A 144179-nucleotide genomic window follows, 5' to 3' on the forward strand; every position below is an offset into this window, starting at 1 on the left:
TGAGTCCATTCAAATGGCTCAAACAAATGCTCTAGAAAGGGTTCAGGTACATAGGCTTCATCCGTGCAATTCCTTTCTAAGATACATTCTTCTCTTTTTAAGCTCCCGTTTTTTGTGAGATTGACGACATAGGTCTAGCTTTCAAGTTTCTCGTGTCTCTTTTCCTTCTATACCATTTCTGTCTTCTCGACTTCTGGTTTGGAAAGTCAAAAAACTTTTCCTCCTCTCCTTTCATGACTAGTTTAGCTCTCACATGTTCTTTTTCTGACCCCGAATCATCTGAGGTAGCTGAATGTTCTTCTAACTCATCTGTTGCATCATAATAGAGGTCTGAAAAAACTTGTTGAGCTTTCATTAAGTCCTTGGATTCTTGAATTTCGTCTTCAATGTGAAGGGTTGAGATCATTTGTATGAGAATTATATCATAGACGTTCTCATTGCAATATTGAGTAGGCATAGACGTATTTACACATACATCCATTGTTACTAAAATTTGAGTCCACTCAGATGGCTCAAACAAATGCTCTGGAAAGGATTCATGTACATAGGCTTCGTTCGTGCAATTCCTTTCTAAGATACATTCTTCTCTTTTAAGCTCCCGTTTTTTGTGAGATTGATGACATAGGTCTAGCTTTCAAGTTTCTTGTGTCTATTCCATTTCTGCCTTCTCGGTTTCTGGTTTGGAAAGTCAAAAAACTTTTCCTCCGCTCCTTTCATAAGTAGTTTAGCTCTCATATGTTCTTTTCCTGACCCCGAATCATCTGAGGTAGCTGAATGTTCTTCTAACTCATCTGTTGCATCATAATAGAGGTCTGAAAAGACTTGTTGAGCTTTCATTAAGTCCTTGGATTCTTGAATTTTGTCTTCAATGTGAAGGGTTGAGATGTATGGGAATTATATCATAGTCGTTCTCATTGCAAAATTGAGTAGGCATAGACGTATTTACACATACATCCATTGTTGCTAAAATTTGAGTCCACTCAAATGGCTCAAACAAATGCTCTGGAAAGGGTTCAAGTACATAGGCTTCATCTATGCAATCCCTTTCTAAGATACATTCTTCTCGTTTTAAGCTCCCATTTTCTAAGGCTATGTACATCCAAATAGGTGTGTCTTCATTCAACCAAGATGGAAGCTTAGATTCAGCTAAAGAGACTGAGTCAAATTCTTGTATATGCATTTTCGTCACATCTCTATAAATGTGATCTTTTAGATTAACCCTTGTTATTGATCCCAATTGCTTCAAGTACAGATAATTGTCTCCCCAATCCTGGATGAGTTGTACTTGTTTCATGAAAGGTCTTTCCAAGATGATTTCATAATTTAGTTTCTTTTCAAAGTCCACTATTGCAAAAGTGTGTTGATAATCAATCCCATAGGAATTAACTATCACTTTTTCAAGCAGTCTAAAGGGTCTTTCGATGTGTCCATCAGCCAATAGCAATTTCATTTGAGTTTGTCTAATGGTTGGTTGTCCCCATGATTCCCATACTGCTTTCGTGGCTACGGCTATGCCTACCCCACTATCCAGTATTGCCATGGTTTCTATATCATTATATCTCAGTAGAAGGGTTGTGTTTCCTTCTTTCCCTTTGTAGTATTCTCCGACTTTGTTCATTGGAACGGATCGAATCTCTTTGTTATCCATTTCGTGTTTCAACTTTTCTAAAATTTTCACAATTAGCCCCGTTATCCCCACCTTCTCTAGAGTTTTTTGTAAATCATTCCATAAGTATGGTCTGATTTTTAACAGTTCTTCTAAAGCAAGAGTGCATTGAATGGGTGTAGACATGATTGAATGGATGTTGTCTACCTCTAGGGTCTGTTCCGCTTTTTTTATCTGAGTGGTTTTACACACTAAGGATTCATCTTCGTTATCTTCCAAGTAAGAGGGTAGTGTTTTCAGAGTCAATGGTTTAGACATTCTTGAAGCTTCAGAGCCACAATCCCCATACAAGGATTGTACATCCATGTCCATATCAAGAGATAGATTGTTTAAACAAACTTCCTCTATAGGAGCTGACTTCAGAGTTAGGCTCACATCATTAATCTCTCTAACTTTTTCCCATAAGTCTCCTGGCCAGTTTTCTTCTACAAATGGAATTCCATCTAAGGCATCTTCAATGTCCGGAACTATGAGTTCTGGTTCTTTAGTCTCAAGGTGGGGTTCTACCACCACTTTGGATTTCTCTTTACTGGTTCCTACCACAAGCTCCTCAGGTTTTGCCATACTCTCAAGCTTGGGTTTTTGTTTTTCCAACATCTCTTGAGTAATTCTTACCAAATTTTGATAAGCTTCAAGCTTAGCTACTTCCATATCTGGAGAAGGATAGTTTTTCCATTTGTTTCCATGTTTTGGCATGCTTTAAGTCCCACTTGGTAAGCTTCCAAGGTTGCATTAATTGGCTCAAAATCAATGGCACATGTCAGTGCTTTTCAGTGATACCTAGTAGCTCATCAACCATGTTAGTGCTTTTCCTTCTAATGTCATTCCAAATCCCTTGAACTGAGTATGGAAATCAAATATATGTTCTGCTCTTAGCACTTGCTTAAAGCTTGCTAAGTGGTCATATGGATCCCCAAATCCGATATATTTTCTGATCCATTTTTTAAAATCAGATGGTCTGACACGTCTATTTGGTTCAATTGGTCTCCTGGCAGGTGGTCCTGTTCTGAGTCCTTCAAACCAGTTTGTTGGAAATAGTGACTCATGTAGCGTTGGACTGGCTTTAGTGTCACCCAGTTTTCTTTGTGATGAGGTAGTTTTTGGTTTTTTAACATTACTCTCCAAAGATCTCTCGTGTAGTTCATCTCTTGGAATAGTTTCTAGTCCTTGGCCCAATATCCAATCTCTTATAGAGTACCCTTGGTATTTGGTTTGTTCCACCTCCTCAGGACTCATCATAACAAAGTTATTCTTATAAAAATCCCTAAATAAGTAGGTTGGTAGATCTGTTGATCCCTTCTCTCTGATTTTTAAGATATAGATGATCTTCATGGGTGTTAATTGTCTTGATTTGGCATGAGAAGTCCATAGAAAATCTTTGATGTCTCTATCCTCCCAACAATAGTCTCCGATCCTAGAATTATCCGTGCTAAGCCGTTTCAAAGGCTTCAAATAAACTTGATCGTATCCCTAAGATTCTAAAGTTGGTGGTTCTTCTTTTGTTGCCATATCTAGAATTATGGTATTTACTTCTAACCCCCATTTGTCTATCACATCAGGGTTTTCAACTTGTAAATACTGAGTTTCATTTTTATCCATGTACATTTTTCCTTGTTTGTTCGCCCTGATTTCCTCTTCAAACTCTATGTCATGGTCATCAATGCGAATAGAATACTCTTCATTAGGATCCAAGTAAACCTAAGCCCCATGGCGATTAGTCTTATAAAAGGAGACTATGTGCTTATACCACATTGTTGTTCCGGTTTTTAAATGAGTCGAATAGAAAGACATTTTAGATGTTGATTCTGCAAAAGTGTCTGAGACTTCTTCAAAGATAGTGTCCAAGTGATCTCCTTGATTCACACTCTCTTTGATGGATACTCTACTAGCGGTCTCTCAAAATATGCCTTGATTTGCTAGTATATGACCAGATCTAAGGTTCATATAGACTTGTGAGGCCCCGGATAGAGTACTTACCGTCGGATTGACTTGTTATCAACTTCTTCCACTTGAATTGATTGCAACTTCTGTCAAGCTTTCAGTTCCTTGTCTGCAATTTCTATATCAATTTTAATCAAGTTAGCTATTTCTTCACAAAAACTGTACAATTTTTGCTGACTATTGTGACTGGTCTATGTGTATCTCTTCAGTTTCAACTCGGTGAGTCAGCAATTGAGACTTTTAGATTCTACTTTTGCAAAAATCCAAAGGACTAATCTACAACCTAGAAACTGAGTGAACATGTACTAATTTGGATCCAATTGAAATTAAAATTTCTCGGTGGCCTTGTATTATGTTGGTCTAACACTGTACAAGCTCAAAAGTCCAAAAATGGAGTCTCTGTGTATCAGAAGTAAATAATCGTGATTATTTACTTTTCTCAATTTTTTGGACTTTTTGGCTTGTTTACCAAGTACTCAACTTGTTAAGGTCTCTGGAAAAGTTTCACCAAGTTTGAACAAAATTTGTTCAAGTTATCAACTGTTTCGTGTCCGCAGACTCAATTTTCAAGAATCTGGCTTAAGTCTCACTTTTGTGATCCAAATTTCACCAAATTTGATTTGTTTGGTCTACTTGATATGCTTGACCTTGTAGTATACTCAAATGTGCACAAATGTCCAATTTTGTAGCAAATGTAAATAATCGCGATTATTTACTTCTGGTATTTTTATGCAATTTTTTGCCACAATGTTCACACAGATTGGTTAAGCAGCTCAACTTAAGTTCCCTGGCCAAGGTTCATCAAGTTTGAATAATTTATGTTCAAATGGTCAATAGTTTTGTGTCTACAAACTGACTTTACAAATTTGGGCACAATTTTCACGCCCATTATCCAATTCTTACCAAATTTGGTTTGTGGGCTTAATATAACATGCTAAAACTAGTGGTATACTGGGTTGGTCAAAAAAATTGAGAAATGAGACAAAAGTAAATAATCGTGATTAGTTACTTCTGGTAAATTTTTGCATCTTTTTAATCAACTGAGCATGTACACTTGTTTATCACATCAATATAAGCCTATGAGTCAAGTTTCACTAAGTTTGAACAAAATTTTCCCAATCTACACTCAAGTTCTCGACAGTCAGTACAGAATTCAATTTTTACCAAGTTTATGGTCAGTTTGGTGATCCAAATTCTATGGGGCTTTACAAAAGATGTTTGTACACATGCATAGAGTCTCTTGTGTCAACCTTGGTCACTTTTGAGTTGAATGTAAATAATCGCAATTATTTACTTTTGGCCCAAAATGAACATTTTTTTCAACTTTTTCAGTGGACAGTCTTTTTATGATCTAATTTAAGCCTCTGAGTCAAGTCAAAACTTAATTTGGCCTAAAATATCAAGAAAAAGTAAATAATCTGAGTTTTTGCAAATGCTTAAAATTTTTACATCAATGCGTCCTTAAGCTTCCCCATTGGTTCATACAACTTTTAAAGCATAATCCAACCGGATTCAGTGGTTGGCAGTCTTTTGGTGCTATTTCTAGTCGTAGACTTGAAATTCTGCAACTTCACATAAACAACTCACAATTGATTCTTTTGGATAGAGCAATAATCTGAGATTCCACCTTGGATTCTACTTACCCTACTCCTAGGTTCTACTGCAATGGGGTTATGGAGAGTGTCCACAAACACTCGTTTTCTTGTTTTTTATGGTTTTTTGAGCTTTGATCTTAAGACTCGTCCATCAATCATTCTCAAAATCCTAATCTAATTCTAGAGTCCTGCAATCCTAAAGGTACTTAGCAAGTACAACCTACTTCCAAGCTACCTCTACACAGCAAAAGACGATAATTTTAAGCTATAAGTTTTTAAAAAGAAAGTTTTGAGTCTAGGAGATCCTAGAGGAAGTTAAAGGATAACTTCACAAGATGCTCATGTTTTTCCTAGTTTAGGTCTCTTCGATCCCGGCAGCGGTGTCAAATGTGGGACGGGTGTCTAACCTCACTCCTATCTTATTGCAGACATAGTGAGAACCACGAATATAATTGTCAATCCATGACGAAGATGACTCGACTAGTACATAGAGGCTACAAGAGGTTGTCAATCTCTTGGAAAACCACAAACAACTCGCATCTAACTCAAGCTACACTCAAATGACAGAAATCACCAAAAGCTAGTCACTAATCGACAAACAAATCACACCCGTTACAGCATCAAATGACATCCAAACTTCATGAAACTTCTAGAACATGTTTATAAGACCTAAGCATATATGCTTCTGGTCTCAAATCTCACTTTAGATCACGTGCAAAAATCACAATTATCAACAATAGTGAGTTTTTGACCTAGTAGTTTTCGACCCAGAATGCATCTAAATTCTTAGCAATGATGCCCCAATACCCCGCCAATACTTAGCTTATGATTTTAAAGCTTAAATTTCTACTTATGATGAAATTAGGTTGTGGGTCAGCGACACCAAAAGCTATGGAATACCATGAAATGCTTATTGTCAATGCGTAGAGCTCTTACCTGCGGTTGCAATGTAACAAATGGCACTGCAATGTGACAATTGGGAAGGGAGTAAGAAGTGCGAGAACGAGAGAAGTGAGCGTCGTTAGCTCACACTGTGTTTCTATTATCCAAAACTTATCAAAAACATACAAAAATTGGTTTTTATACCTTAGCCAAGGTTTTTGTGGTCAAAACTAATAATCTAGGAGCTCTAACTAAAGACAGGTTGATACAATCTGGAATCTTGTAGCCCCGGCTCATAAATTACAATGTTTATCCAAAAAGTAGGAGTTACAACATTCCCGATTTATCAAAATAATAAGTGTTTTTACAATGAAAGCTTCGAAAAATATTGTTTGAGTTATCCGAGTTAGCTTGCGTAGCTGTATGGTTAAGACAGGATTGGAAGGTTTTGTATCAATTGTAAAAGATGACAAGTACAAACAATATGTATGGCTTAAAATTATGACATCAAAAAGAGCACCCATTTTTGTAGCCGGTTGTTACATTCCTCATCATGATTCCCCCTTTTATGCTTGCATGGATAGAGATCAACCATTTTGTGATTTAGAAGAGGACATTGCCTATTTCAGAGGCGAAGGTGATGTTATTGTATCTGGGGATATGAATGCTCACACAAAAACATTGCAACATGATACTCAAAAATTTGATAAGCCATACATTTCAAGAGAGTTGTAGGAAGTTCACTTGTATGATTGTACTTCAATGGATGAGAAAGAGCCCGCCGACCACTATGGAAAGTTACTTTAACACATGTGTAATAAGACGAGCATGCTCATTGCCAATGGTGTATCTTTAAGGAGTGGAGCCAATGGATTTACATGTAGGAAACATAATGGGGATAGTGTGATTGACTATATGCTACTCTCCGAAGCCATCATGTATCGCATAAAGAGTTTTATGTTTGGCCAATGGACCCCGAAATCCGACCATCGGACCTTATGTATTGACCATTCATGTGGAGAAGCAACTAAGCATGATAATCTCAGCCAAAGGAAAGAGAAATTATCACTACATATCTATTTCAAACGAGCACCAATGTACATTGAAATGGTTGAGCAAAAGTTATGGATGGCAAAGCTTCAATATGATGCACCATTGGAAACTAAATGGGAATCTTTCAAGAAAGTTATTTGTTCTTATATCGAAGAATGTTTGCCATAAAGCATCTCCATGGTATCAACAAAGATACATCACGCAAAAGGTGGTTTGATAAAGAATGTCAAGATGCTTGAAATTCCTAGATAAAGCTTGATGAAACTATGGACAAAGACAACTATCAAAGTCATTTGCATACATACAAGGCATTGATTCAAAAGAAGAGAAGAACATGGAAAGTAAAGCAATAACCTTTTCAAGTCCAAGAAAAGGCACATGCATGTGGAAGATTTTGGAGAAACCTGAGGGGCAAGCAAGTTCAGAATTTTGATAACTTGAGTCTTGTGGATATGTACACACATTGTAGGCAATTATATGAGCAAGAAAATGCTAAAAATTTCCATTTTATGGTTCACTCCCATGTATGCCCTCTTTTTTAAACTATTAAGGATGTATGCGGTGGGCTTGAAAATTTGGCCACTCACAAAGCGAGGGATCTTCAAGGTATCAAGCCGGAGATGATCAAATGGACGGAAGATTTTACCCATGAATGGATGTGTGATATGTTCAACCTTGCACTTCAACATGGTATGCTTATGATTGGAGTACTAATTGGGTTAATCCTTTGCATAAAGGAGGGGATGTAAATAATGATTGGATCTCTTATGGCAAAGTTGTTTGGGTGCATAATGGAGATAAAATTGAGTGATTGGGCTTAAGAGAACGACAAGAATACAAAAGGACAAGCGGTTTTTCATCGATGCCATAGCACCATTGATCATCTTATCACTCTTCGTGTTCTCATGGAGGAAATGTGGTTGAAAGGCAAGCGATTGTATTGTTGTTTTGTGGACTTTAAGAAAGCCTTTGATATGATTCTAGGTAACAATTTGTGAAGAAGGATGCAAGAACTCCAAGTACCAAGTGAGTTTATGCTTGCGGTTTCTTAAATCTATGAGAAGGTGATTTGTCAATTGCGCATGGGAAGAGAAATCTCAAAAACATTGTAAGCACTATTGGGGTTAAACAAGGATGTCCATTGTCTCCAACTCTCTTTGGTCTATGCATTGGTCAATTGGAACAAATAGTACTTGAATTTATGAAAGAAGAAGGCATTGAAGAGGTCACTATTCGCAATGCGGTAATCATGTATGCAGATAATGTAGTGCTTCTAGCACACACTTTAGAAGATGCACAAAAGCTTATGGTTGTCATTGAGAACTTTTTCTTGCATAGTGGGATGATTGTGAATGAACCCAAAACAAAGGTTGTGCTTGTGAAAACCAACCATAAGGAGAAGCCATGCATTGTGTACAACAATGAGACACTTGAAGTTGCTGAGAGCTTTAAATACATTGGTCTTGAGGTTCCGTCCAATCACAAGTGGTATGAATGTGCTATGCATCCTTTAGAAGCGGGAAAGAGATCATCTTATGCATTTGAGAACATGTGCAACGTGGGAAACATCAAGTGTTGGGTTCTCAAGAAGCATCTTTTTGATGCATTGGTGACACCGGTTCTTGTTTTATGGAGTTGAAGTGTGGGGTGAGAGAAGCTCAAAGTCTACTTGAAAAGAGTTTTAGAGGGTCCAAAAGGGTTTTCTTACAAACTTTCTCCAAGTTAAGACACAAACACCATATGCGCTCCTACTTCTTGAGTCGGAATCTCTTCCAATTGAGGTTATGGGCATGAAAAGGGTTGTGGAGTATAGGATAAAGATGCGTCAAAACCCCTCACATCGACTTCCTACAATTGCATGGGAAGCAACCAGAAAAGTTTAAAAGACGCATAAAAGCAATATCTTGAGCACGGGATGGATGCAAGACATAAAGAAGTGGTTTGGGAGATGGAATGCATTACACTTTCTATATGATGCTTCAATTGACTCCCAAGTGAATGAAGATTTTCTACAACACCAATGTATTACGGTTTGGGAGAAATCCGGTGGGTCACGCTTCATAAATTACACTACCCATATTGCCCCCAACTACAAAAACATGTTCTTCGTTGAAAGAGGAAACCGTACTCACACTTACATGCTTGAGCCTATCCCCTTGTTGGCGATACGCACTATCGCAGCCATTCGGCTCAGCTTCCATTTCCTTCGATGCGAGGCAGGGCGTTGAGAAAATGGAGAAGAGTCACATTGAATGAGCACATTATGCTCACTGCAAGTTCAAGAGTCTGAGTACCACACACTACTAGAGTTCTGATAAGCTTTTGGTCACATATGTTACCATATACATGTGGTAGTGATGTGTGTGAACACACTAGGACCATCGGGGGATTTTTTCCCTCTGTAGGAGGTTTTTTCCCCCGAGCATTGTATATACGCCCATCACTCTAGGGCTATCTATCTTTCCATTGCACACTAAGTAAAACACTCTCTATTGTGTGCCTTGAGCTTTCTTCATCTTCTCCAAGCTGTGTGCGTTTCTCTGCAACCCTAATTCCAACAATTGGTATCAGAGCAGGTTACGTCGTCCCAGGCTTAGTCGCCAGCTACTCCAGCACACACCTGCTCACTTTCTCCGATTACTGTGAGGTTTGGCGAGTGTTCATAGGTCGATAAATATTTTGGGAACACTCATAGAGCTCATTCTGCTCAGATTTCTGATTCGGGCTCATTTCGGTCTCCGTTTTCACTACAGGCAGGTCTGCAGAGGCAATTTTGTCATTTTGTGCAAAATTTTTATCAAAGCCAATTTTTGCATAACAGGTGCCTTATAGTCTTCTACAATTTGTGCTATATAGCACGTGTTGTTCCCACTCCGTTTCTCCTATTTTTGGGCAGTTTTTACATCAGGTACAGCATTTACCATGGCTGACAACAACACAAATGTCTTCAAGATGTTTGCTGCTGAGGACAGGTTGGATGGGGACAGTTACCCTATGTGGGCTTATATGATGCAACACGTTCTTATGTCAAAGGGTGTCTGGAATATTGTGCAGGGCATTGATGTGCGTGCTTTAACTGAGGATGTAGGCAATGTTGAGGATGTTGCAGGTCTTGCTGCAAGGATTGCTTCTATTAGAGTTGTTTTGCCTATGGCAGAACAATCTCGTTGGGATGTAAAGGATGCACATGCTCATGCATTGATTGTGTTGTCTGTGAAGCGCACCATTGTTCCTCACATTCATTCAGCAAAATCTGCAAAACAGTCTTGGGATATTTTGGCTAGTCAAGATGATATGGACACTTTCCTTGCTAGTGTCAAAGTTATCAATGAGCAACTTATTTCTGCAGGTGAAGTCATTTCAGACAGTTCCCTTGTACTTGGAGACTTATGACCCAAGGAAATCCTGAAGTTGTCAAGTTTGATGCATTATGCACATTGCTGTTGCAAGAGTCACTTTCTAGAAAAAACAAGACTAGACAACGTGCAGTTGAACAGGCTTTTATTGCTTCTCAAAGAAAGGGTGGTAACAGCAATGCAGCCACTTCTTATGGTTCTGCTCCGAGTGGCAAAACTTCTGTTCCTAATGCTTCTGCTGGTGGCAATTTGTTTGGAAATTCTAGTGATAAGGTCAAAAAGAAGATGCGTTTCTATTATTGTAAAGCTAATGATCACTTGATCAAGCAGTGTCCTAAGTTGAAGGCCAAAGAGGCTAAGAAGAAAGAGGGTGGTTCCATTGCAAATGTTGGTTCCACTACAAATGTAGCCATTGTTGAGTCTTCTATGAAAGGTGACTATGTTGCTGATGTTGATGCAGAATGGGCTTTTAGTGCAGAGTGCACTTACAATTCTGATGTCCATGATACATGCTTGTCAGTTGCTGCAGATTCACATGTGTGGTATTTCGACAGTGGTGCTACAAAGCACATTACCTCACACCGTGAATTGTTCACCTCTCTCGAGTCTGTCCCTCATGGGAATTCATTCACTTGTGCCAACAATGCCTCTTATCCGGTTCAGGGAGTTGGAAAGATTGTGTTTACTGCTGCTAATGGCAGCTCTTTCACACTTGTGGATGCACTTTATGTACTTGAGATCAAGAAGAATCTTTTGTTTGTATCTGCACTTACTAGACTTGGACTTGTAGTCAAATTTGTGGATGACAGATGTACAGTTCATGATCTCAGATTTGGTGATGAAATTGTTGCATCTGGCCTTTTGTGTCGTGGGCTGTATAAGCTCACTTTTTATGACAAGTCGACAAAATTTTGCAAATACTGTTGCAGATTCAAGGGCTATTTCATATGCAAAACTTTGGCATGCACATTTTGGTCATCTGAATTTTTCCAGTTTGTTGCGTTTGCAAAAATCTGATATGGTTGCTTCTTTGCCGCCTCTTGAAGCACCTGTCAAACATGTTTGTGAAGACTGTATTTTGGGTAAGATGCAGCGTTCTAAGTTTCCAAAGGATGATTCAGTTCGGGCCACATGCAGGTTGCAGTTTGTGCATAGTGATGTTTGTGGGCCCATGCAAACTCCGTCCTTGGGCAATTACCTTTACTTCGTGACTTTCATTGATGATTACTACAGGCATGCATTGGTATTTCCGCTTAAAGCAAAGTCAGAATTTTTTATGTGCTTCAAACAATTTCTGGCTATGGCTGAAAATGTCTCAAAATGTACTATGGGCACCCTCCGTTCCGATCGAGGGGGGGAGTATATGTCTCATGAATTCAATGCATTTCTGGCTAATTGTGGGATAAAACACCGATGTACAGTGCCTTATACACCTCAGAAAAATGGTGTTCCAAGAGAAAAAACAAGTCACTTACGGAAATGGCACGATGTATGGTCAAAATTCAAGCTTTGCCTCATTATTTTTGGCTTGAGGCCATCATTTGTGCCACTTATGTACTAAACAAGTGTCGTACAAAAGCTTTGCAATCTATTACTCCATATGAAGCATGGCATGATAGAAAGCCGTCTGTTGAACACATGCGTGGTTTTGGCTGTTTGGCATATGCTTTGGTGCCACAAACACAGCACAAAAAATTGGATGATAAGGTTGTCAAATGTATCCTTTTTATAGTGTTGAAAGCAAAGGTTACAGGTTGTATCATCCACAAACAAAACGTATTCTGGTTACACGAGATGTAGTGTTTGTGAAAGATTCTATTCAGCCCGTGCTGTCATGTACTAGAGACAGTAATGTAAGCTCACAGGACATTTATAACACTTTGTTGCCTCTTTTTGATGGTGGAATACGAATGTAAGTTCCAATGAGGCAAATGTACAGCCTATGGGGGTTTCTGAACATGTTACAGATCAGCCTATTACTGATGCAGATGTAACTGCCAATTTGAAATCCCAGAGTGTTTTTAAAGCTTGGTATGTTTGGCAATTTTTATATTGGGCCACTGCTCCAGATGCTCATGGCCAGGTAAGAATGGCTTGGAGTGAGAAGCTAGTTCCGGAATCAAAGAATATTGATTTGTCTTCAAATGAAGAAGCCACGGACAGCCAGACCACTCCAATTGGTCTAAAAAGGAAGGCCACCCAAGATCAGTCTGGCAGTTCGAAGAAACCGAAGACGACACTGACAAAGAGCAGTGCTTTTCTAAAGCAGATAGAGAGTCAAGTCAAAACCGTGACCACTGAAAAGGCTATAGTTAGCCAAGCTGACAAACAACCTGCTCAGAGCACTGAAGTCAACCAGTCAGTAGGACAGGTTACTGTCGCTACTGGTAATGGCAAAGATCAGGAAAAAGCAGCGACTTCTGAGAAGGCAGCAGAATAGCCGGCTACGGACAAAGGACAACTGGACAAGGGCAAAGGTCCAGCATCTCCGACCTTACGGGGTGGTGTCTCCATCCCAAACAATGAAGAAGCTTTGCACCTGGTGAAGAAGGGCAGGTTGCAACAGATGCAGACCCATCCATTGAAAGGGCGTCTCTTCCTACAGAAAGCTGATTATGCAGCCTTACCCTATATGGCTCTGGTTACAGTGTATGAGCCCACTAATTCTGTCCCAGCCACAGTCAATGATGGATGTTCAGTCCTCATCCAGTCTTCATGGAACACTATTGTCAATTGTATGGGACAAATGTTGGATGTTGGATGTTGCAGGGTCAGAAGAAGAACTGAATAAGGCTAAAGCTGACTTGAAGGGAGATGAAGACCATATTCAGAAGCTGAAGAAAGCACGAGACGAGCAGAATCTGTGCCATACTCTACTTGAATCTCATGCAGACAGGGCTATTGAGCTATTGAAAAGCAAGTTAGCTAAGGTGGAGTCTGATATGCAGATTGTGAAGGAAGAAAGGAATGAAGCACAGAGAGCTGCAGATCGGGTTGAAACGATGTTGAAAATGAAGAGAGTTGACTATAACTCCTTACTACTTTGCCATATAGCTCTGAAGGCTTCCCTCACTGACAGATATATTTATAATAGCCTTGCTAAAATTTTAAATCCAATAGGCAACGCTGTCTTTGATCTGGAGAACTTGAAGTCTCTTATGGAGACTATGCAGAGTGACTTGCAAGACAAAGTGGCTGAATATAATAGTGCTCTGACAAATCAAGCAATCCTGGATTATATTGAGCAGCAGAATTCCCTGGATGAAGCAGAAGAAGATAAGGAAGAAGAAGAAGATAAGGAAGAAGAAGAGGATAAGGAAGAAGTAGCGGATAAGGAGGAGGATGACCAAGATAAAGGGCATACTAATGATGATGATGATGCCTCACCTCCATCTCCACCTCCAAGACCTGGTACTGGTGGCATAGGGCCAACTGAAGGAGGTCAGCCAACAGCCAGACCAGCCATCCAGAATGAAGGGCAGAAGTCGGGCAATCAGCAATCAGAAGAACAACGACCCAGTCACACTGGGAATCTGCCAGCAAACCAGTCCCAACTCAGTAGGGAGGATAAAGGGAAAAGCAAAGTTAGGGATGAGGGACCAGCAGCAGCTGATCATCAGAATTCCTTACAGCTTATCACACTTAGCAAGCGATTGAGACATCAGCACGCTCCCATAACCAGGCAATATCTGGAGAACGATGATCTCCTATCTGATCTGGAACGTTTTCAACGACTGTATGTCGGAGCCAGGGAAATGGTGGAGCACTGGAAATCGATTGCTTTTCATGATCAAGAGACTTGCCATTTACCTGCGCATCCTAGCACGTTCCAGTTGTTTGAAAGGTTCCCTGAATGGATAATCACTACCCCTAAAGAGAGAGTGACCAACCCACATTTGCAAAGACAGTCTACTGCATATTGTCGCTCTCTTGCTCTTGAATTAGAACTTCTGCTGGGAAACAAGCCAACCTACAAATGTATAAAGGATGTTAGGGATTAGTTGAAAGAGGTTCTGGTCTAGATGCAAATAGCCAGAGGAGTCTTGGATCAAAGATTGTGGGCCATTCTTGAAGATCGGACAGCCACTAGGAAAGGACCTCAGACTAGAATGTTAGTCGAAGAACAACCAACTGCTCTCCACAAACTGTTTCAGCTGGTCAGAATAACCAGAAAAATGATGCAGCAAGAGAACCAGGTTGTTCTCAATTTTTTAGAATTCGTGTTTGATTCTCCAGCTCTCTTGTATGCTTTTCTTGCAAGAGAGACAGAATTGCCAAGATTTTTTCCAGCACTTTACCCTCAACATCCAGAACCAGTCGATCTCCTTACATATTTCAAGATTATGGATGAGTTCCAGGATTGGTATGAGCGATCGACTGTGGAATGGAAAACTTGGCAAAAACACTATTCAATGATGCTCTCCAACTCAATGATATTCACGAGCTGAAAGAGGAGATGCACAGGATCTGGCTGTGTATGGGTCAGTGGAAGATTCAGATCAGAGGCCTGACCAAGATCACCAATCAGTTGCTGCAACTTACTGTTGAGTCCTCTAAAGTTCCTGAAAAGGATATTGCAGCTAAGGCAAGCCTAGCACCACAGTATAGAGAGATGGCTGAGATTCTTTTTGAAGCTTGGGTTAAAACCAATCAGCCTCTTCCAGAAGGATGGATCCATACTGCTTTGCATTGTCACAAGCTGGCCAGAACTAGGATCACCAAAGGCAGACGCACGCTCTATGATCCTGATACCAAAACCTATCATTCCCTTATGCCTTATGAAGTGGAGATGACCACAAAAAGGTGAGATCAGCTTGAGCAAGAGGCCATTTACAGACTCATTCAGAAGGAGAATTCCGGCACTGGGACTTCTCAGATGCCATCGAGGCCAAAGGGTAAATGGAAGCTGGTTCAATGGAAGGATACTGGGCAGTTCCATCTCAGAATTCAGTTGGAGGCTTTTCCTTCTCCGCTGGAAGGTTGATATCAGTCTGTGTCGATGATGAGAGCTCTACACTGACCCTTCCAGCTGGCTCTCTATCATTGGTCAAGTCCAATCCCCAACATAAGAAGCAGACAATGGATTTTTCAGCTTCAAACCAGACTTAGACAGGGGAATTTTTCAAAAAATTTAGAATCTTGCCAAAATTCAAGAAAGGAGGGAAGGATGTGGACGGTTAAGATGGTTTCACTAGGTGGGAACGCTCTCTTGTGAGACAGGGAGTGAATTAGTCAGTAATTACCATGGTAAACCCAAGGCATATAAATAGGGCCCATTAGAGCATAATCGGGTTAGCGTTTTGGTGGCATTTGTTGGCAATTGTACTTGAGTTGTCAATCATTGGTAGTTGTTGGCGGATGTACTATGTCTATCTTTTTGTTCATAAGCCATATCATACTCATTGTAATCTTTCATCTGTAATTCCAATCACAACAGTATATTCCAGTTACACTTACTCTGTACTCAATACTCTGAATCTGCATCTGAATTTGAATCTAAATCTAAATCTGAATATCATTCTCAGTACATAGTCTGGTTCTTATTCCAGTAAATGTATTCCAGTTCAGTTTCTGTTCCTTTGTCTAGTCTACTGTCTGAACTAATACATCATCAGTAGTTGAAATCTTCTAACACTGGAATTAGTTATCTCAAGAGATCAGCCCCAATTCCACACATGGAATTTATGTGATTTTCCTCCTGGCAAAAAGGCCATTCGTACGAAGTGGGTTTACAAGTTGAAACGCAAGCCGGATGGTGAAATCGATCGCCATAAGGCTCGACTTGTTGCAAAGGGTTATGCACAGCAAAAAGGCATAGATTATAAAGAGACTTTTGCTCCCACTTGTCGTATGACTACTGTGTGTTTTCTATGTGCATTGGCATCTCATTTTGGTTGGGATGTACATCAATCAGACATTGTTACTGCTTTCTTGAATGGTGACATATTTGAGGAAGTTTATGTAACACAACCTCGCGGTTTTGTCATAAAAGGACAAGAGGACAAAGTGTGCAGATGTAAGAAGGCTTTGTATGGGTTGAAGCAATCTCCTCGTGCTTGGTATGAGAAAGCTGACACTCATTTGGTCAAACGAGGCTTTTGTAATAGTCCAACAGAAAGCACATTGTATGTAAAGCGTGAGGGTGATGTACTTCTCACTGTGGTTCTTTATGTCAATGATTTGCTGATCACTAGACCAAATGAGAGACGTATTGCTGAATATAAGGCTGATTTGAATGCTACTTTCAAGATAAAAGATTTGGGACTGTTGCATCATTACTTGGGTACACAGTTTAACCAATGTGATGGTGGTATTGCCTTGTGTTAGAAAAGTTATATAGAGACATTGCTATGTAAGTTTGGACTTAAGGATTGCAAACCTATTGCCACTCCCATGGAAACAGGTTTGAAGCTCAATCTACATGATGCTGGAGATCCTACTGATGTCACTCTTTATCAAACTGTTGTTGGTTGCCTCATTTATGTATGCAACACGAGGCCGAATATTCAGTTTGTAGTCTCACCGGTCAGCAGATTTATGCATAGCCCGGGGTCTAAGCATTGGTAGGCTGTCAAGAGAAGTTTCCGCTACCTTATTGGCACTTTACATCTTGGCTTGTTTTACCCCAAGGGGGGATCATTACCGCTAGACTTACATGCTTTTTCAAACTCAGATTGGGCTGGTTGTTTTGACACGCGAGTGTCCACAAGTGGTTTTTGTTTCATGCTTGGCAGTTCATCTATATCATGGTTGAGCAAGAAGCAACCTACTATGGCCACTTCGAGTTGTGAGGCTGAGTACAGGGTAGTCTTCACAGCTACGGTTGAGTGTGTATGGCTCAAACGCCTTATGGCTGATTTGGGTGTTGGACAGGACACTACCAACACTATCTACACTGACAATCGGAGCGCATTGGCAGTTGCGAGGAACCCAGTTTTTCATGCTCGCACAAAGTACATTGAGATGCATTACCACTATGTCAAGGAGAGGCTCTCAGCAAAAGAGATCAGCTTGGCTTATGTGCCAACATAGGACAACCTTGCATATCTTTTCACAAAGGCATTGTCTCGTAAGAAGCTTGAAGCTTTTTGCAAAGCTTTGGGCTTACTCTCCTTTCTGGACTGATCATGTCCTCAGGGCATGGCACTTCCGTTTACTCATGTGCCAGCTCTCGTTCACCGCATCACTCCAGGGGGGATTTGTTACCATATACATGTGGTAGTGACGTGTGTGAACACACTAGGACCACTGGGGCATTTTTCCCCTCTTTAGGAGGTTTTTTCCCCCGAGAATTGTATATACGCCCATCACTCTAGGGCTATCTATCTTTCCATTGCACACTAAGTAACACACTCTCTATTGTGTGCCTTGAGCTTCCTTCGTCTTCTCCAAGATGTGTGCGTTTCTCTGCAAACCTAATTCCAACAACATCCAAACTTGCTTCTCTCACATTTTCAGCCATGACGTAGACCTACACACTTTCCTTTCCCAGCCACAGTGTGGTCTCTCCATTGTGGACGATAATAAAATCTCTCTCTCTCTCTCTCTCTCTCTCTCTCTCTCTCTCTCTCTCTCTCTCTCTCCAAAAAAAAACACAGCCGTTTTTTGACCTAATAGACAGCAGTTCCCTCTTTTGATCATTTCTTCTTCATCCGAACTCCCATTTGGGTGATCTATAGCCTCAATCAAAGAGCACAAAGCACTCTACACATTGATGGAAAGATAGGATTTTTCAAAGCTATGAAAGGTGTTTCTATAGCAACATTTCCAAAGAGAACAGGTTCAAGAAAATTGTCTCTCATCTCTTATTTTACATACAATGTCTTTCGGCAATCGCAAGGGTTATTCTTCTTCAACAAGGTCCACAACCATCGTGAAAAATGATCCAAAATCTCCTAAGACTTATGAGCACTTGCAATGGAGAATGGCACATCAAGGGTACTTGTGGTTGAGAATCAGAATCTCAAGAGGACACTTGAGATCAACACGTTTGATGCAACGTGAAGATGAAGTCTTGAATGCTTTGGAGCGGATGAGCAAAGCAGAGCATGACCATGTATTGAAAGAGGAGAAATTGACACCATGAGCCGGGATGTATGCGACATGAAAAATGTATGCACAAACAAGTCTTGGGCTAATGTATGTGGAAGCAATGTGGTTTCTAATTCCTCACTCATGCAAGCGATGGTTCAAGCAAAGCATGTTGAGAATATGGATGTGGAGGAGTTGAAGGAACGGGAGCGACGTTCCAAGAACATTCTTATTCATGGAATTCCCAAAGAGAAGTTAGAGACACCTCCTTCTCTTGCCATTGTTATCGAAGATTTCTTCAAAACCCCACTTTGGCAAGTTTAGAGTTATGGTCTATGGAGCACATAGAGTGGGGAAGCCACGAGCTCCTCACTCGAGAGAACGGCCAATTATATGCACCATGCTGGATGAGACCAAGTGAAAGATTATTCTTGATAATAGTTGGATCTATTTGAGGGATACAAAATGTTTTGTATGTTAAAACCGCACTATTAAGCAACAAAATATGCGTCGCAAGGCATATGAGAAAAAGAATAATAAAAACAAGGATATCTCTCATGAAGAAAATGTGCCCAAGGAGGAGGCGAGTCCTTCGAGTAAATAGGGATGCGTGATGTATGAGACCGAGTTAAAATTGAAAATATGATTTTGGAATTGTAATGGACACCCATGGAATGTGAGGGTTGGAATTGATGAACTAACAAGCAAAGTCGATGTTGTACTTCTTGTTGAAACTTGGGAGCATGATACACAAAGGATTAACGGCTTGGAGGATTACAATGTACATTCATTGATATGGTCAAAGAATCTCAAGCAACGAAGAGGACGAGGGGTAGCATGTATGGTTAAGAAAGGATTGGAAGATTTTGTATCAATTGTGAAAGATGACAACTACAAACGCTATGTATGGTTGAAAATTATGACACCAAAAAGGGCACCAATTTTTGTAGCCGGTTGCTACATTCCTCATCATGATTCCCCATTTTATGCTTGCATGGATAGACATTTCTTATTTTAAAGGTGAAGGTGATGTTATTGTATTTGGGAATATAAATGCTCGAACAAAAACATTGCAACATGATACTCAACAATTTGATAAGCCATACATTTCAAGAGAGTTGTAGGAAGTTCACTTGTATAATCGTACTTCAATGGATGAGAAAGAACCGGATCACTATGGGAAGTTATTTTAACACATGTGTAATAGGACGAGCATGCTCATTGCCAATGGTGTATCTTTATGGAGTAGAACCAATGGATTTACATGTAGAAAACATAATGGGGATAGTGTGATTGATTATATGCTACTCTCCGAAGCCATCATGTATCGCATAAAGAGTTTTATGTTTGGCCAATGGACCCCAAAATCCGACCATCGGACCTTATGTATTGACCTTTCAGGTGGAGAAGCAACTAAGCATGATAATCTCAGCCAAAGGAAAGAGAAATTATCAGTATATATGGATTTCAAACGGGCGCCAATGTACATTGAAATGGTTGAGCAAAAGTTATGGATGGCAAAGCTTCAATATGATGCACCATTGGAAACTAAATGGGAATCTTTCAAGAAAGTTATTTTTTCTTATGGCGAAGAATGCTTTGTCATAAAGCATCTCCATGGTATCAACAAAGATAGATCACGCAAAAGGTGGGTTGATAAAGAATGTCAAGATGCTTGAAATTCCTAATAAAGCTTGATGCAACTATGGACAAAGACACCTATCAAAGTCATTTGCATACATACAAGGCATTGATTCAAAAGAAGAGAAGAACATGGAAAGTAAAGCAATAACCTTTTCAAGTCCAAGAAAAGCCACATGCATGTGGAAGATTTTGGAGAAACCTCAGGGGCAAGCGAGTTCAGAATTTTGGTAACTTGAGTCTTGTGGATATGTACACACATTGTAGGCAATTATATGAGCAAGCAAATGCTAAAAAATGCCATTTTATGGTTTACTCCCATTTATGCCATCTTTTTTTTACTATTGAGGATGTATGCGGTGGGCTTGAAAAGTTGGCCACTCGCAAAACGTAAGATCTTCAACATATCAAGCCGGAGATGACCAAATGGACGGGAGATTTTATCCATGAGTGGATGTGTGATATATTCAACCTTGCACTTCAACACGGTATGCCTTATGATTGGAGTACTAATTGGGTTAAGCCTTTCCATAAAGGAGGGGATGTAAAGAATGTAAACAACTATCGGACTATAATGATTGGGTCTCTTATGGCAAAGTTGTTTGGGTGCATAATGGAGATGAAATTGAGTGATTGGGTTGAAGATAATGACAAGCGTGCAAAGCGACAAGCAGGTTTTTGTCGATACCATAGCACCATTGATCATCTTGTCACTCTTTGTGTTCTCATGGAGAAAAGTCGATTCAAAGGCAAGCGATTGTATTGTTTTTTGTGGAGAACACCTTTGATATGATTCCATGTAGCAATTTGTGGAGAAGGATGGAAGAACTCCAAGTGCCAAGTGAGTTTATGCTTGCGGTTTCTTGAATCTATGAGAAGGTGATTTGTCAAATGCGCATGGGAAGAGAAATTTCAGAAATTTTTGTAAGCACTATTGGGGTTAAACAAGGATGTCCGTTGTCACCAACTCTCTTTGGTCTATGCATCGAGCAATTGGAACAAATGGTACTTGACTTTATGCAAGAAGAAGGCATTGAAGAGGTCACTATTTGCAATGTGATATTCATGCTTTTGTTGTATGCGGATGATGTAGTGCTTCTAGCACACACTTTAGAATATGCACAAAAGCTTATGATTGTCCTTGAGAACTTTTGCTTGCATAGTGGGTTGATTGTGAATGAATCCAAAACAAAGGTTGTGCTTGTGAAAACCAACCATAAGGAGAATCCATGCATTGTGTACAACAATGAGACACTTGAAGTTGTTAAGAGCTTTAAGTACCTTGGCCTTTAGGTTCCATCCAATCACAAGTGGTATGAATGTGCTATGCGTCATTTGGAAGCGGGAAAGAGAGCATATTATGCATTTGAGAACATGTGTAATGCAGGAAACATCAAGTGTTGGGTTCTCAAGAAGTATCTTTTTGATGCATTGATGACACCGGTTCTTCTTTATGGAGTTGAAGTGTGGGGCAGTAGCATCTCACAGTCTACTTGGAAAGAGTTTGAGAATGTCCAAAAGCGTTTTCTTACAAACTTTCTCCAAGTGAAGACACAAACACCATATATGCTCCTACTTCTTGAGTCGGGATGTCTTCCAATTGAGGTTATGGGCATGGAAAGGGTTGTGGAGTACATGATAAAGTTGTGTCAAAACCCCTCACATCGACTTCCTACAATTGCATGGCAAGCAAGCAAAAAAGTTCAAAAGACGCATAGAAGCAAGATCATGAGCATGTGATGGATGCAAGACATAAAGAAGTGGTTTGGGAGATGGGATGCATTACACTTGCTACATGATGCTTCAATTGACTCCCAAGTGAATGAAGCTTTTATACAACTCCAATGTATTACGGTTGGGAGGAATCCGGTGGGTCACCCTTCATACATTACACCATCCATATTGCCCCCAACTACAAAACCATGTTCTTCACTGAAAAAGGAAACCATACTCACAGTTACATGCTTGAGCCTATCCCCTTGTCAGTGATATGAACTATCGCAGCCATTCGGCTTAGCTCCCATTTCCTTCGATGCGAGACAGGGCGTTGGGGCAATGGAGAAGAGTCAAATCGATTGTGCACATTATGCTCACTGCAAGTTCGAGAGTCTGAGTACCACACACTACTAGAGTGCTTAGCTTTTGGTCACATCCGGACGCTTCTCTCACATTTTCAGCCATAACTTAGACCTACACACTTTCCTCTCCCAGCCAAAGTGTGGGCTCTCCATTGCGACTCTCATCACCACAATTTTGGAGCATCGAGAGTCACTCATCAACCATACACATACTACATCACATGTAACTTTTGTCCCATAGGTCATATTTGACCTCCAAGGATGATAATAAAATCTCTCTCTCTCTCTCTCTCTCTCTCTCTCTCTCTCTCTCTCTCATATGGTCACTAACGGGGATAGCAACCCCGTCATATCCCACATCTTATCCATTTCAAGGCATTTTTTTTAATTTTCTATGCTTGAAAAATGTGAGCTACCCTTTAAATAATACAGTCTAATGCTAAATATTGTATTATTCTGGAAATTTGAAGGGCAACGGTACTTGTAGTCAGAGGAAATCTTTATAATCTTGATGGTAAAATCTCTCTCTCTCTCTCTCTCTCTCTCTCTCTCTCTCTCTCTACCTTCACAATGGAGACTTTCATAACTTATACCCTCTCCGTTTCTCTCTCTCTTTTATAACTTTTAGGATGTGATTGTATGGCGCGGTGGCGCATTTTTGAGTTTCTTTAAGACTTCCCCCCACGCCATTCGGACAATTGGAAATGATGCAACTATACTGATCTCTCTCTCTCTCTCTCTCTCTCTCTCTCTCTCTCTCTCTCTCTCTCTCTCTCTCTCTCTCTCTCTCTCCGTTCATGCATCTTGAGAATGAAGTTCAGGAATGTAAGTGCTCTCTTGTTGACATGAATGTATTAAAAGAGAGCTTGAACAAAGTTGAGAGTGATCATGTATTGAAAGAGAAAATGATAGATACAATACGGCATGATGTATGTGAGATGAGAAATGCATCCAAATCATGGGCTGATATGTGTAAGGATAATGTGGTTTCTACATCTCCTATCACGCAAGTCATTGTCCAAGCAAAGAATGTAGAGAATGTGGACACTCAAGAATTGCATGAACGGCAAATACGCTCAAAGAACATCGTCATTCGTGGAATCAAGGAGGAAAGCATGGAAACACCCCAATCTCTTGCGGTTGCTATTGAAGAGTTTTTTGCTACATACTTTAGCATGTCTGGAATCATGGCTTCTGCTGCACATCGAGTTGGAAAACTAGGAGTCCCTCGCTTGGTAGAAAGACCTATTGTATGTACCATGGATGATTAGGTAAAGAGAAAGATCATCCTTGACAATAGTTGGATCTACCTCAAAGGAACAAGTTGTAATGTATATGAGGATCGCACTCTTATGCAGCAAAATGCATGCCGCAAAGCATATGAGGAAATAAGCAAGAAGGTAAAGGTGTTATCTCAAGAAAGAAAGGCACTTGAGGAGGATGCGAGTCCACCCAACAAATAGGGACACATGATCTATGAGACCAACTCACGCTTGCAAATAAGCTTTTGGAATTGTAATGGGTATCCATGGAATGCGGGAATTGGCATTGATGAGCTTACCAATGACTTCAATGTGATACTTCTTATCGAAACATGAGAGCATGATGCACAAAGAAGTATTGGATTTGACAAATACGATGTGCATTCTTTGATGTGGGCCAAAAATGCAAAGCAACGTAGAGGCTAAGGAGGTGTAGCATGTATGATCAAAAAGAGTTTGAAAGATGTTTCCATTGTCAAAGAAGATAAGTATAAATGCTACTTATGGCTAAAAATCAGTCCACCAAATGGTCAACTCATGTTTGTGGCTGGTTGCTACATATATTCCTCAGTATGACTCCAACTTTTATGCTCGCATGGATATGAATAGAGATCAGACCTTCGTTGAACTAGAGGAAGACATTGCTCATTACAAAGACCAGGGTGAAGTCATTATCAAATACGTTACAACACGGCACACAACAAGTCAACATTCCGCATGTCTCAAGAAGAATGGATGACTCATACATGTATAATCAAAGTTTTAATGATGCAAAAGAACTGGATCACTATGGAAAGTCACTTCTACATATGTGTAATAGTACCGGAATGCTCATTGAAAATGGTGTATCTTTATGGCAAGGCACCAATCACTTTACATGTAGAAAGCACAATGGTGATAGCATGATTGACTATATGTTGTTTTCAGAAGCCACTCTACAATGCATACAAAGCTTTACACTTGGTGAATGGAATTCAAAATCGGATCATAGGATGTTATGTATTGACCTCAAGTGTGGTAAAAGACGCGAGCATGTAGCATCCAATCATGATGTAAATCATTCATACCTACGTCTAGACTTCAAACGAGCACTTATATATGTTGATATGGTGGACCAAATGCTAAGCATGATAGAGCATCAAGAGAGCCCAACATTACAATGCAAGTGGAAAGTTTTCAAAGAAGTAATTTTCTCTAGTGCGAAGGAATTCTTTTCGGTGAAACGTATGTCTTGCAAAAGGTCTAAGAAGGGTAGCACCAAGAAGAAATGGTTTGACATGGAATGTAGTCAAGCCCGAAAACACTTGCTAAGTTTGGATGCAAGCAAAGACAAAGAAGTTTACTTGGAACGTTCACACACATACAAAGCACTTGTTCAAAAAAGAGAAGAAGGTGGGAAGTCAAAAACAACTTCTTTTAGCACAAGAGAAAGCACATGCATGTGGCAAGTTTTGGCAAAATCTAAAAGGCAAGCGTGTTGAGAGCTTTGGTGACTTGACTCTTGAGGATATGTATACGGATTGCAAGAACCTCTATGAGCAACCCAATGTTGATAAGAGGGAGTGTTGTAGCTCCCTTTTGTTTATGCCTCCCTTCTTTACCATTGAAGATGTATACCGCGCGCTTGAGAAACTTGCTACTCGCAAGGCAGGGGACCTTCAAGGTGTCAAGGCTGAAATGATTAAATGGACAAGCAAGAAAACATGATATTGGATACACGATATGTTTAACCTTGCACTTTAGCATGGCATGCCTCATGATTGGAGTGTCAATTGGATCAAACCTTTGCACAAAGGAGGAGACGTAAACAATGTGAACAACTATCGCACTATAATGGTTGGTCCTTTGATGGCAAAGTTATTTGGATGTATCCTGGAGATGAAGATAAGTGAATGGGCTGAAAAGAACGACAAACATGCACTTGGCCAAGCACGTTTTTGAAAGCATCATAGCACTATTGATCACCCTGTCACTCTTCGAGTTCTTATGGAAGCGTCTCAATTGAAAGGAAAAAAGTTATATTGTTGTTTTGTGGATTTCAAGAAAGCTTTGACATGGTACCACGAGGAAATGTTTGGAGACATATACAAAGCCTTCAAGTACCGAGAGAATTTATGCATGCAATCTTTCTCATCTACCAAAAAGTGATATGTCGAATGGAATTTTAGAATTTTTTGCAAGCACCATTGGTGTCAAACAAGGATGCCCACTTTCCCCAACCCTCTTTGGGCTACTCATTGATGAATTGGAATGCATGGTTCTTGATTTTATGCAGCAAGAAGGCATAGAAGAGGTCAAGATTGGAAATGCAGTGATCATGCTTTTGCTTTATGTCGATGATGTAGTGCTCTTGGCACATACTTTAGAAGATGCACAAAAGCTTATGAGTGTCTTTGAACGCTTTTGCCTACATAGCGGGCTGATTGTGAATGGATCCAAAACCAAGGTTATGCTTGTAAAGACCCTCAATGACAAAAATCCATGCATTGTATACAAAAATGAGCAACTTGAAGTGGTAGATAGCTTCAAGTACCTTAGCCTTGAGGTTCCATCCAATCATAAATGGAAGGATTGTGCAATACATCGCTTGGAAGCCGGAAAGATTCCACCTTAGTAGCATGGTGTGTAGGCCTAATCTAGGGCACCTTTGATGTAGAACAAAGTAAGATACTTTAAGCAAGATGGAGGAGAAGCAGTCACAACCACGGATGTTGTTGAACCACCATCTCATCCTATGCCATCTAGTAGAACCACCCATGCTTATAAGTTTGATTCAAACTTTCTTTGACAAGTGGTCTTAATATGGTTTCTTTTCATTCTCTGATGTTGGGGACACTTGACTTTAATTTGAAGCAACAAGCTTGATGGATAAGGACAATCTCCTTTTTTTCTTGCGTCATGTAGACAAAACTTCATGGCTGATTATCTTCTTGTTATGTTTCATAGCATTTTGTTTTTTTGCAACCAAAATATTGTGTGTAAATGATCATTGCAGTTTCAAATTTGTTTCAGTAGTGACATTTTTGAAGAGACTCGCTCGTTTACTTTGTTGCTCGAAATTACTCGCTCTCCATCTCATATAGCCCTGCATGATTTAGGTGGGATGAATGTCATTATCAAGGAAACCTGGCAGGATTAACCTGTCTCAGAAGCATTAATCTATCTTAGACGGAATAACATACCATTTACAACATTCTGCTCTTTTAGGTAAGTTACGGTGACATGGATGACAACTAGAGTCACCCCAATTACGTGTAATGTTGTTTTGAAACTAAGCTATTGATTGTTTCTTTACTGTGGATGCAAATAAGGGTGCTCTCTCTAGCTTTACCAAAGGAAGGACGTGTTGTCCCTTTTCGCTTGCAGCCTCCCAAAGAAACTAAGATTTGGCATGCACATTAGACATATGTATCTTTTACTATGAATGACTAAATAGATATGTCTACTTGAAATGGATGTTTTGGTCTATGGTTCTTGAATTTTTATGAAGTCTCATGTGCTATTTTAGCCTATGTATATAAGAAACTCTCTCTCTCTCTCTCTCTCTCTCTCTCTCTCTCTCTCTCTCTCTCTCTCTCTCTCACACACACACACACACACACACACATATGGTCACTAACGTGGATAACAATGTAGACAAAGGGATGGTGAGGCCTAGTTCCTCTCCCTTTTGTTCTCCAATCCTTTTGGTGCAAAAGAAATATGTGTGTGTGTGGACTATCGAGCACTACTCATAGACATAATAATTCTGTTGAGCTCTATCTAGCTTTTTACTTTCAAAGGCTATAGGTCTTCCCTCCTAGAGAAGTACCGCACCAATTTCTTTATCACTAGCATCAATTTCTACCACAAACGGCTTAAGTGGGTCAATGATTGCTAGGATGGGAGCAGTGGCTACAGCTACCTTGAGCTTTTCAAACCTGCATTTTTGGGCTTCTTCCCAAGAAAAGGTCTTACCTTTTTCTTTAAGTTGATCCGTCATAGGAACAACGATTTTGGCATAATCACAAATATACTATCGATAAAATCCAACCATGCCTAAGAATATTTGAAGCTCCTCAACCGTGTTGGAATGTGGCCACCGACGAATGGCAACAACCTTTATCAGTGTCCATCTTGATGCCAAAATAAGAGATCACCGAGGTAATGTATCTCTGTTTTGAAGAAATTGCACTTGCTTTGCTTAGCATACTGAGCGTGAGTTTGTAGCTGTTCAAACACTAATCGTAAGTGTTCTATGTGTTCATCTTCAGTCTTATTGTAAATGAGAATGTCATCAAGGAAAACCACAACAAATTTTCCAATATAGGGATGTAAGACACTATCCATTAGTGTCATAAATGTACCTGGAGCATTGGTTAAACCAAGAGGCATAAATTCAAAATGCCTGAACCGTGTTCTAAAGATAGTTTTAGAGATATCTTGCAAAGATACACACCTGGTGGTATCCTGAATGAAGATCTATCTTTGTATAGTATCTTTCCCCATGGAGTTGATCAAACAACTCATCTACTCGAGGCAGAGGATACTTGTTCTTGATGGTTATGGCGTTTAATCCGCAATAATCGATGCACATACGCATAGTACCATCTTTCTTTTTTACCAATAGAACTGGTGATTCCCAAGGCGGATTGCTAGGTCTAATGAAACCACGGGCAAGGTAGTCAGCCAATTGACTCTCAACTTCCTTGGCTTCTTTAGCACTCATACGATACTCACCGGTTTAGTGCCTGGTAGGACATATATGTCATGCTACACATCACGTGTAGGGGGTAAACCCGGTAGTAAATCACTTGAAAAGACATCACTATACTCCGTGAGTAAGTGAGTCAGCTTTTGCCGTGCAAAAGGAGAAAGTAAACTAGAGTTATGCTGGGATGGAGAATCTTGTAATTCCTGTAATATTTATTTTACAACAGTTGCACATTGCTCAATAGAATTAAAATTGAGAGCACTTTGCTCTTTAGAATTGTTAACACTTTGCTTATCATTAGAATTCATTGCCCTTGGCATACCATTACTAGAATTCACAGCACTTTGCTCTTGAGAATTCACAAGACTTGGAGACAAGAAGTAACACAAAAAGACTTCATCTATTAAATCTGCTTTTTGTAAAATAGAAAGCTCGGTTGTACATATAAGAGGTGTAGATGGTATATTTTTCTCATCAAAGCACATGTTTACCATTGGCCATAAAGGATAAGGAGTTGTGTTCATAACTAGTGTGCACTGCGTTTCCTAAACCATGCAGCCACTCTCGTCCTAAAACTACATCAGCACGGTCCATGTTCATAACTTGAAAGTCAAGGGTCATCGTATGATCTTGAACAATAAGCTCAATCAACCCCTTGAACTACCGTGTCCCATACTTCTTTATCATTCCCAGACATCTGCTCTACCACATACTTGTGGGAGCAGGGAGTCTCTGTAAGCTTCAATTTCTTGACTAGCTTATAGTTCAGGAAGTTATGAGTTGCACCATCATCCACTAAAATACGTACACATTGTTCGTTAATAGTGCCATGCATGCAAATCAAATCATGGGGGCCAAAGGTGGGTTGCCACATTGAAGCAGGCACACAACACTTCTGCTTTTCTTCCATATGAAGAACCTCTATAGCATAATATTTGGGAGATGAATCTAATGTGAGGTGTTGCACCGTGTGCATGGCCTTTTCTTTGCCTTGCAAAAGAGGATAATCCTTCTTGTTATGTTGGTCCAAAGACATTTGAAACACAAATTGTGTTTCTTTGCATGCTCAAAATCAGCAGTGCTAAGAGACCCACGTGGAGTATCTCGTGATTGCTTAGGCTTCTTAGCCTCTTGTGGACGTGGAGAGGTAGATTGTCTCTTATTCCTCTTGGAAAGTGTGGGCGATCTACGTTGCCATTGGCTCTTAGCCACGTTGCTCTTAGCAAAATTATTCTTAGAGTAGGAAACATTCCCTTCCTCTCCTGGTCATCATCATATCTTTTGGCATGATTGATGGCTTCTTCCAAAGTTTTTGGATGTTGGGTCTTGACATGACGACGATAGTCTTTGTCAAGACCCCATTAAAACCCCGTATCTCTTCTAGTTTTAATATGATTTCCTCTACTTTGAAAGGTACTGTGTGAGAGAGAGGCCAGACATGTGGCATGCATCCCATGCTAACCAATGCTTATCTTCTTCATTGGAGTCCAAAAACTCTTTGGAGAAAGAAACTTGAAACGCAACCCAAGACGAAAGATGAGCATCTATTGGAAATGTCATCCACCACTTATAGGCCTTGCCTTTAAGAGATAGATTGGTTTCCATAGCCGTCTTTATATCCAGGGTGTGTCTCAACCAATGAATATCACTCCATTTGTGTAAGAACGTATTGATCGCATCCTTGTTGCGATCATGCTCTTCCCGATGAAACTCGGAAATGGTGATATTCTTAAGCAATGCATTGCTACCTTCTGCATATTCTGAAGCACTTGTCTCTTGGACTCCTTGAATCATGCAAGCTTGGTTTCCTTGAACCGTGCCACTTGTGTCTCCTTGAGCTGTCTGTGAATTCATAAATTTCACAAGTAGCTCAGTAAGATTTGTAACATTTTCATTGAGTGCAGTGAGGTTGCGTTCAAGTACGCTTTGGTGATTTTCCAAAGTTTTGAAAGCAGCCATATCTACAAGGCCATGATCTCCTAGATCATCATCGTCATGCATATTAGTGTCGAGAGCACCCGTGGTGCCTTGATTTTGATGTACATGCTCAAAATCAAACGTGTGCGTAGGTGGAATATCCTCACTGGCCATGGTAAACACACACTAATGTAAAGGGAGAAAAAAAACGTCAACTTGTACCAAAGCTTGAAGTCTTTGTGTTTTTTATGCTTGATAATTTGCCTTGCATGCGAAGCTCGCCTTGCAAAAATTGTAGTGCTTCACATCGCGTTCGTTGTAAGAATACCTTCGTTGATTCTTCACAAGAACTCGTCATTTTTGTGAAGGCTTTTCTTCATGTGTGAAGCTTCCTCCTTGAAGAAAATGCAATTTTGGAGGAAAACTTGCCTTCCCCCAAGAAGTGGAAAGAAAGGGTGAAACTACTTCTTTGAAGTTTGAAGCTTTCCGTTTCCTTCTAGCTTTCTTGTCAACACAAGTATGATATCTTTCCTTGTTAACACAACAAGGCTCAATAGCTTGGATGGTAGAGTGTTGGCCTCTTACTCTCATGGGGTGGGTTTAACCCTCCTTCATGCAAGAGTTTAGAGGGTCTTCCTATGCTCGCAGCCAACGATGCCAATGGAGCCTTGGGGTCGTAGAGTTGCCGGTTGAGTTTTCCTTGGTCGCCTGTTGTGGAGGGCATAGGTCGGGTTGGGGCGGTTGACTGTCATTGTCTGCCTTTGTGTGTTGCGCGTTGAACTCTACGCCTATCTTCTTTTTGTTGCACAGCGGAGACGCCATTGTCCCTATCTGCAAATCATGGGAGAGAAGCAACACGTCGCATGCACATGCAACCCGCTTTTCCTCTTCCCCAAAAATAGCATGAATACCAGTGAAAGGGCGGTGGTAATGCGTGTCCTAGTCTCCACCCAATCGTGCTATCTTATATCCTCTCCCTATCGTACCCTTACCCTTACCCTTTACCCTTTAGCTATGGTATCCTTCCCTTCTTGGAATGCAAGCGGTTTTCATCGTTGCTTGAAGAGTCTGAACATTTCCTCATTTGGGTGTACAATCCTCAACCTGGCAACCTTTGCCAATTTAGCTCACCCACCCGTTCAAAGCATGCAACGAGATGTTTCCCTCGGGTCATACTTGGCAACCTTTGCCAATCCTCAACCTGGCAACCTTTACCAATTTAGCTCACCCACCCGTTCAAAGCATGCAAAGAGATGTTTCCCTCGGGTCATACTTGGCCAACCAATAAATGGTTTCTTGATACATCACTTTTTAATTCATGTTCAGCTATTACTTCAAGATGACAACTTTTTGAATTTTATATCGATACTTATTCTCACATCAAGAAGGCATGCTCACTCTCTCTATTTCAAGAAGATGTCATTTGGACTGTACTTTTTGTAAGGTGATTCCAGTATGACCAAGTCAAAGAAGCTCCAAGTTGTTCTTTAAAGTAGTTCTTTGTTTTTTCTCTATCCAATACAAAGGAAGGTTCTCTCTCCAATACCTATGTTTCATCTTCAAGGTATGTGTAGATTACGCAAGAAATTGATGTGTGCCTGCCACTATGGTCTATCCACCAAAGCACCAAAAGTGCTTGACGAGTCCCATTGCAGGCCATTGTCTCTGGAAGCACAGTGATTGCTTGAGATATTGAGCTTCGAGTCAAGCATGTTGTGATTGAACTTCAATTTTTGCAAGGTGCAGGGCAAGGAATTAGCTCCCATTGCCAAAATGTGTCGCATTGCCCATAGCTCAAGGATGCGATACAAAAGACAGCAAGAGTTGTGTGACAATGTGAGTGAGAGAGAGAGAGAGAGAGAGAGAGAGAGAGAGAGAGAGAGAGAGAGATGATAGCAAGATAAAAAGATGACAAACCTATAAAGTGAGAATAAGTCACAAAGAATAAGTCATGACTGAGCAAGAGGGCACGAAATAAGGAAAGAGAGAGATACAAAGGGGAATGTGGATTGTTGATGTTGTCGTTATAATCTAAGACGATGCCCTTATACACATGACTAAGAAAATCTAAGTAGCACCGCCGGAGGCGGCGCCGTTGTACTACTAGAGCTTAAAATTTTCAAAGATCAAGGAAGGAGAGGGCTTCCACGTGTCACTCATTGGTTCACTCCAAGAAAACCTTACAAAACATATAATCTAAACTGCAAAAGTGAAGACTAAGTTTACTATGCAAAAATGGGTAAGTTTGTAAGAAATGAAAAACCTTTTAATATTGTAAAGTCAAAAGAATAAATATACCTAACTAAATGCACATAACAAAAAGAGATAGTTTTAATGGAGATTTTGTTATTTGATAAAAAAATTATTTTTGAAGAAATTATTTGGCTTTATTTTATCAAGGGGATTTTTCCAAGACCAATAGATTGTTATAGAGATTTGTGAAAATTTCTATTTCTTTAAAAAGATTGAGAAAAAGGAGAAAGCTTGCTTATCCATGCATCGACTTGGGAGATGTCTTGCTTTGAGGACATGCATGCAAATGATGGATTGCTATCCACATTAGTGACCATATGAGAGAGAGAAAGAGAGAGAGAGAGAGAGAGAGAGAGAGAGAGATAGATTTTATTATCATCCTTCGAGGTCAAATATGACCTATGGGACCAAAGTTACATGTGATGTAGTATGTGTATGGCTGATGAGTGACTCTTGAAACTCCAAAATTGTGGGGATGAGAGTCAGAATGGAGAGCCCACACTATGGCTAGGAGAGCATAGCGTGTAGGTCTAAGTCATGGCTGAAAATGTGAGAGAAGCAAGTTTGTATGTGACCAAAATATGAGCACTCTAGTAGTGTGTGGTACGCAGACTCTCGAACTTGTAATGAGCATAATGTGCACAATCGATTTGACTCCTATACATTGCCCCAATTCCGTGTCTCGCATTCAAGAAAATGGGAGCTAAGCTGAATGGCTGCGATAGTGCATATCGCCAACAAGGGGATAGGCTCAAGCATGTGAGTGTGAGTATCGTATCCTCTTTCAGTGTGAACAACATGGTTTTGTAGTTGGGGGCAATATGGGTGGTGTAATGTATGAAGGGTTGTCGAGAAATTTGCGGTCTTGCCAAGATAGCACTGGGCTTTTGGCTGTAAGAGTTTGTGAGAGAACTCCAAAAACTATATGAAGGGGTTAAACCATAGATGCCATGAAGTCTAGGGTTTGGAAGCAAGTGTAATCAAAAAAGCCTCACTCTTTTTCTCTTGCACTCACACACACAAAAAAAGAACACAAAAGACAATATCAAAACAACACAAAGATGAAAACATCAAGGCTATGGGCGTATTGTATCATGAGTAATATGAAAGGGTTAATAGATGAGTTAATGGCATTCAATCTTTACGTTAATTGCAATAGATCGCACAAAGTGGAAGCGATAGAAATTTACATCATGTGGATTATTTATCTAGGATAACTCTAGTATGTGCAAAATGTAGATATGAGAGAAGTGAAGACAATAGAAGCTTCCCTCCCATGCCCTATTCTTGCCCGTAGGCAATAAGGATACTTCATGGAGAGATGTACCTGTAGCAAGGAGAACCTAGAATTTGTAGAGAGAATGAATTTCTAAAAGTGAGAGAGATAGGTTTGGTCAAAGAGGGAGATGAAACTACAGATATATATTGGATTAGAGATGATAAAGAAAACAACAAATATCAACAAAATATTAAAGTAGAACACATCTTACTTGACAAACTTTTTCAGAGTTATGTTACCATATACATGTGGTAGTGATGTGTGTGAACACACTAGGACCGACGGGGCATTTTTTCCCTCTTTAGGAGGTTTTTTCCCCCGTGCATTGTATATACGTCCATCACTCTAGGGCTATCTATCTTTCCATTGCATACTAAGTAACACACTCTCTATTGTGTGCCTTGAGCTTCCTTCGTCTTCTCCAAGCTGTGTGTGTTTCTCTTCAACCCTAATTCCAACAATTGGTATCAGAGCAGGTTTCGTCCTCCCGGGCTTAGTCGCCAGCTGCTCCAGCACACGCCTGCTCACTGTCTCCGATTACAGTGAGGTTTGGCGAGCATTCGTCGTAGATCGACAAATATTACGGGTAAGCTCGTAGAGCTTAGTCTGCTCAGATTTTTTATTCGGGCTCATTTCGGCCTCCGTTTCCACTACAGGCAGGTCTGCACAGGCAATTTCGTCATTTTGTGCAAAATTTTTGTCAGTGTCAATTTTTGCATAACAGGTGTCTTACAGTCTTCTACAGTTTGTGCTCTATAGCACATGTTGTTCTCGCTCCGTTTCTCTTATTTTTGGGCAGTTTTCACATCAGGTGCAGCATTTACCATGGCTGACAACAACACAGATGTCTTCAAGATGTTTGTTGTTGAGGACAGGTTGGATGGGAACAATTACCCTATGTGGGCTTATATGATGCAATAGGTTCTTGTGTCAAAGGGCGTCTAGAATATTGTGCAGGGCATTGATGTACGTCCTGGTTCTGAAGATGTAGGCGATGTTGAGGATGTTGCAGGTCTTGCTGCTATTAGAGTTTTTTTGCCTACAACAGAACCTTCCTCATGCATTAATTGTGTTGTCTGTGAAGTGCGCCATTATTCCTCACATCCATTCAGTAAAATCTGCAAAACAAGCTTGGGATATATTGGCTGGTCTTTATGCAAGTCGCAATGAGGCTAAAATTGCTTTGCTACGTAAAGAGCTGGAGTCGAAGATTATGCATGAGGAAGATGATATGGACACTTTCCTTGCTAGTGTCAAGGATATCAATGAGCAACTTATTTCTGCAGGTGAAGTTATTTCAAACAGTTCCCTTGTGCAGACTGTTCTTGATGCCTTACCAGATTCTTACCAGACTTTTGCTAGTACTTGGAGACTTATGACCCAAGGAAATCTAGAAGTTGTCAAGTTTGATGCATTATGCACATTGCTGTTGCAAGAGTCACTTTCCAGAAAAAACAAGACTAGACAGCATGCAATTGAACAGACTTTTATTGCTTCTCAAAGAAAGGGTGGTAACAACAATGCATCCACTTCTTATGGTTCTGCTGCGAGTGGCAAAACTTCTGTTCCTAATGCTTCTGCTGGCAGCACTTCGTCTGGCAATTTTGGTGATAAGGGCAAAAAGAAGATGTGTTTCCAGTATTGTAAAGCTAATGATCACTTGATCAAGCAGTGTCCTAAGTTGAAGGCCATAGAGGCTAAGAAGAAAGAGGCTGGTCCAACTACAAATGCTGGTTCCACTACAAATGCAGCCATTGTTGAGTCTTCTATCAAAGGAGACTGTGATGCTGATGTCGATGCAGAATGGGCTTTTAGTTCAGAGTGCACTTACAATCCTGTTGTCCATGATGCATGCTTGTCAGTTGCTATAGATTCACATGTGTGGTATTTCGACAGTGGTGCTACAAAGCACATTACCTCACATCGTGAATTGTTCACCTCTCTTGAGTATGTCCCTCATGGGAATTCAGTCACTTATGCCAACAATGCCTCTTATCCGGTTCATGGAGTTGGAAAGATTGTGCTTACTGCTGCAAATGGCAGTTCCTTCACACTTGTTCATGCACTTTATGTACCTGGGATCAAGAAGAATCTCTTATCTGTATCCATACTTGCTAGACTTAGACTTGTAGTCAAATTTGTGGATGACTGATGTACAGTTCATGATCTCAGTTTTGGTGATGAAATTGTTGCATCTAGCCTTTTGTGTCGTGGGCTGTATAAGCTCACTTTCTATGACAACTGTGGACAAAATTTTGCAAATGTTGTTGGTAATTCAAGGGCTATTTCAGATGCAAAACTTTGGCATGCACGTTTTGGTCATCTAAATTTTGCCAGTTTGCTGCGTTTGCAAAAATCTGACATGGCTGCATTCTTTTTCGCTTGAGGCCATCATGTGTGCCACTTATGTACTAAACATGTGTCCTACGAAAGCTTTGCAGTCTATTACTCCATATGAAGCATGGCATGATAGAAAGCCTTCTATTGAGCACATGCGTGTTTTTGGCTGTTTGGCATATGATTTGGTGCCACAAACACAGCGCAAAAAATTGGATAATAAGGCTGTCAAATGTATTTTTGTTGGTTATAGTACGGAAATCAAAGGTTACATGTTGTATCATCCGCAAACAAAACGTATTTTGGTTTCACGGGATGTAATGTTTGTGGAAGATTTTGTTCAGCCCTTGCTGTCATGTACCAAAGATAGTAATGTAAGCTCACAAGACATTTATGACACTTTGTTGCCTCTTTTCAGTGGTGGAAATACAAATGTAAGTTCCAATGAGGCAAATGTACAGCCTATGGGGGTTTCTGAAAATGTTATATATCAGCCTATTATTGATGTAGATGTACATTATGTACTTGATGAGGAAAGGGCTGAAAATGAGCAGGCTAGAGGTATGCCAAAATGGTTGGTGCACACTTTGCATGATAGTAAATTGGATGCACCTTTGTCTAGTCATACTCGTTCAGGCTCTCGCCATGCATCTTATGCATCAGATTGTTATGCTTTGGCTATGTCTAGCTTACATGATGTTAAGGAGCCTCTGTCCTTTGATGAAGCACAGAATTCAAAAAATTGGATGGCTGCCATGCAATCAGAATACGATGCACTTATAGAAAATGACACATGGACTTTATGTGATTTGCCTCCTGGAAAAAAGGCCATTGGTATGAAGTGGGTTTACAAGTTGAAACGCAAGCCGGATGGTGAGATCGATCACCATAAGGCTCGACTTGTTGCAAAGGGTTATGCACAGCAAAAAGGCATAGATTATCAAGAGACTTTTTCTCCCACTTGTCGTATGACTACTCTGCGTTTTCTATGTGCATTGGCAGCTCATTTTGGTTGGGATGTACATCAATCAGACATTGTTACAGCTCTCTTGAATGGTGACATATTTGAGGAAGTTTATGTAACGCAACCTCGCGGTTTTGTCATAAAAGGACAAGAGCACAAAGTGTGCAGATTTAAGAAGGCTTTGTATGGGTTGAAGCAATCTCCTCGTGCTTGGTATGAGAAAGCTGACACTCATTTGGTCAAACGAGGCTTTCGTAACAGTCCAACAGAAAGCACATTGTATGTAAAGCGTGAGGGTGATATACTTCTCATTGTGGTTCTTTATGCCGATGATTTGCTGATCACTGGACCAAATGAGAGACATATTGCTGAATTTAAGGCTGATTGAATGCCACTTTCAAGATGAAAGATTTGGGGTTGTTGCATCATTACTTGGGTATACAGTTTAAGCAGTGTGATGGTGGTATTGCCTTGTGTCAGAAAAGTTACATAGAGACATTGCTATGTAAGTTTGGACTTGAGGATTGCAAACCTATTGCTACTCCCATGGAAACAGGTTTAAAGTTGAGTCTACATGATGCTGGCGATCCTGTTGATGTCACTCTTTATCAAACTGTTGTTGGTTGCCTCATTTATGTATGCAACACAAGGCGGGATATTCAGTTTGCAGTCTCACAGGTCAGCAGATTTATGCATAGCCCAGGGTCTAAGCATTGGCAAGCTGTCAAGAGGATTTTCCGCTACCTTAGTGGCACTTTACATCTTGGCTTGTTTTATCCCAAGGGGGAATCATTGTCGCCAGACTTACATGCTTTTTCGGACTCAGATTGGGCTGGTTGTTTTGACACGCGAGTGTCCACAAGTGGTTTTTGTTTCATGCTTGGCAGTTCATGTATATCATGGTTGAGCAAGAAGCAACCTACTGTGGCCACTTCAAGTTGTGAGGCTGAGTACAGGGTAGTCTTCACAGCTACGGTTGAGTGTGTATGGCTCAGACGCCTTATGGCTGATTTGGGTGTTGGATAGGACATTGCCAACACTATCTACACTGACAGTCAGAGCGCATTGGCAGTTGTGAGGGACCCAATTTTTCATGCTCTCACAAAGCACATTGAGGTTCATTACCACTATGTCAGGGAGAGGCTCTCAGCAGGAGAGATCAGCTTGGCTTATGTGCCAACACAGGACAACCTTGCAGATCTTTTCACAAAGGCATTGTCTCATGAGAAGCTTGAAGCTTTCCACAAAGATTTGGGCTTACTCCCCTTTGTGGACTGATCATGTCCTTAGGGCATGGAACTTCCCTTTACTCATGTGCCAGCTCTGGTTCACCGCATTACTCCAGGAGGGATTTGTTACCCTATACATGTGGTAGTGATGTGTGTGAACACGCTAGGACTGCCGGGCATTTTTTCCCTCTTTATGAGGTTTTTTCCCTCGTGCATTGTATATATGCCCATCACTCTAGGGATATCTATCTTTCCATTGCATACTAAGTAACACACTCTCTATTGTGTGCCTTGAGCTTCCTTCGTCTTCTCCAAGCTGTGTGCGTTTCTCTGCAGCCCTAATGCCAACAAGTTATTCACCATTTTTGATGGAGAGAGAAGAAGAGGGAAGACTTCAAGCCTTGATTGATGCACCAAGTTCAAGTCCTCTTTGATTAGATCTTATCTTCCACGAATAGCTTACAAGATTGGCTAGTCTTCCTCTAGGAGTAAGTGTAGGCTTAGGCTTATGTTTATGGCTAAATACAATTAGGCATTACTACTCTCACTCCCTCATGAATTCATCTCATGAATGGTTGACAAGGAATAAGAGGTCCCCTTTTATAGGTGAAGGGAACCCCAAGGGTTACACAAGAAAGAGAAGAGCGAGTGTGAACAGAAACTAACATAGTTTGAAATGAGTTGTCCCTGCATGATGTGGGCAGATTGGGGTCCAGTATTTTGATTATATCTCCTCAACCGTGGCTCCAAATAAAAAAGTAAAAATAGGAGCAAAAAATTCGGCTAATAAGCTACGACTTCTATTTTATATACTTTTTTCAATTCGGATTGGAATCTTGTGTTTAAAAATCATCAAAATAGGGTACAGTTGTGGCAGCAAAAGTCTTCTTGTGGTCCCCTTAGCGTAGACTTTCATTTAATTCCAATGGACACCTCATGCAATATGAAATCATGACATTGCTCCTTGAAAATTTTTTGTAATCATGCTTGCAATAATGCATTAAAATAGATGTATCTTTGAGAATCATGCAAGCTAGTGTCCCACTAGGATTTTTTATTCCTTCCTAAAAAGAAATATAAGAAAAATATATAAAATATATAGAATATATATATATATATATATATATTGAAAGTTACCTTAGATATAGGATCTAGCTAGGGTGTGAGTTAATAATGAGATAATAAAAAGAAAGAACCAATGCTTTTTGCCCCTAGTTAAAGAGGCAGAGCTATTGACGCTTTTCCCATAATACTTTTTGACGGTAAAGTAAGAATATATTACCCTTGACATAAATAAATAGGATGAGATAGAAAGCTTTATTATTATACTTAGATATGTATATGTACATTATAGAAAATATACTTATGTATCTAAAAAGTCACAAGATAGATCTTGTGGCATTCGTTCTCACTATGTATGTGTCACAACACGATATCCACCCCCTCTAAATATGCACGTCCTCTGGTATATGCCACATTTGATCTTTGCAAGGTCAATCCTCTTGTAGATCTTCCATGATTTCATCTTCATTGATAGCTTCCAACGCTACATCTTCACTTTGATCTTCACGTGTGTTTTGTTCTTCGTCCTCTTCAACATCTTCTTAATCACTGTCTCCTCTTCTCTTAAACATTTAGATCCTTTTTCCTGCAATGTAAATCTTTAATTATGTACCATCTAGTTCACACAAGCTATAAGTAGCATTTTCATGCACATGCTTTACAACATACGGTCCAGACCATCTTTTTGAGAACTTACGCATGACTGTGTGCAGGTTATCAAAGGTACTATCATACACTAAAACCCAGACACCTTTGTCAATTGCTTTGCTCCTGAGCCGATGTCGCTTATCAAAGTAGTCCTTGTTTTTCAACCTTGCATTTTTGAGTCGTTCTTTGCAGCCTCAATGTCTCCAAGTCTTCTCTCTAGTTGCCTGCAATGCAAGGAGACCTTCCCTGCTAAGAGCCTCTTGCCAAGGTAGTACATTCCATGTGGGAATTGTATCTTCAATCGACATTATTGGCTTTTGACCATACATTATCTCCGCATGCATATAGCTAGTTACTGAGCTGTGTGTTGTACGATCAGCCCATAAAGCATATGGTAACAGTTTTGGCCACTCACCAACTCTTCTTTCACAAGCCTTGGCCAAAGATTTGATGATAGGAGGATGCCCTCTTTCACTCTTTCCATTGCCTTCAGGGTTGTAAGGTGTAGTAAGAGAAAGCTTGATTTCTAATCTGGAAAAGAATTCCCTTGCTTCCTTGACATCCAGCTCACCTCTATCTGCACTGATCTACCCCACACAACCATAACGGCAAATCATCTCATCAAGAAGGAATTTTCACACAACTTCTGTGGTTTTAGCTCTTAATGCTCTTCCTTCAACCTGGTTAGTTAGGTCCTCTCATGCAAGAACCAAGTATCTCATCTGCTAGAGTCCTAAAGGCATTGTGACTAGATCCACAACCCATTTATAATGCATGGCTAATGGATATGTAGGGTGCAAGCCATCACGATGTCGGACATTTGAATACATTTGACAAGTTACACACGACTCTACAAATTGAGATACATCTTTATAAATACCCTTCCACCATTATTTTTCTTTCAACTTGGAGAAGGTTGCCCACACACCCCTGTGTCCATCCCATAGACTCTCATGAAACTCTTGCATAAGCTTTACTTGAGTCTCTTTTTTACATATAACCCTTTGTGGTGAACACCCTTTTGTTTAGGATGCTTCCATAAGTAACCATCCCTAAAAAAGTACCTGTATGCTTTCCTGCGTATCCTCTTGAATTCTTGTTTAGACCAATCATCCTGTTTTGTTAGAGTACTCAAGTAGTTTCCAATAAGAAGCCAATCACCTTCATAAATCTCTTTCAAGAACAATTAAAGTGGATTAGTCATGGAGACATTGTTACCTTTGACATGATAGATAGAATAGAACTTTGTGCCCACATCATCTTTCTCGTCAATCATCTGTAACTCATCTTCATACCTTGCCCTTGATAGCATATCTTCCACTGTATTGTCTTTACCTGCAATGTGCTTAAACTCGGGATTTAAAGACTTAATGTAGGCAATCCACCGTAACATAGCAATGTTTGGTATTGAGTAGCTTGTAATCATCCCAAGAAGTGGTAGACAGTCTGATTCTACAACCACACATGCACCAATTAGGTACTCTTTCGCATTTTTCAAGGCTGTAACCATACCCCGTAACTCTCTCTTTATCTATGGATAGTTTCTTTGGCGAGCATTTAGTACTTTTGCTCCAAATATCACCACATACATGTGTCCTTCTTCGTCATCTTGCCCTATTGCCCTTCCAATCCTTGTAGGACTAGTGTCTACTGTCACAATTGCTGGCCTTTGATACTCATAGTCTACCTTTCTCAAAGTTGGTGCTGACTAGAGCAACTCCTTTAGCTTTCTCATGGCTTTTACATGTGCTTCTGTCCATTTAAACTTTTGATTCTTTCTAAGCGATTGATAAAGAGGATCAGCTACATGTGCATAATGTGGAATCCAAATAACATAAAAGACACATGCTCCCAAAAATCTGCTAACCTCAGTGATGCTAGTACATGTTTCTTTCATTCTTTGGATGGCGTCTACCTTTGTTGGACAAGGTTTCCTACCATATGGCCCGCACATGTGCCCCACAATGAGCACTTCATTGACACCAAACATAGACTTTTTCCCTGACAAAGTAAGATTCACTTCTTCCAACTTAGATAAAATTTTATCACAATCATTTATGTGATTTACCACAAACGTGTGACATCCCTGAGATCCAAAGCTTCATCTTTCTCACTTTCTTCACATCCTTTGATAGGCAAATCATCAATGAAAGGCATTGTGATTTGAGGAATAAAGTCATGTAATACCTTATTCATCCCATTCATCATATGTGCAACCGAGTTGGTTGCTCCCTGTAGAGCGGCAAGGTACATATCCTTACCAAACCTACAGGTGTCTTCATGGTTGTCAAGTCTCTGCTTTCAATTGAAAGCTAAAATTGATCATTTCCTGAGTAGAGATCCCCCATCGAGTAGATTGCCCTCCCTGCAAACACCTCTGCAAACTCATCCACAATTGGACCTGTTCCTACATTTCTAATTGTCACCTTGTTCACTAGTTGCATATCTTGGACGAAGTGTAGAGCACCATTCTTCTTCAAAACTATGAACCACCTATTTGAATATGGAGCACAAGAAGGCTCCAAAATCCCCATTTTGATCTTTTCATTCAATAGCTCTACTAACTTGGGCAAATGAGCTTTTGGAACCGGAATAGGCTGCAGATTCCAAGGCACGTGAGGTATTGTAAAAATTACCATAGGAGCTACAATAGAAGAATCAACACATCCTATTTCATGTGGCTCAAATGCAAAAGCCTTACCATGCTTTGAAAGCATTTCTTTGAATCACTTTGTCTCCTCTTGTGTTACAAACTCCTCGCAACCAATCTGCAACTCTTGAAAAGACTCCTTTGTGAAGGTATGTCCAATCTTTTTAGGATTCCTCAAACTTGGTTGCAAAGAAGCATGCTCAATCTTTTCTCTGTTGTTGAGTGCTAAGGGTGAAGCTACTGGTTTCATCTTCTTTGCTACACTCTTGTATTTAGTTTCAACATGGACTTCTGGGCCAAATGTTTGCTTAAAACATTGGTTTTCTTTAAAGGCTTCTATGACTTGATACATTTCCATAGAGCATACTTCCACAACTTCATTTTCAAGATGCAAACTAGACTCCATTATAGCATCAAGCTCACCCATAGTATCTACAAAAGAAACTTTTCCTGCCCATTTGTACATTATGTACATATTACCTCTCACATCTCTTCAAATTTTCGAGTTTTGTAAAACATACTGATCCATTCCTTGTTACCAAGGAGCCCGTTGAGAGAGTTTCACCTCTTTTTGGATCAGGCAAGACCCTTTTTCTTTCTGTACCAGTGCAATCCCACTTTACAATGGTACTTGGCCAAAACCCATCATTTCCCTATGATCATGAAACTCTTTGCTCACCTTTGGTAGAGGATGATCTCTGAGGTTGTCACGATTTCTTTCATGGTTTACACAAATTGTGAAAATTTGAGCAACACTTTTACCATCTTTGCTTCTTTGTATCCTGGCATAAACTGAACCATCATCCATTACCTTTGTTTCCATTCAAACTCCCACAATGTAGGGCTGCCCAAGGATAAGATGATATGAAGATGTGTCCTGTATAAAGAATTTTTATTCGACCTTTACATCACCTATTGTCACCTTTACACTTGGACATGCTGCATACAATTCACCTGATGAATTGTTTGCCACATTGACCATCCACATTTGTTGTAAAGACTTTGTGACATTATATTTATTTCAGAATCATGGTCAATTAAGGTAGCAAATGGTTCTTCAAGATCACCTACCTTGATCAACGTCTCTTTAGTAGCCCGTGCCCAATGGCTTCTAGAATAGTGGCTCATAGGGATACTTTGAGATTCTTCCCCATCATCAGCAAAGTTCACTTGCCTTACATTCCAAGAAGACTGGTAGCATCCCACCATAGCTTCATCACCTTATTTAGCACGCACCCGTACTCCTTGCGTCTTCACAGTATCGCCTTCAACTTGTGGGCGAATAGACTCTCCAAGTGTTTGCTTCTTTCTCTTGATGATGTCGATAATTTCTTCATGGAATTTATGCTTGGCTATGCCAAGCACCTCCCCCAAAGTAAACTCGACCTTGCTATTCAAACTCCTCTCCTCTAGAACTTTCTTCAAGTCTGTAGCAAGCTCAATGTCAGATTGTAGTTTGTAAGCTGGTTCTTTTGGCTTACCTTTTGTTGGCTCCTTTTTCTTTCCTGTTGTAGATTCCTCCATGGTCACTTCTGGTGAAGGTGCCTCTTGTATTGGTGGTGCTCGCAAAGGTGTTGCATCATTCCTCCCTCCACTTCTTGTAGCTCCTTTTGAAGGCCCTTCGTCGCCATTTTCACACCTACGCTTATCTTCTACAATGGCTTCATGGCTTTGGCAAGACCTCAAACACCTTCGAAGGTGGAGAGAGCTAGCAGGGAATGAGGGTAGGGAAGAGGAAGAAGAAACATTTAATAGGAGAAAGAATTAGTTCCTCACTTATCATCACTCTTCTTGCTAGCATACATAATAGCATAGTAACAAAGATGGCAAGCATTGAAGCATGGCTCTTGGTTGGATTTGCACTCCATAGCCAAGAGTGTTGGTGTAGGCTCTCAACCTCTCTACTTGCTTGAAGAAGGAGAGGGAGCTCTTGCACTTTGCACTTCACACAATGAGAGTGTGTGTGAGAGTGTGTGAGTGTGTGTGAGTGAGTGTGTGAGTGTGTGTGAGAGTGTGTGTGAGTGTGTGTGGGAGAGTATACCCCCTAAGTAAGCCCCCTACTAGCTTTGGTTGACCCCCCCTTGTAGCTCATGCTTGAAGCTCATTGGACCCCTCCAGGCCTAGCCAATCATAAGTAGGAGTCATACCAAGCAACAAGGGTAGCCTTGGGACAAGTGTCCCCCTTTCCCCTCTGAGAGAGAGGACTTGATAAATGCAAAGAAAATTAATTAAATCTCCTAAATTATCATTGGACCCCTTGGGTGGCCAATCAATAGGCTTCAAGCACACCATAAGGGAAACATGAGGAGGAACTTGACAAGTGTCTCTTTTGCTTTCTTTGTACCAAGCATGCCTTGTGTGAGTGTGTGTGTGTGTGTGTTCTCTCTCATCCCCCCCTCTTGTAGGGCTCGCCTCCTCCTTGTAGGGATTGAATCTTGAATTTTGCACACCTCAAGCCACTCAACCTTGGGCCTAGTTCTCACCACAAGCTTGGCCCTTAAGCCCTTCAAGCTTGGGTTGGGTTCTTACCTCAAGTACAGCCCTAGCATCTCAAGCATGACAAGCACCTCAAGCATCTCAATCATCAAGCACCTCAAGCATCTCAATCATCAGGCACCTCAAGCACCTTAGTCATCAAGCACAACAAGCACCTTAAGCTTGGGCCGGGTTCCCACCTCAAGCTTAGTCCTAGCTTACCTAAGGTCAAAGGACCTTTACACTAATTATTGGAGGTCTTCAATGAAGCTAACCCTAAGGTATAATGCTCCATTGGTTAGCCTTGCTCTTCAATAGACCATATCTCATTTGTGCCCCTTTACCATTGGTCCCGTGTTGAGATAGACCAATAAGCATGTGTCTATATCTTAAACCTTGTTCTCGTTTATTCTCCCACATTAAATGATCATTTTAATATGAGAAAAACATTTGGGTTGGTTAGATATTAGATTTTATGACATATTATGTATCACACTTGCTAGATAATGAGAAAAATAAAAAAACTACCTTGACAGAATGGTTTGTTGCAAATCAAAACTATCCAAAAGCAAATAGCTTCACATATACTGACTTTCCAAGTGGTTGGGTATGGAATAAAATTCGAAAGGCATGGTCTCCAACAACAACATGGTGTTTCTATTAGAAGAATGTATAATATTGTCCCTAATGCTGGTGGTGAGGTTTATCACCTACGAATGCTACTCAATATTTGCAAGGGATGTATGATGCACATTTTTGATACATACAAGGAGGCATGTATAGCTAGAGGATTATTGCAAGACGATGAAGAATGGTCACTTTGCCTCCAAGAGGCATCTTTTTTTCAAAATGGAATGCAATTGAGACAACTGTTTACAATCATATTAGTCTTTTGTGAGCCACTTCATCCGACTGCTCTTTGGGACAGGTTTTGTATCAAATTTTGTGAGGACTATGTTTATGCCCTAAGGATGCATATTTCAGATGCAATTGTACGATTTGATGTGGCAAAAAATCCAGCTTTGCTTCATGTAGAATGTTTTTTGCAACAACATGGCAAGAGGCTTTGCCATTATATGTTGCCCGCAATAGACTCAACAATGGTATCCTTAAGTGAAGCTAGTGCTATGGCTGAAGAAACAATGTTTAATGTCAATGAGCAACGTAATATAGCAGGTCGTACGGAGACTTCCTTAAATGAGGATCAGCGAGATGCTTACCACCAAGTGTTGCAAGCTATTGACACACATTCAGGGAAGGTATTTTCCTTAGATGGTCATGATGACTCATGAATAACTTACGTATAGAATGCACTTCTTTCACAAGTGCGAGGAAGTTGTAGAGTGGCTCTTGCATGTGCCATCCTCAGGTATTGCAGCTTTGCTTTTGAGTAATGGAAGAACTGATCATTCTAGGTTTAAGATACCTTTGGAGCTTCACTCTGAAGCAACTTGCAATATAAAGGTAAATAGTCAACTTGCAGAACTTCTAAGGATTGCAGCTTTACTTATATGGGATGAAGCTCCCTTGACACATCGCTATGCATTTGAAGCAGTGGACAGAACTTTAAGAGATATTATGCAGCGATATACTTCGTTTGGTGAAAAATTCATTTTGTTTGGAGACGACTTTCGACAAATACTACATGTTGTACCAAAAGGTACTCGTATAGACATTATAAATGCTTCATTATGTTATTCTCACATATGGAAATATACAAAGATATTGAGGCTTACCAGAAATATGCGTATACTTGACTGCGGTTCAAATTCGCTGCAATAAAGTTTTTTTGTGTTGGGTGCTTAATATTGGCAATGGGGATATGGATAATGGAGGAGACTTAGATAGAGTCAAAGTACCTTCACACATGATGCTTCTAGGAAATAGTTTGGTAGATCTTCTAATCTTTATATATGGAGATTTGTGTCATGTGCAAGATCATGCAAGTTTTTCCAAAGATCGAGTAATACTTGCTCCGCGGAATAAAGAGGTGGATCTAATCAATGACTATGCATTGCAAAGAATGCATGGAGTTTGCAAAGAGTAACTGAGTGTAGATTCAATTTATATGTTAGAAGAAAACACACATTGTACACAATTGAATATCTTAATAGCCTTACTCTTGGTGGTGGTTTTCCACCTCATGCTTTAGTCTTGAAAGAAAATGCTCCTATCATGTTGCTGTGAAATTTGGATCCAAGACTTGGATTATGTAACAGAACCAGATTGATATGCAAGCAATTTCATCATAAGGTAATTGAGGCAAAGATAGTTACATGATCGAATATTGGAGAGAGAGTTTTTATTCCAAGGATTGACTTTATTGTTGGAAGCCATCAGGGGCTTCCATTTCAAATGAAGCATCGTCAGTTTCCAATCAAGCTTGCTTTTGAGGTTACTATCAACAAAGCACAAGGGCAAACATGGGGAATTATCAGTCTATATCTTGCATCATCGATCTTCTCTCACAGACAATTATATGTTGCAATGTTATGTGTGCGAAGTGCACCTGCTATGAGGATTGTTGTCAATACTGAAAACACTCAACTGGAGTGTTACTACACTCCAAACATTGTATTCAACGAAGTATTACAAATAGAAAACTCATAACAATAAGTTCAAATTGACATTGTGGCTCTCACTTAAAGTCAAATGCACTTGATCTTAGATTTTATCGATATCTCTTAGATCAAAGTATTGGCCACAAATGGATCCTCGATGCAGTGCATCCTATGCAGTGGGTCACATCATTGAATTCATTCGAGGTATTTATCTTCTTTTTTAAATTAATGTATTAACTTGACCTATTATTTTCAGGAGATTGGCTTATACATTGGCTTACTTTGTTGAAGATCCACCGCAATGGAGGGGAAGAGTTCCTGCTATGTTTTTGGTGATCTTATTTTATACAACTCATATTATATTGTAAGAATATGTATATGGTATATTGGTAGTTTTAAGCTTTTCCTGCTCTGTATAATTCATGGATGCCTTTGCAAAGATCATTGCCATCGAGAATTTATCATCGTAGGTGTTTATGAAATGCTATACCTAGGTAGATATATGTCTATGGAAGTTCTTGGATACTACCATGTTGCCTTTTCTTCAGACCACGAGCGTCGTCAAATTCAAGTTATTACTTGGTTTGGATTGGAGTGAAATTTGATAGGCAAAGATATGGCCCCAAATCTTGTGGGAAAGCCCGTAGGACTAGGTGTGCTCAGAATTTCATTCTGAGGTCATCTCGGTCACCGTTCGGCTTCGACAAAGTTCTACGCAGGCCATTTTCGACTACGTGGTCTCAGCGGGTGCAGATCCGACTCTACAAATTTGGGGTTTTAGGCCTACGACTACAGGTGCTGAGGATATCGACACTCCCAGAGTGTTGATTTGTGGTTGTCTACACATCGAAGGACGGCTCACAGTTCTTGGAGGCGTGTCACATACGACACGGGCGCATCTACACACAGACTGTAGGCGACATCCACTAGTTCATCAGGTAGCTTGTGTTTGCTGCTTGAAATTCCAGATTTCATCCTGACATTGCAGGTACTTCCACATGGGATGTATTGTCAGAGATGATGTATGTCTGTTGAGGGTTTGCTGGTTGTGAGTCACGCAGCAAACAACCGCCGCAGCGGTTACAGCATACAGTGGGAAATTTGTGGATGTATGACTTTGTGGGAAGTCTATGTACTGTCAGATTTACTGCAGCCTTTGTTGAGGGTCGAGTGAGGTTTTATTGAGTTGGGGGATTCTCGAATGTTGAGATCCTTTCGGTGATACAGGTCTTGGAGCGATCCCTTGAGCACCCTTAGATAGGCAGCTAGGATGTATTGACTGTGAGTTAGACAGTTGGGATTGCATCTTTGCTTTACTGTCGTTGAGGCATTGTCGCAATCTATGCTTGACAGTGACAGGACAGTGAGAGACAGTACAGGTGCAAGACAGGTTTACCCACAGCTTACAGTGTTAGAGAGACAATGGTTTTTTGAGCTGTTTTTGGTTTGTTTTTAGTACACCAGAGCCATTTTACAAAGGAGACTCTGCCAAACTTTCTGCAGAATCTGAAGCTTTCTTGGTTCATTTGACAGGTTGATATTGGTTCAGACGTCAGTTTACAGGGGAAACTCTGCCGAATTTTTCCCAGGAAAGTAAACTACTGTGAAGCGTAGCTATGGCTAGATCACAGGACACTGCTCTTTACAATATCAAGAAGCTGGATGGAACCAATTTCCCATTGTAGAAGAAGCAGATTTGGCACGTGTTGGTACAAAAGAAGCAGATAAAACCTATAAAGCTCAAGGGGATAAAACCAGAAGATATGGATGAAGATGAATGGAGCGAAATGGATGAATTGGCACTTTCTACCATTATGCTGACTTTGGCAGAAAGCGTTTACTTCAATGTAGCAGACGAGATGTCGGCTTATCAAGCATGGTTAAAGCTGAGTGATCTTTATGAGAAGCAGAGTACAGCTTCACAGGTATACTCGCTTAAGAAGCTTGTTGACTTGAAGATGAAAGAAGGGACACCTATGTCCAATCATCTGAATGAATTCAACACAATCTATAGTCAGTTGTCAGCTCAAGGTGTCAAGTTTGATGAACCTGTTAGAGCTATGTTCCTGTCGATCACATTGCCAGAACGTTGGGACACTTTTCGCACAGCTTTGAGTAATTCTGCACCTCCAGATGGTTTGAACATAGCAGGTGTAGAAGGAAGTCTGCTTACTGAAGAAACCAGTAGAAAGACAATGGACAAAGGCAAAGGAACAACCTTAGTTGTCAGGGGAAGGACCAAAGAAAAGTACAAAGGTGGAAAGAGGAATCAGTCTCGTAGCAAGTCCCGCAGTGCTAAAGGCAAGAGTGACATAGAATGCTACCATTGTGGCAAGAAGGGTCACATGAAAAGAGACTGCAGAGAATGGAAAGCAGAAAAAGGCAAAGAGAAAGCTAAAGACCATGGTGAGAAGAACAAGTCCTCAGTGAAGATTCAAGAAATAAATGTGACAAACACTATTGCAGAGGATGATAGTCTAGTGTCAGGAGACATCTACTTCTTGAAGAATACAATGGACTCAGCTCTTCTTACAGCATCTGATGGAAATGCACTGAGTGACTGGATTATAGACTCAGGGGCATCACTTCATGTGTCTCCAAACAAGGAGTGGTTTACCTCTTATGTGACCACTAAAGATCATGTTCGGCTAGGCAATGGGCAGACATGTGAGATCTTAGGTGTTGGAGATGTTCAATTGACGTTTCACAATGGCTCTTCTTTCACGTTGAAGAATGTGAGACATGTTCCCGCAATTACAAAGAGCTTGATCAGCACAGGTTTACTTGATGATGCTGGCTACGTCACCACTTTTGGATAGAACATGTGGAAGATATCCAAGGGTTCTATGACAGTAGCACATGGAGTAAAGTCTGGAGGACTTTACATGATTTATGTATCAAATGTCTCTAAAAATTTAATCAATGTAACCGAACAGCCGAACGTTTCTTTGTGGCATAGCCGGTTAGGACATATGTCCAAGAAGGGAATGGAAATCTTGTCTCGTTCTGGTTATTTGCCTGGCTTTTCATTTAATGATTTTGAATTCTGTGAACATTGTCTATATGGTAAGCAAACACAGCAGCCACATAAGCATAGAAGCAGTAGAAGAGATACACGGTTGGCACTTGTTCATAGTGATTTGTGTGGACCTATGCCTAACCTATCTCTAGGGGGAGCTTCTTACTTTATGACATTTATAGATGATTACTCGAGGAAAGTATGGGTTTACTTTCTCAAGCACAAGGATGAAGCGTTTAGTGTTTTCAAAACGTTTGTGACACTTGTGGAGAATCAGAGTGGCAAGAAGCTTAAATGCTTACGCACTGACAATGGTGGAGAGTATGTTTCAAAGGCCTTTCAGGACTTTTGTGAGTCAAAAGGTATAAAACGTGAACTTACTGCTCCTTACAATCCTCCTCAAAATGGTGTTGCTGAGAGGATGAATAGGACCATACAAGAGAAGGTCATAAGTATGTTGTCTAATGCACATCTGCCAAATGGGTTTTGGGCTGAAGCTGTATCAACAGCTGTTCATCTTGTAAATAGATCTCCTAGCAAGGTTTTGCAAAAGGATTCAGTGCCAGAGATGGTATGGTCAGGCAAAATGCCCTCATACAAGCATCTCAGAGTCTTTGGCTGTGAGGCATATACTCACGTTCCAAAGGAATTTAGGAACAAACTTGAGCCAAAGAGTAGAAAGTGCATCTTTCTAGGCTATGGTAATTCTGGTGAGATGGGGTACAGACTTTGGGATCCCGAATCCAGAAAGGTTGTCCGCAGCAATGATGTTCACTTTAATGAATCCAAATATCATTCTAAACCAGAGAGGGTTGAGGAGATTAGAAGAGTTGTCTTCCAAGAGGATGGACCTGCACGTGCAATACAAAATGTCAAGGCTCAAGAGGAGCAAGGACAGGATAGAGTGGAACCACAGGTTGTGGCTGAGCCTGAGCCACCTATTGTGCGTAGATCTGGACGTGTCACGCGACCTCCTGATAGGTTATTTCCATCTGTGAACTATGTCATGTTGACTGATTGCAATGAGCCTTCATGTTACAAGGAAGCAGTGCAAATGAAGGACTCCGGGAATTGGCAATTGGCCATGCAGTCAAAGATGACAGCTCTGCATAAAAACAAGAGATGGAAGCTAGTTAAATTACCACTGGGCAAAAAGGCTCTACCTTGTAAATGGGTTTACAAGTATAAGATCACCGCTCATGATAGTCAGCCAAAGTACAAAGCAAGGCTTGTTGCCAAGGGCTTTAAGCAAGAACAAGGCATTGACTTTGATGAAGTCTTCTCTCCGGTGGTCAAGATGACTACATTGAGATGCTTTTTAGCATTGGTTGCCATATTAGATTTGGTGTTGCACCAAATGGATGTCAAGACAGCGTTCTTGCATGGTGATTTAGATGTGGAAATTTACATGCAGCAGCCAGAAGGGTTTGTTGAGAAAGGCAAGGAAGATTGGGTATGCCAGTTGTTAAAGAGTCTTTATGGCTTAAAACAATCACCGAGGGCATGGTACCATAAATTCCACAAGTCTATGCTTTTTCAAGGCTACAAACGTAGTGAGTTCGATCACTGTCTATATACAAAGAAGGCTAAGGATGGTAGTTGGCTGATCCTTATTTTGTATGTGGATGACATGTTGATTGCTGGCAAGCACTTGGAAGAAATTTCAGCTTTGAAGTCAAAGATGGCAAAATCGTTTGACATGAAAGACATGGGTGAGTCAAGTCATATACTTGGTATGCGCATTGAGAGAGACAGATCAAAGAAGTTGATTTGGTTATCTCAAACAGAGTATATTGACAAGGTTTTGCAACGTTTCAATATGGAGAAGGGAAAGGCACTGAGTGTTCCATTGCCACCATATGTGAAACTTAGCAAACAAGATTGTCCTGTGTCTGAGGAAGAACAGGCTAAAATGGATAAGATTCCATATGCGTCTACAGTGGGTAGTTTGATGTATGCAATGATTGCTACTCGCCCAGGCATTGCATTTGCAGTGGGAGTAGTAAGTCGATACATGTCAAACCCAGGCAAGAAACATTGGGAGGCAGTGAAAGGAATATTGAGATACCTGAAAGCTACAAAGAGTATGCGTATATGTTATGGGAGTCAGGAGCTAAGTGTAAAGGGTTTTACAGACTCAGATTATGCAGGTGACTTAGACAACCGAAGGTCTACGTCAGGGTATGTCTTTACATTGGCTGGTGGAGCAGTATCATGGCGTTCTAGATTACAAGATTGTGTTACTCAGTCTACTACAGAGGTTGAATATGTTGCAGCATCAGAGGCATGCAAAGAATCAATTTGGCTTAATCAACTAGTAACAGATTTGGGAATCAAAGAAGAGATGCCTGTGTTATATTGTGATAGTCAAAGTGCTATACAATTGGCTTGCACTCCAGTTTATCACTCAAAGACAAAGCATGTGGATGTGAAGTATCATTTCATCAGGGAAATGCTCGAGGATAAGCAACTTCAGCTTGTCAAAGTTCACACCACAGAAAATCCCGCTGATCTACTTACAAAAGGACTTCCCTCAGAGAGCTTTGCGCATTTTCGCAAGCAGTTAGGTGTAGGGTAGTACATCACTTCTCTACATCTCTTGTGTATTAGCTTGTATAGTAGCTTCTCTCACACTTAAAGTACCACATTGGACTTTAAGTGCGAGGTTGTTCGGATATAAATCCCAATGTGGTCGCCCAGGTAAGTGGGCGGGCCGCCAGGTATGTACACATATTCTTTTGTAAAAACCTAATAAGAACTCACTATGCTCTACACATTACAGTAGAGCGAGTTCACCATATCGTCGTGCTCTTCTTATCGCACTCTCTCTCACGTGTCGCACTTCCGCTCGTACTCCTTCAGCATGTATGACGCACCATTGGGCAATGACAAACAAACATCTCCTGCACCCTCTATGTCAAATGCCAAACCATCGGCCAAGTGCATACAACCAAGTCTCCCACTAGCAAATGTGCTAAACCACTCACAACATGGTGTGACATGGAAAATTGCATCGCTATCTAGTAACCACTGTGGAGAAAGTGTGCTAACCATAGACAACTCTGCAAGAGGTACACTAGAGGCAAGCGTGAGATCACCATCACTGGCATAGACTGCCACTGGAACTACCTCTCTAATATTTGTCAAGCCGTATCTGCATCTCGCATACATCTTCGCTACGTCTCATACATCTGAAACAACGGTGTCTAATGTGCCCTGTGTGACCGCAATGCCAACAACGCATGTATCGGTAAGAACGAGACCATCGAACGCCAAAATGGCAGCAAAGTGGGAGATCACTTGACCACTAGGCTAATCAAGCTTAAACCAACCAATAGCTCAAAGTGAAAACCTGCAACCTGCATGCTGTAGTCTCACGCTTGGAATATGCGTAGATGTGAGAGCATGAAGCAAAATGAAAGGAAACATGTAACCACTATGAGCATAGCATAAATGTATAGCTAAGAAGCAAAGTATGGCGAGAAATCTGGGAAAATCTGACAAAATCTCCCCTGTAAACTGAGCAAAACCTCAAGTACAATCTCAACCATAATCCATGTCAAACTGGCAACAAAGTGGGAGGTAACTTGACCACTACACAATGCTCAAAAGCATGATCAATCGCATCAAATCTGACGCTAACATATGCCTAAAAGCAACTCCACAATCTGCAAACTCTGCAAACATAAACTGGGACAAACTGCTCAACTGAGCGTAAAGCGCATAACCATATACGCAAGTAGAGAGCAAACTAGCTCAAAACGCATACCACAAGAGAAACTGCCTGCAAATATCTGCAAAAAACCTATGAAACCTATGATTGCTTGACTGTAGCCACACAAGCATATGTCAATCCTCACTCTTGCGAGAGTGGGTACAAGAACACCCAAAAGCTGCCAACTGTCTCACTGAGATCAAGCTCTATCTCAGTTGGGAACATAATGCACACATCATAGCGTGTATGATGCACCACTGGGCAATGACAAACAAACATCTCCTGCACCCTCTATGTCAAACACCGAACCATCGGCCAAGAGCACACAGCCAAGTCTCCCACTAGAAAATGTCCTAAACCACTCACAACATGGTGTGACGTGGAAAACTGCATCGCTATCTAGTAAGCACTGTGGAGAAAGTGTGCTAACCATAGACAAATCTGCAAGAGGTGCACTGGAGGCAAGCGTGACATCACCATCTGGCATACACTGCCACTGGAACTGCCTCTCTAATATTTGTCAAAGCCGTATCTGCATCTCGCATACATCTCCGTTGCTGTCTCATACGTCGTAAACAACGGCCTCTAATGTGCCATGTGTGACCGCAATGCCAACAACGCATGTATCGGCAAGAACGAGACCATCGAACGCCAAAATGTCAACAAAGTGGGAGATCACTTGACCACTACACTAATCAAGCTTAAACCAACCAATAGCTCAATAGTGAAAACCTGTAACTTGCATGATGTAGTCTCACGCTCGGAATATGCATCGATGTGAGAATATGAAGCAAAATGAAGGGAAACCTGAAACCACTATGAGCATACCATAAATGTATAGCTAAGAACCAAAGTATTGCGAAAAATTTGGGAAAATCTGACAGAATCTCCCCTGTAAACTGAGCAAAACCTCAAGTACAATCTCAACCATATTTCATGCCAAACTGGCAAAAAAGTGGGAGGTAACTTTAGCACTACACAATGCTCAAAAGCATGATTAATCGCATCAATCTGACGCTAATATATTCCTAAAAGCAACTCCTCATACGTAGCATACGTCAATCCTCACTTTTGCGAGAGTGGGTACAAGAACACCCAAAAGCTACCAACTATCTCACTGAGATCAAGCTCTATCTCAGCTGAGGTACATAGTGCACACATCCTAGCGTGTATGACACACCACTTGGCAATGAAAAACAAACATCTCCTGCACCCTCTATGTCAAAGACCGAACCATCGGCCAAGTGCACACAACCAAGTCTCCCACTAGAAAATGTGCTAAACCACTCACAACATGGTGTGACGTGGAAAACTGCATTGCTATCTAGTAAACACTCTGGAGAAAGTGTGCTAACCATAGACAAATCTGCAAGAGGTACACTGGAGGCAATCGCATACATCTTCGCTACTATCTCATACGTCTCAAACAACGACGTCTAATGTGCCATGTGTGACCGCAATGCCAACAACGCATGTATCGGCAAGAACGAGACCATCGAACGCCAAAATGGCAACAAAGTGAGAGATCACTTGACCACTACGCTAATCAAGCTTAAACCAGCCAATAGCTCAATAGTGAAAACCTATAACCTGCATGTTGTAGTCTCACGCTCAGAATATGCGTTGATGTGAGAACATGAAGCAAAACGAAAAGAAACTTGTAACCACTATGAGCATACCATAAATGTATAGCTAAGAAGCAAAGTATGGCGAGAAATATGGGAAAATATGACAGAATCTTCCCTGTAAACTGAGCAAAACCTCAAGTACAATCTCAACCATAATCCATGCCAAACTGGCAACAAAGTGGGAGGTAACTTGACCACTACACTATGCTCAAAAGTATGATCATTCGCATCAAATCTGGCGCTAACATATGCCTAAAAGCAACTCTACAATCTCCAAACTCTGCAAGCATAAACTGGGACAAACTGCTCAACTGAGCGTAAAGCGCATAACCATATATGCAAGTAGAGAGCAAACTAGCTCAAAACGCGTACCACAAGAAAAACTGCCTGCAAATATCTGCAAAAAACCTATGAAACTTGTGACTGCCTGACTATAGCCACACAAGCATACGTCAATCCTCACTCTTGCGAGAGTGGGTACAAGAACACCCAAAAGTTGCCAACTGTCTCACTGAGATCAAGCTTTATCTCAGCTGAGGAACATGGTGCACACGTCGTAGCGTGTATGACGCACCACTAGGCAATGACAAACAAACATCTCCTGCACCCTCTATGTCAAACACCGAACCATTAGCCACCACTAGAAAATGTGCTAAACCACTTACAACATGGTGTGACGTGGAAAACTGCATCGCTATCTAGTAACCACTGTGGAGAAAGTGTGTTGACCATAGACAAATCTACAAGAGGTACACTGGAGGCAAGCATGACATCACCGTCACTGGCATAGACTGCCACACTGGAACTGACTCTCTAACATTGATCAAAGTCGTATCTGCATCTGGCATACATCTTCATTGTTGTCTCATACGTCTGAAACAACGGCGTCTAGTGTGCCCTGTGTGACCGCAATTCCACCAATGCATGTATCGGCAATAAGGAGACCATCGAACGCCAAAATGGCAACAAAGTGGGAGATCGTTTGACCACTACGCTAATCAAGCTTAAACCAACCAATAGCTCAATAGTGAAAACCCGTAACTCGCATGTTGTAGTCTCACGCTCGAAATATGCGTCCATGTGAGAACATGAAGCAAAATGAAAGGAATCCTATAACCACTATGAGCATACCATAAATGTATAGCTAAGAACCAAAGTATGGTGAGAAATCTGGGAAAATCCGACAGAATCTCTCCTGTAAACTCAACAAAACCTCAAGTACAATCTTAACCATAATTCATGACAAACTGGCAACAAAGTGGGAGGTAACTTCACCACTACACAATGCTCAAAAGCATGATGAATCACATCAAATCTGACGCTAACATATGTCTAAAAGCAACTCCACAATCTGCAAACTCTGCAAGCATAAACTGGGACAAACTGCTCAACTGAGCGTAAAGCACATAGCCATATACGCAAGTAGAGAGCAAATTAGCTCAAAACGCATACCGCAAGAGAAACTACACTGCAAATATCTGCAAAAAACCCGTGAAACCTATGACTGCCTGCTGACCGTAGCCACACAAGCATACGTCAATCCTCACTCTTCCCAGAGTGGGTACAAGAACACCTGCCAAGCGTCTCACTGAGATCAAGCACTATCTCAGCTGAGGAACATAGTGCACATGTCGTAGCGTGAATGACGCACCATTGGGCAATGACAAACAAGCATCTCCTGCACCTTCTTTGTCAAACGTCGAACCATCGGCGAAGTGCACACAACCAAGTCTCCCACTAGAAAATGTGCTAAACCACTCACAACATGGTGTGACATGGAAAATTGCATCGTTATCTAGTAACCACTGTGGAGAAAGTGTGCTAACCATAGACAAATCTGCAAGAGGTACACTGGAGGCAAGCGTGACATCAGCGTGGCATAGACTGCCCATTGGAACTGCCTCTCTAACATTCGTCAAAGTGGTATCAGTATCTTGCATACATCTCTGCTACTGTCTCATACATATGAAACAACGGCGTCTAATGTGCCATGTGTGACCGCAATGCCAACAACGTATGTATCGGCAAGAACGAGACCATCGAACGCCAAAATGGCAACAAAGTGGGAGATCACTTGCCCACTACGCTAATCAAGCTTAAACCAACCAATAGCTCAATAGTGAAAACCTATAACCTGCATGTTGTAGTCTCGCGCTTGGAATATGCGTCAATGTGAGAACATGAAGCAAAATGAAAGGAAACCTGTAACCACTATGAGCATACCATAAATGTATAGCTAAGAACCAAAGTATGGCAAGAAATCTGGGAAAATCTGACAGAAAATCCCCTGTAAACTGCAAAACCTCAAGTACAATCTCAACCATAATCCATCTCAAACTGGCAACAAAGTGGGAGGTAACTTGACCACTACACAATGCTCAAAAGCATGATCAATCACATCAAATCTGACGCTAACATATGCCTAAAAGCAACTCCACAATATGCAAACTCTAAAAGAATAAACTGGGACAAACTGCTCAACTGAGCATAAAGCACAAAACCATATACGCAAATAAAGAGCAAACTAGCTCAAAACGCATACCACAAGAGAAAGTGCCTGCAAATATTTGAAAAAAACCTGTGAAACCTATGACTGCCTGACTGTAGCCCCACAAGCATACGTCAATCCTCACTCTTTGCAAGAGTGGGTACAAGAACACCCAAAATTTGCCAACTGTCTCACTGAGATCAAGCTCTATCTCAACTGAGGAACATAGTGCACACGTCGTAGCGTATATGACGCACCACTGGGCAATGACAAACAAACATCTCATGCACCCTCTATGTCAAACACCGAACCATCGGCCAAGTGCACACAGCCAAGTCTCCCACTAGAAAATGTGCTAAACTACTCACAACACGGTGTGACGTGGAAAATTGCATCGCTATCTAGTAACCACTGGGGAGAAAGTGTGCTAACCATAGACAAATTTGCAAGAGGTACATTGGAGGCAAGCGTGACATCACCGTCACTGGCATAGACTGCCACTGGAATTGCCTCTCTAACATTTGTCAAAGCCGTATCTGCATCTCGCATACATCTCCGCTGCTATCTCAAATGTCTAAAAGAACGGCGTCTAATGTGCCCTGTGTGACCGCAATGCCAACAACGCATGAATCGGCAAGAACGAGACCATCGAACGCCAAAATGGCAACAAAGTGGGAGATCACTTGACCACTACGCTAATCAAGCTTAAACCAACCAATGTCTCAATAGTGAAAACCTGTAACCTGCATGTTGTAGTCTCACGCTTGGAATATGCGTCAATGTGAGAACATGAAGAAAAATGAAAGGAATCCTGTAACCACTATGAGCATACCATAAATGTATAGCTAAGAACCAAAGTATGACAAGAAATCTGGGAAAATCTGACAGAATCTCCCCTGTAAACTGAGAAAAACCTCAAGTACAATCTCAACCATAATCCATGCCAAAGTGGCAACAAACTGGGAGGTAACTTGACCACTACACAATGTTCAAAAGCATGATCAATCGCATCAAATCTGACGCTAACATATGCCTAAAAGCAACTCCACAATCTGCAAACTCTGCAAGCATAAAACTTGACCACTACACAATGCTCAAAAGCATGATCAATCGCATCAAATCTGACGCTAACATATGCCTAAAAGCAACTCCACAATCTGCAAACTCTACAAGCATAAACTGGGACAAACTGCTCAACTGAGCGTAAAGCGCATAACCATATACGCAAGTAGAGAGCAAACTAGCTCAAAACGCATACCACAAGAGAAACTGCCCTGCAAATATCTGCAAAAGACCTATGAAACCTATGAGTGCTTGACTGTAACCACTTAAGCATACGTCAATCCTCACTCTTGCAAGAGTGGGTACAAGAACACCCAAAAGTTGCCAACTGTCTCACTAAGATCAAGCTCTATGTCAGCTGAAGAACATACTGCACATGTCGTAGCGTGTATGATGCACCATTGGTCAATGACAAACAAACATCTCCTGCACCTTCTATGTCAAACGTTGAACCATTGGCCAAGTGCACACAACCAAATCTCCCACTAGAAAATGAGCTAAACCACTGACAACATGGTGTGACGTGGAAAACTACATCGCTATTTAGTAACCATTGTGGAGAAAGTGTGCTAACCATAGACAAATCTGCAAGAGGTACACTGGAGGCAAGCGTGACATCACCGTCACTGGCATAGACTGCCACTGGAATTGCCTCTCTAACATTTCTCAAAGCCGTATCTGCATCTCGCATAAATCTCCCTGTCTCATACATTTGAAACAACGGCGTCTAATGTGTCACGTGTGACCACAATGCCAACAACGCATGTATCCGCAAGAACGAGACCATCCAACGCCAAAGTGGCAGCAAAGTGGGAGATCACTTGACCACTACACTAATCAAGCTTAAACCACCAATAGCTCAACAGTGAAAACTTGTAACTTGCATGTTGTAGTCTCACGCTTGGAAGATGCATCGATGTGAGAACATGAAGCAAAATGAAAGGAAACCACTCTCAGCCATAGCTAAGAACCAAAGTATGGCGAGAAATCTGGGAAAATCTGACAGAATCTCCTGTGTAAACTAAGCAAAACCTCAAGTACAATCTCAACCATAATCCATGTCAAACTGGCAACAAAGTGGGAGGTAACTTCACCACTACACAATGCTCAAAAGCATGATCAATCGCATCAAATCTGACGCTAACATATGCCTAAAAGAAACTCCACAATCTGCAAACTCTGCAAGCATAAACTGAGACAAACCGCTCAACTGAGGGTAAAGCGCATAACCATATACGCAAGTAGAGAGCAAACTAGCTCAAAACGCATACCACAAGAGAAACTGCCTGCAAATATCTGCAAAAACCCTGTGAAACCTATGACTGCCTAACTGTAGTTACACAAGCATACATCAATCCTCACTCTTGCGAGAGTGGGTACAAGAACACCCAAAAGTTGCCAACTATCTCACTGAGATCAAGCTCTATCTCAGCTGAGGAACATAGTGCACACGTCGTGGCATGTATGATGCACCACTGGGCAATGACAAACAAACATCTCCTGCACCCTCTATGTCAAACACCGAACCAGCGGCTAAGTGCACACAATCAAGTTTCCCACTAGAAAATGTGCTAAACCACTCACAACATGGTGTGACGTGGAAAACTGCATCGCTATCTAGTAACCACTATTATCAGACTGGGCACCCTCCTGTTGTAGTGGTTAGCTGCAATTGGGATAGCTGGCGTAATGGTTAATTATGTGCTGTCTATTTATTTTACTAATTGAGTTGATGATGATTTTGTAGAGTGGAATGCGGGGAGTTGATGAAGAGGCGACGGCAATTACTCTTGGCCATTTTATATTTGCACAGTACCTTAGAACATCATTTCAATAAGCCACTATGGCTCTGTAAATAGTTGTAGTGGGAACTCCCCTTATGGGTCATGCAAGAACTAATGAGCTTCACTCATTTACAAAAGTGAAGTGGTTGTAAAAGAGGGGCCTCAATTTTTGGCACCTTAAACTAAAAAATAATATTAAATACCAACTCCGCAAGAGAGGTGCCGTGAAAGTTTGGGGCTAGATTTAGGCCTTTCTCTTGCAGATTCTCTTCTCTACTCTCTTAAGCTATGGTTATTTGTTGTGTACTCTCTAATCTAGTCTCCATCTCTTACACATCTCTTACACATCTCTTACAAGCATGTCTATGTCAATTCTATGTTTACTGTGTGTGTGTGTGTGTGTGTGTGTGTGTGTGTGTGTGTGTGTGTCATAGTTTAGGTGAGTGTGTGTGCTTGGAAATTGGAAGAAGAGGTGGACAGGTTGATGGTGATTGCTTGGAAGCTTGTGTTGAATATTTTAAGCGGTCGATCTCCCCCTCTTCTCCCAACAGTGGTATCAAAGCCTCAAGTTCGAGAATAAATTGGCACCAAATTTCAATTTTAAGTAGGAGTTCCTCTAATCAACAAAATCCCAATTGCAATTCCTCGACCTTGCAATTCAAGGATTCAAGGACTCATGGAAATTCGAAGTATAATTGATCGAATTTGCAGAAGAAAACTCGACTGTTAATTGGTGGCTATTCGGCAACTGATTTCCAATTCGGCTTCATAACGACCCAAAATATGGTATGTCGAGTGTCCACTTTCAATTCTAATGCATAATCATTGCGGATTGTGAAGGCAAGAGAAAGCAGAAAATCTTGGAGAGTCGGAAGATTTTTTACTTCGAAAGAGTCGGAAGATTTTATTTTTTTTGCAAGCGAGCAATTGCCTTGTCACGAAGGACGACATCGGAAAGTTTAATTAGAGAGGAAGATTGCACAAAATAAAGAAGGATTAGATTGTAACACCGACGGCCTTTTATCACACAAGGAGCTTACGGATGTGTAACTACAACATCTTGTAGCCAACAGGAGGTTCGACATAAACAAAGCATAGCACTGCTGTGGGAATCCACCCTTGCTGGGCAAAAAGCAATCACCATCAACCTGTCCACCTATTCTTCCAATTTCCAAGCACACACACTCACCTAGACTATGACACACACACACACAGTAAACATAGAATTGACATAGACATGCTTGTAAGAGATGTGTAAGAGATGGAGACTAGATTAGAGAGTACACAGCAAATAACCATAGCTTAAGAGAGTAGAGAAGAGAATCTGCAAGAGAAAAGCCTAAATCTAGCCCCAAAATTCCACGGCACCTCTCTTGCGGAGTTGGTATTTAATATTATTTTTTAGTTTAAGGTGCCAAAAATTGAGGCCCCTCTTTTACAACCACTTCACTTTTGTAAATGAGTGAAGCTCATTAGTTCTTGCATGACCCATAAGGAGAGTTCCCACTACAACTATTTACAGAGCCATAGTGGCTTATTGAAATGATGTTCTAAGGTACAGTGCAAATATAAAATGGCCAAGAGTAATTGCCGTCGCCTCTTCATCAACTCCCCGCATTCCACTCTACAAAATCATCATCAACTCAATCAGTAAAATAAATAGACAGCACATAATTAACCATTACGCCAGCTATCCCAATTGCAACTAACCACTACAATAGGAGGGTGCCCAGTCTCGTAACATCCTCTCTAGGGTGGCCCTTGAAAGTCAAAAGGTAACGGTTATGAACTATGCTAGTGCGTGTAGTGGTGGTCTCGTGATGAACTATTTTGTCAGGGATTAGTTGCTCTTTTTGGTCTACAAGTGAAGGTGGTTCTTCATAAATGTGGTGTGTATTTATTTTACTAATTGAGCTGATGATGATTTTGTAGAGTGGAATGCGGGGAGTTGATGAAGAGGCGACGACAATTACTCTTGGCCATTTTATATTTGCACAGTACCTTAGAACATCATTTCAATAAGCCACTATGGATCTGTAAATAGTTGTAGTGGGAACTCCCCTTATGGGTCATGCAAGAACTAATGAGCTTCACTCATTTACAAAAGTGAAGTGGTTGTAAAAGACGGACCTCAATTTTTGGCACCTTAAACTCAAAAATAATATTAAATACTAACTCCACAAGAGAGGTTCCGTGGAAGTTTGGGGTTAGATTTAGGCCTTTCTCTTGCAGATTCTCTTCTCTACTCTCTTAAGCTATGGTTATTTGTTGTGTACTCTCTAATCTAGTCTCCATCTCTTACACATCTCTTACACTCTCTTACAAGCATGTCTATGTCAATTCTATGTTTACTGTGTGTGTGTGTGTCATAGTCTGGGTGAGTGTGTGTGCTTGGAAATTGGAAGAAGAGGTGGACAGGTTTATGGTGATTGCTTGGAAGCTTGTGTTGAATATTTTAAGCGGTCGATCTCCCCCTCTTCTCCCAACAACCAGTGTGGAGAAAGTGTGCTAACCATAGACAAATCTGCAAGAGGTACACTGGAGGCAAGCGTGACATCACCATCACTGGCATAGACTGCCACTGGAACTGCCTCTCTAACATTTGTCAAAGCCGTATCTGCATCTCGCATACATCTCCGCTGATGTCTCATACATCTAAAACAACGGCATCTAATGCGCCCTGTGTGACTGCAATGCCAACAACGCATGTATCAGCAAGAACGAGACCATCGAGCACCAAAATGGAAACAAAGTGGGAGATCGCTTAACCAATACGCTAATCAAGCTTAAACCAACCAATAACTCAATAGTGAAAACCTGTAACCTGCATGCTGTAGTCTCACGCTCGGAATATGCATTGATGTGAGAACATGAAGCAAAATGAAAGGAAACCTGTAACCACTATGAGCATAGCATAAATGTATAGCTAAGAACCAAAGTATGACAAGAAATCTGGGAAAATCTGACTGAATCTCCCCTGTAAATTGAGCAAAACCTCAAGTACAATCTCAACCATAATCCATGCCAAACTAGCAACAAAGTGGGAGGTAACTTGACCACTACACAATGCTCAAAAGCATGATCAATCGCATCAAATCTGACGCTAACATATGTCTAAAAGCAACTCCACAATCTACAAACTCTGCAAGCATAAACTGGGACAAACTGCTCAACTGAGCGTAAAGCGCATAACCATATACGCAAGTAGAGAGCAAACTAGCTCAAAACGCATACCACAAGAAGAGAAACTGCCCTACAAATATCTGCAAAAAACCTGTGAAACCTATGAGGACTGCGTGACTGTAGCCACACAATTATACGTCAATCCTCACTCTTGCGAGAGTGGGTACAAGAACACCCAAAAGTTGCCAACTGTCTCACTGAGATCAAGCTCTATCTCAGTTGAGGAACATAGTGCACATGTCGTAGCGTGTATGATGCACCACTGGTCAATGACAAACAAACATCTCCTGCACCCTCTATGTCAAACGCCGAACCATCGGCCAAGTGCACACAACCAAGTCTCCCACTAGAAAATGTGCTAAACCACTCACAACATGGTGTGACGTGGAAAACTGCATCTCTATCTAGTAACCATTGTGGAGAAAGTGTGCTAACCATAGACAAATCTGCGAGAGGTACACTGGTGGCAAGCGTGACATCACCGTCACTGGCATAGACTGCCACTGGAATTGCCTCTCTAACATTTGTCAAAGCCGTATCTGCATGTCGCATACATCTCCGCTGCTATCTCATACGTCTGAAACAATGGCGTCTAATGTTCCCTATGTGACCGCAATTCCAACAACGCATGTATCGGCAAGAACGAGACCATCAAACGCCAAAATGGCAACAAAGTGAGAGATCACTTGACCACCACGCTTATCAAGCTTAAACCAACCAATAGCTCAATAGTGAAATCCTGTAACCTGCATGCTGTAGTCTCATGCTCGAAATATGCGTCGATGTGAGAACATGAAGCAAAATGAAAGGAAACCTGTAACCACTATGAGCATACCATAAATGTATAGCTAAGAACCAAAGTATGGTGAGAAATCTTGGAAAATCTGACAGAATCTCCCCTGTAAACCGAGCAAAACCTCAAGTACAATCTCAACCATAATCCATGCCAAACTGGCAACAAAGTGGGAGGTAACTTCAGCACTACACAATGCTCAAAAGCATGATCAATCACATCAAATCTGACGCTAACATATGCCTAAAAGCAACTCCAAAACCTGCAAACTCTGAAAGCATAAACTGGGACAAACTGCTCAACTGAGCATAAAGCGCATAACCATATACGCAAGTAGAGAGCAAACTAGCTCAAAACGCATACCACAAGAGAAACTGCCTACAAATATTTGCAAAAAACCTGTGAAACCTATGACTACCTGACTGTAGCCACACAAGCATACGTCAATCCTCACTCTTGCGAGAGTGGGTACAAGAACACCAAAGTGTGTCCAAAGTGACAAAACCTGTCAAAAGCTGTCTAAGTGAGAGTAAGTACTCGATCACTGTCAAAGTGGGAATATATCGACCACTGGCAAGATGGCATAACACCTCAAACTTTTATGGTGAGAAGACAGGGAAAAACGAACATAATTTCCTTTGCACAATGAGTCAAAACTCAACGCAAACCGCAAACTAGAAAACTGCAGATAACTGCCAGAGTGGGAGTCAACTCGACAGAGCCGTATATGTCGGTATGTGCCATCCAAGCCGAAACTGGAGATGACTGTCGAAGTCATAAAGCCGGGGATGGCCGTCGGAGCCATCTTTCGCCGCTGGGCGGAAGTGCCAATGCTATGGCTACCTGTGCTCGAAGTGGAGAAAACACTCGATGTCGGCTTCCGCGTCGGGCGAAAGCGTGCTAGTCAAATAGCCGCAAATCGGTGTCGAAAAACCGATGCGCCAAGCCGAGCTGTCAATGCTCGAGGCCGTAGATGATGTTAGAAGATTGAACTCGGCCCGATGTTGGATAACGTCGTGCTTACTTGCCTGCACGTAGCCAATGTGTTCTCACACAGTTCGCTTTCTCTCAATCGCCTTTCACTCTTCAAGCAGTTGTACACCAAACTGTCTTGAAAAACATAGTCTCTATGTTTTGGAGTTTTGAACCACCTGCACTCCAAACCAGAAAATGATTTCCCCTATAAAGTTGTAGATCTTGAAGAGATTTACGTTTTGTAGAAAAAAGTTTTGAAATTGGAGCTTCCTAGCTCAAGTTATGGTCAAAATACTGAATTGTCAAGCTGCCAAACCTGAGCGACCTGCTTCTCAGTGTCTCTAGCTCACAAAAAAATTGATCTCTCTCTCCCCTTTTGCCTGGTGGAGTGTAAGCTCTTGTTACCTTGATATTTGAGATCTACTTTCCGAATCTGTGTCAAACCGCCTCCGATCCAACGCCGTTAAGTACTGAACTCCGTCGCCACCGAGAGATCACCGCCACCGCCTAGCCATAGCTCTGATACCAATTGATGAGTGCACGTGTACGTGGATGCATGCGTGCGTGCATGGTGTGGTGCGTGCTGAGAACGGGGAAGAGCACAAGCTGGTGTGCGTGGAGCAGCCTCACAAGACTTATGATGAGGAGCTCCTTATTCTCATATGTAATGAAGAATAAGGGTATGTACACATGTGGACGGGCGGCTAGACACTGGACGTTCGAATGGGCAAAAGGCACCTTTACCCCAACACAAGGGACATGATCGAGCCACTGTTGTTCTTCAAGATTGTGAAGATAATGATGAGATCAAGAGTTATCTCAATGCACATTATGTTTCTGCATCTAAGGCTATGTGGAGAATATTTGGCTTTGACATGCATAGTGAAAGGCTAGCTATTCAACAATTGCAAGTACACCTTTCATTGTAGAATATGGTTGCATTTCAAGATGGTGATGATGTATCACATTTTCTAGATAATGAGCAAAATAAAAAAACTACCTTGACATAATGGTTTGTTGCAAATCAAAACTATCCAGAAGCAAATAGCTTCACATATACTAACTTTCCAAGTGGTTGGGTATGGAATAAAAGTCGAAAGGCATAGTCTCCACGACAACATGGTGTTTCTATTGGAAGAATGTATAATATTGTCCATACTATTGGTGAGGTGCATTTTTTTTCAAAGTGGAATGCAGTTGAGACAACTATTTGCAATCATATTAGTCTTTTGTGAGCCACTTCATCCAGCTGCTCTTTGGAACAGATTTTGTATCAAATTTTGTGAGGACTATGTTTATGCCCTAAGGATGCCTATTTCATATGCAAGTGTACGATTTGATGTGGCAAAAAATCAAGCTTTGCTTCATATAGAATGTTTTTTGCAATAACATGGCAAGAGGCTTTGCGATTATATGTTGCTTGCAATAGACTCAACAATGGTATCTTTAAGTGAAGTTGGTGTTATGGCTAAAGAAACAATGTTTAATGTTGATGAGCAACGTATTATAGTAGATCGTATAGAGACTTCCTTAAATGAGGATCAACGAGATGCTTACCACCAAGTGCTGCAAGTTGTTGACACACATTCAGGGAATGTATTTTTCTTAGATGGTCCTGGTGGCTCGTGAAAAACTTACCTATACAATGCACTTCTTTCACAAGTGCGAGGAAGTTGTAGAGTTGCTCTTTCTTGTGCATCCTCAGGTATTGCAACTTTGCTTTTGAGTAATGAAAGAACTGCTCATTCTAGGTTTAAGATACCTTTGGAGCTTCACTCTGAAGCAACTTGCACTATAAATGTAAATAGTCAACTTGCAGAACTTCTAAGGAATGCAACTTTACCTATATGGGATGAAGCTCCCAGGACATATCGCTATGCATTTGACGTAGTGGACATAACTTTAAGATATGTTATGCAGCGAGATACTTTGTTTGGTAAAAAAATCATTTTGTTTGGAGGCGACTTTCGACAAATACTACCTGTTGTACCAAAAGGTAGTCGTATAGACATTGTAAATGCTTCATTATGTCATTCTCACATATGGAAATATACAAAGATATTGAAGCTTACCAGAAATATGCGTATACTTGATTGCGGTTCAAATTCGTTTCAACAAAGTTTTTTGAGTTGGGTGCTTGATATTGGCAATGGGGACATGGATGATGGAGGAGACTTAGATAGAGTCAAAATACCTTCACACATGATGCTTCCAGGAAATAGTTTGGCAAATCTTCTAAGCTTTATATATGGAGATTCGTGTCATGTGCAAGATCATGCAAGTTTTTTTAGAGATCAAGCAATACTTGCTCCGTGGAATAAAGAGGTGGATCTAATCAATGACTATACATTGCAAAGAATGCATGGAGTTTGCAAAGAGTATCTGAGTGTAGATTCAATTTGTATGTCAGACAAAAACACACATTTGTACACAATTGAATATCTTAATAGCCTTACTCTTGGTAGTGGTTTTCGACCTCATGCTTTAGTCTTGAAAGAAAATGCTCCTATCATGTTGCTGTGAAATTTGAATCCAAGACGTGGATTATGTAACGGAACCAGATTGATATGCAAGCAATTTCATCATAAGGTAATTGAGGCATAGATAGTTACATGATCGAATATTGGAGAGAGAGTTTTTATTCCAAGGATTGACTTTATTGTTGGAAACCATTAGGGGCTTCCATTTTAAATGAAGCGTCGTCAGTTTCCAATCAGGCTTGCTTTTGGGATTACTATCAACAAAGCACAAGGACAAACACTGGGAATTATTGGTCTATATCTTGCATCATCGATCTTCTCTCACGAACAATTGTATGCAATGTCACGTGTGCGAAGTGCAGCTGCTATGAGGATTGTTGTCAATACTGAAAACACTCAATAGGAGTGTTATACACTCCAAACATTGTATTCAACGAAGTATTACAACTAACGAACTCATAACAATAAGTTCAATTTGACATTGTGGCTCTCACTTAAAGTCAGACACACTTGATCTTAAGTTTTATTGATATCTCTTATATCAAAGTATTGGCCACAAATGGATCCTCGACACAGTGTATCCTATGTAGTGGGTCACATCATTGAATTCATTCGACGTATTTATTTTCTTTTTTAAATTAGTGTATTAACTTGACCTATTATTTTCTTGAAAAGATTGGCTTATACATTGACTTACTTTGTTGAAGATCCACTGCAATGGAGGGGAAGAGTTCCTGTTATGTTTTTGGTGATCTTATTTGATACAACTCATTTTAAGCTTTTCTTACTCTACATAATTCATGGATGCCTTTGCAAAGATCAGTGTCATTGAGGATTTATCATCGTAGGTGTTTATGAAATGCTACACTTAGGTAGAGATATGTCTATGGAAGTTCTTGGATACTACCATGTTGCCTTTTCTTCGGACCACGAGCAAATTCAAGTTAATAATTGGTTTGTGAGTGATGAGAAGCCAATCAATGCACAATAGGTGGGGGTTGCTGGAGACCGCACTACACCATATCGATTGAGGATATTTACTCAAGTTGAAACACCCCTCCGTATCTTACAAAATGTATACAACATAGGTCCTTGGACTTACAAAATCCCTAATGTGGTCTCTCGAAGGCTACACTTTGAATAACTCTTTTGTATTGTCTCTACTACATTCAAAATATTCAAAGCATGTTTATGAAGTTGTGAATTGCTTTCATTTCTCTCTCTCTCTCTCTCTCTCTCTCTCTCTCTCTCTCTCAAATCCTTCACTTAAACAAAAGAAAGGACACGATTCTATACGGTATGATCGTCAAAGTCTTCTTTATTCTATTTCATCTTTCTTTCTCTTAAACTTCTAAATCTTCATTGTTAGAGCAGATAAAGAATGACGCGATTCATTATGGTTTCGTATACTCTCAATGATGTATCTTCTTATATTAGAGGTATGTAAATCTTATCTTTGATACTTACTTTTATCAAGACTGAGAAATTTGTGATCTTTATTTTGTGTATTTACACGTGTTACATTTTTTTCTAAATCTTCTATTGTGGAGGGGTCTTGCACATGCTGAAGATATTGTTCGTATTATCGAGGATTTTGAGATCCTTCAGTGGGTATAGCTTGAACTTGAATCCATATGATGCTAAATGTGTAGTTACTTTTTAGGGAAAATTACCAAATACCCCTCTAATTTGTGGAAATTCCCAATATACCCCTCAAATTTCAAAAATTCCCAAAATACCCTCGTATCTATTTTCGTTGGATTCTTCAAGATTTTCTAATCTATATTCTTGTTTGACAATTGAGATCGGTTTTTGAGTGCTTACATGTAATTTGTAGCCAATTACCTCACACAAAAAAGCGAAATATGTCTAAAATTAATGAAGCAATTCATCTCCAAAGCCTACATAACCGACTCAAATTTTAGTTTTAGCATCGTGTATGGTAGACAATCACTCTTCTTATGAAAAGCTATAACTTTTTTTGTTTTTGGAGAAATTTACTCTCACAACCAGGGGTAATTTAGGAATTTTGGAAAATTTGAAGGGCATTTTGGGAATTTATGACAAATTATGGGGGTACTTTGGGAATTTTTGAAATTTGAGGGGTATTTTGGGAATTTCCACAAATTAGAGGGGTATTTTGGTAATTTTTCCTACTTTTATGGAGAGAGAGAGAGAGAGAGAGAGAGAGAGAGCGCTCTAATGCTGGATACAACTGCCAGAGGAAAGTGGAAGCGGGCAGCTTCGACCTCCAGCGTAGCTCTGTGTCTAAGTGCCAGCAGATCAGCCTACACAGCATGCAGAAAAATGCACCCCCGACAGGACAACCCTACCTCTCGATCACGGGTGGCCAACCCACCGAAGCAGATGTCAACAGCGTTCCAAAATCCTTAGTTGAAGGCGTTTCATATCCGGCAACACCAATGTGGAACCTTGAAAGGCCATTTTTGAATGGCCAACTTTTCCAGCAGGTGATGAACACTGGTTTGATCTCGCAGACAAATGCCTTATAATTTGTAAAAAATTGGGCTAAAGCTTTGGAGCTACAGGGATTCAATCAGCAACTGCTTGGCAACAAAGGAGCATCTTCAGACCCATTTAGGTTTGTGACAGTCTTCTCAAATTTCAGCTCGTGCCCATATTCCAGCCCCTTAATTGTTGAATTGCTTATAATGTGTTCACTTGTGTATCTCATTTCTCCAGTATGAGCGATCTCAATAGAGCAATTGGTATATTTGCGCCATCTGTGCAGGCAAGTAAAACCTAAGCATTGGTAATTACAGCACTGCTTGGTTACTGGAAACTATGTCCTTTGTATAGGTGTCAAAGTATGTGCTCCATTACATATATCTGCACTTGATTTGGCCACTTATCATTCCTGTATGAACAATGATAAAAGAGGGTCTGATCATCTTATTTGTCATAAACATGTTCACTTATATGTAAAACACAGGAGCTACTTCTTATTGACGACCTGCTGTTCACAATGGTGGGAATAGAAGGAAAGTATATAACATTGAAGAAGGGAAGATCAAAGGAGAGTACGCTAAGCTTTCAAATAGATCCATCAATGGACCTCTCTCTGCAGGTAAAGTAAGTTGGCATCCTGTTCATGTCTTCCAGAATTGGCTTTGGGAACTGAACATGAGCATGGTATTGGTAGGAGTTGGCAAAGAGAATCTTGCCACTGTGTGAAAGCTATACTATCGTCAGCCAATTCACAGAACTGCGTTCACATTTCAAACATGGACTAGTAAATCATGCATTGGCAGCTGCCCTCCGAGCTATTTTACAGGTATACACATCTTTGACATCCTGAAGCCTATATGCAGTACTTGAACGGTTTTGACCTCCTGGGTTTTGCACATTTGCAAAGACAACTGTGAGTTCCTAAAGTGTTGTCCATTTTTATCGGTCATATCGTAATCAGGTTTTGGTCCAATAATACTTTTCAATGCTTTTAATTGTGCGTGCGTGTGTACGGGAAACCCAAAACAGACATACGGCCACATGCTACATCCATAATAAGCAAATCTACCAAAAGTTTTGTCCACCTCTGGTGGTGTAGTGAAACTTTGGACACTTTTTAAGGATGGGCTTGGAGTGTCCTTTACAGTCTCCTTGGAGCTAGCCTCAACAAACATTGGATTATAGGAGCCACTTTCAACAAGTGGACTGTTCTCTACGGTGCCGGATACCTCTTGGGTAGCTCGATTTTTATGTGTTTATGATGGTTATTCCTCTTAATCTTCGTCATTAGATTGCTTTGTGATGCTAGTTGTTTCTTATCTATTATCTTCCTCATGGGTTGCTACCTTTTTTTAGTGCTTCCTTAGCTCCATGGTTGCAAATGATCCTAGTTGGTGGGCTTCTGCCTGTTATTGAGGATTTTTCTCTTGCCTTCTGGGGGCACTTAGTTGTCCCTGTGGCCCTTCTCCACATTTTTCTAGAGTTGTATGCCACAAACTGCTAACGTGTCAAGTCACTGAAGAGCAGAGCTGTCACGTGACACATCCAACCCTATGTGTCCGTGGACAAGCTACAACACGACGAGGGTTCAGTCAGTCCAGTCAGTCTAGATTTATAAGTGATCTGGCACTTTTGTGAGTCTATTCGCAGACCGTGCATGCCCAAACACTTAGTGTAGATGCATATCCTCTGGTTGCACACAACATGATCATAAGCATTCCCATTAGAATCCTTCAGGGGAATTTTCCAGTGCATTTAGCCTATTTAGCCTATTTTTGACATTTTTCTCTTATTATTTTAAGTGACTTTTGTTGGGAAGTAGGTAGGGCAAATCGAGTAAGTTTGTATATTAAGCAAACCTAGACTAGCACTAAATGGCAGAAGAGGCAGCAGGAGCTCCACCGCTCAACAGGTAACTTCTCAAGCAAGACTCCCCAACCTAGGCGATTTCCCTCAAGCAGATCCAGAGCACTAGCGTTTTTCTCATCCTAGCCTCATCGCTATAGAACAACAGCCCCTTGGCGTTTTTCATCAAGGTGATCCTCGCCACACACCCCTAGCACTTGGCGTTTCGAGATCTCCCACATCACCCACTTCTGGCCTGTGGTGTTTTTCAGCAATGAAGCAACAACAGATTCAGCCCTAAAAGACCAACAGCTTCAGCCCAAAGAACATCAGTTTTCAGCCTTACAGTAGATGCAGATTTTCAGCCCTAAAGACCAGCAAAATCAGCGTTTTCCATAGCGTTTTCGGCAACAACAGATTTCAGTCCATAGCGTTTTTGGACAGCAGATAAAAGATTGCAGATTTCAGCCCTTAGGTCGGTTTCACCATCCCCGTCGTCATCGCCGACATAGCTTAGACTTGCATCAGTCACATGCATTCAGCAATCAATAGTAGACCACTCTCGCCGACGAGAGTGGGGCCTTCGAAGGAGGATTTTACATCTCTGGTGTCGTATCTCTCTTCTCTCTCTATCTCAGTCTTTCACGCACATTGTCCATTCACTTTGTTAGAGATCATTGCACTCTCTCATTAAGAACGGAAGGCTCTCCCTTCCATAAGAAAAAAAGGAACCTTGAGCACAGTTCGGAGCACTCATCTTGAGCAAAGTTCAAACATTCATTTCGTTGCACCTTACATTGGTATCAGAGCTTTGACAGTGTTCTGTATCACTCAAGGAAAGAACCACAAGCACAATTTTTTTTTTGCTTGTTGCGGTCGCACGAACCCAAGTTCGCTTGGGCATGTCGATTCCTAATCGTGTTGACCGGAATCCCAAGAAAGAAGGGCTTGTCCAACCTCCCCTTGTGCCTCTTTTCACTCACCGAGAGCGGACCGTGCACTTAGCGGCCGGCCAATCGACGTGAGGTGGGAAAAAGCAACCTTGGTGTGAGCGCAAGGCCGCCAAGGGATGCGCCCGCAGAAAAGAGTAGAACTCGGGTGAAGAGAAGATCCTTCTCAAACACGGTTTGCAAGCGAAAGAAAACCTCAAGAACCTCAAGAATCTCAAGACCCTCAAGAACCCAAGAACCCAAGACCCACAAGAACCCAAGTTCCTTGTGAACTTAAGAACCGAAGATCATAGTGCATGGTCCTCACCTGAAGCGGAATGGATACTTCGCATACAGGTGATGAGCATGGGAGTGGCGAAGAAGAGCTTTCTCCACCAGGAGACTTTCTCGACCCGCTCCCTTCCCCATCTACGCCACAAGTTGTACAAACTTCTATGGAAGTAATGGTCAAGTTGATGATGGAGATAATGACACAACTAGAAAGAAAAGCAGAACGACAGGAAGCCAAGGACCGCGAGCGCGAAGAAAGAAACGAAAGAATTTCCATATAACAAGAAGCGACTCGCATTGCCTTGGAACGCGAGCGCGATGAACGAGAAGAAAGAAAAGCACAGTCAGGGAGAAACTGAAGCAAGACGAGCGGCCTTGGAGGCAGAGCGTGAGGCTCAAAGAGAACTCCGCACACAAGAATTGGTTCGACAAGTACTCGCTCGAAGTCCGAACCAGCCAAAGATTGTGGGAGTTCCTCAAGTGGCGCAAGCTACGATGCGGATTCCAACAACCCAGTCACAGAGAAGTTGACTTTCAGTAAGTATGATGGTAAGATGGATGCTACGGTTATTCATTTTTGGTTGCATCAATTTAATGCTTATTTTGCGAAACTAAGAAGGCAGGAAATAGCAAAGTTTTGACGGCAGCCATGTACCTTGCCGGTGATGCCATCAATTGGTACCACGCATGGCAAGAGGCACAGTTAGCCGCGCACCTAGAGGAAGCCTACGAATTCTCGTCCCTTCCCTTCAATTGGGCTGATTTCCAAGACAAGCTCAAGCGCGGTATATGCCACCTCAGTACCTCGCACGATTGAAGGACGATTGGCGCGCTCTCAAGCAAAATGGTATGCCGGTTATGTCTTTTTCTAATCGTGTTTTGCAGCTAGGTACCCAATTACGCAAGTCGGATGATGAACGCAAAGAGGCATTCCTTTTTGGGTTAGACGACTATATCAAGTTTGATGTAGAAGTCTTCGATCCAATCGATCTCAACAAGGCGGTAGCTATTGCTCTCGCATAGGAGATGAAGCACAACAAGGGAAAGCCTAAGGAGAACAAGACTTCCACAAGTACCTCGCAGACTTCTCAGAACCCTCAGAACGGTAAGAACGGTAACTCTTCTAACCAATCTACCAAGTCTCTCAGAAAAGAATTCTTCCAATGAACCTAAGGGTAAGGCTAACACAATTGCTAAACCTAAGCTTACTCCAGATGAAAAGGTAGCACAAGGAATTGTAGGAGGATACATCACGTCGGAAGAGCAAAGCACTTATTCTAAGGAAGGTCATTGTTTTCATTGTCACATTAAGGGTCACATAAAAAGAACATGTCCTAAGCTTGAATCGAATGACTCTAAAGAATCCACAGAACCCACTTCCTCTGTCAATGCAATTAATGATAACACGAGTGTGCCTCAAGTTTCTCATGACCCTCCTATTGATGATTCTCTCGTTAAATGTTATGGTCATATGACGGGGCACCGTTTTGTCATATTGTTTGACCCAGGTAGTATGCATGATGTGATCAGTCCCTCTCTTTGTTGAGAGAGCCCGCCTAGATGTAATTCAGAAATCTTCTCTCGAGGTCTTTGGCTTTGTTCCCGGTATGGACTCTCTCATCACGCAAGAGTGTCTTGATGTGTTGTTTTCAATTCAACAAGCTGTTTTCCGTCGAAAATTTTTAGTCTCTTCTCTCTCAGGATGTGATATGATTTTGGGCATTCGATGGTTTCGTGAGCATAACCCTCTCATTGATTGGGAGGCTAACACTTTCACTCTCAATGCCAAAAGTGACTCTCCCATTGTCATTTGTGGAGAGGAAGTTGTTCATTCTCCCTCTCTCATTGCTAATATGCAGGACAAGATTGAACTGATTCAAGAGAAGGAGACTCTCAGTCTCTTCTTCTCCAAAGCATGACACACAGAATTTGCATGATGATTTGAATGACAATGATAAGCATGATGATTTGGATGATAATGATGAGCATGATACTTTGCATGATCAAGATGTGATTTCTCACAAGCATGATGATTTGCATGATCAAGATGTGATTTCTCCCAAGCATGATGATTTGCATGAAGATGATGTGATTGTTCACAAGGATGATGAGTTAGTGGATGCTTTTTCTAGCGAAGCTAACCTCGTGGCAGATTCGATCAATCACGAATGATCGATCTTGGCTCTCGAGCCTAGGTCCCAAGAACCCCTTTAGGAAGAACCGATCTTGGCTCTCGAGCCTAGATCCAAAGAACCCTTACTGTAAGTATTATGTGTTTGCATGATTGATACGCACGCATTGTTCGAATGTTTCATTCGTGATCGTTTCTTGTATTTTAGTCAGCGTCTTTATGTGATCCCTTTTCCTAGGCATGACATATTGTACGTTGAGCACGTTTCACTCATGAATGAGCACGAATGTATGCGGATTTTTCATGAAAAGCTGAAAAGTATGCGTTCAAGGAAGTCACATTCCATGTCTCTTTCTTGGCACGACACAGTTGTAGAAAGAGCACATGATAGCATGAGCACCAAGCATGGGCATTTCCGTTGTGAATTGCCACAGTTGATTGCTTTAGATCATAAGAGAAAGATTCGATCTCATTGTTTGCGTGTGTGTAGTGAACGGTTTGGCACTCCGTCTCTTTGTTCATTTACATTGCATGCACAGTCTTTGAGGAAGACGAGATTTTTTCCACTCACTTTCCATGGAATAGGTATGTTCATGGTTTTTTGTTGGAAATGGTTTCATGAATTTTCAGCCATGGAGATTCTTGAAGAAGAAAGAAGCATGACTCTCGACGAAGTTGAAGCATCGAAGGAGCCACAGAAGACTTTGTGTCGCTTTCGGCGCGGCCCAGAGAAGCAAGCGTTGCAGACCTTTATGAAGTTCAAGTACCGCACGACCCACATATCCGAGTGGACCGGCGAAGAGTCCCTTCCAAGATTCCAGACCCTGTTGGCGATCTCCCTCGACGCCATACAGTTCGGTACTAGTACCTCACTTTGAAAAGGAGGGGATGTCACGTGACACATCCAACCCTATGTGTCCGTGGACAAGCTACAACACGACAAGGGTTCAGTCAGTCCAATCAGTCTAGATTTAGAAGTGATCTAGCACTTTTGTGAGTGTTCGCAGACCGTGCATACCCAGACACTTAGTGTAGATGCATATCCTCTGGTTGCACACAACATGTTCATAAGCATTCCCATCAGAATCCATTAGAATCCTTCAGGGGAATTTTCCAGTGCATTTAGCCTATTTTTCCTATTTTTGACATTTTTAACTTATTATTTTTAAGTGACTTTTGTTGGAAAGTAGGTAGGGCAAATTGAGTAAGTTTGTATATAAGCAAACCTAGACTAGCACTAAATGGTAGAAGAGGTAGCAGGAGCTCTGTTAGGTGCAACGGAATGAATGTTTGCGCTTTGCTCAAGATGAGTGTACCGAACTGTGCTCAAGGTTCCTTTTGTTCTTAGGGAAGGTAGAGGCTTCCGTTCTTAATGAGAGAATGCTATGATCACAAACAAAGTGATTGGACATTGTGCGTGCAAGTGTGAGACTGAGAGATAGCGAGAGAAGAGAGATACGACACCAGAGACGTTGTAAAACCCTCCTTCGAAGGCCCCACTCTCGTCGGCGAGAGTGGTCTACTTATGATTGCACAATCTGGTACAAATGGTATGCATGGGACTGATGCAAGTCTAGGCTATGTTGACGATGATGACGGGAATGACGAAGTCAACCTAAGGGCTGAAATCTGCAATCTTCCTACTGCTGTCCAAAAACGCTATGGCTGAAATCTGCTGCGGGTTCAAAAACGCTGATTTTTGGGGCTGTTTCTGTGGGTCTTTGTCGCTGAAATTATGCAGGTTTAGGGCTGAAAACAGGGATTCTTAAGGTCTGAAAACTGAGGTCTTTCCGGGCTGAATTTGCTACACTTTAGGCTGAATCTTGTTCTTCTTTATCTGCTGCTGAAATCTCTGCAGGCTGAGGTCATAATGGCTGAAAACGCTATGCTAATGGGTTCCCAAAAACGCTAGCTGTAAGGTTCTGTGGCGATGGTGTCATGAGGCAAAAACGCCAGGCTTATGCTCTGCAAAAACGCTATTTGATGGTGCTCTTCAAAAACGCTAGGCTTGAGAGGAACTTGCGGCAAGATCTGATGCAAAAACGCCAAAGGGCTGGACTTGCTGGCGATGGTGCTGATGCAAAAACGCTATGTCTGATCTTGCTTCTGGCGAGGATCTGCTGATGAGAAAAACGCTAGGGGCAAGGGTTCTTCTGGCTTGGAGGGAATCCACCAAGGTCTTGTTGAGAAGTTGCCTGCTGAGCTTGGCTCGTGTTGCCTCTTTTGCCAAATAGTGCTAGCTCTAGTTTGCTTATATACAAACTTAGCAAAATTGCCCTACCTACTTTTGTTGGAAAGTCACTTAAATTAATAGTACTAGCTCTAGTTTGCTTATATACAAACGTAGCAAAATTGCCCTACCTACTTTTGTTGGAAAGTGAAAAATGCCAAAAATAGGTAAAATAGGCTAAATGCACCAGAAAATTCCCCCGATGGATTAATAAGTGAAAAATGCCAAAAATAGGTAAAATAGTCTAAATGCACCGGAAAATTTCCCCGATGGAATCTGATGGATTCTGATGGGAGAAGTCTAGTAGATCAGTAGGGTTGAATCTGGTGTAGGTGGGACTGCACAAGAGGGGAGTTACTCTGCTCCTTTGTCACAGATTAACTAGATGAAATAGTCACTGATTTCCCTCTGGATTTTAGGGGTATTGATGTGCTACTAGTATTTTGTTGTATGACTTTATGAATAAAGGATCTAGAAATGCGAATTTTTGAAAATGAATCTGATTTATGTGTACTCTCTCATGTGATCTTGTTTGCATGTAGGAATGAATGACGAAATGATTGCAGCATTTCGGTCTTGAGATTCTATAGACATGATCGCAATAAGAGTCGGTTAATCCGACATTAATGAGGCTCGATGTGGATCTAGATGCAATTGCTAAATATGTTGTCAGGAATCATGGTCTTAGATCTTGATGGAATTTTATGTGATTTGATTTGAATATGATCTGAATGTGCACTGACTGAGTCGTCGTTGTGCAAGTGCTAGATTTGCGGCCTCTAGTGCGTCGGTACTTAGAGTAAGTGTCTATTGAACTGGTTTATGGCTTATGTCTGTTTGTGCAGGCGTAATCGAGGGTGATTACAATTCTTTCAAGAAGGGGGTATGATAGGACCTTTAGTTATAAGTTGTTTCAACTTATAGGGACCCATCCGATGGGGCCCTAGGGACAACTAGAAAATAAAAAGAGAGATTTACGTAAAACGCACTGATGTGGCAGCTGTACGGACGCTCCGCAAATCGTGCTGATTGGTTGACGTGGTAGACCGTACGGACGCTCCGTGTTTTATGGAAGACTGTACAGAATTTCCGCAAGGAACGGTGGCAGCCTCTGGGAACCAGTGCTTTTGAGCTTGAAGCTTTTCATGTAATTGCTTTAGAGAGCCCCCAGGGTCTTTAAATTGAACCCTAGGGCCACTCTCTGGCTCAGATTGTTGACGCGCTTTAGAGCATAGAGGACCCACGGGCATTTTAACTTTTGCTGAAGCATTAATATAAAAATAAATACCAAAAGGGACGCCAGTCTTTGGGGCCAATCTCTTTGGGCGCGGATGTTAGACTTACACCACTCTGCTTGCTTCACAGGTCTAGGGCATACATGTATGGCTAGTATGTCTCCGGGCTGGCCACCCAAAGTCTAGGTTGTACCTGGTCTGGCCGTCCGAGTTTGGGGCCGGCCCCCACTTTTTCTGGGCATCCTTATATGTTTCCAAATATTATTTTCTTGTTGGGTCATGGGGGATTTTTCCAGGCTTTTCCCTACCTCCCCTTGGGCACCTATTTATGGGGCCAAGGGGGTACCCACTTCCACACTATCTGATTGTGTATTGGGTCTTTTGCTCATGGTAGTCATGGGGGCTGATCGCCCCCTCTTCCACCATACCTTGCGTTTGTGTTCCTGTCTCTCTCTCTCTCTCTCTCTCTCTCTCTCTCTCTCTCTTCCCTCTCTCATCCTTCCGCACACATAGACTCACATGGTATCAGCAGCCTCAACCTCTCGATGATCCCAGGCGCATCTCCTGTCACGTGACACATCCAACCCTATGTGTCCGTGGACAAGCTACAACATGATCAGGGTTCAGTCAGTCCAGTCAAGTCTAGATTAGAAGTGATCTGGCACTTTTGTGAGTCTATTCGTAGACCGTGCATGCCCAGTCACTTAGCATAGATGCATATCCTCTGGTTGCACACAGCATGATCATCAGAATTCCCATCAGAACCCATTAGAATCGGATAGGGGAATTTTCCAGTGCATTTAGTCTATCTTCCCTATTTTTGACATTTTTCACTTATTATTTTTAAGTGACTTTCCAACAGAAGTAGGTAGGGTAATTTTGCTGAGTTGATATATAAGCAAACCCAAGTTAGCACTTTCTGGCAGAAGAGGCAGCAAGAGACATGCTCAACAGGCACCTTCTCAGCAGAACCCCAGCAGGAACCCTTGGCGTTTTTGGTTCCCTCATCCTCGCCACACATCAGCCCCAACGTTTTTCAGTTTGCCTCATTGCCATCAAGTCCCAGATAGCTAGCGTTCTCTCACTAACGCTAGAAGAACAGCCAGCGTTTTGGTTTCAGCCCTTGGCAATAGAAGAGTCAGCGTTTCTGGCATTTTCAGCCTAGCGATCACCCTCAGGATCAGCGTTTTCTTCAACAGATAAAAACGCAGATTTTCAGCCTCCAAAAACGCTATTTCAGCAGATTCAGCCTAGTTGGTTGTAGATACACCTCATTTTCAGCCCATAAAAACGCAGCCAAAACAGAGATTTTCAGCCACCGAAACAGCCCCAAAATTCAGCAGATAGAAGACTACAGATTTCAGCCCTAAAGTCGTCGTCGTCATCACCGTCGTCGTCATCGGCATTGTCCCAGATTGCATTAGTCCATTTCATCGTCATTGTACCAATTTGTGCAATTAATAAGTAGGCCACTCTCGCCGACGACAGTGGGGCCTTTGGAGGAGGGTTTTATGTCTCTGGTGTCGTATCTCTCTTCTCTCTCTATCTCTCAGTCTCATACACTTGCACGCTTAGTGTCCATTCACTTTGTTTGTGATCATAGCACTTTCCATTAAGAACGGAAGGCTCTCCCTTCCATAAGAACTAAAAGGAACCTTGAGCACAGTTCGGAGCACTCATCTTGAGCAAAGCGCAAACAATCATTTCGCTGCACCTAACATCTTCGCATCAGGTACTCCTCCCAAGGGATCACATGACACAACAGCCAGCGGTTTTGGATAATCATCATTGATCTCGGCAACCAAGGCTAGCGCTAGCAGTTCTGCACACTTTTGTCGCGGGAACACTGCAAAACAGCCTAACGTTTTTGAATCTACCTAGCATTTTTTGCAAACCCTAGTGGTGATGGCAGATTTGCTGCGATCTCATTTGGTGCCCCCTCTCTGCAACAAAGCGCACCAAAAACACCCAGATCTGGCTTGTGTTTTCTGGCCAGATTTGTGTTTTTGGATCAGCTGGCGTTTTTAGGCACTTGCTGCGGTTTTTGTGGTTGCTGCGTTTTTTTGCAAAACGCTGAGCCCTTGCACACACAGGATCGGCCAAGACATCCACGAGAGTCTCCAACATTGCTTGGTACTTGTAGATCCATCCCCACGGTTTGGTACCTACACGAAATCGGTACTTTTTTTTGGCATCCTTTACTCGCTGTTTTTTCTCTGTTTTCAGCCCCTCCACGGCTGAGAAGTGCGAGGACCCCCTCATCTGACACTCTGCGACCCTCCTGTACCGATCGGTGGCATACAGGCACACTGAAATCTCTGTTACAGCAGCGTTTTCAGCACCCTTTGCAGCGTTTTTTGGGCGGACAGTAGCCTGATTTTTTGCCTATTGTGTGGTCGATCACTCCATTGCTGGTCAGGACACCATCCGATGGTTGTCTTAGCGGTTATCTTGGACTTCTACAACTTTGAAGATGGTACCTTCTACGGCGACTTGAGATCCTATTCCTTGATCTTTGGGAGATCGATTCATTCCAGCCATCATTCTTCGGCGGTTGAGCACTCTAGAGGGGGTGGTGACTCGTGGTTTGATATGGACACATCTATGCACTCATCAGAGGAGTTCACACGAGCTATGGCCATGCTCATGGCATATGGGAGTACGACATTCCCAGAGAAGACACCACCATCTTGGGTGGACAGACACACACCACTTGATCTCGACACGTCAATTGGAACCCCGAACTCAGCTTGGCCGGAAATCTGGTGCAGCAGGTATGCACAAGAGGGGAGTTACTCCGCTCCTTTGTCAACAGATGCCTCGATATTGATACTAGAGTCACTGATGTCTCTTTGAGCTTCAGGGATACTGAGAGTTGACAATATTCTGCTGTAATGACTTTATGAACTGGAACCGATAATATGATACTGATTTGTTCTTGACTTGTTTAAGTACAGGATCTGATAGACGAAATGATTGTAGCATTTTGGTATGAATGATCTCGATAGACATGGCTGCAATATGGATTAGTCAATCGGGCATTTACGACGTCCTGAGTGGATCTAGATGCGATTGCTAATTGTGTTGCCGATAAATCATGGTTTGAGATCCGAATGAATGTTGAATGTGATTTGTCAAGTGATGTCCTGTGATGTCGTGTGATGTGACGGTCGATTGGTACATGTGCTAGATGTGTGTTCCTAGTGCGTCGGTACTAACAACCAGTGTCTACTAAGATAGTTTATGGCTTCTGTCTAATTTGCAGGCGTAATCGAGGGCGATTACAATGCTTTCAAGAGGGGGGTATGTCACAAACTAGTGACGTGGTGACTCTGTACACACACACATTCTCGCTCTGGCTGGGTGACGTGGTGGTGACGTGGCAGCAGCGTACGCCTCCCTTGAAATCGCGGCGCCTCTTGCGTACGGCCTGATGAGGTGGCAGCAGTGTATGACAGCTTTTTGGGGTTTTGGCTACGCAAGCGTTGGCTGTTTCTACGCAAATTGACTTGCTTTGTTTTGTGTAAATTGCTAGAGAATGAGAGAGAGAGAGAGCTTTTGAAAGCCTTTGACTTTTGAAATAACTTTTGGGGCTCTTCTTTTGGCATCCCTTGTAATGAATAAATAAGTGGGCAAGCCTCCCACTTCTCAGAGCATCTGGAGGCAGAGTCTGAGAGTGAGAGCCTCCCACTCCCTTGTACTTTGAGTTGCAGATTAATACAAAAAGAAATACCAAAAGGGACGCCAGTCTTTGGGGCCAATATCTCTAGGCACGGAACTCCGCTAGGCCAGGGTTGAATCGGTGATCTGTTTTGAAGTGAATTCTTGTGGTGTCGCGGTAGAATCTCGACTTGGAGTGTCCAAGTCTGTTACATTATCTTGTCAATAGCTTTCCTTACCCTCTCAGTAGTAAAGAAAGTACACGTCACTGGGCATGTCTCTGGTGGGTCCGACAAAGGTGGCTACCCTGATGCTCTGTAGAGTGATGAGGCACATTCCCCCCATGTCTCTGTGGAGGTGATGGGTGGTGGTGGTGAATGCTCATGAAATAGCCCCAATGCCTTGCCCGAGTCTTGACTCATAAACAACTGATACAAATCCCGCTCTAACTGAGATATGTAAGCCCTCTTTTTTCATCGCACTAGGCGGCGAAAGATAATCCGCGACTGTTTATGTGTGGTAATACCCATGAGCACCTCCCTTTGTAGTCTGATCCTCGTCTCTTTGCACTTCTCATCATACCAATTGTTTTGGGGCATGCTCCCAGATCGTCTCCGTGTAGTCTGACTTTGGGGATATGCCTCTGATGCTACATCATGGAGCGTCTCTGTCAGTATCTGAGTGAGCTCATCTAGTGGCCGTCCTGGCTCTTGAGTGCATAGCTGCCTGTATATCTCATCAATGTACACAGAATCCGTCTCCCTCATGCAAGTATACCGAGTGTGTGTGGAGACCTCTCCTAATGGAGCTATGAGAGAGAGAGAGAGAGAGAGAGAGAGAGAGAGAGAGAGAGAGAGAGAGAGAGAGATAAAATGTTATATTAACGTCTTCAAAAGGCCAGAATGACCTATGAGACCAAACTGATACAAAAGTGGTGAATCTGTTACAATGTATGGGTACCTTAGTACTAAAGTACTAAGGGTGAAAGTGTGAAAATAAATGTGAAAAACTAAATACAAAGTATTAAATAAACTTCTTAGGAGCATTCTGGGTGTCTGGCTAGAATGCTTCTAATCCTTTGTTGTAGTCTCCTCCGGTGAAGTGTGCTTTTGCATCTTGGTCGTGGTTGTCTCGATTTCCTAAGCTCAATCGCTCTGTCAATTAGGGTGCCTTTGGTATGAATGTGGGTACTCCTTTGTGCTGGCTGCTGGCCTCTTGCTTCTCCTTCCACTCCTGCTTCTCTCGATCCAAAGAAATCTGTGATCTGCCTCTGAGGCTGTAGTGCTCTTTGTCTTCTCATTAGATTATCCCTGTGCCGATGTAGTTCCAGTAGGTACAAGCCTAAGCATCTTTGATCTTGGTATTGCATGATTCTATCTAGAGGTCCAAAGCCTTCTTTAAATAGGCAATAGAGAGAGAGAGGTCTGGGAAAGGCTCTCCATGTTGATAACAAACTACTCATACAAGTGACCAAGGGTGGTCCGGCTTAGATCTGACATGCCCCAATGGATAGAGCTGAGGTACACAACAACAATTGCTAGTGCGATCTGCTCTTGTAGACGAGACTATTGACACGACCTCAACATGGGCTGCCCTAGCCTCTTGCTGAAGCAAGGCTTTGGCGGGATCTCCTCCTAGCAAGAGAACTAGTATGGAGGGGGAGAGAGATGCCTGATTGCATCGGTGCCATCTAGAGGGTATGGAACATCTCCACTGCAATTGGACGATCGCATCGTCTTTGAGTAGATGCCATGAGGAGAAAACGCAAGGAGAGTATCCTTGTTGCCCATGAACACTGCATACTGCCCACCATCGCTAGCAAACCTCATCATGGCTGCCCACCACGGCTTTTGCAGAAGGAGAAAGTCGAGGGGCCGAGTCGAGCGAGGAGCAAACCAAGCAGATTAAGCTAGGGAAAAGGAGCAATTGCGATTGTGGAGGGCCGACAAGGTTGGCAGTGGGCAGCGTTTTGTTTGAAGTTTTCTAAAAAAAACTTGTTTACTTTTTCAAAAAGAGTTTGTTCTTGCGCTCAGCTCAGCACACCGAAATAAACGAAACCATAGTAATGGAAAGTACCTAAAGGCATCAAGTGAAAATTTCATCGAGAGTAGAAGCTTCATTGAGGCTCAAAGCATCAAGTGATCGACTGATTGCATAAAGCAAGAGATAATTCAAGTACGGAGGGCAGTTAAGGGTGATTCGTGTGCATAAAGCAGATTGTACAAGGCAGAGCAGGGAAAGTCTTAGAGGAGCAGCGAAAGCTTGCGTAAAGAAGACACACATTGTGTGTTGTACAACACACAAGTGACCCCACGATCCCCAAAACTGGCTAAAATGCTAATAAATATGTAAACTCACTAAAAGTGACTTGACACACATATTTAGTAGCACAACTGTAGAAGACTCTAGACCTCGACCCTAGGAAACCTTGTCTTATGCCAGCCTGTCAGGTGAGGAACACTGTGGAGTGTGTCGCCGAGAAAGGTATGTCTACCTCAAATACTGTTGGCCACAGCCAGAAAACAGCCCTCACTCCTCAAACTGCTCCTAGGAGATATCGGAGCCACTATCGGTGAGGAATCTGAACTCCAACAGCGAGTAATGCAAAGGCAATGTCAGCCATTGTTCAGGCAATCACGAAGGAAATCTCTCTTGTGGTACGGACTTTGTAAGCTACCAGTGAAATCTGGTCAAAGCTTGGAGATATGTTTGATCGAGAATGTACGATGAGAGCGGTCACCCTTCCTAGGTAGTTATTTTCCATCAAGTTTGAAGTCCGGACTTCCATGCATTCATTTTTGATGAATGCGAAAGTCATCCTTGAACAACTCTCGACTATGGAAAGTGCATTGACTTTAGCTGCCTTGGTACTTATGAAGTTGCTTGAGGAGTGGGTGAAATTTTTGGGCGCCTCATGACCCTCAGAGATACAATGCTTCAATTTTTTATAAAATTACAATGTACAGCAGCAAAGGCTAGCTTAAATCGTGTGATGTGTCTTTTAGACTATTATTTATGAATGTATCTATTGCCTTTGAGGTTGAACTTGATTGTTGCCAAACATGCTTCTGCTAGAGAGGTAGGTGGGCGGTAGAGAGGGGCAAGTGGTGGTCCCAATACTTAATTTGGACCCACGTGTCGGAGTCCAAGTCATTAGTGTTTGGACCTGTTTGTCGGAGCTTAAAGCACATTGCATCTCGCAAGGAACCAACGTCACGTATACAAAACACTATGGATGTTGTGGACACATTGTACAATCCATTTTTGTTTGTTGGAATTATGGACAGGGTGTGTTCCAAAGTCATTGTCTTGAAAATCTTGGGCGTGCTGTGTTCACAATTCAGGAATGGGGATTCTTGGATGTAGTGTTGTCTACAATCAACTTCCCGATGCTCAAGATGGCATTGTGTTCGGTGACAAGTTGATGGTTGCAAATCCGAGGTGTATCCAGTAGAAGGCCTTTGGTGGGGTGTCCATGGTAGCTTCTTCACTCCCTACATATGTCCACTATGAGCTGCTAAGGGTGTTCAAATTCTGCATCTCAAGTGAATCCCCAATTGTGATCCTATTTATTGATCTTGTCATTTTAGGTATTTATTGTTGGGGTAAAGGCGATGTGCCTCACCCCGGGCTGGGCGCCCAGTGCCTGGCCGCCCACTGACACTGACTACTCACACTAACCCTCATCTTATTCCTATTTACATATAGAGAATAAGGGGCTAGAGGGCATTGCCGCCTCTGAGAGCTCCACCACATATTGTCTCCCTTGCACCTCACCTTTTCACGCTTGCACTCACCTCTCTCGCACGCACGCTTCGCGCACCGCAGCGCACTCTACAACTGGTATCAGAGCATAGGCACGGAGAGGGAGAGCACACATATGCATTCGCAGAAGATTTGCAGGAGCTTGACCATGGCAGGGAGGTCATAAGTCAGAGCATAGATCGAAGAGCTTGCGACCCAGTTTGCAAAGGCTTGTAGGAGTGTATTTTGAGCTCCTTGTGTCCACAGATCAGCCCATACACACCACACAACAGACAGGTTTGCAGAAACAAATTCGCGCAAGTGCATTTTTGGGCTCGAAAATCACTTTTTTGGGCATAAATCCCTCATATGGACTCAGATTTGCGCAACCCAAGACTCTTTTCTGGGGTTTTGGTACGTTCCGGACGCAATGGCGATGTCCGTTTGACCTAATTCTGATCAGATAATTTTTTGCAGCAGTTGTGTGTATTTCGGATTTTTCACAGGTACGTGTTTAAATCAAGGCTTCAGATCAGGGTGATGGAAAGGTTTGAAGAGCTGAATCTTCAGCCCATTTAGAGTGAATGAATGCGTGTGGGGCTGATTTGGTGAGACTCGAGCCGTGTCACCAAGGTAGAGTGCAGGTGGTTTACTCTTCAGGTGATTTCCTGGCAGCCAGGTGCTTTGCGCTTTGAGCAGGTTGTGGATCTATTTTGCTCACAGGTTTTGCCCCATCATGCGGATTATGTGGCACAACTGTTGTACACATGAATGATTGCATGGTCAAAGATTCAGAGAGGCTTTGCTATGTATGGCATGTTCGGATACAGTCTGAGCTAGTTAGAGCTTACAGGTGACAGATTCACGTGCATACAGGTGTTGGGCACTTTGTCCAGAGAGCTACTCATGCAGGAATGAGCTTAATTGCCATATGTTTGGTAGGTGATGTATGCATGATGTGGATTGTATTTTATGACTGAGTTTTGATGTGATTTTGATCACTTTGTTTGGTAACTCTGGCGGATTTGTCCCAGGTTCTTGCCATGGAATTACATGTGTATCTGTAGTGTTATTCTCTGATGCTTTAGTGGTCGAGTGTGACTCCCACACACAGTGGTCGATTTATTCCCACTTAGACAGTGATTGAGTGTTTACTCTCACTTGGGCATAGGTTTTGTGCAGGTGAGCTACCCTAGATAGCTCAGACATCACAGGTTCACAGGTGTACAGGTTACACGGACAGGTACAAATTGTCCAAGGGCCACTCGTTCAAAAGTGAGCACTTTGCCATGGTTTGGCCTATGTATGCCTTATGTAGATCAGTTGTTGACAGGTTTATACGCTTTGTTATCACAGATATGTTGTCTTGCCTCTATCGTGTATAGAGAGCGTTTTGGTCAATTGACTTGATTTTCGACAGCTATGTAGTGACAGACTTGATTGATTATGCGTATAGCCTCGCTTGGCTTCACTTGAGTTGGTTTACTTTCGTGTTGCTGTTTATGGCTGAGATTTGACTTGAGATTTTACTCAGTTTACAGGGGAAACTTTATCGGATTTTCTCGAGTTTCTCGCCATTATTTTGACAGTGATCGAGTTCTACTCTCATTTTAACAGGTTCTTGTCAGTTTTGGACACACTTCCGTGTTCTCGTATCCACTCTTGCAGGATTGAGGTTTATGATATGCTCGTAGTGGTTACAGGTTTTCTTTGATTTTGCCTGATGTTCTCACATCGAAGCATATTCCGAGCGTGAGACTACAGCATGTAGGTTACAGGTGTTCACTATTGAGCTGTTGATTTGTTTATGCTTGATTAGCGTGGTGGTCGAGTGATCTCCCACTTTTGACGCTTATGCATTGACATGATGTGTGACACAGCTGAGTCTCCAGTGATGGCTCATGAGAGACGGAGGTCTCGATCTTCCCGACATATGCGATGTTGGTATTGTGGTCATACAGGGCACATTAGGCGCTGTTGTTTTAGACGCATGAGACAGCAGCGGAGACAGAGGCGTGATGCACATACAATTACGACACAGACTAGAGAGACGACTACTTATGCGAGTGATGGTGATGTCACATTTACATCTAGTCTCCACCCACGATACATGTCTGACAGAGATGACACTTGCTCCCGATTGCTGCTAGATGAGTCTGCAGCATTTCATGTCACACCATGCCGTGACTGGTTCAGCACATTTGCTAGTGGGAGTTATGGTCGTGTTCACTTGGCTGATGGTTCAGCGTATGACATAGAGGGTGCAGGAGATATATGTCTATTACTACCTAGTGGTGCATCTTATATGCTTACACATGTGCGCTATGTTTCTGGGATTGCACAGAGTTTGAACTCAGCGACATGTTTGAGACAGCGTAGCTGTCAGGTACTGCTTCGAGAGCGGTCATTCCAGTTGCAGTTGGGTCGCCTAGTTATTGCTCGAGGAGCTAGGTCTTATGTGGTTTACCCATTGCATGTTTCTGATGTACGAGACGGTAGAGTCTCGGTTACTACATTGACGTGTGATGAGCGAGAGACTAGGCGAGTCTCATTCGCGAGTGAGCTCCAGATGCTCCAGAGACAGAGCATTTAGTTGTGCAGGACATGTCAGTAGACTCTGCAGCAGCAGAGGTGGAGCGGGTTTGCTCCAATGAGTCACAACAGGAGTTATCTCATTTTATGCAGATGCCAGAGAGAGGTAGAGCCGGTCTGCTCCCAAGAGGCATATGCAGAGATGACGGATATGGAGTTTTTTGATATGCTTATGCTAGATGTTGATGATGATTTGCGAGGACACAGGGTCACCTATGGACGACAGGGACATGCATGTTCCAGCGTCAGACGAGACACACCCATACGTGATGAGTGTTCCTGATGATGCAGTGTATGCATATAGCGTTGAGGAAGCCAACAGAGCCAGGATTGCGCAGATGTCATCAGCGTTTGGGCGTCTCATGTACGACCTATTAGTATCGAGGCCCGGCTTAGCAGCTGCAATGGGAGCATCTGCAGTAGGGATTGCCAGTCTAGCGATGACTGATGCTAGCATGACGCTTCGTGGAGCATTGCAGACCATACAAAGATGTCTACAGGATTTGCATGCAGGCTCTAGCATTGATTTTCACGCTCGCCTAGAGCCGATGCGACTGCATGTAGATTGAGTGAGCGAGCCAGTGGGCGTGGGTTGAGAGAGTCTCTCACCTATCATCTTGTATATACTAGTAGATAGCTAGAAGGGTCCACTTATCGGCACAGTCGCCTTTAAGTGGGAGTATGTTGGGGTAAAGGCGATGTGCCTCACCCCGGGCTGGGCGCCCAATGCCTAACCCTCATCTTATTCCTATGTACATATAGAGAATAAGGGCTAGAGGGCATTGCCGCCTCTGAGAGCTCCACCACATATTGTCTCCCTTGCACCTCACCTTCTCACGCTTGCACTCACCTCTCTCGCACGCACGCTTCGTGCACCGCATGCGCACTCTACATTTATCTTACTTATTTGACGTAAGTCTGGGTTGGCCAATTCATGTGAGGGGTTTTTAAGTCCCATAAGAGAGTATATAAGAAGCTCTTTGCCCCCATTGTAATAATCAATCTAATTCATTGGCGGTTGGTTGGTTCTATGTATTCTATCTCTACGTTTCCGCATCGTCGACTGTGACAGAATTTTATATAAAGCCAAGGATTGCACAAGCCTTAACAAAAGAGAGAGGGCGGTAAATTTTTTGGCAGGATTATCATGCCTTAGTTGCACAGTTGGAGCATCAATTTCGGCTTGGAAGGCTTGCTCTTCAGGGCCTATGGTTCTATTGCCAGGTATGAAATTGGACTTCGTTTGTGGGTAAATGAGGAGCAAGTCTTTCAGTAGCTTTCCCCATGAGTCCTTTTAGTTAATGCAGCTTGCTTGCGTAGCCAATGATGGGGGCCATGCAAGCTCTTTCCACTGTCGTGTTGAAGGCCTCTGGAGGGTCCCATTCCGGGGCTGCAATACTGAATCTTCTAGAAAATCAGGTATTGTTTGTGATACCCTCATATATATTTTTTCCTACAGAGGTTGCCATGTAATGCACTATTGAATGTACATAAATTTTTCTTTCAATTTGCGTAATGAATAGGCAGCAGCAATAGCAGGTGATAATTCTGCAAGGTCACTGCTTCAAAAACTTTCACAGTTTGCAAGTGCTCCTTACCTGGGTATCCTCGAACGGTATTTTCAGAAACTTTCAGAGTCGAATATTAGACAAATATTATTCAGGGCATTGAAAGTTTCCACCATTTATCTCGTTTGGTAACCAACAACACAAATCTTGTGATGGTTCTGAAGATGGGTTTATGAAGGCGTGATTGATGATCCATATGGAGAGTTTTTCATTGATGAAAACAAGGCGCTGCTGAAGGTACTGTTAGGTGCTTTTTGAAAGTTGTAGATATAGATTTCTGGTCTCCTCATTAAGAAGGCTGTAACTTGCAGGAGAGTTTGAGTCAGGATTTGAGTGCTACTTACTGGCAACAGCGCTACAGTTTAAAGCATGAATTGCCAGGCTTCTTGTCAAGTGCGGCTGAAACAATCTTGACAACTGGAAAGTATTTGAATGCAATGCGAGAGTGCGGACATAATGTGAAGGTAAATATTGAAAGAGAGATGCAGTCGTATTATGCTTTGGTTCGAGAAACACCTTGATAGATACATTCATAAGCTCAATTTCATTAAACCTAACACATTGATATCAATAAGCATTTTAACTTGCCTAGATTTGCTGTCCTTTTTTTTCTAGATATCTTTTCCAGATGACACAAAAGGATCGGGCTCTGGTACTCGTCATCATCTTGAACGAATCAATGTTGCTTACAATTTTGCAAGTGCAGAGCTCTTGAATTTGATTGTCCAGAAGGTGAAAATTTTCAAAAGTTTGATTAGTTTTTTTGCTTCCTGATCAAAAGCAGGGCATACAGTCAATGAGTTGCTCTTTGATATTTTGAGACACAACAGCAGAGTGATTTTCATCTGATTGATCCTGTCAAAATTTGTGAACAGTTTGATCTGATGGGCAGGCTTCGTTCTGTCAAGCATTATTTTCTGGTCGACCAGGTACGTGCGTTAGTACTGCTAAAACAATATGCTGAAATCTTAGAGCTTGTCAAGCTTTTCCTTTGACAACATATGAGAATTCATTCCAGGGAGACTTACTTGTACACTTTATGGACATTGCGAAGGATGAGCTTGCCAAGAGACCATCGACCATCTCTGTTGAGAAGTTACAGGTATGACTGTTGGCCTAGTTTGGGGCCTGTGTTTCTTATCTGGCAATGTGTCTTTATGGACTTGTGGCTTGTGTTTCTGTGTAATACTTCTAATCTGGGTTTCTAGGCAGACAATTAAGCTAGATAACTTCCATGCAGTCTCTTCTTGACCTGGCTTTGCGCACGTCAATTGCTGCGTCAGATCCCTATTACGAAGACTTGTTCTGCAATGTGGTATGTACTTGGTCATCACATCCTTAAATAGTTTTTTTTTTGGATGAAATCAATCACCAATGAACCAGTGGCAAAGGATCTAACTGATTGAAGGTTGTGTTGAGTTTTAACATCCAACCCTTCAGTTGACTTTTGTCTATGAGCTAGACTGATTCCCAGGGTCTGACTGGCAAACTTCTGTAATAGCTTTCTCCGGTAAGGTGTGCTGCAAGCTTTGGTGGAAGATAAGAGCTACTAGGTTATGTAAACTGGAAGAGGCTATGTCCATTGGACTAAAACTGCTGGGAAAATGTCAGATTTTGGTCAGAAACTTTGTCCTCATTATTCTTGTAAAAGTATGCTGTGCATTTCTCTATGTCCATGGCAGCAGTTCAGTACCTGGGCCATTATATAATGTGTGTGTGAGCATGCACTTACAAGAGAGCATGTATTGATACCTGGTTCTGCACCCACTATTGGCACTGATACGACATAAGGGGGGAATGTCATATTAGTTAGGTTACACTGTGCACGATGAAGCTGACGGTTACACTCATGGATGACTATTGTGAGTCTAGATTTCTCATTCTTACTAAACACTTTGTCCGTGCAGGAAAAACTTCCACTCTTGAGGCAACTTGAAAACTTACAAAAGACGGGGATCGGTGGTCTTACAGACATAGAAAAGTTTGGAGAATCGAGTGGTGTGGAACCCTCTAGTAGCCAGGCTTCATCTGGTATCATTACAGGCTTGGAAACTTTTACACTGAACTACAAGGTTTTCTTGTAATGCTTAATTTGATAAACATTACATATTCAGTATAAAGTCCCTTCTGGGAATCTCTCTGTGGATAGACTGACCTTTACCCTCATGCTACAAACATAACAGGTGCAATGGCCTTTGTCTCTTGTTATTTCAAGGAAGGCTCTCATGAAATATCAGCTTATTTTCCGACTCCTTTTCCACTGTAAACATGTAGAGCGGCAGCTTTGTGGGACGTGGCAAGTTCATCAGGCATGGGGTTGGCTAATGATGGTCATGTTTTGATTTTCTTTTGTGTCAACGAAGGTGCCAAATATTAAGAAATGCTATTTGCAATCGGTGACTCGCATTGTTTTGAACAGGCTACGAGGGGCCTGCGGTTTATTGGAACATCAATGCCTCGATCATATGTCCTTTGCCAACGGATGCTGCACTTTACACAAACTTTCGTACATTACTTGACATTTGAGGTGAACAACAATTGCTATTAATTATAAACATGTCAGGTATGTCTACTGTGGTAAGTTATTCATTGATTTTATCTTCTCAGAAGCATGTGGTGGGTATTTGCAGGTGATCGAACCTAACTGGCATGTTATGCATGGGAAACTGCAGGCAGTGAAAAGCATAGATGAGGTTTGGTGTTATGAGCAATGTATGGCTTCAAAGCAATGCACGGTTTTTTGTGTATGTTTCAAGTTGGAGAACTTGGTGTGAATTTTTCTAGGTGATATCTCAACATGATTATTTTCTGGACAAGTGCCTCAAAGAATGCGTTCTTCTTTGGCCACAAATTTTTAAGGTAAACAGTTCGAAGTGATTTCAATTATGCCAGTGTGGGCTTTAGCGTAGTGGTGGATAGTTCGTGTGGGAGCTCAAAAACCAATGCTCAATGGCCAAAGGTGCTCATTTGCAGAAGGAGAAAAAACCCAATTGCAATTCTGTCACGCAAAAGTCACGCCTCGTATCGGGAAGCCACTGTTTAAACTTTTTGTCTTCTGTTGTGTTGCAGAAGGTGGAAAAGCTCAAAGCCATTTGCTTACAGTATGCAACTGCCACTCAATGGTTGATACCTTCAATGTCCACACCAGATCCAGCTGCGAAGGACTCATCAGCAGCAAAGTTATCAGTATCGGAAAACAGGGATGGTTCAAGCAGGTCCGCAAGAAGTCGGCAAAGTCGTCAGGAGGCTACAAGAGTGTTTAACCCTTCAGATGAGGCAACATTCAGGACTACCATTGGGTTTGTGTTGGTCCCAGCAAGACTGGGTTGCTTTTTTGTCACGTCTACGTCGGTTGCATAGCTGCTATTTGTTCAGTAAATCATGTGTTTAGAACTTTGTAGGACAGGTTAATTTTACCCTATTGATGTAGTAATTGAACTTAGTAGGAGAGGAATCGCTGATTTACATAATTCGTCATTGTGCTTGGTTGAAAAGCCGGTGGCACATAGGATTATGACTGAATGCCAATTCAGTGAAGCATTGTTCATTGAGGAGATTGAGGAGAGGCATCACCTTCCATAGATGCATACATTCTTCATGAGTTTGCTAACAGGATAGACTGAGGCTAGAGCTCTAGACTGCCTTGTGTATGTTGAGTGACGAGATTCTCATGGTTGCCTCCTCTTGACTTTCTCATGCAGGAAAATCGAAGAAGAGTACAACAAAGAGCTGAACAAGTTAGTGCTTTTGTTGACGAATGGGTCACAGACAGACCCCTATCTGGCTCATCTGGCACATGGGCTGCAAGGGGTTGGGCATGATAGCTAGGCCTCTATAGCGGGTTGAAGAAACGGGAAATGTTGCTGACAGAAAGATGAGAAGAGGAGGAAGAGTAAGGCGATTCTGAAGGCAAAGGGATGTCAAGTTTGTTACATACACAGCTTCACTCTTTCTAGGCCCACAAGTTTGTCTATTTGAGCTGCTGCCAAAAAAGTTCTGAATGCCTTGTAAATTAGCTCAAGTAAAGTAGCAGTGTCGTCAGTGGTAAATCTTCTTCTCAAGAAGCAAGATATAAGATGTGGTTCATTTGCTAAGTCGTATGAAACATTTCACCTGCCTATGCTCTACCAAAAAACAAATGTATTTTTTAAATGAAACATGAGCATCAGACTTTTGTATTGACTCTTAGCAAGTAAGAACCCAACCTCGACCCTTACACAAACTACTCTGTTGAAACTTGAGAAGCTGCAATGGTAGTCCATACTATTTTTAAGCATACCCACACACCCAGCTTGAGCAGAGCCGCCGATTAGGGAGCATGCCTCAGAACAGCTGGTACGATGAGGAGTGCCGCCAGACTAGAGCCAGACTTCAGAGGGAGGTGTTGTTGGGGGATGTCACTCACAAATAGTCACAGATTGACTTCCGACGCCTGGTGCGGCGGAAGAAGAGGGTTTTTTTGGCTCGACTCGAGCAGGATCTATATCAGCTATTCTTTCATGAGCAGTTCCCCCCCCCCCCCCCCCCCCTCCGCCGCTATCTCCTCCACAAAGACCTGGGGTCAGTACGCATCATCTTTGTACACAGTACTTGGACAACCGCCCCTCCCCAACACCCCCGATCCATGCCCACACGCCCCTCCCCAACCCCCCCAATCCATGCCCCCACCGTTGAGATGGTGAAGAAAGCTATTGATAGGATGAAGACTGGGAGAGCATATGATCATGATGGCCTAGTCGTTGAGCATTTTATGCATGCCAAAGACCTACTAGCAAAGCTTCTAGCAGTTATGTTTAACCGTGCCATGTGTGAGGACCTACCGGACACTTGGAGCCTATCTACAATTGTACCTATCTTCAAATTAGGAGACCCCATGGAGCTTGGGAATTATCGCACTATTATGATTGGGCACACACTGGCACGGTTGTATGCATCCATTCTTGAGCAACAGTTGAGTAGATGGGCAGAGAGGGAAGGAATACGTGCAACTGGGCAGGTAGGATTCAGGAGAGGCTTCTCTATTCTTGACCATATCCTGACACTCAGGGCCATCATCGAGGAAGGCAGATCTCATGGGAGAGAGATCTATTGTAGCTTTGTGGACTTCCGCAAAGCTTTCGACACAGTACCCAGAGCTAGACTAATGCGCAGATTACAGGAAATGGGAGTACCCACAGAACTCATTTGGGAGAGCATGGCATTGTACATATCAGTAGTAGGGCATGTACGCACCTCGGAGGGACTTTCCACACCGGTTCACTCCACTATTGGGGTGAAGCAGGGCTGCCCGCTCTTTCCTACTCTTTTCGGTATGTATTTGGATGAGGTTTCTGACTACATTGACAACGATGGAATAAAGGTGCTCAGTTGGCAGGGACATGGATTCCACTTTTGTTATATACTGATGACATAGTGTTGATCTCTGAATCCCCAGAGGGAATGCAACGTCAATTGGATGCTTTGCATGCGTTTGCCCATGAAAGTGGTTTGTCTGTCAACTTGGGTAAAACCAAGGTTATGGTGTTTAATACCACCCCACAGTGGATCAGGAGGTCAACACCTACATTCACATACGGCCAGGAGACTGTGGAGTACACAGACGCTTACACTTACCTTGGAGTGGTTTTTAGTGGACCTGCATTCTCACTCAGAAGAGCAGCTGAGACTAGACTTACTAGAGCCCACGCATCATTGGGTAGATTGGAGAGGATGTGTTCGCAGGTTCAGCTTCAGGAGCCTCGGATGAAGCTCTGGCTCTTTGACACCTTGGTGGCTTCATCATTGCTCTATGGAACCGAGATATGGGGACCTTCACTGGATCACCACAGGAGGCCGGGTCGCACAGACGGATGGGGGAACATGGAGAAACCTCTCGTCTCTATGATCTCGCGGCTCATTAGAGGCAAGGCATCAGTACCACGGGCCATTATCCGAGCAGAGCTAGCGGCCCCCCCACTAGTGGTGGAGGCGCTCACCAGATCAGTCTCCTTCATAAACCGCACATGGGAACTTCCTAGTGACAGATATGCTTGCATAGCACTTGAATCCTCTCGACAGTTAGCTATACAAGGAGATACAACATGCTGGTATGGGGAGATGACATCATGGTTTCAGGCACATGGGTTCAGCATAGATAGGCTGCCACCATTCCATTACTCATTGGATGCACCATCTCTCACTCTTACACAGTTAGAGATCACCAAACTCATCCGCCAAGACCTGACCCAGCTAGACACCAGGAGGACGTGGATACAACCAGCATAGGAATTGGGCACGTAGATGGCTTTCTACAGAGACCACCTTCTCCAGCTTATGGAAGATGGTTTTGTGACGAGACCAAGATACATGGATACCGACTTGTCTCATGGGATACGATGTGCTATTGGCCAGTTACGCACATCTTCTCACCAGTTGCGGATTAAGATTGGGAGATACAGCGGAGTACCAGCAGAGGACAGGACATGCCCCTTGTGTAATATGGCACCTGAGATAGAGCTACACTATACATGTCGTTGTCCCGTCTACTACGAGAAACGAGGCCGCTTCCGTTGCCTGTTCAGAGAGGGTTTTGGACCACTCTCAAGAGTCATGGGATACGAAGATCAGAGATGTCTGGGTTTGTTCTTGCTCGAGCTACGCAGACATAGAGATAGCCTGATGAATGGCGAGGCTAGCCAGTCTCAAAGACGGATCACAGACTTCTTCAGAGCAGACACAGGACAGCCGCAAGAGCCACTCCCACAACAGAGCTCCCCCTCGTCTCACACCAGAGGCACTTTGATTGACCGAGCGATTGAACTCGGGAAATCCAAGCGCCCGCGATTGCGAAGAACTACACAGCATCGACGAAGGCTACGACAGAAAATTCAGAGCACGCTGGCCAGGCATGCACGACGCCCGGTCAGACTACTAACCATGGAGGAAATTGATGAGATTCGCCAACGACCGATGCTAGATCTCTTGTGATTTAGTTATCCCAACAAGCCGCCCATTTTTTGCTTTTGCATAGTTTTTTGCTTGGCTCACATCGACCAACTTAGGACCTCATAGTATATATCTTTGTTTTGTACTCTTGTTAGGTTATTTTGTTACTCTGACTTTGTATCAGATCCACCACTTTGTAACTTTGGGGTCTCATAGGTCACTGTGGCCTTTTGAAGACGTTAATATAACATTTCATTTCATTTCATTTCTGCATCCATGGCTCTCTTTTGTAAACCCTACCTGCTCGCAACCATAGCCTGCCCTTGCAACTCTCTCTCTCTCTCTCTCTCTCTCTCTCTCTCTCTCTCTCTGCATCCATGGCTCTTTCTTGCTCGCAACCATAGCTTGCCCTTGCAATCCCTAGCCTGCTGCACCCACCCCCAGCCTTACACACAGCCCTCGTACCCAGCTTTCACGTTCAGCTGCCTGCATACCCCACGCCTGGTCTTCGCACCCAGTTGCCTTCCTTACCCCCTTCCTCTCGAGCGACCCCCACAGCTGCCATCAACGCTACACCCCATAATAGCTTACCCTTTTTTGGGCTGCCGGTTGCAGCGTTCTCAAGCTGCAGTAAGGTGTTTGGCGGCATGTCGTACCCTGCTCAACCTGATTCCCACAATAGCCTTGCCTCTCTCTCTCTCTCTCTCTCTCTCTCTCTGAACGTCACGAAGGAGGAGGTGCCCAAAGTTGAAGATAAGGCGGCGCCTTATCTTATATCACGGACACCCTTAACGTCGTCATCAACTGGCTATCCAAGCTGGAGAAAGAGGTCGAAGAAGCAAGCATGGAGGCAGGAGAAGAAGACGTGGGAGGAGAAGAGAGAAGGAGAAAGAGAATTCGAAGAAAGAAAAGGAATAGTTGAACGAGCAAATCGAACTCTTTTGTGCTTCTATGACATCCCTCGCAGGAGAGATCAAAGCGGAATCGAAGGAAGCTCTCAAGGAATAGATCACCAAAGCTCTCACGGCATGCGTTGACGACAAATTGGAGGTCACCAAGGAAGGATGGATCGAAGTAGTCAAGAAGAATTTAAAAAAAAGAGAAGCCTAAATAGACGAGGCGCTCACTATACACAACCATTAAAAAAGGAAAGATGTGACAAGTCCGTCGCCTCTTGGCATCAAAGAAGGGGGGGGCTTTACACCCGAGAGCGACGGTAAATCCCTATGCATGAAGCTCGGGTACAAGGAAGAAGAGGAGTTACCCTTCTCCAAAGCTTGGAGAGCCGGCAAAGACTTATAGAAAAGAGCCCAATTCGCCTCTAAGGAGTCTCGAATCGCATACATCCAAAAGAGGGCCATCTTAAGAGGGCTAGAGGGCCCTCCTATATACCTTGACAACGACCTCACAAAGATGCAACAAGACCATTGCCGTGTATGCATGCTTACAGTAAAAAAAGCTTGCAAAGAAGGCGGTATATCGAGATGGTAGGGTCGTCATTGATGGCAAGACCATTGCATAGGGACTTGTTGCTTATAAGACACATGAGGAGATCTAGTTTGTGGTTTGGAACTGCAATGGGGATCTATGGTTACATCCAAAGAGGCTTGAGCAATTGATGAGAGGATGGGACCTCATTCTCTTGACAAAGACATGTGAGAGCCCAGAGTGGAGTCTACTGAGGATTCATGGCTTTCAGTGGGAGTCCTCACATTGAGGGAGTACTCGTTAGCACACTACAGTAGGATCGGGAGGGGTGGCTACACTCTTCAGACGTGACTCAAGAGTGGGATACAGATTGCTGTGCGCGACTCATAGGCCCTTTACCTTTGGATTCGCTTTGCGCTATCATGGGACATGATCATCTATATTGCCTTTGCTACCTTCCCCCCTTAGGCTCCAAATTTGCTACTACAAGGAAAGAGAGGAATAGGGAAGAAAGACCATCCCCATACACGTGCTTGTCAGATGAGATTATGGAGTACTCTACACTAGGGTAAGTCTTTCTCATGTGAGACTTCAATGCCAGGACATGTGACCAGTGTGAGACATACGATATAGAGGACCCGTTGGTAGGTACTACACGCCACAAAGGAGGAGGTTACAATGAGAGATTCCGCAAACACAACCTACATCGCAGAGTATGGCCATCATTAGCGCAAATTAGGCTCTCAACATTGTCTCGTTATTTACAATGGGATGGCTTAGTGGCTCACTTCAGGAGGGTTGACATGTATTCATGAGCATGGACTGTGTCACAACATGGTGCCCCTTGGAGAGCCACATCCGACTACTGCTATTGAGCACCCATAGGTATGACACGATTATGCAGAGAGACTCGATGAGGTACCAAACTAGCCTCCAATTCCACAGCCACTTGGACCTCAACCCACGAGCTCTTTTTTCTTCACTCAAGAAGGCCATCCACCGCCCGTCTTCATATAAACAAGATTACAAAGTGAGCACCTCATTTTTTGCAATCGCCACTATAGCCTTGTTGATTACACATGTATTCAACCAAGCTATAGGGGAGGGATTTCCAGAGGAGTGGACTTGGCACACCATTGTGCCAATCCACAAATTTGGGGACATCTTGGATCCAAGGAATTATAGGACTATCATGATTGGCCATACAATGGCCAAACTGTATGTGGTATTACTTGAGACTGAGCTCAGTTTATATGGCTTAAATTAGGCGGACTTTTTTCACCATTGACCATATCTTTGTTCTGTGTTGCCTCATTGATGTTGCAAAGGTGCGGAAGAAGATGCTTTATTGTTGCTTTGCGGACTTCGGTAAAGTGTTTGACATAGTCCCATGAGAGGCTCTTTTGGCGACTTTAGAGTTTGGGGATACCATCGGAGATTATATGGGCCATCTGTGCTCTCTATGAGAGTTCGTTGTCTAGGTGGCCTATCAGAGTCCATTGCTAGCACCATTGTTGTTAAGTAAGAATGCCCCCTCTCCTCGAACCTCTTTGGATTCTACATCGACGAGATCTCTGACTACATCTTACGAGCGAGAGGGACATGAGTTGACCTTGCAGGTACTCTAGTTTACATTATGATATATCTTGATGACATTGTTTTGATTTCAGAGTCACCAGAGGGTCTACAAAGCCGTTTGAGTGCCGTAGATGAGTTTTCACATAGAGGACCGACAATGAACCATGGGAAGACCAAGATAATGAACTTCCACACCTCCAGGTAAGATCGGCGAGTAGTTAAGTTTACAGCAGCATGAGGTACAGTCGAGGCGGTCACTATGTCTACCTCAGAGTTGCCTTCACCAGACATGGCCCCTTCTCCATGGCTTAAGCCGCCACTGATAGACTCACCCTTAATAATGGAGCTTTGGCCATGTTAGAGTGAAGATGTCATCAGGTACACTTTCAAAAGCCCCGCACGAAGGGGCGGCTGTTTGATACATCAGTCACCCCAACCCTGATGTACGCAACAACAATGTGGACACCCGAGTGACAAATAGCCAGTGTGTGGGCACGGAATGAGAGACCACAGGTATTTACGATCTCCCTCTTGTTTCGAGGCAAAGCACACAGTGCCACAAGTCATCATCAAGGTAGAGCTTGCTATCCCCTCATCAGCTCTCAGAGTATCATCACATAGACTAGAGATAGAGGTGAGGTGAACTCATGACATTCCCAGGGAGGAGAAAGTCTGCCAAGTATGCAGAGAGGAGGTGGAACGTGAGGAACATTTCGTTTGTAGATTCATAGCTTATGATGATATTAGAGGCATACATGAGTCATTACTCAGAGGGCAGTCTACTCTCCGCGAGATCATATACTCTCAAGATCAGAGACAGTTGGGGTGCTATCTGCCAGAGATACAAAGGCATAGAGATGCACTTTTGTAGCCACATATAGAGACAGGGGTGGGGGGGAGACAGTCACAACTTACTTATTTTTTTTCAAAGGACCACTCCTAGATCGACAAAGAGGGGATTGACTCTTCAACAAGTTAAGATGAGCTAGGCTAGACGACGTCCGTGTATTGCCGGATGCCGTGCCCCACGGTTCCACCACAGAGAGGGATCGAGGAAGTCTAGACTTGAGAGCGTCGAGCTGCTCAATAGAGACGAGCTCAGATGATGGCTCACCCAATTGCATTCATCCGAGCAGCCCTTACTCCCAATTCTCCCATGTACCACATTCTACACCTCCCTATTAGCACATGATGGAGCTAGCTAGCTTGATGCATCTGCATGGTTGTATGATACCATCATACACCAAGGCTGTACCAATTTGGATTGTTTTGTCTTTTCCAATAGATGGAAGACATACATGTATCTTGATTTGTCTCATAGGCCGACTTTGGCCTCACATAGAGGTGAAAAAGTCTCTCTCTCTCTCTCTCTCTCTCTCTCTCTCTCTCTCTCTCTGACACACGCACGCATGCTCAGAGCCATTCCAAGCTGCAAACTCACACAACCGGCCTTGTACAGATAGTACCAATCTACCGAAAACATCATTGTTATTTTTGCATATCTACGTGACATTGAGAATTTATGGATGAAGACTAAACATCAAGATAAGTTATAAAGCTTCTTCTTTTGAGATGATCATTTGAGGGTGCTGTATCTTGGAGTTTTTAAAAATACAACACATTAGAAAATTCATCTCACTTGAGGATAGTGTATCTTGGAGTTTTTAAAGATATAGCACATCAGAAGATTCCGTTTTCAACCAATAAGATTCCGTTTGTCTCCGATGACATCAGATACCTCAACTTCTCTAGCATCGTCTTATCACTCTAGAAAGAATGTGGGTGGCACAATTGGTTGTAGGGACACTCACTTTGTGGTTGTGTGTACAAGAATAACATTCACCAGCCTTGCCTCAAATTTTGAAAACTAAGAACATTGTTGTCCAACTTTCTTAGTTCTGATGAGCCCTACTTCAAGTGTGCTCTTGAATGCATGGAGATAAGAAAGTTACAAAGGCAATAGTATCATTTGGATGGATCATCCTCTTTTCCCTCATTATTTATATATTTGTTCTAATGAACTCTCAAACAACTCATGCTAATGTTATTTAAGTGGATTCATGGCAAACTTCACGAAGCTAGTAAGGCTCTAGTGATTGATTGCCCGCTTAGGACATGATTGTGTGAAGGAATTCCCAACATAGCTTTGAAGCTAGTAAGGCTCTTGTGATTGATTGCCCCCTTAGGACATGATTGTATCGAGGCATTCCCAACATAGCTTTGAAGCTAGTAAGGCTCTAGTGATTGATTGCCCGCTTAGGACATGATTGTATGAAGGCATTCCCAACATAGCTTTGAAGCTAGTAAGGCTCTTGTGATTGATTGCCCGCTTAGGACATGATTGTATTGAGGCATTCCCAACATAGCTTTGAAACTAGTAAAGGCTCTTGTGATTGATTGCCCGCTTAGGACATGATTGTATGAAGGAATTCCCAACATAGCTTTGAAGAAGGAAACATATGCTTCCAACATCTCTGGACATCATGACATTGCTCATTGACATAGTCCTTGGCCATGGGGCTACCGATATAAAAGAAACTACTCCAACCTGAAAGACAATAAGAAGAGAACTCAAAGAGGAAGGGACGGTAGAGTGGGATCACATATCAGACAAAAGAGCACCACTCACTTGCAATTTTAAGGCTATGGTGGGAGAGTAGAAATACATTATATCCTTTGTGATTGATAGCAGGAGGAGGAGACAACAAGAATTTTGTTAAGAGCCTTTAGCTATGGTGGATTTTTTTGAACTTTCAACACACAAGTAGTCTCTTTGATGAGGTCTTTGCCCTCTATATCATGGATTATGTCACTATTTCGCTTGGAGACGTTTCTTATAGTAGTATAAGCTATAGACTTCACTTAATGACCCTTCCTTTAAGGTAAGGCTTATGGCTATCTACTCTTTACACAAAAATTCTTTCTTGCCCAATAGGATGGGCAACCTCATAACAAGCCCTCCAATAGTAAGAAGGGAATTGTACAACACGCTCTATCAAGGAAAAATTCCCTTTGAACTTACAGTATTGACAAGGCAACAAGGTTTGCTGACAGAAAATAAGGAGAAATAAACAAATGGGTGCTTAAAAAGGTCAAAGAGAGATAATGAAAAAAACCATAAGTGAAGCCCAACAACACTCACATTACTAGGAGACAAGAGTGGATTGATGTTTTCACTAGGAAGGTTCCACAAGATAGATTTGATTCTCTCCTTGAGGTGATACACTTTCACAAGAAGATGTAAAAAAATTCTCATGTAGGAAAACGAAGTCTTTTTCAATGTTTTTCATACAATGCATAACATCATGAGCTTTTGCTCGAGAGGCACCACATACCTATAGCTAGGTACGATTGGGGGCAAGGGACCACCGGCCCTCCCACCGGGCTGGTGGTCCCCTGCCCCCAACTGTACCTAGCTAGGTATGCGGTGCCTCCCTCACATAATCTCATTCTAAGATTGAATGCATATGCAAATATGCCTTTTATGTGTACCAATAAGAGCTTTTGAACAAGAGTAGGGATTTCAAATTTGCAACAGAAATCTGAAATCCCTACTCTTGCCCAAAAGCTTTTATTGGTACACATAAAAGGCTCTATAATTTTATGATATGATAAATACAATCCACTCATGAATTGTGAGTTTTGCAAACCAAAGAAAAAAAAAGAGTAGGGATTTCAGAACCTTGGACAAAAAAAAGACACCTTTTACTTCAAAAAATGATGATCAAAACAAAAGAGCATTGGTCGTTCATTCTCCCACTTCCTATAGAGCTCGTTTGTAGCAAGTAAGTTTGATGTATTGCCTAGATTTAAAATATTTATGGTACCTACAAAATCGAAAAGTGGTTGCAAGATTGAGAAATTGCAAAATATATGTTTCTTGTTGTACAATTGTTTTAACTTTCTTCCAATCACATCCTTAACTCAGTTATATTCAAGGATTGAGGTTTCTAAGATGCTAAGGATTGGGGGACGATTTTACCTTCATGTTGAGAAGATATATCTTTCAATATTGTTTCTTAATAGATTGTAGTTTATGTAGCTTATCTTGCAAGAGGGTTTTATTCTCTTGTGCCAAATTTTTTCCTTCTCCCATTTCTTGCATATATTTTTTTCCGACACACTAAAAGGCCCTCAAGGGGAGGTGCTTATCCCTTCCAAAAATTAGCCATGCTACATGGTTGGGCACGCGCCATGTGCCATCGGGCAAGAGCCACGCATAGCCATCACCGTTGCCACTTAATCGATACACCACATGTTGGAACGACGGAGAGAACTCGTACCAACCATCTAGGAACCTCCTCCTCGGGTGACCCACCCCAGGAGGAGGACGCACTGGAGTGTCCAAGGGCAAGAGCCCGAGCAACAAGGTGTCAAGTAAGCACAAGGTGTCCCTCTAGAGTGTGACCCAACGGAGGATTTGAACCTGCAACCCATAGGTTGAGAGGCCAAAGCCTTACTATTAGACCAACTCTTTGGGGACCATTTCTTGCAATTATGTATCTCATATTTTAAAATTTTCTTTAACAAGTCTCCTACTTGCCTTTTGGCTTCTAGTAGGTCATGGTAGAGTTGTTTCTAGCTTAGGGATATGATGTAAGTATATGCGAAATGCAATAATTTATCTTCCAATTCAATGCGTCGTAGGTGCTCATATGCAAGACTTTGCTGCAAATTGACTAACTGCTTAGTAATCGTGGGTGTTTGCTCTTGTAAATGCGCCATGAGTGTTTAATTTAATTAGAGTATTATGAAAAAAAAAATCATTAGTTGTGATGTAGCAACCCTTCATTAGGATTTTGATCAAGTTTTCAGCAAATTGTGGTAATTGGTGGATTTGGAAAATCGTGTGCAAAATCCCAAATGTTTGGCTTATGTGCTTATATTTGGCTTATCATGAAGTGAATGAAAAGAAGGTGTAATATGACGACACTCTTTGTTTTTGGCAATCCGATGGCAGCTTCAAATTTACACAGTGTTCAGACACTTTTCAGTGTAGACTTTTTTATTTGATGTAATTTATAAACAAGTTGTCAAAACTAAACTTTTGTGTTATTTTTCTAGTGAATTTTTGTGGATAGAAGTGAGCCTTGGGGATACAAAAGCTAATGTTTGAGAGATTATTGTGGAAATCTTGAGTACTTGGTATTGGAATACGACCTCCCTTCATAGTGAGAATGGTCTCCTAAACCATGCAGAATACACACCATCAAATTCAATGGTCGGGAGTTTGTTATTTTGTACCCATATTCTTCTACTCTCCCCTTTCCCTCTCTCTATTCATGGTCTTTCAACATCCCTATCTCCTCCTTTATACTCAACAAGTATCAAAGCCCAGTTACTTTGAGCCTTCATAGCCTTGACACCTTGACTTGAAGCTTATGTGGTAAAGATCCCTTGTAAAGAGGAGAAGGAGAATCAAACGTCATGAGTTGGAACATGATATGCATCATCATGGTTGCTTATGCCTATACATCAATTCTCAATACAGTGAAGAGCTTAAATCAAAATTTTCAAAGCTTTTGAGTTCGGTATCGTCAACGAATTATTTGTTTTTTTTGAAACTCAAATATTTTCAAAAAGATTCACAAAAAAATAATAATCTAAAATTGATTTTTTTTCTTGAGGACTCGATAAGTGTTTGCTAGTTAACATATTTGAGCATCTTGACTCCGTTGTTGACAAAGATTTTATGGAGTTGTATGGTTTTATTGTTGGGATCAAAGAACATGTGAAAGAAGATGGGGTTTGCAAGTACATGACATTCCAAAGTGCTCACTGTCCTATGGTGCTTGGACTGGGAAGATTGCAAGGAGTTCAAAGTGTTGGAGATAGGATAAGTACATCACATGTGTTTCTTGCTCATAGATTGTCAATTTTTGTCTAGTTACTAAATGTTAGGATTCTAAACATTGCCATGACATGTTTTGTCAGTGGTAAGACCACCTTGTCAGTTCGTGTATGTATTTGGGTCACTTGTTTCCGCATCCTTATGTTGTGCAACTAAGTATGTTTTTTGGTTGATTCTATGTCTATTGTCCATTCTGATGGTCTTTAGAGAGAAACAGACACACCTTACACTGTTGTCAAGGGGAGGCTTCTAGTCTTGTCTTAAAAGGCTCGCTAGACTCGTCCACATGTTGACATGTTGTCTATCAATTTGTCAATTTGTTTGCAGTTGGTCTTATAGGGGGAATGTTGGAATAATACCTCTCTTCATAGTGGAAATGGTATCCTAAACTATGTTGAATACACACGATCCAATTTAGTGGTTGCGAGTTTGAGTGGTGGGAGTCATTTGTTGCATGCAAGCCTTGTAGGATTTAAAACCATTTAGATCTCTTTTTTTTAATAGAGAAGAGGAGTTATTTTGCACGCTATATTTCTTCTATTCTCCAGTTTGCCTCTCTGTGTTCATGGTCTTCCAACCTCTCCATCTTCTCCTTTGTACTCAACACTTGGTAAGCCAATTGTTAAAGCCATTAATTTGTTGCCAAAGCCCAACTTCATTAAAAAAAGGTGTGAAAGGAACTCTTTTTTGTGATGAGCAACGAGCAAGCTCATAGGGATGGCGACCTTGAGGAAGAAGGAGTTGTATTGAGTTGTAGAAGGAGTTATTGCTCCCCTCATTGCTCCCTTGACTTGGGAGAATCCACTTGCAAAAATTTTGACCGAGGTAGATAGCACTTCTATGTGTTTGCTAGGAATCCTTTCCCACACAGAGTTTGGTTGAGAGAAGGAACCAAATGATTCAATTTTTAAATTTTCCTCTTGCAAGATGTTGACCCCTTTGTAAAGTTCCACTTTACTCTCTTGCCATAAGTATTCTAGATACATTGACTTGTTTCAGTTACTTTGGGAAATAGTTTTGTAATGCAATAAAGAGAGAAGCAAGTTTTTTGTATGGATCTTTGTGGCCGAGTTCACATTGTTTAATGCATCTTGGATGTTTTCCACAAAAGTATATCTTTTGGATAAATAAAAATCTTTATTTCAAATCTCTCTCTACACACACACACACACACACACATATATATATATATGTGTGTGTGTGTGTGTGTGTGTATGTATATATACATATATATATATATATATATATATATGTATGTGTGTATGTATGTATATATATATACATACATATATATCTATCTATCTATCTATATATATGTATGTATGTATGTATATATACATACATATATATCTATCTATCTATCTATCTATCTATATATATGTATGTATATATATGTACATATATATACATACACACACACACACTACACCCACACACATATATATATGTGTGTGTGTGTGTGTGTGTGTGTAGCCGTTTAAATCTTAATTAATAAGACATAATTGAATTTTTACATTCAAAAGACAGCTGGCTAAGGAACAATGAACTGATATGTACAAAAATAACTCAGTATCAGAATTATTTAGGTACAATGATTGTAGGAAAGAGGTCCTGTTTCAGTAGGGTTGGAAGTAAAAAAAACTACCCCGTTTCTTAGTGGGTATTTCATCATAGTAATGTTGCTTGCCAAAGAAAAGAAAACCCTCCAAGATAAGATAGAGTCCTTACCTGCATCCATCCAAACAAGACAACAATTCAGTTAGCCTTGGATATGTTTTACAGGTATCAATGGACTATATCAGTTGTTATCCATGTCCATCCTACAGAATTTACTTACTTTAGACAAGCTTTTAGGTTTATTAGTTTTTAGCACTCTTTACATATTCCTTCTACTCAATTATTTATCTTATACATAGATTATCTTTGGACAAGGTAGTTTAGAAATAAAGCTCATAAGAAGCACCCCTTGTAAATGTGTGGATGAGAGTGACATGGGGCATAAATTGGCACAAGTTTACTTTTAATAAAATGAAATACCCAAGTGCAAAGAGATTTGTGCAGTTCACTTTGCAGATGAGAGATCCCCTCCCTAGGGGTCCAGAAAAGGAGTATATAATCTACATATTTCATCAATAGATATTTCATAATACATCAATGTGTAGAAGCAGAAGCATAGAAGAGGCATCATCCCGACTTAGCATGGAGTTTAAGCCATGAGCCACATTGCACCCAAAGGTATCTAGTGACTAGTGCTACAAAATTTGGTGAGTAAGCAATTGATAGATGCCAAAAAAAGCTCAAAGCACAGGCAAAGGGGTCGCCCATGTTTAAGAAAAGGTCAATTGATGTACAAGAAAACCAAATTTACCCACACAACATTGAAGTTGGTCCTTTTTTAGGACACGTGACTCCCTTTACATGACAACTCATGCGAGAGGACAAACCACCAACAGTTGTAGAGCTACAACAAACCAAAGAATCTCCCAAGTATGATCTCAACCTTTCCGTTTGAAAATCCACAAAAGGCACTTAGGGAGGAAGACCACTATCATAGCCAACTCTATGCTAATTGCTTACACTATAGCTCAGGCAAATGAATACAAGCTACAATATTTCAAAAATATTTAGGAAATAACACTACAAGAATATGACACACCCATAAGAGTAAAATAATTAGTAAATCATTGATTTTCAAGGATTTCAATGGTATTGAAGATGCAAGCATAGTATTGACATGGGTAAATAAGCTGGATATGAATTTTTAATAATGAAGGTTTTTTTAGCGTGATAAAGGCAAATGTGCATCCAATCATCTTACTAGTGGTGCTACATTATGGTGGAATGTTATCAAGCAGCATGATGAACATCCATGCACAAGGTCTACATTTCAAAATTTGTTTTTGCCACAAGTTTATCTACACTATATAAATCAAAGTCTATGCTCCATGTACCTCTATCGTTCCTCATACTTTTCTTGAAATGAATGGAATAGGGCAAGGCAATCAAGAAGGCAATATAGTTGTAATTGTGTTGGATGATGATAATATTCATGATTGCAGTTCTATATGGCTTACACAACAACTCCTTGTACATCATGTTTCATCATAGTAGAAAGTTAAAATTGTTTTCAATAGCCAATGGTATAATTGCAAGAACCAAGTGGAAGTTAAGACTTCTATTGGTGGTTTTGCATAAACACCCATAATTTTTGTTCCTCTTTTGCATGAAATTGATGTGATTTTGGTATGCCATTCTGACATTAATTTAATCCACCAAAAATCTCCACTTCTCTCTCAAAAACAAACTAAAAAATCCATAAAAAAGAAAAATAGAATATATATGTATTTAAGGAAGTGTCTACCAACCACAATCACCACATAATGATCCGCACAAAAAATTCTTTCTCAATTCAAGCATTATTTTATACATGATTCTTCTCACCAAGCTCCACCCTTACGACCTGAAGCCCATAGGATAAACATCATTCCTACTAGTGAGCCATCTTGCATGACACCTTTTAAATCAAAATTCTATTGTAGCAAAAGAAGTACAAATTGAAGTAAAGGATTTTTTAGATAGAGGGATCATAAGACTTAGTAGTTTTCCATAAGGGACAACATTACTTCTTGTGAAAAAGAAGAATAAGAATTTCCATCTGTGTGTTGAGTATAAAGCTTTGAACAAGATCACTATTAAGAATAGCTTTCCTATTCCTAGAGTAGATGACCTACTGACTTATTGAAAACGGCTACAATTTTTAGCAAAGTTGACTTTAAATTGGGATATTATTAAGTTGAAATGATACAAGAGGATTTCTAGAACACTACATTTAAAAGACAAACAAGATACTATGTGTTTCGTGTTTGTGGTTTGGTCTTACCGAATGCACCTACTATTTTCACATATATGATAAACAAGATTTTCATTGATCACCAAGAATTCTTTTATTGTCTTTTTTGATGATATATTGGTGTTTAGTAAGTCTGAACTAGAACATAAAGGACATTTGAAATGTGCGTTTGACTTGCTTAAACGAAATCAACTGTGCTTGAATTTAACAAGAAGTACTTTCCGTCCATCTAACATTGAGCACCTAGGGAATCTTTTTAGCAAACAAAGCATTTATGTTGGACCAAAGAAAATAGAAGCAATTTCCTAGTCTAAACATTAAAATTTGCATGAATTATGGTCTTTGTAGGTATTTGGTGTTACTACATACAGTTGTTTGCAATTTCCTGTATAAAGTACATTGCTTGAATTTCCTATTAAAGAGACAAACACCATATGTCTAGACAGGTTAGCGAGAAAACTCATTTGTTGTACTCAAGGATTCTTTGACCAAATGCACCTAGCTTAAACTTACTTGACTTTAATAAACCATTCTTTGCGGTTGTCACTAATGCACGTGGCAAAGATATAAGTGCAATTTTTCTCCAAGATAACCATTCACTTGCATTTGAAAGCCAAAACTTTTAAAGTTCTTGAATTTAAATATAAATAAATATACTCATGAATTAGCTATAGTTGTATGTGCATTAGTAATTTGGAACCATTATTTGATGGTGTTGATTTGATTTAAAAATTGACCAACAAAGAATCAAACATTTACTATCCCAACCACTAACTGATGATAGGCATATTGCATGGGATTCTTTTAATTAGAGTTTTTAGCCTATCATTTATTCAATACCAAGCTAAAAAAAGAATCTTATGCAGCTAATGCTTTGAGTGTTTTTATGCCACTTGCGCTTTGAGCATTTCTATGTTTGATACTTGTCTGCAAAATGAATATTTTACAAGCAAATATCTACATATGATTCAAAATGACACTCGTTTCAAATTCAAAATCACTTTTGTACTTCAAGCATAAACTGTGTGTAACTAATTATTTTTGTTCATTGATTATTGAATTTTGAGTGAGCCATTAGGACTTGTTTGGGGTCTTCTTGGCCCTTTAAATTGGACGCTTAATGAAGTGCTTAAAATGCTAATGAAGGTTTGACCAAGCTAATGGCCTAAGCCTAAAAATATACTTTTGCATTTTTTCTAAAAAGAAAATAGGTCTCAATCATATCTAGTCACCAAATCCTCTCAGCATTTTGGGCCTACTATACGCCTTGGGTGTTAGTGCAGCCCCACATACCACTTCCCCACTTTTGTTTTGAGAAATCTCGTCACTTTTCCCTCCCCCCTTTTGGAGGTGTCCCAAATGTCTTTCTCTCTCTACACCCTCTCTCTAAAACGAGTTTGGGGGGTTATGCTTGGGTTTAGGCTTCTTTTTCCCTCTCTAAAAGCCATAGCCTGTAGATCTGAAGCTCCTCTACCTCCCTCACTCTCTCCACCCTCTCTCTCTCTCTCTCTCTCTCTCTCTCTTTCTCTCTCTCTCTCTCTCTCTCTCTCTCTCTCTCTCTCTCTCTCATGTAATAGCTCTCCGTAGCTCTTTCTCCCTCTAGTGTGCATTGGTACAGACCTACACATCCTTGTAAGCTCCATCTCCATCTCCATTGACATCTCCACCTCCACCTCCACCTCCACCTCCATCTCCAGCTCCAACTCCAACTCCAACTCCAACTCCAACTCCATCTCCAACTCCAACTGCAACTCCAAGTCCATATCCATTTTCATCTCCATCTCCAGCTGCAACTGCACCTCCATCTCCATCTTCATTTTCATCTTATCTCCATCTCCAACTACAATGGCTATGCGAGACATCACCAATAAGCCTTTCAAGTTTAGATTACATGTCAAGTAGGAGTATGCAACTTTGTTAAGCAATCAAGATAGTGGGTTTATTTTGATGGACATGCTACAATTGTAAGGGAGGAAAGCCATTGATCTTTGGACGGATGGTGTGATTTACTCCCTTGATCCTAAGACAAATGCATATCCACCATTCTGCAACATCACAAAGCTCTTATGCTTCTTGGGTGACGATGTTACAACTAAAGTTGGTCAATGCTGAAAGATGTGCTATGCAGTGCTAGGGATGTTGACTGGTGAGGGATAAAGGGCTGAGGCAGGTATAAAGACCCTGGGCATGCATGTTGCAGTGGAAATGTATGTATAATGTAATTTATTAGCCCAAAAGGGCTCCAAAAAGGGCCAATTGGGGCTTCTAGGATTTCAAGGTGTTGAACTAACACTATGGAATGTAGTATTTGAAGTACTCTAGAATCTGTCTAGACAGCCCCTCAAACGTCGATTTGCAAGTTATGGTTGTCATAAAATGGAGTGCATTGTAGAATCACGACGGATAGGGCAGATGAGGATAGGTGTCTAGAGCTGGTTTCAGCAGATAAACATGGAGTGCTCGAGTTGTGGAGCATGGTGACCCTTCCGGATTGAGAATTGAATCTCAAATGTTCAAGATATGGTTAGTTGAAAATTTTTCAGGGGCCAATTATATGCCGACTTGATTGCATGGGAAAGCACATTAACTAGAAGATTTTGAGCATCACTAGGGTTTTCAAAAGAAGTATGCACTAAATGGAGTTAACCAGAATTGACGGCTCGTGACGGAGCCAAGATATTGCGGGCTGAAATTTGTGGCAGATGACGGCAAGGTAGTGCCAGATAATTTTTTCCAATTTTGGTCAGCTTGGTTGGAGGGTTCGGGAAGATCAAAATGCAGGGCCATTTGGGGAGTGGGTCTATAGGCATGGCTTTACAGCTAAGTAACTGAGGCCTTGAGCAGTGGATGACAAAATGTCAAAGTTGAAGCAAAACAAAGGTTTTTTTGAATATTTTTAAAAGCTGTATGGAGAAATTTGGAGGGCAAAGCTTCTGGAGGTGCCACGTGGCCTGCTCATAATCCCACATGCAAAATTGGCGGGCAGGGGTGTGGGTTATAATTCTTGGAGTGAGCCCTTTCTTGAGGCATCACAAAGGAGAAAGGGGATCTCCCTTGGTCCTTGGCTATGGCGGTCGTCTGTTGGGGCATTGCTTGCGCATGCGATGGGTGGCCATTTGGCGATGTTGGCGTTTGGGCGGCAGTGGCCTGGTTGTGTTCGTCAATGGTGACATGGTAGTTGGTTAAGGGTGGGGTTCCCACGGGTCCTCCCATCGGCCACACTTTTAATTGACGAGAAAGGAGCCCAAGTGGTTGTCACGCTGCTGTGACATCCCCCTAGGGTTCAAGTTGAAGCTCACATGAATGCCTAAGGCTAGCAAGAGGTAGTTCTGAGGCAGTTGAAAATGGAAGCTTGTCCAAGTGTCGATACCATATCATTTATGCTAAAAATGAGATGCCACATATATAAAATGCAACCCAAGTTCTAAAAGAGTCTCAAGCGAGCTGCACGAGATAGGATAGACCCCATATTTTGTTTTTTGGATAGGTGTAACTCCCTGTAAGAGGGATTTTTGCAAAATGTAAAGGGATTTTTGACCATTGGGAGTTTTTTGAACGTGGTGAAGGAGAAGAGCATGAATATTTTCTCTGTCTGCATAGTACATGATGATCTTGTAACCTTTTTTTTGAAGAGAAACCTCATCATTGCCCCCCAATGTGTGATTCCTCGCGCACCTCCTTTTCTTTTTGCTTGTGTGCTTTGCTTAGTGTTGTCGATGTCGGTGTGGTTGTGTGTAACCCCGAACCGAGGTTGTGGTGTGCAAAGTGAGAGAGAGGGAAGATTGGTGTGTGTTTGCGGGATGAAATCAAAGGTTTTGTGTGTGTGGTGTGTTTTGGAGATTTTTGAGGTGTGTGCGTGTGTTGGTGTATCAAAATGCGTTCGTGTATATGATTTTGTGCTAATTTTGAAGGTGAATTTGAGTGGTTAGGGGTGCTATGTATATCCTGGGCTATAGAGAGTCTTTTGTTTGGTGTTTGTGTATCCCCTTCCTCCTTTCCAACGGCTACCATGGATTGTTAGGCTATTTCCAGAGGCTTTACATTTTGTATTTGCAAGAACTCTCGACACTTAATCAAATTCAAACAAAATTAGACATGCTGCAAGTCGCAAGCTTAGCTAAAAAGGAACAATTTTGGGCATCAGCCTTGACGACAAAGAAGCAATTCATGGTGCAAATAGCAAAATTAAGGAAGCAACTTGCATAGCAAAAGGTGAAGCTTGACAACAATAAAGAAAGCATCGATCGGGTCGTAGAAAATTATACGTGTCTTCGGCATTCAACTCAAAATCTCAGACAGCGCGTCGACCACTTTACTCATCTTCCTATGGGATTCAAAAAGAGCCAACGAAAGCGCAGGGCTATGGGGCTCCTTGCTAAACTTGGAGGCACTCATAAGAGGTGTGTGTGGCAAACAATGTAGTGTAAGGTTGTAAGAGTGTAATTTGTTAGTAGAATTTAGTAACTAACACCTTTCTATTTGCTTTTTGCAGAGAATGTGCGAAAGCGATTCTAGGTTGCAGCAGTACCGTCGGTGAAGGTGTCAATACTTTGGCACGTGGTTGATGAGAAAGACATTCTAAAAATGATCCTTAATCTTGCACATGCTACATTGCCACAATCCCTTTGGAACTACTGCTCAAGGACTTCCAAAATATTATTCCCCCTTGCAACATGCTTATAGTGTGTGACTCAGTTGCTGTTAGTGATAAGGGTACATAGCATTATATACATGCATCACATGGTGTCTACCTAGCAAGGGAATGGCTCGATCAATGTTACCAACCCTATACACTATGGTTATGGCAAGAAAAATCGCAAACAACAATGTCCTGCTAGGTGGGTACGATTGAGTGGATGGCAACATAACAATATTGGTGACTTTAAAATAGAGTGGCACCTTGGTGGCGACTTGAAGACCCTAAAATGCATGTTAGGCAATAAGGACGGTAGAAACACTTTATTTCCATGATTTTCTATCGCCATGCAAAGATGCCTAGGGATGCATTGGGAAAGAATACATGGGTCAGAAGAGCAAAATTTTGTAAGAAAGTAGGTGCTAGGAGCCCAAACGAGAATCAAAAGGCAAGTGGGAGGCATGTGTGGTTCAATGGCATCATGACTTGCGACCAAAGAAAACCACCATCTCGTGTAGAGGAGGATCCAACTTGGCATCCCATTTTTTCAATTCCCCTTAATCGAGTGCATGTGTGTTTATTGCATTTGAGACTTCAAATTTTGGACAAGTTGATAATGCTCCACATAATTATGCATGAAACATGGAGCTAGAGTCACGGCAAGAGGAGTGCATTCAAGCACTTGAAACGACCTTGTCATCGGTGGGGCTTCACTTCGGTGCAGTAACCCTCTCAAGGGACCGCAAGAACCAAACAACCACACAAGATAACCCTAATAAGATATGTATGGGTGGTGCAAAGGCAAGACACTTGCTTTCAAATTATGGTGAGGCTCAAAGCCATACTTCTTTTTAGATATGGAAGCAGGTGTGTGACATAACAACCTACCTTAGAAATGAGGTAGCACTAGGGCTAAAGAGAGCGCATGTGTGGGAAGCATGCAATGAGATAATAAGTCTTCCACACCTTAGTGAAGATGAGATACAATCATTCAAGGTGTCTATTAATAAATTGACAGATCTAATGGTCGATGCATGGGGCGAAATCCATATCACACCTTACATGCATATCTTGTTTGCCTACGGTCCATGCTTTCTTAACAAGTATGGATCCCTTGTGCTCTGGAGCAATCAAGGGAAAGAAAGATCACACTATCAGGAAAAAGATGCCTATTTTAAGAGAACTCAAACATGGTGGTGGCAAGATTAACACGTTCCACGAGATGTTTAATTGGTTCTACCGTGCACTAACCGATAGGAAGAAGCAAACGGCAGTGGCAACTTGTCTCTTAGGAGCCATATTATGAAAGTGGTGATTGCCCAAAGAACGCAAGGATACGATGGGTCAAATGCACGTGAAAGAGCATTGGAGTGGCGGAGAAATCGGTGGAGAGTAGGGTGCATCCCACGCAATCAAGTTTGTATTTTCCACTTTTTGCAGCATATTAATGAGAAATTATAAATTTTTAGGGGTTGGGTCCTATAAATATCAAAGTGAGTTTTAAAAAGTCTTTTATAAATTTGTGAATTCTCTCTCATTCTCTCTCTCTCTCTCTCTCTCTCTCTCTCTCTCTCTCATCCTCCTCCCTACTCTCCACCTCCACCCCGCCATGGAACCCAACAACCAGGAAACCAACAGCGTCCTGAGAAATTTGGCCAACATCACAATTGAGAAGTTCTTTGATTGTCTTTAATCCAGTCCCACATGCTCAGAGGTCAACGATACCCAATATCGAGCAACTACAACAGCTAAATACAGAAGCAGAGTGCTTACAAGCCGAGAGGGAGCTTCAGGAGTAAACAAACTTTGATCAGAATCAACAAGATACCTAGAGGTTAAAGGAGCATGAGTTATATGGTGAAGAAGAGAAGTAAATGATCGCAAAGGCAAGGATAACTCACAAGGCGGTCCAAGAGCTATGACACCCACACGACAAGATTGTTGAGGTCTTAAACACAGAGATCACTAGAAAGTACAAGAGTCATTGAGAGCAGAGCCCTCACACAAATGCACAACTACTCACGGATGAGCAGGTGGTTAAGCTCATAGAGAAGGTTTGTCATAGCACCATCTAAGAATCCTTTGAGAAGTTCTTGCAAGACGCAAGGATGAGGGAAGAAGAATGACGGAGGGCATGGGTGGAAGAGGCAAGCCACGTTGCAAGGGAGAGAGAAGCATCAAAGAAGAGAGAGGAGGAGGAAAGGGCCAAGAAGGCCACCCAAAAGAGCCCCAAAAAGCTTCCCTCAAAGAGTCCAAAGAAGGCCAAACAACCACTAGCTAAAGCAATAGGTGAAAGTAGTCGTGCACCAAAAGGAAAGACGGTGAAGAAGAGGAAGAATCCTCCACAAACTATAGAGGAGGCCAACCATAGTGATGAGAGGTGCAAGAAGTACCACAATGATAATGCCCCTTGGGCTCGCACTACCAAGCCTCCACCACCACCACCATCTCTCAACAAGAAGCGTCGTTGGAGACCTGGCACACAAGTATCAGAAGAGTACATAGCTTATAATCCCTAAGGCCCCACTTTCATGGCTCGTGAAAGAGATTATGGATGAGTACTCAAACAATGTGACTAGGGTGCAAGCAATGGCACTAGGTGCTCTGCAACAAGGAGTGAAGAATATCATTTTATCCCTCTTTCAAGACACCATTTTGGCAATTTCCCATGCCAAACGTGTGACTATTAAGCCCATAGATGTGCCCTTAGCACTTTGCCTTTGTTGTGATGATTTCTTTTGTAAAACCTAGTAGAAAAGCCGTTGTAACTTCTCAAGCGGCCTCTTTACGAGATTTATGATGTAGCAGTTTTGACAATAAAATTACCATATCTATGTTTGGAACTTGCATTGTAGTTTTTGACATTTTAAGCTTGTGTTGGTTTTGTATTTGAATGTGGTTACTTGGGTCAATTTCTCCAATCAATCTAATGAATCCATATAGATATCCACAAGGTGAATAACACGTGTTTCTATTCTCATGGGGTCCACGTTACCCGGAAAGTAGTAATAAGGGGTCATGTGGTGGCCCATCCCAATGCCCATGATGCTTTTGTGCCCTGTTGTCGTGAACGTGCCAGCCAAAGGAGCCATTTTGTGGCCCTGTGTGCCACGGAGCGGCTTTTGATCGTTGACCTGGAACGAAGGAGCCATTTCGTGGCACACAAGGCCACGAAATGACTCCTTCGGCCGGCATGTTCACAACAACGGGACACAAAGACTCGTGAGGCTCACATATGGCAAGAAGACGTCATGCTGGTGCGCAAATTGTGACACACATGGATCAAGATAAAACTTTACTGAAGTTGGTAACTTTATTAATTCCAAAGATAGATCAAGATGTGCAATACATGTGGCTAAGATAGCCTTTTGACAAGCTCATTGAAGGCATCTTGATTTAGGCTCCTCATAGATGGTTTTGCACCAATGCATGATACAATATCTTCTTTGTTTGTTATTTCTTGCTGGAAGCAAAGACCGCAATACCCTAAAAGGTTTCTTAGGGTTCTTGACCAAAATAGACCTTAGCGCTTTACACTTGTACATCTCTGTTGATGTGTAGTCCGTATACTCATTGTGGATGACTCGAACCATCTCTTCATTAAATCTCGGGAGATAATGCCACAGGATGGCGTCCTTTGAGGCACCCTCCGTGCAAGATCCACCTTTTCTTTTCGTTGGGCAAATTGATCCATCTCCAAGGAGGACTGTGTGATGAGACACGGGAGCACAACAAACCGAGTAACAAAAATTGCAAGTACACAGAGTAGACAGAGGAAATCAAAGATTTGTATTGATGTAAATTCACGGGTACAAGAAGAGCGTAGCTCGTGTCAAACCTCCCGACCACCCCCGAGCTATCTCACTCTCAATCGCACTCTCGATCTTGTGCACAGTTCTCAATCTCAATCGCACTCTCACTCTCACTCTCACTCTCACTCTCATTCACAATCACAATCTCAAGGCGCCATCACAGGCGAATAGCCTCCTTCTGAGTATGGGGTTTGTCTTCTTCTTGAAAAGTGGCTAATTCGGCCTCAGGTCTAGTCTTTAACAAAGTTGGCCAAAATAGGCTCGAAAAGAGGTGTCTTGCACACAAACGCATAAGAACCGCTAAAACACATCCCTCACACACGAGTTAGCAAATTGAAAAAGTTTTTTTTTAAGTCCACAATTCTGGCCATTTTCAACGAGTCGTAGCTCCCAAACGATTCAGAATTTGCTCGGGTTCGTCTCATATGAATTTGTCCGTTTCGTTCTGCTCTTCGATAGTTGTGTGATGCAAAAAATCCACATCCTACTCATGTTGGCCAAAAATTTCCGTGCAAGTTGACAAATTCTACAAAAACAACATTTTCTCACTTTTTCCTTAATCTACGGGCTGAAACGAGCATCAAAATGAAGGAATTTGAAAAACCTCGAAGAAGCAATGTTTTTCCTCGTATTGAGGACTACAATTCCTACATACAAAACTTTTCCAAATTTTGATTGTGGCACCCTGAGTCCCGGGTCAAAATTTGAAACTTCATGGAAACGATAAGAATAAAGTCCTAGACTGTGGAAAAACGCTGAAATGAACATACTTTGCTCCAAACAAAATATATGTCAAAAACTTTGCAAAATAAGTCCTATTACAGACTGCAAGGAAACAACGTCGGATTATGATTTTAAGACATAACAATGACAATGAAGTACTCACTAGTGTCGCATCATCTTGCTCGCAAAGGTTCTTGTTGGTTATGTTGAGTGTGCCAAGATCAATGCACTCCGAGCAGATGAGATGGTTGTAGGGAGTGAAGCTACTCTCACGCACTCTCGTAGAAATCTTTCTCCTTATCAATGTTTTCTAGAGCTGCCACCACGAGGAAATCTATGGAATTATGTTCCTTTGGCAAGGCAAGCGTGTTGATGAGGGGAGCAGAGGAGTAGTCTACTTGGAACTCGGTCTTGTGAGTGGAGTTCTCTCTATCACGACCCCCAACATACATTGCAAGGATAGAGAGGGATTTTGCCTTGATGCATCTCAAGGGAGTGGGTAATGTTGTCGAGGAAGAGAACATTGCTAACTTCTCCATTGCCTCCAAGAAGGGAAAAATGGATTGTATGAGAAGCTCTCCATAGACAAAAAGGAGTCAAAACTCAAAACTAGGCTTGGGAGAGAAGGGGAAGGTAGATTGGAGAGAGAGGAGGCCAGAAAGGTACTCTTTCAATAGGAGAGAGAGTGAAAACCAAGATTTTTGGTTCTAGAAAGAGGAGAGGTCAGATCTGGTATGTAGAGAGAGAAGAAGTGAGTGGAGGGAGGGAAAAGTAGGCGTGAATGCCAAATTAATGATGGGGGGGCATTTTTGGGCCTAGCCCACTTTTTGAGGGTGGCCCATTTATACCCGCCATCACAATTTAGAATAAAAAATAGAACCAAATCTTTTTTATTTTAAAGATTTTGCAACTTTCCTATCCATTTAGAAAAAATAAAAGCCTCGACTCCACGTTTGACCCCTAGAAATTAAGGATTGACAAATCTAGCATTTCCGTCGACATGGCTTCCTCCTATTGCTCCACTACTTAATCATTGTCATTAGGCTTGGTGCAGATTAAAGGGCCCAAGAAGACCCAAAACAATTCCTAATGATAATACATTGATATTATCATAATGTTTAGTATTATTTCACATTTTATTTGGTGTGTCAAAAGATTAAGTTTGCTACGTATAAGAAATTGGGTCTTTTACATCCACTTTCCATTCTTGAACTACCTTGGGAACATATTTCCGTGGGGTTGTCACTCATCAAAAGCTCTATATATAACATGTATTCAAGAGATTAATAATATCCCAATTTACATATTATGTCTACAGTGTGGTCTCATTTAAAAAACCCCATCCCCCTCTAATTACATATGAAAGTATACATTTTGGCCTATTATAATCCTTTCTCGTTAGTGTAGGTGATATGATACACATTTTGAGAAATAACGCTCCAACCTAGTTTTTTGCTTACTATTCACAAGCGTGATATGATCTAGATCGCTATTGATCATTTTTCTAAAGAATGATACTTCATTCCTTGCAATAAAACACTTAAAGTATATCAAGCTCCACTTTTTTTTTCAACTTGTGTTTCCACATCATGGTTTGCCAAAGGTAATGATTGTTGATAGAGCTTTGAAGTATTTTTGGACCACTTAATTGAAAATCTTGGTACTACACTCGATTTTACTTTTTTCTTTTATTTTGGATCAAATATATAAACAAATAGCCAACAACATAATTATTAACTTACTTGAAGCAAATTTGTGCTCTCAATTTTAAAAATGGGATGACTACTACATAAAAATACCACTCATTCTACTACTAGTAAGTCACCTTTTGAAGCTGTGTATGGTTATTCATGTTCTACATTTCATCTCGTTTGACTAATAATGTATTTGCTCTTTAAAAAAATTCCATTGATTTTGAGGAGATTCATGATAGTGTACATAGATGTATTTGTTGCAAGTTGCAGAGATTAGAGAACTCAAGAAGCAATAAATTTCAATTGGTCAAGTCATTCATGATATCTCTCTTGTGAAAAAACTTCCTGATGCATTGTTTGATTCCTATTAGAATGTTGATTATACCCAGAGACATGTGACAAAGAATAAACTTGATGATGTGAAGTTTGATGGTCTTGTCTTAGTACTACTACAAAATCCCTAATCTAGAAAAGGTAAGGCTAAGTAGTGTGCTATTGAGAAAGATTTTATGGTTACACAATAGAAGAAGAATACCACTGTTATCCCATGCTTTTTTAAGTAGTTGGGCATGCCCCCATAGATGCTTCTTCTAGGTTTGAGACCTCTAGCAATAAAGGAAAGAAGGAAGATGAAATGTGTTAAGAAATGTAAATTAAATGATGATATTTATCTTTTAATCCACCTCAAATATGCCATTGAAGAGAAACATGACCTAATTTGTGATTTATGTGTACTGGCAATGTGTCGATGAAAAAATTGAGGGCTCTTTCACTCCACGCCGCATCTACTTATACAGAAAAGAGAAAAGTCTATTTGGCTCTTTGTTTACGGAAACCGCTCTGAAACCATACAAATATCTGAAAGATAGTAGTTTATTTTCTATACAAAGTGAAATGTATTCCTCCTTTTGAGCTTGTTTTTTGAGCGTACTAAAATAAAATGCATGCACAAGAAAGGAGTTCATTCATACATGGGAGCAGATTGGGCCCATTTTGTACACATAGTTTTCTTTATCTTCGTTCTCTATGTAAACTTATTCTATATTTTCAAATTTTTACAGACAACAATGGTATCAAAGCATAGGTGAAAAAAAAGTTCCCCCTTAACCAATTTGTTAGGTTACCAACCTAGTGTTAACCAATTTGAGAACCTGTTTTGCAGCACCGTGCAAAGATGGCATTTTAGCATCATAAAATTATCTTTATCGCTTAAGTGCAAGCTACAATGTTCTTTAAATATTGCAAGTCAACCAACCCATGATCATTGTTAAAGCTGTTATTGTTGGTAGTTTTTGATTCATTAGCAACACCTATTAGGCGTTGTCAGGAGTTTTTTTGGAGCAAGGGATTGCGCATATGTACATACACATGCATGGTGCATCGAATAAAGGATTGCCCAATTTCCATAGCCAGGTGGTTACGTGGGGCCCACATGTGTACAGGTAGGACAGCATATACATAGTGCAGCGATTTTCACTATCACGAGTACCAGTATGTTTTTTCTACAATAATGAGGAGTTTATAGCGCCTAAAACTTCTCGAGGAAGCTATCCGCGGGCCGACGACATGAGGTCAGCAGGTGCGTCAGATGGCATCTAGTGGCGTCAGGAGGGCGAACGAGGTCAATATTTGCACGCGGATGAGGACGGACACAACGTGGGTGTTTTCTTGTGAGAGTTATGCAGAAAGGTCATCATTAGGACCACTTTTTGGGGCCACTTCACGTGGTGGCGAGATGCATTATTGGAAAAAAGCTGAGTGCCAGGTGTGCGAATGATGCAAAAAGGTGACGACTATGCACTGCGAGGTCAGTTTTTGGCCTGTTCGGGGTCCGTTTGAGGTCATCTAAAAGGCCAAGGGTGCCCAACTAAAAAAGCTAAGTGTGGGAACTGAAAAAACAGAGAGAAGACCAGAAAAAACGTGGAGACGAGAGGAGGAACAGCCGCAGGTGTGTTTTTTTGGGTTTTTGGAGCCTGTTTTGGCCGTAAACTGCTCATCCGAGGTCGGATTTGAGCACTTTGACATTGTAGACTGGGGTTTTGGGCCGTTCCGGACGCGATGGCGCTGTCCATTTTGCCAAATTCCTCACTCTTTTCCTGCTATTTTTTTGTGTAAGTTTCTCCCATGAGCGAAGTTTCTGCTCTAGTTTGTGATTGTATCTGGCTTATTTTACCCATATTGTGTGAGCTATTTGCCCCATTGGTGTTGGCCCAAGCTCAATTGTATCTAAACATCAGAAATTCTCCTCTTTTGAGCTGAGTTTTTTGGGTGTGTGTGTGTCTGTGTGTCTGTGTGGAGTGGGCAAGTGGATAGTCTCTCTCCTCTCACTCCAGAGGTGTGTTCCCTGTCTCGGCCAGGTGTGTTGTCTAAGCCGAGTGGTGCCCCATAGTGTGTGTGTGTGTGTATCTTCCCAAGAGTGTGTGTCCGGTCGTTATAGAGGTGCTGTGTGTGTTTTCATCCCGCTCACATTCTTTTGGCGCCCCCACGGAGGATCTTCTTTGAGTACCTTCTGCTTCGAGCTTCGAGCTTCGGGATTACAGGTTGCAGGTTGCAGATTACAGGTTACAGGTACAGGTACAGGTGATTCACACAGGTATAGGTAGCTGGAGTACAGTGATATACTAGCAGTGATGTCACTTGTAGTTGTTGTGGGAATGCATCACTTGGCGCCTATTTGAGCGCATTGTCTGCTGGATTGTACGTTACTTGTGGAAATTGCCATTGTACGCATTTGTGGAGCCATACTTGGTTGTATTTGGCAGTCCCAGCCATTTCTGAGACTTGGTCTGGAAGATAGTCATTTCTGAGACTTGACTATATGCGATTTGCATTAGCCTTCGTGTGAGGGTCGATAGCGTGAGGTTTTTATTGAGCTGGGGGATTCTCAAATGTGGAGATCCTTTCGGTGATACAGGTAGCTGGAGCACCCTTTTTGTGACGTCGCCATAGGCTATGTACTAGTGAGTCCTACTTGATGCTCGGGTTCTATTGTTGACAGTTTATGCATACATAGACAGTCTATATTTTGGGTTCCTATTGCTCTACTTCTGGGGAAACTCTGTCGAAATTTTCCCAAGTTATGATGGCTGGTTTTTTGGTATTTTGAGCCATTTATGTTGTTATGCTGCTGAAATTTTGGCAAAATCAGAGGTTGAGTCAGGTGTGCCTTCTTGGGAGCTTCATGGTTGGCTTTAATGGATGATCAAAATGGCCCTCAGTTCACTCCTTTTCATTTAACTCAAAGAATTCAGATTAATGTTCATGTGTCCAGGAAGATCTTTTTCCAGCAGCGCATAGTCTTTATGTTTGGGCCAAGAAGATTGAGAGAGATCCTGGAATGTCCTTTGCCTGTTGTCATTCCGATGATCAACTATGAAAACTCATTTGATGTGCATGTGTTTGTCCTTATCTAAAGCTGAGCTGCATTGAAGTTTCTGGGGATTGGGTAGTCAAAAGTCTTGGGTTCTTGCACGTGTGTTCGAAGGGATTCTCAAAGCATTGTAATTTGGGTAGCCATGGCTTTCTCTTATCCCGAGTTTCATGGAAGAAGTGATGAAGATGTGGAAGAATTTTTGGAAAAGATGGAGGTTGCCTGCATTAGCAACCAGATTCATGACCCTACGCAAATGTTACGCCTTCTCCAAATTTGTTTGAAGAGTGATGCACGAGTTTGGTCTAAAGCATTTGAAGAGGAGTTGCGTGTGGCTGATCCACCTGTAAGGTTGAGTTGGGACAATCTACGACATGGGTTGGAAGTGGAGTTTGTGAAGATAGAAGATCCTGACAAGGTGTGGCAAGAAGTACAGGCTTTGGTGCAAAAGGAAGGTGAGCCAGTAGATGCGTACATACGTAAGTTTTCATTGGCATGGGAGCGAATGTGCAAGGCTTTAGCACCACAGGTACCCCCGCCTGACATGATGAAGAAGGATAGGTTCTTGGCTGGTCTTTGGGAGAATATACGTTGGAGAGTGGAGCTAAAGAAGCCTAGGACATATGAGGATGCATTAGAGGTAGCAAGGAACAAAGAGTGGAAGCTGAGGAAAATGAGCCAGTTAGGGGTGGAGTCTTTGCCCATGAGGTCTGAATTTCAGCCTATGGACTCTTTACAAGGTCGTATGTCAGGGGTTCATCGTGAACCAGTGGTTCCTGTTACTACTCAGGTTATGCAAGATGTGGTCACTACAGCAGTGCAAGATGATGGCCTAAGGCAAGACATGAGGCAAGTGGTTGATTTGATGAAGAATCTCAGCTTAAACATGCTAGGTCAAGTGGGAAATAATCGAGGTCGAGGGAGGTTTGCAAATCAGCAAGGAGGTGAAGAAAGGCCTAGGAATGGTGTTGGACAAAGCAATGGTAGGTTTTGGAGGCAGATGCCCACATGTTATAATTGTGGAGAGTTGGGTCACATCAACCCGCAATGTGATAAGCCACCAAGGATGGGGGGAGACATGTATCCATTGCCAAGACAGGTGTTAACTAGGTCAAATGATTATGGCATCGAAATTAAGGGAGACGAAGGAACCAGTGGACTGACCCAGGAGGAAAAGGGAAAGACAAAAGTGCTAAGTGTAGTCACCTTGGAGAAGGCATCAAAGCTAGATGATACATTAGTGATGCCTATTGGGAAGAGGACCACAGAGGAAAAGGAAGGAAGAAGTGCCCCAGGTCCTAGTAAGAAGAAAGGAAAGAGCCATGAAGGCGAGGATGTCAAGGCCAAGAGGAAAAGGAGAGCTCGTCGAAAGTTTCATGTTTCAGATTTTCCACTAGGGGATGGGCAATTAAGCTATGACTTGAAGGAGGATCTGACGAGCAGGAAGGCAGATGTTACTTTTGGGCAGCTGATAGAGATGGTGCCTAAGCTAAAGCGACAGTGGAAGAGGATGGTTAACCCAATGGAGAAAGAGCCAGAGAGAGGTTCAGTGAAGGTGTTGGCAATGGACGAGCTACCAGACATTTGTCCAATAGTAGATGTGTGGCATAAAAGGAAAAATTTGGGACAAGGTTATGTGGATGGCGGAGCCCAAATATGCGTCATAACACACTCATGCGTTGAGAAGATGGGTCTCACAGTGGCTGGGGTGTCAGGTTTTCGGATCAGATTGGCAAACCATCAAAAAGTAAAATGCTTGGGTGTTGTAAAGAGCTTAGAAGTGGAGGCATATGATGCAAAGGCAGTGGTTGATTTTCATGTGATGCCAGCAAGGTTGGGAGCATATCCTATTATACTGGGCAGACCATGGTTACGTGCAGTGGGAGCTGTTCAAGATTGGCGACATGGTACGATTAGCCTCTATGGAAAGACAGGTACCAAGAAGCTTTATAATATGGACACAAGGAAACGATTAGAGGAGCTTTATGAAGATGAGGATGAGTCTAGTGATGAAGACTCTTCCACGGTGACAGATGAGGACAGTGATAGCACTACCAGCAGTGATGAGGATGCTGATGTTGCATTTCTTTTGATGGACAAAGAAATCCAGGAGATTGGCTTAGTTGCATTTGCGAATGAGGTTGAAGATGAAAGTGAAGGGCCTTATGAAGTGATTGAAGGGCTGATGCAAACCAAGGTTGAGTTGTCAAAGAAGCAGGAATTAATGACGCAAATGATTAGTGGAGACCTCTCAACTATGGAGAAGGATATATATTTACACATGCTGGCTAGTTTTCCTGATTTGTTCATTACTTCATATGAAGAGATCAGAGGGTTCAAGGGTGAAGAGATGCATATAGAGCTGAAAGAAGGTGCTAAGCCAGTGCGGCAAAGGCTAAGAAGGATGGGTCAAGAGCAAATGGAAGCCTTGCGAGAAGAGGTGGACAAGTTATTGAAGGCAGGGTTCATAGTTCCAGTGGAGACCACAGAATGGGTGAGTCCAGTAGTAGTCAGTCCAAAGAAGGATGGGAAGTGGAGGATCTGTGTAGATTTCAAACCCTTAAATGCAGCCACTAAGAAGAACCCATATCCTCTTCCATTCATTGATCAGATCTTGGATTCAGTGGCAGGTTATGAGAGGTACAGTGTGTGTGATGGTTTTTCAGGCTATTTTCAATTGAAGATTGCTCTTAAAGACCGCACAAAGACAACTTTTATTACGCCATGGGGCTGCTATTGCTACACAGTATTGCCATTTGGGTTATCAAATGGACCTTCCTTTTATCAAGAGAGAGAAAATTGGGTGTTGGAACCATTCATTGGTAGTTGTGTTAAAGCTTTTATGGATGACTTCTGTGTCTATAGCAGTAGGGCTGATCACCATGAGAAGCTACAGATGGTATTCGCTCGATATGATGAATGTGGAGGACAACTAAATCCAAAGAAATGTCATCTAGCACAGCCAAGGGTGAAGTTATTGGGCCATATGGTGTCAGAAAATGGCATTGAGGCTGATCCAGACAAGGTTAAGTCTATTATTCTTCTTCCATCACCTACGAGTACGAAGCAATTGGCAACCTTTATACACAAAGTGAAGTACATGGCAAGGTTTATTCCATTGTCTTCTCAGATTCTTTATCCATTACAGCAAGTGGCAAAGCATGATCCATTGCAATGGGATGACAAGTGTGAAGAAGTGTTTCAAGAGGTGAAAGAGGTGTTAGGGGGGTTGTCAGCCATGCAGGCTCCTGATTGGGAGAAAGTTTTTTATGTAAATCCATCAGTAGGGGATGATGCCATTGGAGCCATGCTATTGCAAAAGGGGAAGGGCAGCCATTATATGAGGCCAGTGTATTGTGCAAGCCGAGTGAAGTTGGTAGCGGAGAGAAAGTTATCGGAAGTAGAGCTAGTGATGGCCAGTGTAATATTTGCTTGTCGACGATTTCGTCATTACTTGCTACCACGGCCTTTTGTTTTCTTGACGAGTTATGCCTTTTTGCCACAGTTAATTAATGGTATTAACATGTCAAATGTGGTGAAGAAATGGGTAATTGAGCTGCAAGAGTTTGAGTTCTCTTTTCTAGTGGAAGATAGTACAAGGGCTACCCTAGCTGATTTGTTGACCTACAAGGAGAATCCCCTTATTGTTAAGGAAGAGGTGGTGAGAAAGGTAGTTGAAGAAGTGCCACAGATCAGCAATGCACATGTGTTGTTCTTTGATGGTTCATACAGAAAGAGCCATGATGCAGCTTCAGGGGGTATAGCACTTTATGATCCAGAGGGGAAGCTAGTATGCAAGAGAGGGTTCAAATTGGATGCTCATAGCAACAATGAGGCTGAATATGCTACTTTGGAAGCTGGATTACACATTTGTTTGAAGCATGGGATTCGAAGGTTGAGCATAACAGGTGATGCCTTGTTAGTGGTGAAGCAAGTGCTGGGTGTGTGGAAGAGCAAGAACACCTCATTGAAGGAAATGTGCTTCAGAATTAAAGGCCTGTTAAAAAAGTTCGAAGCATGGAGCATCAGACACATTGAACGTGCTCTAAATGGAGAGGCACATGAAGCAGCTCAAGGCATGATTGGGGAGCTATTTGTGTTGAGGACCACTTTACCTCTTTATCATGGCCGGGAAAGTTTGGCCCAAGAAGAGGAGTTTTTGCTAACAGGAATCATTCCAAAGGAGATTCAGAAGTCAAAGAAGTATGGCTTTGTGCGTAGAGCATACAGGTACAAATTGATTGGTGATGTCCTATACATGAAAGGGGCTGATCTCGTGTTGAGACGTGTACCTTGGCGGGAGGAGCTTTACAGAGTGTTGGAAGAGAATCATGAAGGCGCATGTGGTGGCCATTTTGCTCTAAAGATCACCTTGCATAAGATTTTGCAAGAGGGGTATGTATGGCCTAGTTTGCACAAGGATGTTCACCATTGGTGTAGGTCTTGCAATAGGTGTCAAGCGTTTGGGAAGAGAGTGTTGAAGCCAGAGCTACGAAAAACCATTATGGCGTTTGATGTGTTTGAAAAGTGGGGGATTGATGCAATAGGCCCGTTACCTATCACAAGCAGGGGCAAAAGCTATATTTTGACGGCAGTGGACTATCTTTCTAGATGGGCAGAGGCTATAGCAGTAAAACAGATCACTGCAAAGGATGTGGCAAAATTTGTGTATGATGAAATATGTTGCAAGTTTGGGGTGCCATTAGAGCTACTTTCAGATAAGGGGCCAGGATTTAGAGCTAAACTGCTAGACTTCTTATGCACAAAGATGAAGATTAGGCACCAGCATACCACTCCTTATTACCCGCAGTGTAATGGCTTAAATGAAAGATTCAATGGTGAGTTGGTACAGATTCTTTCGAAAGTGACAGAGCACCAAGGAAAGAATTGGGATTTGGAATTGCCTAGTGCATTATGGGCTTACCGTACTTCGGTGAAGACAGGTACAGGGTTTACTACATTTCATTTGGTGTATGGAAAAGAAGCACTATTGCCTGTGGAAGTAGAGTTGCCTGCGGTCAAGATGTTAGAGAAGTTGCTTGGGCCACCTAGTGATGCATTGAAAGAGAGGCTCTTGCAGTTACAAGAGGTCCAGTTGGATAGGATGAGCGCATTGGAGCATTATGGGCAGATGCAGGATAAGGCTTTGGCAAAGATAAATGAACAGGTCAAAAGTAAGGGTATCAAGAAACATGACTTGGTTTTGCACTACAACAGTAAGCTGGACAACACCTTCCAAAAGAAGTTTCAAATTAAGTGGGAAGGCCCTTTCAAGGTAGTGGAGTGTTTTCCAAATGGCACATATCAGCTGGCTAACCTGGATGGTGTTCTACATAAGTCAAGGGTAAATGGGTTGCGTCTTAAATTGTATCATGCTAGATTGATGATGGTGGAGCAAGATGAGCTGTCTGTGGATCAAGCAGTGTTGGTGAGGGATGAGGAGACCTGTGATGCGGCGAGTCTCATATCTCTCTTTGCTGCTGCTGATCATGAATGATCTAGCAGGCTAGGGGATGGGCAAATTATGTCAGGAGTTTTTTGGAGCAAGGGATTGCGCATATGTACATACACATGCATGGTGCATCGAATAAAGGATTGCCCAATTTCCATAGCCAGGTGGTTACGTGGGGCCCACATGTGTACAGGTAGGACAGCATGTACATAGTGCAGCGATTTTCACTATCACGAGTACCAGTATGTTTTTTCTACAATAATGAGGAGTTTATAGCGCCTAAAACTTCTCGAGGAAGCTATCCGCGGGCCGACGACATGAGGCCAACAGGTGCGTCAGATGGCATCTAGTGGCGTCAGGAGGGCGAACGAGGTCAATATTTGCACGCGGATGAGGACGGACACAACGTGGGTGTTTTCTTGTGAGAGTTATGCAGAAAGGTCATCATTAGGACCACTTTTTGGGGCCACTTCACGTGGTGGCGAGATGCATTATTGGAAAAAAGCTGAGTGCCAGGTGTGCGAATGATGCAAAAAGGTGACGACTATGCACTGCGAGGTCAGTTTTTGGCCTGTTCGGGGTCCGTTTGAGGTCATCTAAAAGGCAAAGGGTGCCCAACTAAAAAAGCTAAGTGTGGGAACTGAAAAAACAGAGAGAAGACCAGAAAAAACGTGGAGACGAGAGGAGGAACAGCCGCAGGTGTGTTTTTTTGGGTTTTTGGAGCCTGTTTTGGCCGTAAACTGCTCATCCGAGGTCGGATTTGAGCACTTTGACATTGTAGACTGGGGTTTTGGGCCGTTCCGGACGCGATGGCGCTGTCCATTTTGCCAAATTCCTCACTCTTTTCCTGCTGTTTTTCTGTGTAAGTTTCTCCCATGAGCGAAGTTTCTGCTCTAGTTTGTGATTGTATCTGGCTTATTTTACCCATATTGTGTGAGCTATTTGCCCCATTGGTGTTGGCCCAAGCTCAATTGTATCTAAACATCAGAAATTCTCCTCTTTTGAGCTGAGTTTTTTGGGTGTGTGTGTGTGTGTGTCTGTGTGGAGTGGGCAAGTGGATAGTCTCTCTCCTCTCACTCCAGAGGTGTGTTCCCTGTCTCGGCCAGGTGTGTTGTCTAAGCCGAGTGGTGCCCCATAGTGTGTGTGTGTGTGTGTATCTTCCCAAGAGTGTGTGTCGGGTCGTTATAGAGGCGCTGTGTGTGTTTTCATCCCGCTCACAGCGTGAATTTGATACTGATCCACTAGTAGGCCGTGCCAATTTTGGATTCAGGTGCCTTGATGGAATCAAAGGCAGATGCCGTTTGGAAAACTAAAAGAAAAGGATTGGAGTGGGAAAGGAAAGGAAGGTTTTTGAGTAAAAAAGGGGGAGGAGGGCACATGTAGGAGAGAGAGAGAGAGAGAGAGAGAGAGAGAGAGAAATCTGGGTCAGAGATAGGGGGGAATTTTTTCTTTTTTGCTTCGCCGGCAAGCTGATCTTTTTTCGAGGCAAAAAATCTTCTCAGCTACGGAAGGAGGGATGTAATTAAATGAAGGGAAAATTACCAAAATACCCCTCAAATTTCAAAAATTCCCAAAACCTTGTATCTATTTTGGTTGGAATGTTCAAGATTTTCTAATCTTCATTCGTTTTTGACAATTGAGATCCGTTTTTGAGTGCTCAGCATGTAATTTGTCACCATTTACGATCGCAAAAAAGGCAATTATGTCTAAAAATAATGAAGCAATTCATCTCCAAAGCCTACGTAACCAACTCAAATTGTAGTTTTAGCATCTTGTACGATAGACAATCACTCTTCTTGTGAAGACCTACAGAAAAATTTATTTTTCGAGAAATTTAGTCTCACGACCAGGGGTATTTTGGGAATTTTGGAAAATTTAAAGGGCATTTTGGGAATTTTTGAAATTTGAGGGGTATTTTGGGAATTTCCTCAAATTAGAGGGGTATTTTGGTAATTTCCCCTTAAATGAAAAGTGGAATCTTTAAGGAGACATTACCTCTAGAGCAAAAAAAAACCACCGCCACACCATGTATAAAGGTGGCTCATGTTGCAAAATTGTGGACTCCATTGATGAGAACTTGAAATCAACCAGCTACGAGTAACGTTACTTGTGAAGATTGTGTAGCTAGCAAATATTGCTTGTTCAAATGTAACAATATGACACCTTGTGCGATATAATTTTAACCAAAAAAAGTTGTGATGCAAGAAAAGACTTGCCAGCAGTATGTTCCTCAAATCATTTTTGAGTTGCTTATTAAGGAGCATCTTGGGAGATGCGGTGTGGAAAATGGAAGCAAAATGGGACCTTGCGCAAGATCATGCAGAGCAGTTGGTGGGTGAAATGGACGCGTGTCCCTAGGCAAGGCAGGACTAGGACTAGGAGTCGTTTTATCAAACCGACATGACACTTCCTTGCGAGCGTGTTGCAAATCGTCTCTCTCTCTCTCTCTCTCTCTCTCTCTCTCGTTTACTTCAGCAACATCGCTCTCTCTCTCTCGCTCTGCCTATCAAGTCACGGGCCCGGTATGGACCTCGCTTGGCCTCCTGGCGGCTCTCTCTCTCTCTCTCTCTGGTCTGTGTACGCCGTTGTGCGGGGCAGTCACAAACTGCAACAGTCTCCAGCGTTTATTTGCAAGGGTGGACTGTCGTCTACAGGGCAGGAGGAGAAAGAGAACATTGTTACTGTCGCAGGAAGAGATTTGGTATGACTTACGCTATGCACTTGTCTGCAGGGCATGCATTGTGTGCAGCTAGGTTTGTTGATGCGCAGCATCTTCATGAGGACGGGACGTCATGTGTGCAGGAATGCACACGCCAGGAAGTACGTAGAAAAGGCCATAATTCACTTGAAGTGCAGGTGGCAAGTGCGCAGGCCTCTCTCTCTCTCTCTCTCTCTCTCTCTCTCTCTCTCTCTCCCCTGTTTTGAGCTGAAAATCTGCAGGGAGGCAATGGTTTGCTTGATATTGGATGTAGATGTGCTTAATCGAGGCTTCATTGAGCCCAAAGACTGGGTTGTGCATTGTATCAGTTGTGTAGACAAGACAACGGGCAAGCTGGGTGACAGACGGCGGAGAGTCAGGTGGGCAACGAAGCATCGCGTTTCGTGCAGCCAAGGAAAGGGACGGGGCGGGCTGAGAACGACGGGATTGGAAGTGATGAGATGAGACAGGGGAGGAGGGGAAATGGGGCGCATGCACTACCTCTACGTTAAATCTCTCTGTTAGAATGCTTTTAGAGCCGAAGGAATTTTGAGCGTTAATTAATTATGAAAGTGGGATAGACCCAAATATGTACCCACGTTCCATTAGCATTCTACAAAACATCAGAATTGGTGTATAGTCCATTAGCATTCCCCAACCATCATGCAAATTAGTACTTTCTAAAATCATGAACTGAAGCTGCTTGCATGTAGCCATGGTGAGCAAGAAGAAGAAGAATATAAAATTTTTAACGTAGTACAAACAATCCCAAGAGACCTCAAAGATCTATCCAATGAGTCTTGAATTCAAGACCTCATACTTCTCTCTCACACACACACACATATTTGTGTCTTGAGTAGTGGGCCTTTTTATCCCTTGATTAAGAAAAGAAAGTGACTCATCAACAAGGGTAACGGGTTGACCCTAGTCAAAAACCTAGGAGTAGGTGTGGTTTCTCTGTTGACCCTCAAAGCTCGGTCTGAGCTCGAGGTTGGTGTATATTTCTGATGTTCTTAATACTATCCACTCACAATTGTGAGTTTTGCAAAAAATATATATATATATAATCAACAACCAAATAAGTTGGTGGTTGTGTTGAAGTGGCTCCCCTATTATCCTATGGTTCAACTTGTGATTTCTTTTGCATTCAAGAGATATTAATAATACCCCAATATATATGTTATAATTACACTATGGACCTATTTACAAAACCCCTCCACCCTCCTCTAATTTATCCATAAAAGTATACATTGTGGATCATTATCTAGTTAACTCACATGATATAATACACATTTTGAAAAGTGACTGCCCGGGCTCCTTAGAAAGAGTAACTCTCACATTGGTGGTGGTGATGGAAGATAACACCATGTGGCGAGAGATGGCATCAATGGTTTGTCCGCATAGGACAATATGAAGAAGAAGTGTGACTATCAATGATATTAGCCCAAAGGTGGTGAATACAAGTATGGTATTAGTTAAGAAAAAATATGAAGTAGGCTCATTTTTATTCATGATGGATGTTGGCTCTTTCCAAAATTAGTATTAGGAAAAATTACCGAATTATCCCTTTAATGTAATTTGTGGAAATTCCCAAAACTCCCTTGTGTCATTTTGGAATGGATTTGCCCCAATTTTTGCATACTCTAATCTTTATGACAATAAATTTCTATCTTTTAAGTGTTTTAGACAAAACTATTCACCAATGAGCTCATAAATAGCAGCATATGCGTCTAAAAATGATGAACGATATCATTTTAACAGCCTATGATACCATTCAAAATCCTACTTCTATCATCTTATATTGAGGGAGAACCAATCTTCCTATAAAGAGTTGCATAAACATTTGTCTTTAGATATACTGCTGAAGTAACTGAGGAACATTTTGGGAATTTTGGAGAAATTGAAGGGCATTTTGGAAACTTTTGGTAAATTACGAAGGGTATATTGTGCATTTTTTAAATTTGAGGAGTATTTTGGGAATTTCCACAAATTTTAAGGGTATTTTGCTAATTTTTCCTTGATGCTATTTGAGTTGCAAGTCCTTGTTTCTTATTTCCATGTTGTAAAAGCATAATTTCTTTTTGTAAATACAACTTTAAAAAAAAATAACGAAAGTATACTAATGATTTTCAAACATGTGTAGTCATGCTAATTTCGAATTTGTTTTGACTAGTTGATCGAAGCATATTTTTTAGCACAAGGCACCTTTTTCAATATTCTAAATAATTGATACAAGCAAACTATATTTACATTCATAAAGTGGATAAACCATATTTGATTCCTTTGTCGTGTTGGTGTTCTTGCATCAAGGGGTGAGAAACCACATCCAGTGTTAAGACAACAACTTCCGTTGACCTAGGGAAGTTGTCATGGCTCAGCTTGAGCATGGTAGGAGCTAAGGGGTGAGAAAACACAACCAGTGTTAAGACAACAACTTCCGTGACCTAGGGAAGTTGTCATTGCTCGGCTTGAGCATGGTATCTCCTTCTCAATGCCATTATTAGAGCGCATAAAAATGACCCTCTTAGCCGAAATGTGTCTTTCAAATGCTCTCAGCAAGAACTTTGGTACTAAGAAGTATTACATGTAGATGTTACAATAAAGTTTGCCATTGGAAGGCCTCTCCAAAACCAAAGCCACATGAGGTCCTGAAACCATCACATAAGAGACATTAGCCTACATAGTCTACCATATTCATTGGAAAAATTGGCTACATAATATACCACATTAATTGACATTAGACTACATAGTATATCACATTAACTAGAAGATGAACGGATACACCCCTCGAGGGATTCACCAGTACTACTCTGGAGAGAGACTGTTACTTGCATGCACCAAAACTGCCATATTTCCCCCTAGCCTATATACAAGACTCTTCTTTGTAAAAAAGCTACCTTTCTTACCTCACAAAATCCCCTTTTGTACACTCATGTGACACCAATACGGTAGCCCTTAGTGTGAATACCCTGGGACACACACAAGAAGATTTAGAGATTTTCTCGTGGGGGGGCCGGCGGTCCCCTGCCCCCAATCGTACCTAGCTAGGTATGTGGTGCCTCCCTCGCAGAAGCCACAATGTGAGAATTATTGTGAGAACCTGTCCAAAATTTCTTGTGACACCCAAGTAACTCATGGGCACACACTCAACCAATCGAGCTATCATTTATCGGTCGTTCGAAGTTTTCTTTTGCTTTCTAAACATGTATTGCCCAATGATCATCACAATGCTCTTCCTTTAATGCAATCATTTTACCCCAGAAAAATATTTCTTGTCAATTGCTTTTAAGACTAAAGATTCCTTGTGCTTCTATTTCTTCCCTTTACATGAACCATGGAACACTCCATATCAACTATGCCATTTTTGGCCTTCTAAGGCCATTCAAGTGGAGTTTGCTTCCTTAATATCTTCTTTTTTCAGTCATACTCACAACTCTGAGTGGAGATGTTACAAGAATGACGTCAAGGGCCGGATCCGTAGAGAACGTGGAAGGTTCTCTGCTTCCTTAATCTCTTACCCATAGATAGATGGGGTTGAACATTTTACTCATAATGCCTCTAAATCTACAAGGATGGTGATTGTGGATTTTGGCCTTGCTTTTGTTGTTGAATTTGGCTAACCCTAAGATGCAAACGGGAAGGGTCGGTAGAGCTTTGCAGCGTTGCACGATTCTTATCTTGTTTCCTTGTATTATTTACCTATTCTTCTTCCTCTTAAACTCATTTAAAATAGGCTAATCCTAATTTTAATTGGATCTAGGCTAAGCTAAGGCCATCATTTTCCTGCCCATTGGGGCCCTTTGCAATCTCCAATTTGTCAGAGGTCTACATGAATCAACACAAAACATGTGCAATCTTGGAATTTCAAGTATGCAAAGTCTTTTCACTCTCCAAAGTTGCCTCAGTTCATTATGGGAAACATAGATGCTTCCTACTTTGCAAAACCAAGTGGAAAAAAGAAGGACAAGAAAGCCCCCACCAAAATGTACATGTGGAAAGCACGGTTTCCATGGAAGACATCCATTTGTGATGCCTCTATGGGGTAGCAAGGAAACACAAACTTTCCAAGTAGTAATGTGTAGATGCTCACAAAAAATGGGGAAGGAAAGGTCGAACAAAGGGACGAGGCCGCTTGTCGAGAAGATGAGCATGAAGGCAAGGAGTTGAAGTTTGATGGAGCGCTTGGAGCCCAATACTTCGTGAATGGTTGATATGGAAACCCCTTCGTCATCCTCACTATCTTCCATTGTTGGTAGATTTTTGTTTCTAATTATCTCTCCTTTTGTGTGAGTGGGTTGAAAGAATGTAGGTGGGTTTGTGATACGAAGAAACCTCCTTCCATCCCAATGCACTAGTGTCCATGCCTTCAATATCTATGCCACAAAGCATTGGTACAAAAAAAAATGCAGAATATTAAGGTCGTTCTCACCAAATCCTTTAAGATAGCTTGGGGACTCGTCATTTGTGGATGTATTTGCCCCTCCTTGATAAGATTCTTTCTTATATATCTCTATTGCTTAGAAGTTCTATGTTTGGTGCTCAAAAGAATAAAGAAATATCTATTTCTTACTAGTAAGGCCGGCGGACTCCCCTTAGGTTTTTATTTTCTTCGCCCACCTCTCTCTCTCTCTCTCTCTCTCTCCCTCCCTCTCTCTGCGTCGCTATGCTCCCAGAGCTACAGGCCACACCCGCCGCTTGAAGGAGCTTCTGACACGCGCCAATGGGAGGGAATCGGAATTCCCTCCGCAGTTTATCCTTAGTATAGATGTTGGAGGATAGCTTTTCCTTAACTTCATTCTCTTTGAATAAACCATGTGCCAAAAATAGCTTATGACATGACCTTAAAGCAGTGACCTTAGCTTATGACATGACCTTAGAGCATTGATCCTCACAAAGTTGGGAAACCAAAATCAGTATCAATCTCATAGTAGTGTTCCTCACTTTAGTATATTTTTTACCGGCTAAAATTGCAAAATCCACGCCATATATCGAGCTTGCCTTGAATAAAGCCGGCAAAATTTTACAAGTTTCGTGTAAATACCGGCAAATTCTTCAAATTTCGACCTAAAGCACGTTGAGGAAAAATGTTTTTGGCATGCCTTGGTGCCTGCATTCCCTCGCTTTAACCAAGTATTGAATACTGAGGGATATAGCTTAGCGCCGCAAATAAGGCACCACGTATGACTGAGCTATGGAGTAGGGAAGTTGACCAAGCTACAAAGTAGCGAAAGAGGATAGAGCATTTATATTCACCATGGTCAACTAATGGCTTACTTGCTATTGTTTCCATCTCTTAAAAGCTTTGGAGCGACTTAACTTTCAAGCTTCGACCTGAAGAATAGATATATGCTTGAATTGGAATCTTTTTTTGTAGCAAATCGCACACATCTTGTGCGAATCGATACGAATGTCCTTATGAGCGCACAAGGTTGATTGGTCGCCTTTGAACCCATGATGGCGGTCATGGAAGAATAAAGACTCAACCAAGATATGCTTGAATTGGGATCTTTTTTTTGGTTGCAAAACTCACAATTTGTGAGTGGATTGTATTGAGCACATCATAAAATTTACAAAACAGCCTCAAGCTCAGGCAAGATTACAAACTAGATGTCTACCGCCTCTCACAGACGCTAATCATAACCGTTGAACTATAGTTCTAGGCGTTTCCTTCTAGTAAGTTGACAACATCACTTGGTAATCCATAAACCAGTCTACCGAGTCTTGCTTGCTTCCGAGTGTATATATCATCACTCTACTTTCTTGTATGATCTCTAAGAAGATTGCTACATCAAGGTCTCCCTCAAACACACAACGGTTCCTCGCCCGCCATATATGGTGAAAGAAGAAGTACGTGACAGTTTGAGTGTAGATAAGTACCTGACAAACAAGGTCTCCCTCAAACACACGGCGGTTCCTCGTCCGCTATTATGGTGAAAGAAGAAGTACCTCACAATTTGAGTACTTTGCTTGAATAACGTTAACCAAAGTATATGATCCTTGTTGACATCACTATGTGACAAAGGTTTGTCTCAGCTTAGCCTTGAGCCGGTTAAAAATTAGGATGAACCACTTGCAAATCGGAATATTAGGAGAATTTCCAAACTTGCACGACTTCTGGACTATTTACTTGGTGAACCCAGGGTCCTTTTTTCCATTAAGGCCACCCTATTGAGCCACGTGGCTTGATCTTGAGCATACACTCCGACTCGCTGACTACAAGTGAAGGTAGTTTGCGAGACCGATGAGATTAATTGACACCCTTTTCCCAGTGGGATCAATGGTGTGCATGTAAGTTGCATCCAGGGCCATCTGATGGACGAGGGGAATAATTTAAGATTCTAAAGAATCTTCTTGGCCTTGGGAAGACAAAGACACCACATGAGTGGGGCACCTAGGCTCGACCTCACCACCTTGGGCTCACTAATCCAATGCCTTACCATTAAGCTATTTGTGGTGAGTTGAAAGGGAATGCATAAATAAAACATATAAAGAATGTTTCAAATTTTGACGTTTATGTTGATCACATGGAAATCACACCCCATGCCTAGCTTACATGGCAATCACATTGTGATCACATGATTTGATGATCATGTTGTGATCACAATTAATTACATTTGCGATCCAATGGCGTAGATGAGCATCGTCTGCACCTTTTGACATAGACCATTGATCCCCACTAGGTAGGTCCATGTCAAATAGTCATGCGGGTCTGCGACCTCACTCAAAAATCAAGAGGCCTGCTTTTTGAATACGTTTATAAAGTAAATCAAAACCTTAACACAAAGCATCCGCTACCAGCTCCTTGATGTTCACGATAAGCGCACGCACACACATACACACAGACACTCTCACTCTCTCTCTCTCTCTCTCTCTCTCTCTCTCTCTCTCTCTCTCTCTCTCGCTCAGTAGAGAAAATGTGTGATTCCTCTTTGCACCTCTCACCATCACATTAACTTTATTATTGACATTTCAAGTCATTTCAAACAAAACTCACACTATATAATTTTAATAGTTGGTTGTTCACATCATGACTTGCTTAATAAAGTATGAAGAATATTTATTTGAATTGCTCTTATGCAATGTTAAATGCTATTTGTGACACACACACACACATATACATATAAGAAAGAACCTTACAAATGTGGTGGTAATCATGACTCTTTAAGTTTTCTTTGTAATGAAACCTTACTATACTCATTTTAACATTTTCATTATGTGTATGTGTGTGTGTGCACTCAATTGCTTATGGCAAAGCTAAGCCATCCACCTGTAAGCTCCAAATGCAACTCAAGTTTGTCGGAGAGAGAGAGAGAGAGAGAGAGAGAGAGGAGATTGATGGAAAGCCCACTATCATATTTGACAAGAGTTCATTTCAATTGTGTGAATCGCCTTTTAAAATCATGGCTAGGCTGCTGCCATCATACGCGCATGTGTGTGTGTGTGTGTGTGTGTGTGAGTGAGAGAGAGAGAGAGAGAGAGAGCAAAGAGCAGAGTCCCTATGGCCTTCTTGGCCAAAAAAGCATGGTGTCCTCATCCGCTCATGCAGTACAGCTTCCTCACCCTCTACTCGCATCGACATTGCAGTTCCTTGTTGCAATGGCTCCCATTAGAGACACAGAGAGAGTAAGAGGGAGGGAGCTTCCTCTCGCATAACCTTGGCCTCCTTGCTTGCTCCACTCGTCCATCCTACAACCTACGATGCGTCTGCTCATGAGAGAGAGAGAGAGAGAGAGAGAGAGAGAGAGAGAGAGAGAGAGATGTTACCATATACATGTGGTAGTGATGTGTATGAACACATTTAGGACCATCATGGCATTTTTTCCCTCACTAGGAGGTTTTTTCCTCGTGCATTGTATATACGCCCTTCACTCTAGGGCTATCTTATCTTTCCATTGTACGCTAAGTAATACTACTCTTTATTGTGTGCCTTGAGCTTCCTTTGTCTTCTCCAAGCTATGTGTGTTTCCCTGCAACACTATTTCCAACAATTGGAATCAGAGCACGTTGCATCCTCTTGGGCTTGGTCGCCAACACACGCTTGCTCACTTTGTTAGATTTTTGTGAGCTTTGGTGAGCGTCAGCATCAGGTTGAAAAATACTTCGGGAGAGCTTGTAGAGCTTAGTCTCCTCAAATCTTCAATTCGGTCTCATTTCGGTCTCTATTTCGATTACAAGATGTATTGAGTACGCAATTTCATCATTTTGTGTAGAATTTTTGTCAGTGTTGTTTTTTGCATAACAAGTCCCTTACAGTCTTCTATGGGTTGTGCTATATAGCATGTGCTGGTCCCACTTCTTTCTCCTCTTTTTGGGTAGTTTTCACATCAGGTGCAGGCATTCGCCATGGCTGACAACAACATAAATGTGTTCAAGATGTTTGTTGTTGCAGATAAATTGGATGGGGACAATTACCCTATGTGGGCTTACATGATGCAACATGTCCTTGTGTCAAAGGGAATTTGGAATTTAGGTGATGTTGAGGATGTTGCAGGTTTTGGTGGTGGCAGGGTTGCTACTACTAGAGCTATTTTGCCTATGGCTGAGAAAACTTGTTGGGATGTAAGAGATGCGCAGGCTCATGCATTGATTGCTTTTTCTATGAAGCGCACTATTACTCCTCACATTCGTTCAGCAAAATCTACAAAACAGTCTTGGGATATTCTAGCCAGTCTTTATGCAAGTCGCAATGAGGCTAAAATTGCATTGCTGTGTAAAGAGCTGGAATCGAAGATTATGCGTGAGGAAGATGAGATTGACACTTTCCTTGTTGGTATCAAGGATATAAATGAGCAACTTATTTCTGCAGGAGAAGTCATTTTTGCCAGTTCCCTTGTGCAAACAATTCTTGATGCATTGCTAGATTCTTACCATACTTTTGCTAGTACTTGGAGACTTATGACATAAGGAAATCCTGATGTTGTCAAGTTTGATGCATTATGCACATTGGTGTTGCAAGATTCACTTTCTAGAAAGAACAAGGCTAAACAACATGCGGTTCAACATGATTTTTGTTGGGGTAAGCCCAACTTGGGGGGCCAACTTTGTGTGAACAGAGATGTAAAGCCTATACAAGGCTAAGAAAAGTCAAATCAGAAACTCTCTTTCATTTTTCTTCCACCCGTGCCTTATCGTTCCCTTCTTCTCTCTCACACTCTCCCACACTTCATCTTCTTTTAAGCATGAGCATACAAGAGGCTGTCGCATATACGCTTCTACACACACATGCAACCTCTTCAAGTGGTATCAGAGTGAAGGAATTTTCTTGGGATTGCAGCAACTAAGGAGGTCGAGAAGAAAGTCGAGAAGGAGAAGCAAAAGCTAGTGTACAAGCAAGACTGAGAGCTCAAGGCAAGAAGGTAGCAGAAGAAAGCTTAGCTAAGGCAAGAGGGAGCTCCACCGGCCGAGGCAAGGCAGGCAAGGGAGAAGTGTGTGTGAGAACTCCGTCACCACCTCGGCCCCTTCCCTGATCACGAAATCACAGAGCTCCTTCTTTGGCATATCAGAAGCAGGGATTGTGAGTGGGGCGATAGACGCTAGTGGGTGGGCTTACTCTCGGGTAGAAGTCAGGATGAATGGCGGTATCTGAGCTGGAGGTATATGCACAGATAAGGGTTGCGGACTAGAGAGCCTCACTAGCTAAAGGTAGCCGGGAGCCAACACACCTTGGCAACATCGTGCTCTCCCTATTCAACCACCCCTCTCTCTTGACGATCTTCACATGCTCAGTGCTTTGCACATTCTATAGAGCTCAAAGCCCTGCGCCTCAACCTGCCCCGGCATCTGCTGTGCGTCGACATGCCCGCATTGCTCACTATCTACAAATGCTTTAGCCTCTGTCCAGCGCAACTTGTTGGCCTATGCACCCCCCCCCCCCCCCCCCACCCACACACACACACACACACACACACAGCCTCGTCACTAATTGACACCTCCCTAGGGAGGTGGGCTCAATGGTCCACAGTAGGCGTAGCGAGGCAAGTACGATCTGGGTCATCCGATCGTGTGAACTAAGTGTGAACTGAGGTGGGCTCAATGGTCCACAGTAGGCGTAGCGAGGCGAGTGCAATCTGGGTCGTCTGATCGTGTGAACTAAGTGTGAACTAAGAGTGAACTCGGGAGGTATGTGCACCACACCGAATTTGGTGTGAACTTGGTGTGAACTGGGGAGAGTCTGCAGACCACACCAAATTTGGTGTGAAATAGGTGTAAACTTGTCCACGACGCCATGATCTATAAACTTACCACACACACATCTTTCAACGAACTCACAATAGCCTTCTGGTGGTTAGAGTCAATTCGGTGGGGGAGAGGGTAGTGGATTCAAGCCCCGGATTCGAAAAAGTGGGAATTTTTTGCATTCCATAGGCAATCCAACGGTCGCAATCAACCGGTGATCGTGAGCCATTGATCCCACCTCCCAAAAAGGAGGTGTCAATTAGTAAAGAGGCACACAGACTGAGATTATGTAACCACTAGCATCACTCAATAAATGGCTTTATTTTATCTTAAAGGATGTTACCGCGAATGTGATGACAATAATGATTACATGTATGATGATGATGATCTATATCATTCTTGATGATGTATGATGATGAGCCAACCCCTCAAGCCATTCCCTTATGATTATGATGATATTTTTGTAACAGGATTAGACACTGCCCTGGTGAGAAAGAATGACACCGAAGGATGACCTAGATTTTGACTACCTTGTGAGCCTAGGACGAGTGCCCTTGTGAACCTTGGCGATGCATCCGCTATGAGAACATCCA

The 144179-nt window shown here is 41.9% G+C and overlaps 3 protein-coding genes across 3 annotated transcripts; all 3 read left to right on the plus strand.

Moving 5' to 3' along the window:
- Window positions 1–45680: 45680 nt before the first annotated feature.
- On the plus strand, window positions 45681–46794 carry LOC147455459 (uncharacterized). Its single transcript, XM_086513716.1, has 3 exons — window positions 45681–46271; window positions 46320–46381; window positions 46428–46794. The coding sequence occupies exons 1-3, from the start codon at window positions 45681–45683 to the stop codon at window positions 46792–46794; spliced, it is 1020 nt and encodes a 339-aa protein (XP_086369842.1).
- Window positions 46795–67657: 20863 nt separating this feature from the next.
- On the plus strand, window positions 67658–68743 carry LOC147455460 (uncharacterized). Its single transcript, XM_086513717.1, has 3 exons — window positions 67658–67838; window positions 67926–68501; window positions 68631–68743. Exons 1-3 carry the CDS (start codon window positions 67658–67660, stop codon window positions 68741–68743), a joined length of 870 nt encoding a protein of 289 aa, XP_086369843.1.
- Window positions 68744–70872: 2129 nt separating this feature from the next.
- Window positions 70873–95574, plus strand: LOC147455461 (Spc97 / Spc98 family of spindle pole body (SBP) component). Its single transcript, XM_086514245.1, has 21 exons — window positions 70873–71171; window positions 71250–71302; window positions 71404–71452; window positions 71654–71788; window positions 71864–71995; window positions 90967–91050; window positions 91147–91245; window positions 91350–91441; window positions 91559–91631; window positions 91706–91858; window positions 92010–92126; window positions 92270–92323; window positions 92413–92496; window positions 92635–92709; window positions 93302–93466; window positions 93578–93703; window positions 93814–93921; window positions 94025–94087; window positions 94179–94253; window positions 94464–94693; window positions 95096–95574. The coding sequence occupies exons 1-21, from the start codon at window positions 70998–71000 to the stop codon at window positions 95220–95222; spliced, it is 2268 nt and encodes a 755-aa protein (XP_086370371.1). The 5' UTR covers window positions 70873–70997; the 3' UTR covers window positions 95223–95574.
- The last annotated feature ends 48605 nt before the right edge of the window (window positions 95575–144179 follow it).

This window comes from Adiantum capillus-veneris, chromosome 6 (assembly GCF_014529385.1).
Source record: "Adiantum capillus-veneris isolate H3 chromosome 6, ASM1452938v2, whole genome shotgun sequence".
Taxonomy (NCBI): domain Eukaryota; kingdom Viridiplantae; phylum Streptophyta; class Polypodiopsida; order Polypodiales; family Pteridaceae; genus Adiantum; species Adiantum capillus-veneris.

Bases quoted from the DNA above. Each gene is read 5' to 3' on its own strand.
- LOC147455459 (XM_086513716.1), top strand. From the start codon at position 45,681: ATGTATAATATTGTCCCTAATGCTGGTGGTGAGGTTTATCACCTACGA. The intron at 46,272-46,319 runs GTATTTTCCTTA...ACTTACGTATAG, and splicing joins TTGACACACATTCAGGGAAG to AATGCACTTCTTTCACAAGT. The intron at 46,382-46,427 runs GTATTGCAGCTT...TGATCATTCTAG, and splicing joins CTTGCATGTGCCATCCTCAG to GTTTAAGATACCTTTGGAGC.
- LOC147455460 (XM_086513717.1), top strand. From the start codon at position 67,658: ATGGTATCTTTAAGTGAAGTTGGTGTTATGGCTAAAGAAACAATGTTT. The intron at 67,839-67,925 runs GTGGCTCGTGAA...GTGCATCCTCAG, and splicing joins ATTTTTCTTAGATGGTCCTG to GTATTGCAACTTTGCTTTTG. The intron at 68,502-68,630 runs GTTTTTTTAGAG...TTTGTATGTCAG, and splicing joins TCATGTGCAAGATCATGCAA to ACAAAAACACACATTTGTAC.
- LOC147455461 (XM_086514245.1), top strand. From the start codon at position 70,998: ATGCAGAAAAATGCACCCCCGACAGGACAACCCTACCTCTCGATCACG. The intron at 71,453-71,653 runs GCAAGTAAAACC...TGTAAAACACAG, and splicing joins TATTTGCGCCATCTGTGCAG to GAGCTACTTCTTATTGACGA. The intron at 92,127-92,269 runs GTGAAAATTTTC...ATTTGTGAACAG, and splicing joins TGAATTTGATTGTCCAGAAG to TTTGATCTGATGGGCAGGCT.